Source organism: Apostichopus japonicus, chromosome 6 (assembly GCF_037975245.1).
Source record: "Apostichopus japonicus isolate 1M-3 chromosome 6, ASM3797524v1, whole genome shotgun sequence".
Classification (NCBI taxonomy): domain Eukaryota; kingdom Metazoa; phylum Echinodermata; class Holothuroidea; order Aspidochirotida; family Stichopodidae; genus Apostichopus; species Apostichopus japonicus.
In genome coordinates, this window is record NC_092566.1 from 17,646,595 (window position 1) to 17,760,249 (window position 113,655).

The 113,655-nt window shown below is 37.7% G+C and overlaps 5 protein-coding genes, 1 long non-coding RNA gene and 1 pseudogene across 8 annotated transcripts; 4 read left to right on the forward strand and 3 right to left on the reverse strand.

The window, feature by feature from the left end:
- Positions 1-3,315: 3,315 nt before the first annotated feature.
- LOC139969177 (calcium-activated chloride channel regulator 1-like) lies at positions 3,316-19,221 on the reverse strand. The gene is made up of 15 exons (XM_071974024.1): positions 18,895-19,221; positions 15,546-15,855; positions 14,179-14,311; positions 13,299-13,476; positions 12,306-12,435; positions 11,802-11,911; positions 10,789-11,013; positions 9,863-10,049; positions 8,689-8,795; positions 7,900-8,023; positions 7,198-7,310; positions 6,635-6,929; positions 6,074-6,280; positions 5,418-5,666; positions 3,316-4,468 (listed from the first exon to the last, which is right to left on the reverse strand). The coding sequence occupies exons 1-15, from the start codon at positions 19,057-19,059 to the stop codon at positions 4,023-4,025; spliced, it is 2,979 nt and encodes a 992-aa protein (XP_071830125.1). The 5' UTR covers positions 19,060-19,221; the 3' UTR covers positions 3,316-4,022.
- Positions 19,222-23,688: 4,467 nt separating this feature from the next.
- Positions 23,689-23,765, forward strand: LOC139969290 (U2 spliceosomal RNA; annotated as a pseudogene).
- Positions 23,766-25,527: 1,762 nt separating this feature from the next.
- Positions 25,528-48,657, forward strand: LOC139969184 (ATP-dependent RNA helicase DDX50-like). Its single transcript, XM_071974054.1, has 14 exons — positions 25,528-25,755; positions 28,131-28,631; positions 29,784-29,868; positions 30,287-30,370; positions 30,656-30,783; positions 31,811-32,075; positions 33,395-33,540; positions 34,748-34,954; positions 39,337-39,441; positions 40,444-40,563; positions 43,189-43,262; positions 43,826-43,985; positions 45,484-45,666; positions 46,781-48,657. The coding sequence occupies exons 1-14, from the start codon at positions 25,711-25,713 to the stop codon at positions 47,141-47,143; spliced, it is 2,466 nt and encodes an 821-aa protein (XP_071830155.1). The 5' UTR covers positions 25,528-25,710; the 3' UTR covers positions 47,144-48,657.
- Positions 37,519-38,985, reverse strand: LOC139969191 (uncharacterized). The gene is made up of 2 exons (XR_011793667.1): positions 38,698-38,985; positions 37,519-38,016 (listed from the first exon to the last, which is right to left on the reverse strand). It is a non-coding gene; the product is annotated as an uncharacterized lncRNA (long non-coding RNA).
- A 957-nt stretch (positions 48,658-49,614) lies between the features above and the next one.
- On the forward strand, positions 49,615-58,520 carry LOC139969178 (uncharacterized). 2 transcript variants are annotated; one of them, XM_071974027.1, is made up of 6 exons: positions 49,615-50,542; positions 51,228-51,374; positions 52,231-52,330; positions 53,119-53,404; positions 53,816-54,058; positions 55,761-58,520. In XM_071974027.1, exons 2-6 carry the CDS (start codon positions 51,245-51,247, stop codon positions 55,965-55,967), a joined length of 966 nt encoding a protein of 321 aa, XP_071830128.1. In that variant the 5' UTR covers positions 49,615-50,542; positions 51,228-51,244; the 3' UTR covers positions 55,968-58,520. The 2 variants fall into 2 exon arrangements, with proteins under 2 accessions (XP_071830128.1, XP_071830127.1); XM_071974026.1 differs by having other exon boundaries at positions 49,615-50,520.
- A 268-nt stretch (positions 58,521-58,788) lies between these two features.
- Positions 58,789-73,125, reverse strand: LOC139969179 (uncharacterized). The gene is made up of 14 exons (XM_071974028.1): positions 71,466-73,125; positions 71,149-71,287; positions 70,428-70,537; positions 67,663-67,965; positions 65,936-66,042; positions 65,236-65,325; positions 64,595-64,660; positions 63,501-63,566; positions 62,484-62,591; positions 62,002-62,226; positions 61,070-61,331; positions 60,559-60,713; positions 59,936-60,171; positions 58,789-59,293 (listed from the first exon to the last, which is right to left on the reverse strand). The coding sequence occupies exons 1-14, from the start codon at positions 71,535-71,537 to the stop codon at positions 58,995-58,997; spliced, it is 2,238 nt and encodes a 745-aa protein (XP_071830129.1). The 5' UTR covers positions 71,538-73,125; the 3' UTR covers positions 58,789-58,994.
- A 7,290-nt stretch (positions 73,126-80,415) lies between these two features.
- On the forward strand, positions 80,416-104,133 carry LOC139969180 (uncharacterized). Of its 2 annotated transcripts, none has more exons than XM_071974029.1 (17): positions 80,416-81,424; positions 82,337-82,451; positions 84,178-84,340; positions 84,991-85,189; positions 90,839-90,880; positions 91,677-91,733; positions 92,382-92,438; positions 95,591-95,660; positions 96,540-96,599; positions 97,180-97,239; positions 97,442-99,082; positions 99,642-99,698; positions 100,514-100,567; positions 101,053-101,106; positions 102,117-102,188; positions 102,764-102,865; positions 103,080-104,133. In XM_071974029.1, the coding sequence occupies exons 1-17, from the start codon at positions 81,365-81,367 to the stop codon at positions 103,226-103,228; spliced, it is 3,012 nt and encodes a 1,003-aa protein (XP_071830130.1). In that variant the 5' UTR covers positions 80,416-81,364; the 3' UTR covers positions 103,229-104,133. The 2 variants fall into 2 exon arrangements, with proteins under 2 accessions (XP_071830130.1, XP_071830131.1); XM_071974030.1 differs by having other exon boundaries at positions 80,417-81,021.
- The last annotated feature ends 9,522 nt before the right edge of the window (positions 104,134-113,655 follow it).

The window sequence follows — 113,655 nt, forward strand, 5'->3', positions numbered from 1 at the left end:
CTTCCGAGTTTGATGCCGATGATTCAAGTACTGAACCATCTTGGAGTGATGACTCCGACAATGAAACATAGATTTGAGCTTCCATTGTCTTTTTAGAATCAAGTTCATGGGAATACTTAATTTTCATAAACTTACTAATGATTCTTTTGAGATCTGTCTGAATGGCAAATGCATTGTCTTTTTACAATGCACACACTCCAGTGTTTAATCACTGTCAAGAGACATGAATTCTCAGTTCTTATACTTCGAACCTAACATGTGTCATGTTCAGAGTAATCACATAGTGATCTTTTGTTACTATCTTTGCCAATTATGATTTTAGTACATTTTAAACTAGCAAGATGACTTTCTTGAAAGGTAAAAGATTCCATCATAGATGAAAACAAAAACCCTCATCTAGCATTCATATTTCTGAAAAATGGATGCCACATCTATTTGTTGGACTTGTTACAAGCTATTCGAATTGAATTAGTGTAATGATGGAAGTTCTAAAAGACCAAGATGGAGTAATATAGGCCAATTACTCATTTTATATTTTGTATCAAGGAATGGAGTCATACGTGGTGATATCAGTATTTGTTTGTTCAATCTTAGCATTTTAAGTCCTTTAAAGAGTGTACCTAGCATAAAGGTACATATACATTTCTATGCTTCAATTATGTATCTTTTAAAAACCATATTGGACAGTTTCAACCCAAACCTTTATCGTTAAGTACACGTTATAAAGCATTTTCACCATTGTTTGATAATTGTTTCTTTGTCTGAGCTTAAGAAACAAAACAATCTCTTTTGTTCGACTACATGTATGTCTTAAGATGACACTTAAGCGTTCTTTCTCAAGATTTTAAACTTTGTAGATTTACAATGCTAACGTAAACACAGTGTTTTAAGATACAAAATGATTTTGGGTTTCTTATTTACAATACATAAACTGATTTTAATCTGCTCCAGTGTTTCCAGCGAAACAAAGTAACTGCCAAGTTAAACACTGCTCACGATACAAAGTACTGACTGGATAAAAGGAAAAAGAATGGATAAAAGGAAAAAGAATGGATTTGAGAATGCATTATAACTGTCAGGATCTCCCTCAAAGACTGAGTTCGCGTCATTTTTGTTTTGCTCAATGAAATGTTCAGTAATTGATACACCTACTAGTATACTAATCTCATTATTCCATTGGCCTATGTAGCGGGAAGGAATTTGAATAATTCAGGATGTTCTTGATTGTTATAGATTGGTTTCTTGTGGTATCTTAACTATTTAAACTGCATAATTTTTTTTACATGTGGTGGGCACTTTGCAGAAGAAAATTTGTATTGTATTGGCATTTCTTTACTCTGTGGAATGCTACAAATGTCATGTCACAAGGCACATATAATCTGCATCGATATACAATTCATTAGGCCCATATAGGGCCGCATTGGGCCACCTATACTTTCTATCTGGTGGGACCTATGCAGAAGAAAATTTGTCTTGCATTGGCAGTTCTTTACTCTGTGGAAAGTACCTTTGCATTTAATATTAGTTTTGTGTGGTACCAACTATGATTGATCATGGCCCATTTGGGGGCCCTTTTTTAGTGTGTCTGTTAGCCCGTTTGTAGCAGAAAATTTGTCTGGCATGATGATTTCCATAGTCTGTAAGATCAACCCGAACATTCCAAACCGATTTTGAGTGGTACCTTGCATATTTAATCTGGGTCAATGCTACGCTAATGGGCATTTGGGCCATATTTGGGTGCGTCTGGCGGGCCCTTAGCAGCAGAAAATTTGTCTGGCATAGGCCATTCAGTACTTTGTGGCATTCATGCATTAAGTTGACATTGGTTTCAAGTGGTACCTCGTTCGTTTGATCAGATGCATTTTTTTAGGGGCCCTTCTTGGGCGTCTGGCGGGCCCTTTGCAGCAGAAAATTTGTCTGGCATGGGCCATTCAGTATTATGTGGCATTCATGCATTAAGTTGACATTGGTTTCAAGTGGTACCTCGTTCGTTTGATCAGATGCATTTTTGGGCCCCCTTTAACCGGCCCCAGGGGCCACATGCAGCAGAGCGACCACGGCAGACATCCACTTTTGGATATACTGGGTTTTTCCACAAATGTTCCAATACTCAGATATTGGTACCTCGTTCGTTTGATCAAAGTGCACTGGGCTGCCGGTCTACATGGATTATCATTCTTTGGAATTAAGGGTAGGCTGTATTCGAAATGAGTCTATTGTCCGATCGGTAACCAAAGTAGATGTTGATAACCAGAATAAGATTCTGTAATGCCTTAAGTCTATTGAAATCTGTTTTATTGTTCGGAATTGAGACCTGACAGAAGACTGTCAGTAATGAGCATTCGACTGGACGCCTTCTGCAACAACAAATGCCAATGTTTGAGAAGAATCCTACGCAGTCATTGAGTCAAACGGCATATCTAATGCAAACCCACTTGAATGTAGCGACCAACACCAATCAGACATAGATTTCAAATGCGAAGATGGACATGGACTTGAGAACGTCTTGAAAACGGTTAGAGATAGCCACTGCATGATAGTAACTAACTCTACTGGGCAACCCAAGGGAGGATAAGGGTAGTACGCCCGAAACAAAATGGAGGATCGCAGTGGAGAAAGAGAGGAGACAATTTGGTGGGAGGTTCTCGAACGATGCAAGGAGGATAACTTGTTACAAATATGATTGCTAATACACCATTGCAGCCTTTTGGGACACGCCGACCCGGAGAAGATAGGTAAGGTGAGATATCTCTTTCGAAATGTTGAAAACTCAAGAATTTTGGTAGTAATGTTATCAATTCGTGAATGCCGCAAAACCGTATGATCGTGCAGATTGTGTTGATTTTATAAGAATAAATACAAAGATAAGTCTAAAGATGGCGTCGACACAGCTATATCCATGCATGCTTTAATTTGTGTACTTCACTGAAAATGCAGAAACATGAACTAGACTGAGTATAGGTCAACAGAAATATAGATAAGACTTAAATTCTGACACAAATAGCAACGTTGGATTTGAAATTGTTAGGGCAAGTCGGGTTATGATTTCAACATTAGAGGGCTCTCTTTTTTATGCGAAGTTAAAAAGACGATGTTTGGTATAGACTTACGTAATTGCAAATAAATCTTATCAATTGGGCACCAGACTGAGAAGGTGATCAACATACAGTTTGTGCGTAGTATATCATTGCGGACATTTAACATATCATGGAATTTCATGGAATCATGGAATGGGTGGAATTCATGGAATTCATGGAATTCATGGAATCATGAAATCATGGAATTAACATATCATGGAATCCGGAATAAATTTAATATATATATATATATATATATATATAGACCTGCATTTTAAATATTTGTTTTGACACTCCCCTAAGTAAAAGACAAAGTTCATCCCAAAAACTTGGTATCCACAGTTAAAAGTGAAAACATTGGTCAATTGCTACTTTTGCAACATGCTGGTTTAATTTGTCTGACGAAATCATTCTGTTTCAGTTTATTCAAGAAACAGTACAGTTGTATTATGTTGTATACTATACCAATGAACAAATGGAGGAGGTAAACGCAATACACTAACTACAAAATCGTATGAAGAATATTTATTTCTAGTTACGGCTAAACTCTTTTAACATTTGTCTCGTTATTTCGAAGGTTTGTGCTTGAAACTAAAAATTTATAATATGCAAATACTAATATCCTTCTAAATTCCCCGTCAAACTTAATTTAATCTACCAGTCGTTTCTTTCGTCCATTTTTGAAAATGTATCACGTACAGTTTTCATTGTTCATTTCATTCCTATTTTCTTCTTCGTTATGCAAACTTTTTTGCGCATTTTAGTTGCGTGATCTGACCTAATGAATTGTAGTATAACTTCAAGCAGCTGCTCACTGAATTAAAGAAAGGAGACTAAATCTGGTTGGTTATCTTAAACCCAGCCAGCAGGAAAAAAGAAATTGAATGCTTAGGTCATAGTCAAGTTTTCATGTTTAGTTCCATTTCGTTAACTGTGGGCTATTCGTTATCCCAATGACTTCCCATCACTTGACTTCTTACGAAGGTAAACCCCCGTCATCAGTAAGGTGACTACCCCCAACACGACTATTATCACACCGACAACGATCAGCGCCAGCACCACGATACCGACACCACCGGAAGTCGGTGCATCGAGGTCAGCTGGTGCAGCTGGTGCAGCAGGGATTTGCTGTCTAAGTGTAGCTTGGACGACGTTTGAAAGTTCGCCAGTTTGTCCGGAATCGTCAACCGCGTGGACAGCGAAAGCGAACGGTATAGCTTGAATGTCGTTGTTCACTGGAACCTTCAACAGGAAACCCTCACGAGTACCAAAAGACCTCGGTGACTCCAAGTTACCCGTTAAAACATCCTCGGCTGTGATTAAAGTACCAGCTGAAAAATCAGTTGTCAGTCGAGAAGCTGAATCCGAGTAACGCATCACGTAGTAGGATGCTGTCAGAAGAGAAAAAAAGTTATGTAGAAATATATAGTATCTGTGTGTCACGGGGAGGAAGTAGAGGGTGCTGGGGGGGGGGGGTTGGCTGGAAGGGGGTGAAGAATGTGCCTCCTCCTTTATTAAAGCATTTTCTATGTACTCTGTACTGTCAGAAGTGGGCCCTGCATAGGTAATTTCTTCAACTGTGTAATCCCTTCGAAGTTTGAAGGGTCACTTAAGTTTATTATTCTACGAAGGATTAAGGCTACAAAATTATAACCCTATGAATAAACATTCAACTCCTGAGACACAAGTAAATAAATGTTAATAACTCTTTGGCAGTTTGTCCATTTTGGAGAAAGGCGTCATTTGAAAGATCTCGTCGTGTAGAACTAAATCAGCTAGTTATAAAAAAAATAAAAAAATGCTTGTATCGTACTGCGGAAGCCAACCTTAAAGCCAAAATAGCAAATGACAGCTCAAATTTGAATACTTGCATAAATAATTGCCATATAATAATATACAAATTTGTATCCCCATTGTTACCATTATGTATTTATAAAGTTGTAATAGAAACAATTACTCTATTTATTTCAAAATGCAATTATTTTATGAATAACCCCAAAAATGTATTATTTCCTCTTCATCATATTTAACATACTGACGTCATTTACAATATTTAATCATTAAATACTCAATACAACATCACAATAACGTAAGCAGAAAATCGACATTCCTCACCATTTGTGATCGCTTGGCTGGTGCCTGTATCGTTTATGGCCCTGATCCCCCCCCCTCCCCAACCCCCTCTCGCGTCTGATGTCCCCTCCCTGAACGCATCCGTCATGAATTATTTGTACAATTCCATTTCCTCCCTGCTACGATGTTTTGGTTTTATGTTCACACTCGATAATCAACCGAACCGAATTAAGTCAAGATTTAAACACATTTAATTGCTGATCCTACCTGTTCCTTGGTCGAGATCGTCACCGGGTGCCGTGAAACTCAATGCGACTGTTCCATTTTGGTAAGACGTTGCTGTGACAGTTAAATCCGTTATTTTTATTGGAGGTAAAATGTCGTCACCAGGTTGCCAGTTTTCAGGGGTTTCGCTTACACGACTTGACCCACCTCCAACAGTTCTTGAGAAACTTGGTGCTGCCTCATAAGACGGCTCGGGTAACGGCATACCAGGTAAAAGAACCGTTTGGTCCCCTAAAACCAAAAGTATCGAAGAAGAAGGAGAAAAATGATATTCAGAAGTATGTTATTAACGGTGGAAGTCAGTTGGGATATTCAAGATCCTATGCAGAAACTTCTAAACAGAGAACCGGTTAATACGGATCGATTTACAATCTAGGGCAGCTCAAGAATCGTCAGTTACAAGAAAGGCTATTGATATCATATAGGGCCTTTCATCAGAGCACAAAACCAAAATGACTGATGACGTAAATGTTAATTAACAACGACCCTGCAAATCGAATAGCAAAGCACGCATGCGCATTAATTATTCATTTTAAATATTACCAAAATCCTTCTCCGCCATTAAGCTATTTCTGCATAAACGATCATAAAAAACCACACGAACCGAAACTCAAAATTTCAATAATCGCAAATCTCACCAATTTGTGGCAGATGACCCTTCAAAAGTTCCTCTGGATCAACCGAAGCATGGGCGTGAGAATACGGGGCGTTACCGTTACCGGGTTTCAAGATTAATGCTAAACCATCGTTATTGTCGATCTTGAGTTTGAGCCCGTAGTATCCAACACCAGTGAAATTGGTAAAGTAGCGGGAATAAATACCGTCGTCTCTGGTAATATCAGCACCTGAATATTTAGAAGGAGTGACAAATATAGACGAAAATACAAAACACTCACGAACTCGACCCAGGGGTGTCATGCATGATGTAGTCAATATTTAATGTCATAATGAGGACACTTTTCTTTTAATTTTATTTCTTATTCATATATTTATAGTAAAAGTAGCCAATGATGCGATGCGATGGAAAACAATGTTAATATCAGGTAATTTAAAAAAAAATCAAACATTTTGGCCGAGTGTATCCAACTTAGACCGTCTCTAAGCAAAGAATCAAAGTATTGCAGATGACATATAATTTTTTAAAGAATTGGGATTGTATGTATTTTGTATATTGTATATTTGTATATTGCATGTATTACCTGCACCATTGTCAAACAATTGCATCTCGACGGATGGGTAGTTATTGCCCTGATCGTCTGGTGGTCTTTCAATTATAGCCGTTACCCTTGCATTCACCACCGGGTTGAACCCCTGTCGAACCTCGACGAATGCCGTTAACGGTTGCCCATTAGAAAAGTCGGTAATGGAACCACTAAGCTCAGATGTCGCTATGATTGGAATGACATCTTCACTTCTAGCAAAGGAGGAAGCTGCCATGAAGATCTCTTGACTTCTGCTGTAGGTATTATGGATTTCTATATTCCAAAAACCGCGCTGTTTTTGTGAGAAGATAGGGGGAAAGAAAAAAAACAATAAATTTTGAAAACATCTCTTTTGCGACCACACACAAAAAAAAACATTGTAAACGGTTTACATTATATTCCTAAATGTTATGCAATTCATATGATGAATATTCATTTCAAATCATGACATGTTATGACGTCACGTATCCGTATACTACTCTCACTCATTGTTTATGATCGAGTGCATAATTGGACTATTCCCACCCCCGCCACCGCCCCCGCCCCCACCCTTTACTTACTTCGGCTTCTGCTACGAGGATATGAATCATTTTAAAGGTTAACTCTGTTCCGTATCCACTGTAGGAATTGTCAAATATTTCACCAGAGGGGCTGGTCAGCGTGACTTCGAGAGCTAAAATTCAATACAAAGAAGAGACATAATTAAAGACAAAGTACTGAAAATGTGTTATTATTAGGCAGGAAACATTCACGATTCGGTTGTTGCAAACTCACACGGACAGACAGACAGACACGATCACAGAGGTATAATAACTTGCCTTTAACTGTACAATAGTATAATTTCCCACGCGAAGGTGATTTTCTATAATTCTGATATATTTACCGTTTATTATCTGTGGGAGGATCGATTTAATCACATAGAAATGTGGGTTTGACATTTGAGACAATTATTTCCGTTTATTTATATCCGTTAGACAAAATATTACCATGTTCCGAACTTAAATAAAATGTTAACTCCATTGTAGTTGTTCCTATTGACCCAGGGGAGAAACCATCCAGCTTTTGTAGGGGAGAGGGGGAGGAGGCCACGGTGTGAAGTCGTCAACGGGAGGAGTCTTTCAGAAGTTTTAGGCCGGGTCAGAAAGACACACCTGCACCTCCCTCTCACTTTGAAAAGTGGGGGGCGCAACTTCTACTTCTGCCACTCTGTTCCTACACTTATGTCCTTTAATTATTATACAGAAAAGGGAACAGGCATTTACGTGCGTAATCGGTGTTGACGTAATAAGCGAAGTCAAAGGATGTCTTTCGGCCAATTGTTGAATCAATAAAGATCCCGTATGTTCGTATTTCTCCCTCTTGAAACTCTCTTGAGGTAGAAATGAGCTACAAAAAAATTGAAAATATACAAAATCACCCGCCCTCGATTTCGGTTTTATTAAACAACTGCAAAGATCATATAGTACAGATTAAGTGATTTCAAGCGCAGAAACTGATATCATTAATGCGGAATAAGCTGTCAAACCCTGAAACTAAAATCCTTCCTTTTTTTTCAATTCTGCGTTTTATTTTGTCACGTTGACGTCACGATGCCGTCATAAGCGTATATCAGAGATTTTAGAAATCCTTGACTTTCATATACTGCCGAGTGACATTTCAGGTAACGTCAAAACAAATGTAAATGGTTATATATTTTCATCATATCTGCAACTTGACATTTCGGGAATAAGAGTAATTGCAAAAAAAGTAATTCTTATATTACGCCTAAACTTTAAAATTTCAAACAAGAAGTACAAATGATGGATTACCAAATGGTTAAACGGCTAAATGGCAAAAACGGTTAAACTAAAAAATAATGTATTTATATAATTATTACTTGTAAAATGTCAGTTCCTTTTAATTGGGCGAAATGGAGATTTCTATTATTAAGTAACTACCCTTTACGTCCACGCCACTCTCCGCCTACCATTTTGCAAAGACCGCGTGAAAGATACGGTAATTCTGTTAAATTTACTCGAAATAGCAAAGACACCGAAATCTTGTGATCTCACCTCGATACGCTGCTCGTAGTCTTGTGCCCCAGACTGGATGGTAGCCATGAAGGCATCATACAGCCCGGTGGACTCGGGGTCGTCTGTCTGGAACCATAGTTTACCCCCTTCATTGAAAGACAGAAGGCGATTAAGGTGTTTTCTAATATGCTTCACATTATCTCAGTATTGGCAACGTGTTTTTGTTTACTTCACTTTGACGTATGACGATGTTTTCTTTCGATTGCGCTACTCGAAACCAAATTGCTTCTTTCTTTTTATTTCTGAGTCAACGTTTTTTTTTTCTAATTTGATTAATTATTTTCATTCAACGTCTTACTTGTTTAACGTGAGTGTCTACCATAGTGCAGATTTGGTGAGGAACATAGACCATTAATAATAGGGAGGTCCTACGTGCACCCTCTTTTAGGTCACCGCATATACCTTCGCTAACTATTACATACAACAGCTTTTCATAAAAGGCATGAGTCAGTCTCACTTTGAAATTTGCTTGTAAATTATAATTTCAATTATTTTCGTATTCGACCAATTTAGAGCGAGGTATTTTTTCATAAATTTAGTTTTACAGAACCAGGCAAAATATAGTTATAAATGTTGGCCTATATCTAATTCAATACATTTGAAGATATTTGGCAAACTATTTGGAAATTACGAGCACCCTATCGACGGGTTAGTTTCTGAAGCTGACATAAATTAGCTCATTTAAAACTTTATCCATGTAATAATCGTGGATGAACTTACCGGCTAATATCGAGCCTTCTTTATATTTGATGAGTTTTCAGAGAATTGCGAGGCAGATGTGTAACACTTGCAATCATTTCAGTCGCTCCCAGGACTACCATCCGTGGGACGACAGTTTATACCTCAATATACCTAATATACATAATCTGACCACTTTCTCAAGTACTGAGAGAGGTGAAATTACGCACTCCATGCTTCACCAATGCAGGGCAGCAATGATCGACGAAATCTCTTTTTTTGTCTTAACTAAACCCACGGAAGGCCAATAGCATAAACCGTAATCAAATCCGATCTAGTCAATATCAGACACCCCTCCCACCCCCCCACCCCCACCCCCTACTCCGCGTCCCGCCGTCCTACGAAATAGTTTGAAGTATTCACGGAGCTGATATTAAATTAATTCTCTCATTCAATAATTTATCACAACACTCACCTGTAGCCTTCTGAATATTGATAATATTCTTCTCTGCTGTGTTAGAGAATGCGACTGCATTGACCGTGACGGAGAATTCAACTAATTGATTTTTCATTTCTTCTGTTGTAGCCGGGTACGTATCTATCCCATCAGTAATTAAGAGTATTTCACCTCCCGATGGACTAGCACCTCCTTCCGAGAGAACCTTGTAAAGAAACGTATCAGACACTGCTTCAATTTGTCGTGACATTTTGTCGAAATTTTGTTGAAATTTGTCGAAAAAACACTTTGTCGAAATTTTGTCGTGACAATTTGTCGTGATACTACATAAGATGACAGGACACATTATGTCATGTAATAATAAACCATGAAGAGTGGCGTGAACATATTTGGGACCGTGGGGATGGCACCGCCCCCACCCCCCCGTACCCCAGTTCGGTCGGGGAATTGTTTAAAAATTAAATTCTGTATTTACCAGCACAATCTTGTGTTATGGACTTCATTAAAATTTATATTCTTGGACCCCTCTAAAAGGGAGCCGCGTTCAATGGTCCAATAGTCACACCGTCATTCGGGGAGGGGGGGTGCATGGCGTCCTTAAAGGTTGTGCTCTTACCAAAATCAATCGGGGGGGGGGGGAGGGGCAGTGTGGGGTTCGAGATTTGAAATTCTGTGTACGTTACTGAACATGATATGTCAATAGATGTGATGACAAAGCGTGACATGAATAATTTTCATATAAATTGACATTACTGGACATTAGATAACATAACATGACCTAAAATGACTTTAAGAAATCATGACATAACGTTACATAATATAACATAGCATAGCGTAACATAACAAATCATAACACTAGTATTGATAACTATTATAAATAACGTTTATTGTTCGTATTGGTTTTGTCGATATTATTGGTATACGTCACAAAGAAGATAAGACACCTCAATGGCTTTTTCCAGTCCGCAACCAATACACGTCCCACGGGAAGTTTCCTCGGGAATCAAAGTGGCCAAGTCTCTCTTGATATCATCGCTGTTGACTTCCACCATGGGGCTGATAATTCTACCCTCATTGTGGAATTCAACAATACCGATCGAGTTTCCATGGGTAAGTAATGACGTCAGATAGTTCCGGGCTGCCGATGCTAATTTAGTAATTCGTCTATTCTACAGCCAAATAGAAAGAAAAAAAACCTTTACGTAAAAAATACGAAATATACAGTACATCTGAAATGTCTTAGACTAGTTCGAGACCTTTGAACCTTGGCAGAAGGAAACGGCATTATATACATTTTCTTTCGCATTGCCGATTTTCCATTTTTCCCTGTAATTTGTAACTAGAGATTAAGTAAGAAATTAGTCAAAAATGGTTGAGTTGCTATGTAACGCTAAACTTGACAACCATTTGAAAATTTCATACATGTTTGGTCCAAGTGTTAATAAGTTGTACTAACTTGGATGTCTGACACGAAATGTCAAATTGTTACGTTTAGCTTGAGAACACGTCTAAAACATAAAAATAATAAAAATAATAATAATAATAATAATAATATCATGATGGAAGGATGAACTATTATACTAAGTTCGTGACAAAACGACAGATCACGTCACATTACTTCGTTGTTGTTTTACATACGTATCATGAACACGTTTATAAGACAAAATTTTTAACTGTGATATCGTGTTATTAACAAAGCAGCTCTGTATCTCGTATGTCCCTCCAGGACCACCATAGATTAGTAAAACAATATAGATGTTTATTATACAGAAAAATCTCATATATAGCAACAGCATTTACCTTATGAAATTATAAGATTTTTCATATCAGATGATTTTAAAGGTGTCAATCCAAATGTGGTTCCAAATGTTGAATCTTTGTAAAATGTTCAAAACTAGGTGAAAAACGAAACATTTTCCATTTTGATCAAATTAACAAATTTATCCCAAAAAATGACCTTCATACTGGAAGATGTGTCCAGCACTAGGACTGTGCGCCGAGGACGTGCTCTCGCCAGGATAATTGTTGGAGTCACGTCATCAATTTTACGTGCAGGATTATTGCCGCCTTTAATAGGAGAGAAGAATTAAACAAGTATAACAAAACTTGTAAACGTACCATAACAAACCATAGTTTAACGTAAGGTAGTGTAACGAGATAAAACATAACATAACATAACACATTTTGAAGTTATACAATTTTCTATCTCCTTTCACATGAGGTAAATTACAAATTATTAGTATCTGAGCGACAAAACGTTGCGTATATCAGATCATAATTACTGCTTAATGATTAGCTTAGCGGCTAATTGGTAGAAACATGCATCTACTTAATGATGTCTTGTGTTTTGTCATCATATTTCGATTACAGCTGGGAGGGGTGGGGTGGAGGGGGGCGGGTCGCAAAACGGCCTACGATATGCAAACATTCTGTTTTAGGAAAGATGCTAACATTTACAAACCTTTGAAATCATCGTGTTCCAGCATCACCTCCCAGCTACTTTTCGAATTACAGATGCGATTGTGTTTGTTAGGCACCTCTGCAATATGCTTCGCTGTTGTTAAATTCGCGCTAGCACAAAAATCGACGAGCTTCATGAGAGAAAAAAAAATCAAAATATGTTTTATTTTCAATTGTTTTTCAAGTGTACATAAAAACAAAGAATATTTGAAGCCGCGTTCTTTACTATACACCAGTTGACCTTCAGAAATAGAAGAGTCGAGCAGTTCACCTTTTAGTGAATACTCAATATCTTCAAGCATGGCAGCGTACTGGAATGTAATCCAGTGAAATATAATGTAATGTAGTTTAGTTTAAAAGTGCAATGCAATACAATACAATGCCCATGCAGTGTAATGTAATGCTATACGATATATCGTAATGCAGTATAGTATAATGTAATATCATGCAATGCGATGCAATGTTTTATTATATCATGTTACAAATCGAGAGTATGTGGACATTTACGATTGTCTATTGTTCTGCACTCCTTGTACTTAGTAGACTGTCAAAAAAATTCCATTTCTTCCTCGGGTAACATATTGTTCATTTATTAAACTTAAATGTCGCCCTCTAATATCTTATTTTAGTTGATTGTGTTATTACAATAATAATGATAACAAAAATAGGTCTGACAAAATAATACGAACTCAACAATATATGACGCTCAACTTTGCATTAAATGGAAAATAATCCAGGTATTTTAAAATAACATTTATTGAAATGGTGAAGAACTTGAGAAACAAAATAGTTAAAGACAAATAAACATCAAACTTCATTTGCTTCAATTTCAGAAATGGTAGAATATATATATATATATATATATATAGATATATATATAGATATATACATACATACATATGCATTTAACATTTGTACTATGTAATATGTACTATGTAGACCTAATGACTTCCAAAACAAATACATTAAATATCAAAATATAGAAATTCCATACGTTTTCTATGCTTGTGTATCCATACATGATAGAGCCAGTTACGTAATCTTGTTGGGCAGACGGAATGCTGACGCAGCCGGCTTCATAACCTTTACTCTCGTCTCCCGCGCAATATCGATAATTTCGACGTCTCTCGTCGAACACGAGGTTATACGAAGTCCATCTTCCATCGCTACATCTGAGATGAGAACGGAAAAAATTCTTTTCCCGTTTGCGTCAAATAAAGTTCTTAAAGGGATAGCCTGGCATGTGAAAATTTACTTTTAACTGCTGGAAGAGGATCGTTTTGTAAGTATCCTAGTGAAATTGGTATTCAGTTATCAATATTTCAAAAAATGCTTTGAACTGGCAATCGCGTTTGTTTTAACTATGATGTTTAAAACTTTTTCCTCATCATTATTCGAAAATAAATTTCCCTTGAACTACACATTTAAGGCAATTTCTCCATTTGCTATTTTATAAAACTTATAGATGCAATTATGGATTAAAGCCTCGTGGAAAAGGAGTTCATTGTCGTTTTTAATTAGATGATTAATGGTGTTTCAACAGTCTGTGAGGGGAAACATAAGTCTGATTTAAATTGATCAAGAAAAAAATTATTCTCTTGACATTCCTAATTTTAAGATAAGTAACCCAAGATATTAACCGGTTGTTCAAGAAAATCAAAACTTTAAATTTTAAATTGCAATGCAGGCAATACTCTCATCCCCAGTCCCCCAACATTGCGAATGTGACAATGTTAGGTTAAGTACATAATCATGACTCTCATGAAAAGAAATTGCGGATTATATATCTGCTTGTATGTCTGTAACCATCACATGACTCTACCAAGGATCTGTGTTATAAATAGGTTGAACAATAAGAATTAAAAGAACCCTACCTTGTCGGAACCCACTTATTTTTGGATGGTGAAAAATAGAACTCTTGAGAATGATCGGGATCCGCAATCTCATCTGCATATTCATTAAACAGACCCCAACGGAAATGACCCCATTCGTGGATCAATATTCGTCCTGTTGAATATTCAATGAGCAGATCAATCCAATGAACCATGGGTGGAAAGTCATCATAAAAAGTCTCTATTGAGACCTTAAAACAACTTTAATGTTCTCCCTTGTCAAGTTATACACATGGGATAATCAGAGGTATAAAAACATAACTGCTGCCCGCCATTTTACAAATTATAGAACATTCCAAGAGTCAAATTGAATCGAAAATTACAAAATGCTTATTGAGCAAGCAAAGAATTATTGTAGCCTGGCCCAGAATTTGATTCAAACCAGTGATTTCAGGAATATCGCCCTATCGATTTGTATATTAAAAGAAGTCTATATACAGCTTTGAAATTATGAATATAATGTCACCTAAACTTTATATCAATTGGAAATATGTATTTCTAGAAGATATTGAATTGAAAACTGTTGATCGTGTATATGACGTATTCGTGGATACATAGGATGTGCGTGTCAGAAAAAATCATACCGATAACAGCTAGATTGAAGCATTTATTTGATTTTTGAGAGACTAAATCGTTTCATAAATCATTTCAAATCCTCGTGATGCTTAAACTCAGGCTACCAGGATCTATAGTACGCTATAACTATCCTGGTGTAAGTTCCTGGAATAAGACAGTTAAACACACAGGGGCATTGGAGTCTTCGATGGGAAGGGGAGGATGCCAACTCCGGGCTTGTGAAATACCTCAAAAGTGACCCATTTCATAAGTAAAAGTACCCGATATCCATTTTGGTAATATAAAAAGTTCCCTTTTGTATTGAAAATATTGAGTTATGTTTTGGTTATATTTTGTTACTTTAAAAGTTTAAATAAAATTGTAAATAAACAAGGGCGTGTTGTTGTAAAATTTTAAAAATAATGTAATTAATATAATTCTTGTAAAAAAAAAAATTAAATAATGGAATTGGTAGGATGGAAAATTTAGAGGATCCATTTTCAAAAGCAACCACTCCCCCCCCCCCCACCCCCACATTCCAAAACAAACAAATTGTACCCTCTTTCGCCAACCATGCAATATAGGAATTTCGAGATAAATTGCAGAGTTTTTTGCTTTAAAATGAAATTTTTATCAAGGCCAAATTCCTTTTCAAGCCCTATAAGGTACGGTAACCTTTTCTTTGAATTTTTGTGGTTTCTTCTGAACATAGAATTATATAAATGTAAGCAGAGAAAGTTAACCAGATAATATACAAGAAAAACCGATCATCTTAATATAAAAGTAAACTTTACCTTTGTTTCCAAAGAGTAGTTCTGTGTATGCACTCATTAAGAAGTCGGTAGTAAAATGTATATAGGCCGATTGTTTACCGCATCCCTCGAAGTGTTTGCAGTAAGGGCTTGAAGGGAACTGGGACTCCAGATGGAAGCGAGGATTCTTGCCGGCTATTATCACATCGGCCTTTTGGAAGGTAGCATTCTTGGGGTCTTCGTAAATTGGTTTATCTACCCACGTTTGTGGTATGAGGATAGTCACTGTTTTGAAGAAGGCTCGATTCTTTGTAGCTCGATAGAGATACGAAGATGCGTCTATTATCATGCTCTGTAAAGTGAAAATGAAGTAAGTAGATTTACTTAATTTCATCATCAAATTTGAAGGATTGGTTCAGGTGTCTGACATGTCTATCTTGTACGAAAGAGCTCAAAAAGGCAAACAAGAGTGAAGAAACTACCATGATAGCATGCTCTGTTTAGGAGATATCACGCTTTGAAGATATAAAAATTTCTTTGAAAATGACTGGTGTAGAAAGACTAACTGTGAGGGTGTGATATCACATCCTCACTTTCTTAACATGTGTGAATATATTTCAATAAAAATTAATTACATTTTTTTCACAAATATGATCAAAAATTCTTCAGATGGGTTAGGGTTAGGGGTTAGGGTTAGGGTTAGCCTAACCCTAACCCTCTGATACTTCCCTTGACAAATATGAGATCCACATGACATATCTTTTGGTTGTAAGTCATAACATCTCACAAAACATTTTCATAAAATAACAAAGACTTTTCAGAAATGTGAAGATGTGACATCACAGCTAGTCTGATTTCAGCAGTTTCTACACAATCAGATAGAACTTTAAACTTGAATATCTCCATAACGGAATAAGATATTTGAACAGTTTCTTCATCATTGTGTTTCTTCTATTGTCTTCTTTCATATAAGATAAACATGTATGACACCTGAACTAATCCTTTAAAGAAACAAAGAGGTCAAGTGTAAAATGACAATAAGCAATATACGGTATGATAGAGAGCTAGAAAAGGAAAACACAATGGTGCAACTCCAATCATGATAGTTTTCGGTTCCGTTGTTGAAATAAAATTGATTCATATTCTTTTCCTGATATTTATTTACACATTGTGCAAACGTTTGTGATGCCATCCATCGGCAACACATCAATTGTTCTTTGTTTTAGTTGTTTTTTCATTGATGCAATTTAGGAAACCCCATTAGTGCAAATGACTGCTTTAATCGTGACGCAAATTACTTTATCACACCTTACTAATATACAACACCATCTCGTCACACCTTCAATTTTTTATCAAACATTGTACAGTTTATTTCAATTTTAAAGAGAATTAATGGAGGAAGAACAGCTATTGTTGTAGCTCATGTATGACGTCACAGATTATTCTTCTTCTTATTATTATTGCGTAATGAAGTTATCAGGACCAAAAAAAAGAGAACATTAAACTACAGTAGTGTATACCTCTACAAAACAACAGGCTGCAAATGGATTAATTATTTTCTACTTTTCAGCAGGAACATATCCCCCCCCCCCCCAATTTCTTTATTTCAAAATTTAAAGCTTAATAAATAAAAAAGGGTTAAGGTTGTAAACAGGGATAAAACTCCAATCCATTTATAACAATAAACTACCAAACCTACCGCTCTGTTTTTATTAGGTTTATGGGCCTAGGCCTTCTATAGACTAATTGTTTTATTTTAAAAGATAAATTTCCGTTCTGGCACTTAAAATTTCACAGTTTGTGATCAATCTGGTTATTAAGGAGTATGGACCGACCTAATCAATATTCCATGTTTTTTTTTTCTTTTATTCCATTCAAATTTTAGAAGTGACTAGTTTTTATTACAAGAAAACAAGAAAAAATGGAATACAAAAGTAAGGCAAAAAGATAGGAAAGATTGCATCACTTGCCATTAAAGCCCCCTGATATAAAGCAAGCATGTCTCCCATCACTTACACCCCTCCCCCATGCCGGCGATCCTCCTGCGTTAACGTGACCCCCCCCCCCCCCCCAACAAAGAAAAATTGTTTACTCTGACTATACGAGAGCTCTGTATTACAATATGTTGCATGTCAGCCTCAACACGTCACCCCTTGGAAAACAGCTTTTTTTTTTAACAACTTATACCACAGGGTTGAACTACCGCTTTTGTGCCGGTGGGTGGGGGGGGGGGGGGATTATATGTTGTATCGTCCTTGAGAGGGGTGTAATTGAACATTTTGGGTAAATTGGAGGCCTGGCTTAGCTGCAAAATGATGCATTATGTTGCAACTTTATTTGAAACTGTATTAATATTTTCTACTGTTTTGCTTGTACATCACATAAATGTTACATATTTATGTAATGTGCACTAGAATATTTTACGTGATATTCTATTTTATTCCAAAGCAGCCCCCCCCCTCCATTCCCCTCCACCCCAGAAGAATACGTGGATCCCCGTTAAACCACAATGTACCAACGGTGCGTTATGATAATAGATAACTTTTACCGGTCATCCATGCGTATACTTTCACGTGATAATTCCATATTGAGTAATTGTGTTTTTAATTTTTTTTTACTTTTGATGTTATCATTTTAACCAATTTTAAACATATTAACGGTATATTTTAATACATCAAACCCTATACCCTATAGCCTCCTATATACAGGATAACTTAATTTTTTTCACCGTGAGACCCTGTAGTACGGTATAGTGAATATGGCATGTCTGAATGCATATAGCGACAGCAACGATTATTAGTCTAATATATTCCTTCCGAAGTATAGGCCTATTACTTCCTGAAAGCCTACGTATATAGAATATGATCCTGTTAGCCTATCAGTCATACACAATACATAACCTACAACTTTGCCATATATATATGCTCCTTTGACTTACCGCACTGCGTTTCATTTTACCGACTCCGGAAATTCCATTGTGTTTGTTTATTATCGTCTATAGGCTTACGTGTATTATCATTCATATTCATTTTTTATCAGCTCTCAGTTCTGTACTTAGGTGACCAAAACGTTATCACATTAAAAAACAAATTTCGTACAGGCTATAGCAAAAGTGAAAACCTTAACGTAGACATCAAACATTATGCCAGGACACTCCCCATCCCCCCCCCCAATTTCCCCCTCCCTGCCGCCAAAGAAAGCAATTGAAAGTTTTGTCCTATATAAGAACCTGTTTTTACCTACGTTAAATGTAATAATTGTAACCTAGTTTCCCTCTCTTTCTGCTAATTTAGCATGGTCCTGTCTTCTGGTAAAATTAGTTACAATAACGGTCCTAACTCCCTAGCCCACCTCACCCCCAGTACCCGAGATAGTTGCGCATATTACTTACTTTTAGCTCTTCGATAAGCTGAGGATCTTCGGGTACGTCAGGGTGAATGGCAAACAGAACGCCCGTGTATTCATTGTCTATTAGCTTGATAGAACTCGGTTTGGTAAGGGCCAGGCATTGGCCAGCCACCATGGCTAGTAGTAAGGTTTGTACCACAAGCCTCATGATAGCTATAGCATTATCAACTGTCGCTGGCGAGAAACGAAATGACTTTCGATTTTGGTACAAGTTTAGGATATAGGGATCCCCCGTCAAATAATGTCATTTGTTAGGGTTGAAGTATAGGCACACACCTGCAGTTATGAAATAGTACTAGATTTGCATAATACCATTCTTCACATAAGTATAACCAAACTTGAGTGCGCACTTCTCTTTTTTGTAATCCTTCACATGTCAGACGTCAGAGCGACAGGTGTTTTCTTTGATGAAGTCCCTGTCATGTCGATCAATGATCGACAATTTCATATCAGTCAGTAAAATATATTTCCATGTATTTAGTAACGTATACTAACAACATCACATAATAACTTATATACGGTCATGCATTGGCAATAGCTTTAGCTTCGCAAACAGAACCAATTTCCATTACGGGTGTAACACAGAGTATACGTGTTAATTCAAATCTGGTGAGAGGATTTGCCGGGGGTGGGGGGGGGGGTATAAGTTATAGCCTGAACCGTATTAGAGACGAATATATCAGAGGCATATGCAAAGTTAATAACAGTGGTTGGGTGACAGCGGTCTTCCAAAGCAGGCTTCCCCCCCCCCCCCCACCTTCCCTCATCCCTTCTTGTTACGATGGGTTGGTGGCGATGTTTTAGAAATACTTTTTAGAGGGAGACATTTCATATCAGATTACATGCTGTAATGTAATATAAAAAGAAAGTGCATACTTTCTCACAAAAAAAAAATGCCAGACGTGTTTTTCGCATCAGTAGATATCAAGATATGAGCTTCAAAACGTCAAAACTTCAAAACGTCGAAATATAAAGACAAACTTTCAAGACACACTGCAGTTGAAACATCGAGAAAAGACTGTAGAAAGGTTAAGATAACACGTAGAAATATTTCGGCAGAGAGTTGTGAAAATCGACTCACACAGCATGCCAATGATCTAGTTCATGTTCAATGTCCCTTCTAGGCTTCCGTATCAATCTTCTGGGGGATTTGAAGGAATTACTCCTAACTACACGTCAGGCGTAAATCCAGGAATATGGAGACTTGGGTGTTTACACGTGAACGTCCCCCTTATTCAACCCCCATTGAGTAGCTAATTAGCACAAACCTTACAGACATATTTATAGACATTAATATATAGCCTAAATATGCCTCAGAATGCAGCAACGTCTAAAGATATCATTTTCTTTGAAGGGGCGAGAGGGAGGGGGGGGGGGGGAGTACCACAGATCCCCTTGTGACTGTACTAATTAACGTACAATTGTTTCCTTGGGCAGGACCCCCATATTTCCATGGCACTTTATACCTTTGTTTGGGCATCATTATGCTTCCAGCTAATTTCTAGTACCAACGTAACAGCCCCTCTCTGGAACCGCCCCTCTTTAAAGGAAACACAAACCACCATCATTGATCATTGTGAAGAACAACTCCTCCAACATAGCTGAAAAATACATCTTGTTTCGTTTGGGGGAGATGGTCCTAGCTTAAAAGTCGGATCTGGGGCTGTCATTTTGTAAATATGTGCTCTGAAGACTTTACTGACGCTTTTATATTTCATATTTTCATATATTTATATTTCATATTTTCTTATTTCATATTTTCTTATTTCATATTTTCATATATTTATATTTCATATTTTCATATATTTATATTTCATATTTTCTTATTTCATATTTTCTTATTTCATATTTTCTTATTTCATATTTTCATATATTTATATTTCATATTTTCATATATTTATATTTCATATTTTCTTATTTCATATTTTCTTATTTCATATTTTCATATTTTCAAGGTAGAATGCAAACAGTGTAGACACTGAAACAAATGCCAACGTTTGGTCATGAAGAAAAAAATAAACAATTAAAGTAAACTTGGCTGGATGATGTCATGATTAGACTTGATCAAGCCTTCAGCCTTATGTTAGTGTTAAAGAAGCCTAAGTCTTATCATGTGATAGGTATTTTTCTTAGCTGTCTTGGGAAATTGTTTAGAGACACTTATTTCTACCACATGCATAGATCAATAATGTTGGTTTGGCTTGTGTCTCATTTTAGCCCATGGTAGTGCAACAGTCCAAATGCAGCGTCAACTGCATGTCCACTGCCAACTGTTCACCGTCCACCTTCAACCGTCCACCGTCCACTATCCACTGGCGGGTTGGTAAGTCCACCATTTTATCACTCCGGTCGTTAATAACCATTTTAGACTACGAACAATATATGTTGTTGTGCAGAAAGTTAACATGTTTCGCCCAGCCGTCCTTGCCATATTTTTTAAAAATTTCAAGCAAGTGTGGCTATAAAATAAAAGTGGCTAAAATATCAAATATTTCATAGAGAATAAATGTTTTCAATAATGATGTATACTCGGTGACTTTCAATATATTTGTTCGCACTTCACTTTAACAGCTAAACCTCTCGTTTCTGATTGCACTCACTGGAAATGATGATTGAGTGTTTGACATGTGGATAAGGGTCTCTCATTCCGAGTTGGATCCTTTAGAGAGTTTGTCGTGAAAAACAAAAAGCTTTCAACATTTTAGCAAGTAAACATGATAAGCACGCAAACCTTTCGGGAACTTCAGAAGATAGGGCACGGTTAAATATCATTACATTTCACATACCTCAGTGTCGTTCATAGCAGCAATTATAAATTTCGCTACACATTTACGAGCCCTTTTAGGGACCATATCATGTTTGATGTTCAACTTTTCATTTTTAGCCACCATTGACTTGCCTTCATTAACAACACGCCTACTGTAATGACCCGCAGTGGGGCAACCCTCGAATCCTTTTCTAACTGAATACACAGTGGCGGAGCTAGGGGTATTGGTCAGGGGGCGAGAATGGTCTGTAGGGGCGCTTTCGACACTATCTAAGCGGAGCGCCACCACAGGTTGGCGCGGAGCGTACAGAAATATTTTGAGTAAAGATACACCCTAGATCGCCGGATATGACCCTTTCCGGGCCTTGCTAATTTGCAGATAAACGAAGAATAAATAGATGTCATCGCCAAATTACACCAACAAACTGTGACAAATGTGCATAGGTAGATGAGAGCGCAATAAAAAAGTCAATAATCAAGAATAAGTAAAAAGTGGTAAAAAGCTGAAAAGGGCGCCAGCAGTCCATTTGAGTCCGTCAGGGGGGGGGGGCATCCGCCCCTGACTGTATGGACGCTCCGCCACTGTGAATACATATCACCCCCTCCCGCCCCCTCCCCTCCCTCCGCATCCCCTCTCATCGAGATGTTAGACCAAGCTCAATGTCTCATCATTTTGAATGCATTTATAATAAAAGCTCTAATTTTGATATATGGCAAGAAGACATTTTTCTAACACAAAAGAGTGTTTTCTATATTAGGCACGGGCAAACTTACTTATGAAACCGTATGATATTCATATCCCTATAGACTTTGATTCATTAAATGCTCGTTGTAAAACGATTTTCTTTAAAAGTAAATGTTACTGACAGTTGCCCCAGTCAGTCGTAATATCAGTTTGCCGCTTTTTTTATATGAGTAACTCTTTCTTGCTCCTCCGGTAAAATTAAGTTGATGAATTATTCATATCAGTTCTTGTTTTAAGTCCGTTCTCAAACAGTATATAGATGGTGAAGGGATGGTGGGGGGGGGGGTGATACTTAATACTATCTATTAACGTCAACCTCTGAATGAGCGCTTTGTCAGTAAATTTATTAATCTCACTCTGTCAATCAAAGAAATGATATCGACCAATTATACAGCCCCAACCCATTCTCTGCCCTCCACTATTTTTTTTCTCTAAATTCTCAATGTCACTGTTTAATTTAATTTTCATCACAAGCATTTTTTGGTACAGAAAAATAGGGCAACAGATCTTCTGCAAACTTTGACGATATTGATTGTTGCCCTAATTAGTGCATTCACACCAAAGTAGGCAATCTTTCAAAATTCTTTCCTTTTTTTAAAATAATTTTAGTATGTATATTTAACAAATTGATACCTGCAATACAAGCCGTGAAAAACAAATATTCCTGTTCTGTATGACACCTAAAGTACTCGAAATGTAATACGGTACCGACCAAAAATTAATATTTTACATTAGAACAGGTGTATTGGATAATAAATTACCGGTAACGTAGCAAAATCTCAGCTTGTTTATACACCTTTTAAGATAATTGATGACCTCTTCAATCTTAACAGGACAGGTATAGTCAAACCTATAATTATATAAGCACAGAGTATAAGCACACCTATATTTACAATAAATATCCGTAACGTAACTATGTACTCTGGTTTTACATATTCTATTCCCAGTGGTATAGACATTTAACCTATATGAATATTTATGACTTAATTTAAATATACTAGAGTGTTTTCATTACTTCAATTAAGTTTGGAATTTTCATCGATCTCTAGATAAACCATCCTTCTTTCTGTTTTATTTTTTATTTTTTTTATCTCAGTTGCGCAAATTTCAATGTTTTCAATGTTAAACCTATACGGCTTCTTTTGACTAATAGATCAGTTATTTATTTCCATGTTATTATAACTTACGTATAACACTGTCTATAACACTGGTTAAATTTCCAACGTAATATATAGAACTGCATGGGGCAAAGAATGTATCAGTAGATCGCTTCTCGGCCTTTTGGCTAAGATCAAGTGTAGTATCTGTTCCCTTTCGAGGGGAATAGTGATACACACCCGACGATTATCACACAGTCACAGTATCGACGCAAGGGGACTGGGGTTGAGAGCGAATCAGTCGTTCGGCAGTTGGTTTTCGTGCCCATTTGTTTCGGCGGTGCCTGCATGGGCATGTGAATGTGATGGGTAACTTATTCCTCACGAAGTAGAAATATCTTCCTACCATCTTAGTGACAGTCAATGTTCCGTTAACAGATATAACACCAAAAATGCACAGTGTAAGTTCAATTTATATCCTTAAAGACATTGAAGACGCGCCCCAAACCGCGTGCCGCCATCTGAAATAGTTAACTTCCCGTTGCTTGCAAGTGAAGATATTTTCGTGTCGCTACAAAATGCAGAAAGTAAAGAAACGTGATACCTGTTATCTTTTATCTAGACCTAAGATGTCCATCGCTGCTATGTACACTGTGCTGTGGGTATTGACCGTAGCTGCATGTATTGACTGTGCACTACTGTCTTATTACCGACGGTAGCAAACTATGTGTGTATTTTCTGGGATCGATGGTGGTGTCTAACACTTCTCTTACACCTCATTCGAAACTAGGTCAGATTACCGGCATGAGATGATTCTTTGTGCGCAAGTCTTCAATGCCTCGAGAAACAGTTAACTGAATGTGATTTAGTTTGGCTGGCTAAACTTTCCATCACTCCAGGAAATAGACCAACTTGAGCATGTTGTCTGTTATATGTCATCATAACAGAGGTTGTATAAAGGCAAGTGGTACTTTCTTACTATACTATTCTTGTTGATTATCTTTGAAAATAAATGCAACTTTTGTACTACATTGAAATTATCTATATGAATAAAAGATAGAAAAAATAAATTTACAACTCAATTACATGATTTAATGGCTTCAATCACTCTCATTGTTGCCAGGTGCATTAATAAAATATCACCAACTTTTCGAAAATCTTCATGCACAACATATACGAAATGCTATAGCCAAATGTGGTTGTGATATTAGGTTGCAGAAATCTTTACGCGCTATTGTTAAGCTTAGCCACCGGAATATATAACTTTAAAGACACAAACGGTCCAATTATATCATTATTTAACTGCAGTCTTCAGTTCTATTTATGAGGAATTGGACTGTCTCTTTTGAGCAAATAGTTTGAGTAAAACTCATCCCACTTGCACTTTTTCCATCTAGAAATGCACTAACAGGAAACAGCTATTGTGCAAACCTATTATTAATATATTAGGTCTACTTGGATCATATTCTGCTAATGAGCAAGTTAGATAACACGATGTTTCTGTTAATCACCCGAGTCAATGTCGTCTTCTTCATCAGCTCTCCCTGAGCAAATATGCTTTGATGACGTCAACCCGCGATTATTAGAAATTTGAGTTACATGTCTCTGGGAATAACGCTTTTCATTGACATGTACTTGTAATTCTAAGATGAATCCTGTGTCTATGTTTTGTCTACATTTGTGTTTCTGTTTTGGCTTCCTATTGTTGTGTTCCTCTCTTCTTGTTAACAACCAGAGTTTCTTCTGCGTTTTGTGTACAGACTGTCTATTGCATTTACATTGCATTGAAAGATATACGCAAACACTGCAATGTATATGAAGAAACACAATGAAAAACTGCGTGGAAATGTACTAAAATATTTACCCTTTTAGCGTTCCATGTTCTTGCAAACGAGTCTGCGAATAGTGACGTAAACGGCTAGCATACTTGACATTACGCAATGTAAGATCCGAGGCGCACTCACGTGGCATTTAAATGCACAACCGCATGTAGTGAGTGTGTGTGTGTACTCACTGTACTAAAGGGAATCGTCTACGGGCCATGTGGTATTCTTCAACGTGATAACACTCTTCTCTGTCGTTGTCATACATCTAAGAAGTGCGGAAGCGATCATTGCTCGTGTGACTTAATTTTTCAGTTCTGTAAATTAGTGAATTTGTCGATTAGAAGCAGTCCAACCTTAGGCACAAATGGAGGAAGTAAAGCTGAGTAAAGAAGCAAGAAGAATGAAGAAGGTTTGTTCACGAGTTAAAATTATGTACTCCTAAGTAACGTTTAGGCCTAGGCTAAGTAAGGCCTAGCTCTAGTGATGGTATTGATACATCATTTGGCCGCATGTTAGCGTAGGTTGGGTTAGGCTATTGAGTGCATGTGCACGCATGGTTTGAATAGTTTTGGATATAATACGCTCAATATTGATACCTGAAGCCAACAAATTAGTACAATTAAGTTAGTAAACAATAAAGAATAATGTTGGATTTCCTTGTAGGTGATCTATGAAATATTTGTGCTTCTCTCTCGATTGAAGCCCATTGCACGCTTACCAGTCAAAACGTCCCTTTACCAAAACGTCCCCGTACCAAAACGTCCCCGCTTTTGGTCAAAACGTCCCCGTTGGTCAAAACGTCCCCGTAAGTCAAAACGTCCCCGTCTATCACATTCATTCACAGTTGTGAATATATATCAATTTTAAGTTATAATTTGGCTAAGTTATCGGCATGCAAGTTGGATTACAAGCGCTAAATAAATCATGAAGGACTATATCGTTTAGGGCAGAGACGGGAAAGGGGGCTGGGGGCTTTAGCTGTAGTCCTTCTTCTAGACCATCAAAAATATAAGAAGGCAGAATAAATTCTGGAAAAGGGTAGAAAAATAGGCAAACAATCACGAAAATCCAAAATATAAAGTGTCTACAGAAAAAAAAATAAACGTATGTGCTGAAGGAAAATATATATCACTTTTATCCAGCCTGTCTCGCATATTCAAAAAGTAACTTGTTGTACATAAACAAAACAAAAATCTTTTTTATTCCCTTCCCTCAATATCGTATATATTCATTTAGAAACCAACTCGTGTTTAAAAAAAATCCTATTACCCTACAACCCTCTTGCATTCCCTTTTCTATTCATATTATCTTACCTCAGAAAATTATACTCAAAAATGTTTCCGCCAGTGGCGGCTGAACGGTCCTGAACCGGGGGGGCTTGGGGGGCTCAGCCCCCCCAATGAAAAAGTTGAAGGGGCAAATGCATGATAAGCCCCCCCAATATTTACCAAGGCTCCGAAACGTGCATCTGCCCATTTTTCAATGCATACTTGTCGATCTGTCCGATGCACACGTAGCCTATACTATATAGGTGTAATAATTTTAGTAATTGCTGGGGACCCTCGGCCTGTCCCCTGGCTATAGACCACCTTGTCACCCCAACCACGTCTTCACGCCCCGTGAAAAGTGGAAGAAGTTAGTGTGAGTACCGGTAAGCGTAACACAACTTCGTCTTAGGCCAATGACTTGCCTCATTTCAGCCAGTTCTCCAACATCCCCTTACTTAGTGGCGTAGCGTCCATATATACAGTCAGGGGCGGATGCCCCCCCCCCCTCCCTGACGGACTCAAATGGACTGCTGGCGCTCTTTTCAGCTTTTCACTACTTTTTACTTATTCGCGATTATTGACTATTTTATTGCGCTCTCATATACCTATTGACATTTGTCATATTCTGTTGGTGTAATTTTCCGACAAAATGGCGACGACACCTATTTATTCTCCGTTTATCTGCAAATTAGTAAGGCCCGGAAAGGGTGATTTCCTGCAATCTAGGGAGTATCTTTACTCAAAAATTTTCTGACCGCTCCGCGTCAACCTGTGGTGGCGCTCCGCTTAGATAGTGTCGAAAGCGCCCCTACAGACTATTCTTGCCCCCCCCCTGACCAATACCCCTAGCTCCGCCACTGCCCTTACTACACTCAAAAACGTCTTTGCGAGTACACTACGAGTAATAGCTACTCTCTTAAAACAAATTACAATGTTTTTACAGACTTTTACGTGCAATCTGAGAAATTGCAGGCTTGAGACCCATATTCTAGGGCTAGGTATTCGCAGCATAAAACACTCGGGAAGTGCCGTTTCCGGCCATCTGGGGATTTGAAAAAACCCAAAATTTTCTTGTACGCTCCGCGCCAACCGATAGTGGCGCTCCGCTTAAATAGTCTCCACACATTAGCCCCCCCAATAATTTTTCCATTCCGCCGCGCCTGGTTTCCGCCCTCATAGCCAGCACTTCCCACTCTTAAAAACTGTGTTTTCAACCTAAACTACTGTATACTTATCCTTACTGTTTGATTTGAACTAAAAACATCCACACTTGCATTCCAACTAATTATAAAAGCTGGGACGTTTTGACTCACGGGGACGTTTTGACTGCGGGGACGTTTTGGTAAAAAACGGGGACGTTTTGGTCTTAAAAAAGCGGGGACGTTTTGGTCTTAAAAAAGCGGGGACGTTTTGGTAAAGGGACGTTTTGACTGGATACCCATTGCACAGTCTTTTGTGAATTGTTCTAAACCTTGTTAAGACTTTGATGTTTGTTTCTCATTGATCATCTTTGTAGAAGTTGGCTAAAAAGAACTCTTTGACTAACGGGGGAGTTGAACTGCCAGAAGTTAATGGATTCCACGAAGAAACAGATGCATTGGAAAGTGGCCAGGTTATCAAGAGGAAACTTGATGATGCTGAAACACCCATCAAGAGAAAGAAGAAGAGAAAAAGTAAAGAGGTTGCTGTGATTAAAGAAACCAATGGACAAGAATTGGAACCTCAAATAACCGAGTTGCTGAAGGAAGATAAACTTGCCGAAAATGGGTCGGTGGACTCTGGTACCGACAGTCCTAAGAAGAAAAAAGATAAGAAAAACAAGAAAGTTAAGTTTGGAGAGAACGAGACTGTGGATGGAGTCAACGGAACTAACGATGAGGAACCAGAAAAAGCTCTTCAACAGAATGGAAAGTTTGACAGCAGCGAGGAATCTGATGACGAAATTGACCTGATGAAGAAAACCTTCAGTAGTAGACTGGATGCAAAAACTAAGGAAGCAGAACAGGGGAAGAAAGTGGTGAGTGCATGTGGTGTGTAATTTCTGGAAATGCAAGCAAAAATCGTTGAAACTGGGGTTAAATCAAATCAAAAATTAACAAACAAATAGAAAATAGAAGCAGCATTTACAGTAATTGTCTGGCCTGAGCTGGGACATAAAATTGACTTTAGTGGTTTACACAGTTTGCCTTTCAATTAAACAATTAGTAGCAACCTGTTGGAATTGTATTCCAAAAAGTAGCTTCATTGAGATCATATCCATGAATTTATGTTTGCACATTTTCAGGACTTGGTTGATATTTCGATATTTTTGACGAGTATCATTCATAACAATTTGTTCACTTTCAACTGAGTCTTGGATTGTCGCTCTAAAAGTTTTCCACCAATGCCTCGTCCCAAATTTTATTTAGTGAATAAAATGTTTTACTGTAGTGTTGAAAGGCAAGTTTAAAAGTCCTGATAAGGGTATGGAGTGCTGTTCCTTTTGCAATCGTCACCGATAAATTCGGTTAAATTACACATTGTTATAACCCATGTCTTATCTCAGATTTGCTTGATATCGGCACTTGAAAGTGGGGAGCAAGACATCTCTTCATAAGCTAGATAAATTGTTGAGTTCATTAAAGAGAATGAGAGGTGTTCCCAGAAAGACACCATGTTATCTGTTCTCCTACTTTTTTAATTTCCTCCAAAAAGTCAGTCGAGATGATGTCAAAGGAATTGCCGTCTGAAACTTTCATGACGAGGATTAACAAATACTGATCTTCTGACTTATATGTTAGGCTACATTGTTTACTGTGCAAGAGTATGGTGGATATAAAAACTAGCTAAGAAAGCCTTTCATCAGATGAAGGTTAATATCTAAAAACGAAATTCACAATAAAAAATGGTATGTTACCAATCAAAATGTTTTGATCATAAAACAGTATTTTACAGAGGATCTCAATCCCAGCCGTGCTAGCTACAATTCTTCTCTGGCGCCAAAGTGCCGTAGCACTGTAGATGAGACTCTAATGACCCAAAAATACTCTCTGTGTATGGTATGGTGATGTAAGGTGTAGACATAAGCACTGCATGGAAGATAACAAGTAATATACAGCACTTGAAAAGACAATTTTTTGTAAAACATGTATGACAGTATGCAATTTCTCTCTTTACTCTTTTTTCTCAGACAACTATTGACCCGGAGAAGATCAAACAGGAGGGTGCCTTTGAAAACTTTGAATTGTCTGCAGAGACTATCGCACAACTTAAAGGTATGTAGCTACAGTACTTACTGGATATAAGCTGTAAATGTTGTTCAAATTTATTTAGAATTCTTGTTTCAAAAATTCTTGTTATGAGCTGATCCATTTGTTCTGTGTACACCAGGTGTTAAAATGGCAACGAAGAGGCAATTTATCAAGTTAAAGTAATAAATGGTCTCATTCTGTCAGACTTAGCACCAACCCCCCGGTCTCATTCTGTCAGTTTTAACACCCCCCCCCGCAGTGAATACAGCGTCAAGCGAGTTAACTCAAGAAACCTACCCCTAATTGCCCATATTTTGTTGTATTTCCTTGATTTATAAATAACTTTCCTGCCCAATCATTTAGGAATGCCACCAAGTCCACAGTGTGCAGTGCAAATCTGCAGTACTTTTTGTCTAAATCTATCTGTTGTTCTGTTTTACAGCTTCTGGAGTCAATTATCTGTTTCAAGTCCAATCCAAAACATTCACAGATGTCTTCAGTGGCATTGATGTTATTGTGAAAGCAAGTAAGTGTACATTTATCCATTCTGGGGGTATGGGGAAAGGGGGGGTGGGGGAAGAGGGGGTGGAGGAAGGGAGAATAGCAGAGGACGAAGGGAGGGGTGGAGGAAGGGGAGGGGGTGGAGGAAGGGGAATGGTGGAGGAGGGGGAGAGGCGGAGTAAGGGGATGTTGGATGAAGAATGTTATCTTTGATGATGTATTTTGGTATCAAATATTTCCAACCTAGGGCATGAGCAACTAGGAACAAACTTTCAGCACCAAACCTTTTGATCCTCTTCCTCCATTACAGGAACTGGTACCGGCAAGACGCTGGCGTTTGTGTTACCTCTTATTGAGAAACTGAAACATCACAACAAGAAAGTTGGGAGAGCCCCAGCTGTTTTGACACTTCTACCAACCAGGGAGTTGGCAATTCAGGTTGGTTGACTGTGAAAAGATTACATCATGTGATTGTCAGAGATAAATTAAATGTGGAAAAACTTAAATCTATCAAGTTGTAGTAAATGACTAAACCTAGGGTAATGCTATGTATACAGTATATCTGTGGGGAGCAAGACATCTGCATAAGCTAGATAATTTTTTTTAGTTCATTATGGGGAATGAGAGGTGTGTAGAGTACGACACTGTGTTATCTATTCTGCCTACTATATGTTCAATTTTCTCCAAAAAGTCAGTCGAGATGATGTCAAAGGAATTGCCGTCTGAAACTTTCATGACGAGGATTAACAAATACTGATCTTCTGACAGGAGTAGAAATAAACGGATCTGTTAACAGGCCACCAGTTTTCATGGAAATGAGCTTTTTCCTGTAGCGTGTCCATACCATGACCAAATGCTGCTACTGTCTATTTCCCATTATTCAACCATTTCATTAGATGTTTATTCTTAACTGTGTACTGAAACTTAAATTGCAACGGCTTTATAACGTAGAAACCAACAAATTCTACCTTTGACGCTCCACATCAATATTTTCCCATTCTCGAAATGATCACTGACATTCTTCACACTGTAGATTTGCACTGACAAAACCTGAATAGGTTTCTCCTTGACTGTACTATGTATATGTTAGGCTACATTGTTTACTGTGCAAGAATATGGTGGATATCAAAACTAGCTAAGAAAGCCTTTCATCAGATGAAGGTTAATGTCTAAAAACGAAATTCACAATAAAAAATGGTATGTTACCAATCAAAATGTTTTGATCAAAACACAGTATTTTACAGAGGATCTCAATCCCAGCCGTGCTAGCTTAGTTTTTTCTCTGGGGCCTAAGTACCAGAGCACTGTAGATGAGACTCTAATGACCCCCAAATACTTTCTGTGTATGGGATGGTGATGTAAGGTGCAGACATAAGCACTGCATAGAAGATTACAAGTAATATACAGTAGTTCAAACTGTATAATACACCACCTTTCATCTTGTATTGAACTCTTCCTCATCTAGGTGTTCAAATGTTACCAGTCAATGGATCCTCAACTCCATTGCCTCTGTGTATACGGTGGTGTCAGCTACAATCAACAGACAAACGCCCTGCGAAGAGGAGTCGACATAGTCGTGGGAACCCCGGGCCGTATCGGCGATCTCGTCCAACGGCAAGCTCTCGACCTGTCCCAGTTGCAGTTTGTGGTGTTGGACGAAGTAGACCGCATGTTGGACATGGGTTTTGCTGCTGATGTAGAGAATTTAATTACTCCTTCCTACTCCAGGGGTAAGTGGTGGACCTTTAAAGGGTAGTGCCACCTTCTTCCGCACAACCCATTGACATAGACATATTACATGACAAAGTTCATACCCCTCCCCTCCCTCCCTCCCTCCCTCCCTCCCTCCCCTCTTTGAAATTTATTGTAAAAGTTTCAATACATAGCAATGTCTGCTAAATATGTTGAATTCATGTCAAATTAAGTATGTGACTGACTCAAGTGTGATTTTTAAGTATGGCTGGGTAGATGGCTAATGACTAATAGGACAGGGAAATGAATGCCAACTTTGTATATTGTGATAATCATATGCTGACTGAACTGTGATGGTAAATATGCTGACGGGGGTATGATGTTGTAAGGGGTCTGACCTACTGTATTAGGGCAGTGGGGTCTGGCAAAAATTACTCTAACCTCTCAGCTTTGTGTCCAATGAAAACGTTCATTGAAGTCCATTTGGCTCATAGGATGATGGCCTTGTGTTACTGGTCTCGATTGGCTGTGTGCAATTTGCAGCCGTTGAAAACGTCAGTATGTTCTGTATTTGAGTAAACATTGACTGAACTGACTAAACATTGTTCTGTATTTGAGTAGTTAAGATGTATCCATCATTGTTCATGACTGATATTTAATGATCTTCTGAATAAACATTGTTCGGAATGACCAAATTTCCCTTGGAAGTCATGTGACAGATGCGTAGCTACTGTACCAAAAAATCACAACTAGAGAGCTTTGACAAACCATTAATATGCAGATACTTACCAATATGTTGAATTTTCTCCAAAAAGTCAGTCGAAATGATGTCAAAGGAATTGCCGTCTGAAACTTTCATGACGAGGATTATCAAATACTGATCTACTGACTAGAGGAAAAATAAACTGATTTGTTCATTTAATTGTCAGTGTGACATGCCTGAAGATACTTATTGATGAGCAACATGCCAAGAATATTCACAATTTAAGCCCAAACTACTGCAAGTGTATAAAACACAAAACTACTGGCTAACATCAAGTTTTCACTGGCATTTCCCTGAATTGCAACACACGTCAGTAACTGTTCAATGTTAAAGGAGCAGTCCAATGATATTTGCTGATAATAAACAACTACAGGGCATATGTGAGGTACGAAATATCATGCAAAGTGTTGACTGACGATTAGACCCAACTGATTTTTGATGTTAATTGGTAGAATGTAGGACAGCCTTTTCTTTTCTACTGGCATGAAAAGCATCCTGATGTAGGAATCCTTGAAAATCAGTCCTGGACTGTTGTCAGATAGTTGAAAAATGACCGTTAGTAACTCTTTGTAAACTGTCGTCTTTGTTTTACAGAAAGTCAGTCAAATCCGCAGACGTTACTGTTTTCGGCGACGATGCCTCCATGGGTGTTGAAGATAGCTAACAAATACCTGAACAATAGTTACAAAACAATAGATCTTGTTGGGAAAGAAGGACTGCAAACTGCAACAACTGTCACGGTATGTCTTGACTTTTTTCTCTCTTTATTTTTGGTGGGGGAAGGATGGATGGATGTGGGTGGGTGGGAGGGTAGGATGGGAAGAATGGAATGGATGTGTAGAGAGTCATTGAACATTGTCACTGATCATACAAAAGCTAGAGGCGGTTACAAACGTATCTATAACGCACTAACAGCTTAAAAATGTATTTTGAAAACTGTTGTTCTGAAGCATTAATGTACTGTGCTATTTATTGCACATATGACAAGAAGATAAACATTTATTACATAACTTTCCTTTCAGTTGCCCTTCTTGGTTGTGTTTCCTCTATGAACTTGTATTGTTCCCCTAGATTAGCATGTTTCTGTTTGAAGAAGAAAAAAAAAAAAAATCTTCTAGAGTAGGATAACTGCTGCATTTGTTTCTGTCCTCTGAGAGTTCATATGAAGACCATAATCAGAGATGCCAGAATTCCGGCAATAGCCAGAATTCCAGCTTTTTCCCGATTTTGAAATTTGATTCAGGCTCCACACGATCTTTCGGTCCCAGTTGAAACAGACATCAGCTTTTTCCGCGAATTTCTAACTATTATCCTAGCACACTGTAGCATACGCAAATTGGAGCCAATACCGCAATTTTTTCCCTGGATTTTCATAACGTCCCAACATTAGCTTAGATAGTCTTTGGGACATCCAAGTCTCCACAACTTTCAGGCCCTAGGGGTAAACCCTGCTGGCATCCCTGCATAATGCTGTCCGATAGTCAATTATGCTAGATTCTTTTTGGCATCACAGATTGACAAAATATAAGTTTTGTTAGCTTTTTGCTGAGTGTTAACTGCTTACATTTTAAGGTTTTAAAGATCAGTTGTGATAATAATACAAGATGCTATATTGACAAACTTCTGTTATCATGAAAGAACAACCACCGTTTAAACTCACTTGGCATTCTCATGTCACTCCCTCTGGTATCTTGCCAGACACCATCTATATCATCGTGAAAATCAATCATATTCATTAGTCATGCAAAAACAAAATTGTGCTTTCTTAAAAATATAGCTTGATGTAACTGTGTTGCCATGGAAAGTTTATCCAGATTTGACCATTTCAATTGATGTGGACAGGTTTGTTCAAGATTGATGTCCTGTTCTATGTCCAGTACTGTCATATTCTTCAGTAGTAAATACCACGTTGACCCTGTTTCTCTCCGCCCGTTATCCTTTATGCAGCATTTAGCTATACGTTGCAAACCTGGTCTGGAACCAGGCCTCATCACTGACATTTTCCAAAGGTATGCTGGGAAATCCGGCCAAGGTATTGTATTCTGTCAGACCAAAAACCAAGTGAATTCCATGCTGGGAGACGATAATTTTGGGCTCCATGCCATGCTTCTACACGGTGACATCGAACAGGCAAGGAGGGAATTGACGCTTAATGTAAGTTTAATGCTTGTTTGCGTTCAAATTAACTGATTGAAAGTCTTTTTTCTTCCTAGTTTTTTGTTTTCAATTCCTTTGGATGACAGTCTTATTCCACTGTAAGATAGTCAGGAGGGGGGGGGGGGGGTTGGGACGCGTGCAGGGAATAATTTCTAGTTTGCAACTCTACTTGTGTAGAAATACTGCTATACAAACTTCTAACTTGTATACACTTAGCAATTTTACATTATGTAACATTTTGCTCAGGTATACTGGATGTATTTGTCCCTGGTGTGGATGTCAACTTAACTGGCTCTGAAGATTTTGGTGTACATTCAGACAAATTTAGGCAAAGCAGTTCAAATGTCTACTATCAAAAATACAAGGAAAGAATAGGGACTGGTATAGTTGTGATGCATAGATGGGTTACAGTGTTAAGAAGTATAAACAATTCCACTCCCAGTGTTTCAATCAACTTCATAAGGATTGGGCTTCTTCAACAGGGCTTACCTTAACCTTTGCAATGGTGTTAACAAGACAGTGGTCGTACATTCTTCGAGTAAAAGCCAATAGCCTCTTAATCTGTACTTTGTTATGAGCATCGGTTAGCAGTACGACTGAAACACAGCAATCTATCGTCACTATCAATGTTGCTTTTGTGTGTGTGGTTTCTGTGCATTGTTGTGACATTTGTTTTTTAATCATTAAACTGAGGTGTACAGGTACCACCAATGATTTAATATTCAAATGAGTGGTCGTATTTGGCGAATATCAATTAGTTGAGCAGGTGCTATATTACCATGTATAGTATGTGTGTCTTTTGTCTGTGTGCTTGTGTGTTGTGGTAGATGGATTCCGAAACAATTCACCATGGACAATTCTGAGCCAGATAAGTGATACATGAGTGACAAATAAGTGTACACATGCACAAACAGAGGCAATTGGTAAACAAGACCGATTCACCGAAGTCTTGTTGCATTTCCATTTTCCTCACAAAGTCGGTGGAAATGATGTCAAAGGAATTGCCGTCTGAAACTTTCATGACGAGGATTATCAAATACTGATCTACTGACTGGAGGAAAAATAAACTGATTTTTTTTTAAGTTTGATTGATAATCTGCAAACACTCCAAATATGCTGTGGATTTTACTGGATGCAGAATCTGAATTATTATTGGCAAAACAAACGCGATCTATGATCAATGTGGTAGTGATAACGTTAGCGCACAATGTCGCCAAACAGCTACTGAATATCTTACAGACTTAAAAAGTCCATTCGGGAAAGTGTTTTGTTGGTCTTTCACACCCAAGAGTGGAGACAAGTACATCTATTGGCTAACTGAGATGAGTTTTGAGAATGCTGTGTCTGAAAATCTTTTAAGATGATAACCTTCTATGAAAGCTGAGCATTGTCAATATGACTGCTTACATTCACCTTGGCAACATGAAAGGAAACAACAAAGTGAGGGAAATTAAGGTCTCTTTTTATCCTCCAATGGGCATCACAGATTGACCAAATATAAGTTTTGTTAGCGTGTTGCTGAGTGTTACTGGTTGGACTTTGTTGAGGTTTCAAAACATCAGTTGTGGCAATACAGGATGAGACTTTGAACATTGTATTGTTGGCTTATTCATTTTACTATGGAAAAACGACCAGCTCTTTAAATACCACCACTAAGAGAAATCTATTAGGTTGCATGATGCATGCATAGTAAAAGGTATCCCATTTCGAGTACTGTTTTAGACTTTTAGAGGATGGCTTAGGGCGCAAAGTTTATTTTCATATTTTGTAGATTATTAAAAAAAAAGTACACTGACCCTTTTAAACAGAGCCTAGGCTCATCAGTAAAAAGACTACAGCAGACTATATAGTCTAATGCACAGATCAAATATAGGTCGGTTCTCAGGTACAACAGGAAACCCAACAGGATCTAGAACATGAGAATTTAACACCTCTCAAATGACTTGTTTATGATATTTTGCAATTTATGTCAAGGACGAATTGCATTGAGTGGCATTCAAGTGGTTAATAAGGTAAATGACTAGGTGTTAGTTGAGTGTTTGGATTAATGAAGCAATGAATTAACAAAACCATTAAAGGCATACAACTCAGTTTGCCATTCTTCTTTATTAATTTAGGTTTAAAGGAGCACTTCTGAGATATAGTATATTGTAAGGTACCAGAACAACTGTAGACATTTTACTATTGCTCACAATTTATCCATTTTTATCTCAATACATTACATGTATAGAGATATTGTAACAGTAAGTGGGACTTTCTCTTCTCTTAAAAATTTTTCAGCGTCTTCAAACAAAGTTCTTTTTCTCTGGAATTTCCAGAGCAAGAATATATCATATAGACCAACAAAAGTTACTATTTTTTATTCCAGAATTGTATCTCATTCTGTGACTTTTTCACCGATTTATGTCCAAATCGGGCCAATTTGGACTGAAAACACACTTTGACAGACCTGTTTTGCACACGCTCCAAAACTTATGTTTTATGAAAGAGAATAGAATAGAACTGTCTTTCAACAGTGGTATCGTCTAAGATAGGGTCCTATGTATTATATATTTTATTAAAATTTTAAACTTTCATTTGTTGTTTACAGGTAGGTATTAATAAGAATTTTACTACTTGTATATGACATTTAATGGCTTTTATTTGCTTGATTTGATGTTTAAATGATTTTTCTTTCTTAAAACAACACTGAGCTGCCGCCCCTACTTTTAGTAAAAAGGTCCGTTTTTGATGATTAAGCCCCGCCCCCAAGTCTGTTTTGTAGCAGATTGGCTATGACTCATAACAGCTACATGTTAGATATACGAAAATGGCTACCCTCGCGAACAATTTTCTGTTCTGTAGTTAGGTACGCGGAAAAACGTGGGTTGTTTCGATATCTAGAAGTGGACACAGTTTTGATGGTAGTCACCACTACAGTCTACAGTAACATACAGTAGGTCAATAGGCCTAGCTCTCAAGGCAGGCATCAAGAATATGGTCGAGTTGTTCGCCTCTTCTAATTTGGCTGTTGTCAATGACGTCAAACTATATGACCAAAAAGTCCAACTGAGACTGACCTACAGGGATGTAAGTCTTCCGTATTTTTACGGAAATCCGTTTTTTTTTTATTCCAATAAAGTTCCACAAAATTGTTCGAATATCAAAGACACAACGCGGCAAAAATGCCTGGCCCGTTGCAGCAAGCTAACTTCAACTTTCACTCATCGATCAATCAAAATACCATTCCTGTTTCGCATCATCGCATTGCACTGTACAACATTGTGCCATGTGAATATCGTTGCGTACGTGCGAACTTCAAATCGCCATAACTCATTTCTGTTCTTTGAAAAACCTTGCCTAATTCACGTTGATTGGACTGCTAATTAATATCTTCGTAACTGCTGGTGCTCGACATAACTTTCGGAATTAACGCTTGTGATATTTGTGAGCGGCGGAAATCTACGGGATACGCATATGAAAGTCGATATTTGTGATCGCATTCGAATGTGAGACTGTTTTTTATTCCGTAGTTCGCTGCGACGTATTCGTAACTTTGAGGTAGCCTAACATAACGATAGTGTGTAAGTAGTAAGAACTAGGGGTAAGATGTGTTAGCGCTAATACTTCTGAGCTAGCCTAACATAACGATAGTGTGTAAGTAGTCAGAGCTAGGAGTAGGATGTGTTAGGACGGCATTCACCCGGGGTCTCCGAATAGTTTTCCGGTTTTTTTTTTTGGCTGCACTTACATCCCTGGACCTAAGATGAAGGATACCACATAAAAAACAAGTTCTTAAATATTCTATGACATTACTAAACCTTGCAACGTCGTTCTTTCGACTAACAGGCAATGAGCGCTAAAGGCAAGACTAGCAGGATAAAGTGTAACCTGCAGAGACTATTCGTGGCAAAAATGCAAGTTATATATTTGTTGTACCATGATTGATATTGATAATTGTAGAGACAGAGCAAAGATTTGAAATTAGGAATAAAAATTAAAACTTCCAGTATTGAGATACTGCATCATTGATGCTCTTGTTGGACTACCACATATCGAGACTAGAATTTTGGCTTAATGCCATCCTTTAATCTTCATCCTCTCCTTAGCAAATTTTGATGAAGTCTAGTGATTAAGCCTCAATAAAACAATTGGATTAAATGACTCTGGTGGACTGGATTAAACCGATGGCTTTAGTTCACACTGATGGCTTCAATTTGTACACTTGATGGTCTCAGTTCAACACTGATGGCTCCAGTGCACACTAATCCTCTAACTAAAGAGCTTCAGAAATGCTTCAAGATCTGAAGCTGTGTGGAAGACTGATTAATCAATGAAAAAACAAATTATTGTATTTAACTTTGTAATTATTTATCGTTTGTCAAACATCTCTTCTACAGAAATTTCGTCAGGGTCTATTCAAGGTCTTAGTGACCACAGATGTGGCTTCAAGGGGATTAGATATACCAGAAGTGGACTTAGTTCTGCAGTGTCAGCCACCCAATGTAAGTTATGGATGGAATTCATGGACTAGGGAATGTCGTGCCGAATGGCAGGCAATTAATTTGGAAGGAATATAATTTGCAACCAGGGCTTTGCTCTGTTTTCATCAGGTTTTGCATGATCAGCGATGTTCAGGATTTGCCATCTTGAATATATTCTATAGATGTGAATCCTGCTGACTAATTATTACTCGTCTGCATGTTGCTGGATATTAAAACAGAAAGTCCTTTGCCAAAAAAAATTTAGGATGAGTGGGGACTGATTTGAATGATCTCACAAAACACTTTGTAATGTTTAAATGAGGAAAACGGACTAAACAAAGCTTCATTCATACCTAGTAAAGATTCCTAAATCCTATTGGTCCATTCAGGTCAGCTGACCGTGGTTAATCCTGTGAGTAACGCACGGTAAAATTACAGGGCATCACTTTAATAAATCTTTGGTTATATGTAACCAAAAATGTTTTGTTTTTTGATTTTTCCCCCACACAAATGGTAGCGTATGAATGAACGGGGTTAATCAACGGTCTAGCGTGCGTTACTCACATGATTAATGCACTCCGGGTGTTAATGCTATCGCTGGATGCACTCGGCTCCGCCCTCGTGCATCGCTTGCACTATCCCCGGATCGTGCATTAATCCTGTGAGTAACGCACGCTAGACCGTTGATTAACCCCTTATTCAATCAAGTGAAGAGTTTTGAAGTAAAAGTGTTGTGGGGCCTCAAAATATATTCTAGGAATCCCTCCCCCCCCCAAACACACCTCACAAACACCCTTTTTTCTTCCCAGTTGTTTCAGAGTTTGACTGCAGTTGACTACATTGGTGATCGAATTGAAATGCTTGTTTAAGTTGTAGAATTGGTGACCTTCAAAGTAAATTGATTCCAATCACGTCAGTCAGATGTAAACACAAAATTAACTTTGTTATTCTCGATAGCAATACTTTTTAGATTTAAAGATAAATTTTAATTGTTACACCATTCTTGATTTCTGTCTCTTCTAGGATGTAGACAGTTATATTCACAGATCAGGGAGGACGGGGCGTGCGGGCAGACCTGGTGTAAGTATATGTCTCTACATGCCAGGATGCGAGCAGGAACTACAGAACGTTGAAAGAAGAGCAGTGAGTAACATTATGATTATTGATACAGCACTAACAACATGTGCACAGTAACTACATCTGAACAGGAACAACATATGAATAGGAACAACATGTGAATAGGAATAACATGTGAACAGTAACAACGTGCACAGGAACAACATGTGAATACTAATAACATGTGCACAGTAACTACATGTGAACAGGAACAACATATGAACAGGAACAACATGTGAATAGGAACAACATGTGAATAGGAATAACATGTGAACAGTAACTACATGTGCACAGGAACAACATGTGAATAGGAATAACATGTGAACAGTAACAACGTGCACAGGAACAACATGTGAATACTAATAACATGTGCACAGTAACTACATGTGAACAGGAACAACATATGAACAGGAACAACATGTGAATAGGAACAACATGTGAATAGGAATAACATGTGAACAGTAACTACATGTGCACAGGAACAACATGTGAACAGGAACAACATGTGAACAGTAACTACATGTGAACAGGAACAACATGTGAACAGGAACAACATGTGAATAGGAACAGCATGTGAATAGGAATAACATGTGAACAGTAACTACATGTGCACAGGAACAACATGTGAACAGGAACAACATGTGAACAGTAACTACATGTGAACAGGAACAACATGTGAACAGGAACAACATGTGAATAGGAACAACATGTGAATAGGAATAACATGTGCACAGTAACTACATCTGAACAGGAACAACATGTGAATAGGAACAACATGTGGACAGTAACAACATGTGAACAGTAACTACATGTGAACAGGAACAACATGTGAACAGGAACAACATGTGAACAGTAACTACATGTGAACAGGAACAACATGTGAACAGGAACAACATGTGAATAGGAACAACATGTGAATAGGAATAACATGTGCACAGTAACTACATCTGAACAGGAACAACATGTGAATAGGAACAACATGTGGACAGTAACAACATGTGAACAGTAACTACATGTGAACAGGAACAACATGTGGACAGTAACAACATGTGAACAGTAACTACATGTGAACAGGAACAACATATGAACAGTAACTACATGTAAACAGGAACTACTTGGGTCCAGTAACAAAATGTGCACAGGAACAAAATGTGCACAGGAACATGTGCACAGTAACTACATGTGAACAGGAACAACATATGAACAGTAACTACATGTGAATAGGAACAACATGTGCACAGTTACTACATGTGAACAGGAACAACATATGAACAGTAACTACATGTGAACAGGAACAACATGTGCACAGTAACTATGTGTGAACAGGAACAACATATGAACAGTAACTACATGTGCACAGAAACAATATATGGACAGGAACAACATGTGAGCAGTAACTACATGTGAACAGGAACATGTGAACAGGAACAACATATGAACAGGAACAACATGTGCACAGGAACAATATGTGCACAAGAACAACATGTGAACATTAACTACATGTCAACAGGAACAACATGTCAACAGTAACTACATGTCAACAGTAACTACATGTCAACAGGAACAACATGTGTCCAGTCACTACATGTGAACAGGAACAACATGTGCACAGGAACAATATGTGCACAGTAACTACATATGCACAGGAAAAACATGTGAACAGTAAAGTTGCACAGGAACAACATGTGAATAGTAACTACATGTGAACAGGAACAACATGTGTCCAGTAACTACATGTGAACAGGAACAACATGTGAACAGTAACTATATGTGAACAGGAACAACATGTATCCAGTAACTACATGTGAACAGGAACAACATATGCATCGTGTTTACGGTAACAGCACATGTATAGTCACATGTGCACAGTAACAAAATGTACACAGAACAACATTAGCACTTCGAACATAACTGTACAGAGATGGCATGCTTGGTTTAACATCATGCGTACAAAACAACACCTGTACAGTAACATGTGTACAGTAATGACATGAACACAGAAAACTCTGTTTCGTTTCAACATGGGTACAGTACGTAATTTGTCTAGCAGAGCTGTTTGTTTATCTCTCCTCGTGGTAACGGCTGAGATGACATGGGCATCTTGAACTTCACACTGTGAGTGCCCGTGGATGAGTATGTTCGCAGAACTAACAAGATTTTTGCCCGTTCCCATGGTTTTGCTGTAGTTGTCCGTAGGGATGAATAATTTAGCACGAGTTGTTTCTCTTTGGAGGAGTTTGTTTCTCTTTGATGGGTTCTCCTCTTCTCTTTGAAGGGTCTCCTTTTTGTAACTATTTTTATTGTACTTTGGGCTATATCCTTTATAGGTGTCTGCTGGGAATGAAGAGTTGTAATATTGTATTTGACAAATTCCTATGGTTAACTCAAATTGGAGTAGTTGTTACCATACATTGTGTTTGACCCATGTAGGAGTGATATAAATGATCTTTTTATTGAATATTCATATCACTTCAGATACATTCTATTGCATCAGATGGATTTGACTTACTTTATTGAGATTATTTCTCTCGATACTGAGCTAATTGTGAAATTGAAATGTATGATAAGTCTCTACATATTCATCTCTATATTCCTCACAAGTTGCAAATATGATGAAATGACTTTAATGTCTCATGTGCTTTCATCCCACAGCAACTTAAGTTTAAGCAAGTACCCCCACCCCAGCCAGAAGAACTCTACACAAGCAAACTTGAAAACCTGGAAAAGTAAGTTGTTGTGTTTGGAATGTTACTCTGCAACGTTCCAACTGCTGTCATTTAAGTGTTAATCCCAAATCACAGGGGGAAAACAATCCATGTGTGATGCATAGAAAATTCTCTCTTCAAATGCTTTGAGATGACATCCAAATGGATGGATCAGAAAGAGATTGATTATACTGTCTGCTGGCATCTTCATTCTAGCACTCTATATGCAATGTGTTAATTGGTTAAAACATACCTGGTCAGCCATGAATGAAGTTAAAGTAGAGCCGTCCTCTCTCATCTGGGAGAGATTGTTGGATTAACCGATGGGGGACTACAAAAACTGGGCACTCGTGGTGTTCTCTGTGCAAATGAAGTACTTCTGTCGTACAGTACAATAGTACATGCACTCCACAACCAACCCTAAAAGCAGCAGACCAGATGAACAGCCAGTGAATCAGTGGAATACTCTGCATATTTCCAGATACACACAAATCATTATCTGAAATTAATATCATAATATGATCTACCACCAGTGGATGTATTTTTGGTTGAATTTCTTCTTTCTTCCGTTATTTCGATTCTAGTTCCTTTGAGAAAGTCCCGCAGCAGTCCAAGGAGATGCTCGAGAGTAGGGCACAGTCTCTTCTGGATAAATATGGCCCATTGGAAACGGTCACATCTCTTCTTGCCCACGTAGCAGGCCTGCAGGATATGTGCAGAAGGTCAAGCTTGACTTGTCTACCGGTGAGTGTTACAATGGGGTACAAAATAACCATTCTGTCTGACAGTGCATTGTGAGGGGGAGGGGGATCTACCGGTGAGTGTTACAAGGGGTACAAAATAACCTTTCTGTCTGACATTGCATTGTGGAGGGGAGGGGGAGGGGGGTCTACCGGCGAGTGTTACAAGGGGGTACAAAATAACCATTCTGTCTGACAGTGCATTGTGGGGGGGAGGGGGAGGGGGAGGGGGGTCTACCGGCGAGTGTTACAAGGGGGTACAAAATAACCTTTCTGTCTGACATTGCATTGTGGAGGGGGGAAGGGGGTTAATATTGATGCAGCCTTGCTGCAGGTGAGCTTGCAGCTGCTGCAGCTTGCCTTTCTTTCTCTGTTAAGATAATCAGATAAAAACAATCCTAACATGTTCATGGAGATAAAGAAGTCCATTTGCATTCATTTCATGTGCAATTTGGTTTGAATTTACCACACATAGTAGTGGCTATCTTGTCCAGATGTATTTAAAAACCAGCTATACATGTAAATATTAAAAGCGGGTAGAGTTAATCCAGTTGAAACTGTATCAGGAAAGTTGAAAGTGTGTCATGGAATGTCGGTTGTTTGTAACTATGGTATGGCTGGGTCATAGTATCACTGACAGTTCAAAGCTTGAATCAATAATGTCAAGGTGAGTGTTCTCATCAATCCTATCAGATGTGGGGAAGACTTTTGTTAACCGTGTGCAGTTAAACAGGTGCTGGTTATACTCTGTGTGTGTGTGTTTGTATGTGCAACTCACCACAGACACAATCTAAAAATCACTTTCAAAGTGACACGAGTGTCAGTTTTGTATGCAAATGTCAAATAGATGTGAAGTAGATGAGTCTAAAGTTCAAGGTACATTCACTCCCTCGGTAACTACAGTAGTTCAGGCAGATGTTGCAATTTGTATGCAACTTTCTCTCCAAAAAGTCGGTCGAGATGATGTCAAAGGAATTGCCGTCTGAAACTTTCATGACGAGGATTAACAAATACTGATCTTCTGACTGGAGTAGAAATAAATGGATCTGTTAGTTAATAACATTTGATGGTCTGTGCTGCCATTTGTTATTAAAGACAAGTGAACAGTTTTTTTTTTTTTGGTTGGCAACAGATATATGCTGGAACTGATTCAGTTTGTAATTGTACATCCCCCCCCCCAACCTGTAAAGGCAGAAGCAGAAAATATTTCTTAGTTTAATGCAAAAAATGTAGATTTCCCCAGAATATTGACTAAGTTTACCCCAGTATTGCTATTTTTACAGTACACTTCCTGAAATATGATTCAACTCAATCGATGTGTGACCAAATATTGTACAAATTGGTAGTGTGATGTAAAAGGAAAGATAATAAAAAACCAAATAAAGTAAAGTCAAAGTCAAAAAGCAATTTATTAAAGCTGCCGCTCAAAATGTTTCCTTCTTAGAATCATGTCTCATAAATTGAGGAAGCTTTCCCTACGAAATTCTCTTCCCCTTATTCAGAGAAAAACTACCTTCAAAATAACGAGTGAACTCTCCATTGGTAACCGTGACGAGCTATCTGACATCCTCCAACGAAAGCTCGGAGATGACGCTTTTAAGATGCAGAAGAATTCGGTCCTGCTCAGTAAAGACCGGAAGACCGCCCTCTTTGATACTGAATTTGAGATAGAAAAGCAAGTTCTGGTAAGTACCATCTTCAAGTGGTTTAAAAGTGTCCTTGAATATTCCCCATGACCCCACTTCCCACCCCTTAGTGTGAACGCAAAGTGATTTCTAGTCGAAAAATTTGGAAAGTTGCTCAAAGATCTATAACAAATTATGCACGATTATTTCCACAAAAAAAGTTTGGCCTTACACTCTTTGAAGGGGACTTGAAGCTACGAGCTGAACGGATAAATTTGTCAAAAGTCGGTTTAATGCATCAATTACTGTGTAACCTTCTATCATTGGTTTAATAAAGCATGGCTGGTACGTATTTCTGTCGTCAGTTGTGTAAACAAGCTTATGGTAGAAACGTTTTGCACAAAGTAATTCGTTCTGTTGATACATTCATGACGATACATTGGTTGGTTAAGGGAGTAGTTTTTGAGGCCTAATGCCAGTTCTATTTCTTGTCCTGAAGAACCAAAAGGCGAGAAGTGATAAGGTGGAAATGATGTAACAGGAATTGCCGTCTGATAGCCAAGTGCTAATTGATGGTAGAAATCTAACTACTGATCCACCAGAGAGACAGTGAAATGTCTGACGTACAAAAGAAATTGTCAACCACAGAGGAGTTGCTAAGTTACGAGATAATGTGAAATACTGGGAAAACACTCGCAGATTATTGTATCAGATACAACAAATGAAAAGACTGTGCAAAATTTTGCTTTTAAGTTTCTACACAATTTCAAGAATGCAAAAGAGACGTTAAGATATCACAAGAAAAACAGTGGGGAACCATCTCTGATATAGCAAGCAACAATGGACAGCTATTCTAAGCACCTTTGTCCAAGCACCATATCAGAATGACGTCACAGAGCCTCTAGTGCAATTGAAGGCCAACTCGCTTTAATTTAATCAGCTTTGTGGGTTGTTGTTCTTATGTAATAGCATTAATGCCACAGAGATGTCGGTGCCCCCTAGCAAGCTGGCCGCCATGACCCTCAGAGAGCAACAGATTCTGCAGCATAGAAACCGCAGGATATATTTGCTGCTCCAAAGTGCCGTAGTATATTTGAGGCCCTCTATCGCTCTTCCTCGGAAGGTGTCCCCCTCCTTCGTCGTTTTGAAAGTTTTTTTATCTCTTCTTTTTCAGGATGCTTTTGCCGATGACGAACAGACTCAGGTGGAGACTTTGGACGAATTTCCGGATAATTTCTTCACAGACTTCTATCATGGTAACTCGTTTGGAAGGAGTCGAGGATTCGGAGGCGGCAGAGGATATGGCGGGAGAGGCAGAGGGAGAGGTGGTTTCCGTGGTGGTAGAGGAGGGTTTGGTAGGGGAGGTGGATTTGGTAGGGGAGGTGGCAGAGGAAGAGGAGGAGGGGGTCGTGGTGGTGGCAGAGGCAGAGGGGGTTTCAGAGGAGGCAGGGGTGATGGAGCGGGATTTAAATCTGGAAGAGGAAACTTCCGAGGTGGGTTCAACAGGGGAGGCCCCAAGACTGGTGGTGGTGAGTAATTTTCCTCACAAAATCCCAGAGGTCTTTTATGGTCTGACAGAGAGCCAAGACTACTTGCCTCTCAGCCGGGAAGTGATGGAATTTTTCATCGTTCCTGGAAACGGTGTGCCCGGAAACCCGAGAATTCTTCTTGGTATATGGCGAAGATTGACCCGTTTGAAAATACTAGCGGTGCCTGCAGCTGCACATGTGACCGTGGGGTGGGTGTAGTGTCATTGGAAATATGACCACATTGCCAAGCACCATTGGGCAATGCTATCCCTATGTGGATGATGGGTAGTCGAGCATACAAGGATTACCCTGCTAAATGTGAAAAGGAAGTTGCATGACGACCTTCCCCCACAGGATCTGGTAAAAATCCATTCCCAATTTAGGTAACCTCATTGGCAGTGTCAACCCTCAAAGCAAATTGTCTACTCAGTCACTTTTCTTCTTTTTAAATCATTTCCTTTGTTTTTTTTTTGTTTTTATTATTTTTTGATTTTCATGTTATTGCAAGATTTGTAGGGCAATAAGGTACCAACCACACTGTTTCATACTTTTGAGGTCTCACCGTCTTGGTGAATCGATTTGTTGAAGTTTAGGGTGCATTCTGTATTTTAGGGTGCATTCTGCAATTTAGGGTCCATTATACATTTTACAGACATGAGCTTTTTCTGCGAATTCGCGGAATATCTGTGTTATCTTTTCTACCTCGGGACAAAAACTATTATCCTAACACACTGTAACATACGCAAACTGGAGCCTATACCGCAATTTTTGCAAAGTTCTGTACTTTGTTTTGTATCCCAAGCTCATCCCTGATTTTAGGGTACATTATGCATGTTAGGGTGCATTCTGTAAGTGGACAATTAGTGAATGAAGTGAAGGATCAGATTTTCATTTGAACATATATTTGAGTGTTGGAATGATCTTGAATATTACTAACTCTTAGAAATGAGTGCAGCATTAGAATGGACACCATCAGATGAAAGAATTCATTTATGTAAGTTAGTTTTGGCATCTTCATACTTTTTTTTTTTTTTTTAAACAAATGTCCAATTGGAAGGATGTTCTGTATCCGTATTTATTAATTAACGCTGTATGGACTCGAGTAATATTACGAGTCCTTGCATTTAATAAATTGTACTTGGGAAGTATATATATTATATAGATATTAACCAAATTCTTACTTCCTATTCTGCAAAAAGTACAATAACAGACCATGATTTTTTGGATGTTAGCACTGCAACTTCCCCCTCCCCCAAACACACTCTTCAGTAATCATTCGGAGTGACAAACGGATGAGTTCAGGGGTGAGCTGTGTTGGACTATGGTAGCATTATTTTTTTAGAAGATCAGTAACTGTACTTCACAATGGTAGATGTCTTCGCTCGATCATTAATTAATAGCTCTTAATGTTTTACCCTAAATGTTACCATTAAAGCTATATATTAGATAAGAGTAATGTTTGTAGAGAAGGAGACTGTTACCTAAAGAAATGGTGAAAAATAGATTGAAAGATCTTAAATAATTGTACTTTTATTATCTTTGTATTAGATTTACAACATGCACCTGTCATTCGAGTCGCAAAATATTACTTACTGATTTCACAAGACCTCTATATACCACCCCCCCTTCCCCCACCCCTATATGTGTTGCAGCTCTATATACAACCCCCTTGTCAAATAAATCTTTGTTGACTAACCAATACTGGGAGCAAGGCACATTCCTTCCGGCTAAATGTTGATAATCTGTCACTTTTTCCCTTTTCCTGTTTGGACTCCCATTCCCCCAACCCTGTCAGCCTCCCGCCCCCCCCTCCACCTTACCCTTTTGTCTTTGACTATTAGCCTTTAACAAAGAAAATTGTTTCACATTAATAACAAGATGTCTTTGAATAACCACATGAACTTTTTAAAAGCCAGGACATTCTACTTCATTTAGTAACCTAAAGCACAGCTGTTGATGCGAACGATAAGTTAACGTTAAAGGCATTGAAGACTTGCCCCAAACCGCGTGCGGCCATCTGAAAAAGTTAACTTTCTGTTGCTTGCAAGTGACGTTTTGTTCGTGTCGCTACAAAATGCAGACAGTAATGAAACGTGATACCCTGTTATCTTTAAGGCTGGACCTGAGATGTCCATGGCTGTATCGTTTATACACTGTGCTGTGGGTATTGACCGCAGCTGTATGTACGGTAGCAAATTGTGTGTGTATTTTCGGGGATCGACGGTGGTGTCTAACACTTCTGTAACACCTCATTCGAATCTAGGTCAAATTACCGGCATTAGACGTTTCTTTTTGCGCGAGTCTTCACACCCTTTAATCTAAATGCCAACAAGAGGGCCACCCATGGAGCTGCAGATCTCATGTTCAGGACAATACTCTTGGCATCCTAAGTTCGCTAGAAAGTATGCCATTTGTTCACACAGTTTGAACTTGAACGAACTTCCGGTGTAGCAGGAGTTTGCGACACTTTTTCGTATGGAACGCCAAAAGGACCACGGTGACATGTACTACTACTAATTTGACACGTACTACTACTAATTTGAAGTGTACTACATCTAAAATGTCACGTACTACTACTAATTTGACATGTACTACTACTAATTCGAAGTGCACTACATCTAAAATGTCGCGTACTACCACTAATTCGACGTGTACTACATCTAAAATGTCGCGTACTACTACTAATTCGAAGTGTACTACATCTAAAATGTCACGTACTACTACTAATTTAACATGTACTACTACTAATTCGAAGTGTACTACATCTAAAATGTCGCGTACTACTACTAATTCGGAGTGTATTACATCTAAAATGTCGCGTACTACTACTAACTCGAAGTGTACTACATCTAAACTGTCACGTACTACTACTAATTCGAAGTGTACTACTACTAATTCGGAGTGTACTACATCTAAAATGTCGCGTACTACTACTAATTCGAAGTGTACTACATCTAAAATGTCGCGTACTACTACTAACTCGAAGTGTATTACATCTAAAATGTCACGTACTACTACTAATTTGACATGTACTACTACTAAATCCACGTACTACTACTGATGTCAATACCACTACCTCTAAAACGGGAGCTACTACTACTAAATTGGAGAGATGGCGCTATGCTCAATCTGTGTGCCGAAGTACGCAAACTTTTCGACGACTTTGACCCAATGACTACACGCGAGAAATACACCTGCATAAGATCATAACGCAATTAAATGTTCAAAATGTCATATGAAATAGATGAAAAAGTGGAGGAATATGTGAAGATGGGTTTCACAAATCGACAAATGGCAGAAATGTTGAGTGTCAGTGAAAATACTGTGAAGAGGAGAAGACGTGATTTACAGCTGAGAAAGAAAGACTTAAATTCAGAAAAGACCGGTGAGGTGCTACTGTTAATGTGGTAAAGTTAGGCTTTCTAGGCTATTTCTACATGCTAGGCCAGGCTTCGGCTAGGCCTATTCTCTAATTTAAATGATATTCCAAAACTGTTACTTGTTTAAATTATATACAGGTTTAGTAACGTATGCATTTTAGGTGTTCTGCAAATGGCCTGGATATAGGCGTAATAAAGTACTAGGTCATGGATTAATTCCGAGCATAACTTAAGAACCCAAACATAAGTTACCGTTTTAATTTAGATTTGGCACAGTTATGTGTGTATGCAGAGCTTAGTATGCGTAGGACTAGGAGTATCAGGCTTCCTGTAGAAATGTTCCCGTTCTCCTTGCCTATACATTACTAATACTTTAGACACCATTGTCTGTGACCATTGGGCATCACAAAAATAAAATCCAGTGGTGGCAAAGCAACAAAATTTCGAAGCCCCAGCAGGTGGAACCATCGATCCCCAAGAATGTGCTTAATATAGCTTCAGTTTTTAACTCTTGATATTGTTATACACACTATTATTCACAAGCAGCAATTCCCCGTCATTGAAATGTCAAGAATGCTTTTGATTCCCCAGCTGTGCCTTACTATATGCTACTTTCTTTTTGCCACAGACCTTAAAGGTATAAACTGTAAAATAGTAATTTGAATCAACAGAGTATTGAAGAATATGTTTCTTCATCATTATTTTAATGCAGATGCACAACTAGATGACATGGTATCGGAAATACTACTACAGAGTCCAACGCATGGGGAAAAAATGGTGTCAGGTGCATTGGAAAGCAAAGGAATTTGTATTCCCAGAGAAAGGATTCGTCAGGCAATCAGAAGAGTAGACCCTGAAGGTTTGTTTAATTGATTTTATTAGAATTTGGAAAGAGGTTATACACCGATAAAGGCTTAAATAAGACGTAAGATGATTAAATTGAAGGTTTGATGAAGGAACCTCATGCACACCAATCCTACAGGCCCCTCAAACAATGCAAAAAAATCCTGCAAACAAATTATGAAAAGGCTAGGAGAAACAAATTAGTTTATTTCATATCATATCATGCTTTAATATCACCAAATACAGTGAACATAGACCTATATGTCATAGAATGAATGTAAATATGTTAAAAAGCAGAACTGAGTGAAAGGGATTGCTCTTTTAAGCAATGTGACTTAACAGAGTAAACAAAAGGGAAAAAAATGGTCACAGGGCTGGACATATGATGTCCTAAAGCTCACCTCCCTCTAGATGGGGTCTGCTGCTAGATGAATATATAACAATGACAGAATGAATGTGTCATATATCCTATATTTTTTTTCTGATAATGTACTGCCAGGGCTTGACATAACTGGTGGCACCGATGGCAAAAAGCCACTGTGCTCTCCATGTTTGCCACGATGCCCCTGAAAAAGACACCCAACCGCTGGCTAAAATTTGCCACCATGCCCTTTGCAATTGGTGCCCCATAACACTTTTTCTTTAGACGAAAAATGCCATCTTGCCCTTTCTCCGATTCTTTTTTGCCACCATACCCCCATACCCTTCCCATTTGCCATGATGCCCTTCTCCACTAGAAACTACCGATTTTTGCCATGCCCTTTTTGAGGCTTATTTCAAGGCCTGTCAAATGTCAATATCAATAATATAGTACTGTGGAATATCTGTTCATATTGTGGCATTATTATCTACCATTTTAAACTTCTCTCCAGGTGTTGAAATGCGGAAGAAAACTGCACTGAAAAGGAGGGAATATAGTGTAGCAGGGCCAAATGCACTATGGCATATTGATGGCAATCATAAGCTTATAAGGTTGGTTTACATTGAAAGTAAGGTGGTATAAAGAGGATTCTCGCAGCACACCCTTTCCCCACACTGTCCCAAAGTACTTGTGTCTATCACATTTTGAACTAAATGCAAATTAGGCACCTTTGTTAAGTCACAAAAGTTTGAGTGATCCCTTGTCATTATCAATAAGGTGAAGTAGAACCACCCTTTCAATAAGTAACCCCATTTGACCTCAATTGTTAAATGAAATAAATTGATTTGAATTTTCAGTGCTTGGCACTCAAAACAACAAATGTCATCTTCTCACTGTTTTACCTAAGTATTTAGTGTGACATTAATCCCAAGACTACTGACAGGACATTCATGTAGCCCTGTTTCACCTGTACTTTCCTTTAATTAACATAATCCTTACCATAAAGGTATCAATAATCATATATGCAGTATATAGAAAATGTATGTACCTGGTATGGGACTATTGCACCTAATAAGCACTGATGATGTAACATGGTAATGGTTTTCATTCCAGTGATTTAGCTCTGCCAACCTTTACAAAATAAATATTGGTAATACATATTCATCACAGCCAATCCAAAGTATTATACCAAGCAGGACATCAAGTATATTCATGTACAATATGCACTGCTAAAATAACATGTTGCAATCATCTGGGTTACACATTCATGTATATGCACACAATATACTGCAAAAAATGTTACTGCATTATTCAATTTTCCAAATTACATGCCTGTAGAAATTGCAGTATTAACCAAGTCTAAACATTTAATTTATGCTTCAATTTGATTAAATTACAGGTGGCGATTTGTCATTCATGGTGGTATAGATGGGTACAGCCGAATACCTGTTTTTTTAGTGTGTTCAACCGACAACAAAGCTTCTACTGTCTTGAAAGCTTTTCACGACGCTGTAGATGAGTATGGTTTGCCTGAGAGAGTCCGGTCTGACAAGGGTGGTGAAAACATTAAAGTCTGCGATTTCATGTTAGCACATCCTCTCAGAGGCCCAGGGAGGGGAAGCTTTATTGTTGGAAAGTCAGTTCACAACCAGAGGATTGAACGACTTTGGCGAGATGTTTTCAAGGTGAATGCGATGTCAATTAATAGAACTAAGATTGTTTTATTTGTCTGAACAATACTTAGAGATACCTGCTGGCAGTTACCTACTCCAGCCGTGGTCTTTTCAAATTTGCATGGGTAGATAAATTCTGCAGAAGAATTAAAATGTCTCGCACGTTGCAGGAAATGGCATTTCCAACGCGTCAAAGGTATGCTGTATTGGCCCCAAATATGCCAGATTTTAAAATATGGTCACCTTTGGTTAAAATTCTTAAACTGTTTTTCTTACCACCTTGGAGGAAATTGTACTAGATTGCAACAATACAATAAGCTCTACTGTTGAAATAATTCATGTAATATGAGATGTATTGTAAATTTGACAACATTAATATGTGTGCAGTTTATAACCAATTCCGAATACCTTTTCTTTGTACAGTCATGCTTGAGTGTCTACTATGACTTGTTTCATAACATGGAGGATGAAGGGATGTTGGATTGCTGCAGCGATGTCGACCTATTCTCCCTGCACTATGTGTTCCAGCCAATTATAAATAAACACCTTAAGGCTTTTAGAGAAAGTTACATCCATCACAAAATCAGAACTGCTGGAAACCAAACACCACTGCAGTTGTGGACGAGTGCTTCCAATAATGGCTATCCAATCGATTATCTTAACGATGTGAGTCAGAGTTGATTGCTTCATTAATTTGTACAATTAGGTAACATCAAGTTCAATATAAATTGAGTTGGCATATCAATATGTGTGAAAACATCAAGATTGATATATACGCAGTTTTGCACATGTAACAAATACAAAACCAGTACGTATTTCCAATGCACTGGATCTCCCATGCAACCTTTTTCTTGTGGTGTATCAATTTCAGAAACCAGCATAAGAGTGCAACCAGTTAAATATTATCATTCACACTTATTTACCTTTCATTAAAACTAGCATTATTTAAAACATATATGTTTAGTTTAGGCTAGCTGTGACCAAGAAAAAATTGCATCCAATTGCGGTCACAAGAACAAGGTTGAAAACCATACATGCAGCTAATGTTTATGACCCACAACATATACTGCCAGTGTTACAACATATTTGGTCCAACTGTGCAGACCGTCACCCCACACAACCTTGCTTGAGCTGTGCAAGGTTTCTGGCTGGACTAAATCTGCTACGTTTCGTATTTAACGTCTGACTGGACAAAGTTTGCCAGGGGCTTTCGTCTGCATAGATTTCATACCATATTAGTTTTCCAGACAAGATGCTAATGTGACAATTCTGACTGAGTGAATTTATGTGCAGGACTGATGGGAGTGCAAACTGGTTAGAAAGGTCTGTGGACACCTAAAAACAACATTTCAGTAAACGACGCAGTGTAAAATGACCGAACCATGTAGCCCTTCCCGGTTCAGAGAGTGCTACTAGCACATCACACAAAAGGCATATAACTTCAGCCTATACGACAAGGACTGACACCTGCTCAGTACGTATTCATACTACCACACAGTAAAAGGTATTGAAAATGAAAGTGAAGTGATCGTACTGGCATTTTGCGTTCAAGAATGAAATAGATGTACCATGCACTTGCGATTCAAAACGAAGTGATGATCAAAACAAAAATAAATGTTGTTTTCCACTTTTTGTCCTAGCTATATAAGCGAATACAATTATCACACAGTGCTACAAACTAGCAACAGCTGCAATGTGTTGGTATTAGCAAGGAGCTGCAACTGTCACATTTTATCGATTGAGTGTACTCTGAACTTTTATAATGCATCTTCTTAAGAGTTTCACAAACGCCTGCATGGACAACATCTCTTCAATCAATCTTGTAGCAGCCTGCAAAGTTGTGTTTAAATATATGCTAATAACATTAAATTGGATTAAGTTACATTGCATACATACTTCTGAGTGAAAGACAGGATTATTGTCCATTTCATGTTAACTTCAAAGAGCATAGTTTAGCCTGCAGCTCCTTCTCAATCCATGGTATTAACAGGGAGGTGTTATTTAAATAACACCTCCCTGGTATTAGTAACCCACGTTTCGATATACAACTTTCCACGTCACATATCTCCTTTAAGTCTAAGCTCCTTTGTTTCATATATTGTTCATTCCAATGCATTTATTGTCAATACAATGTTTTTTCACTTGATAGGGCAGGAGTTTGTTCTTTTACACTTGATTTTCATTTTCAAGAGTTTGAGATGAATCTGTTACATGTCCACAAACCTTTAATCCAGTGCAATTTTTGAATAGCAATATATGATATGAAAACATGTTAATATGGTTACTGCATGGTTACTGAACAAACCCATAATTGGACTTTCAGCATATCGGGTGATCAGATAAGATTTAATTCTTTTCTTTTATACAGGATGAGACTGTTCAATATGGAGTTGAAGATATTGAGGGTGGTGAACATGAAGACCACCAGGTGAATGTTCCACAGACAATTCACCTTTCAGCTGAACAGAGCAGAGAACTTGAAGGACAGTTCAACAGATTTGAAAATCTCGAAAACAAGAGTGAAAGAATGGCATATTTTAGGGCTGTTAGAGACTTTGTGGTATCTCTGTTTTAGAAATCTATTGTCAGTGAACATCATCAGATTTGTTCCACATGTATCAAATAGGTAACAATTTATAGTGTAAACATTTTGCTATCAGCCATGCTGAATCTGGCCACAAAAAAACTAGTGATATTGAAGTTATTATTAGTGTTTGGTACTGATCATGTATGCATGGTGTTATGCAAAAGTGTGTCTAGTTTTATAACACAGTGCGGATCTCTTGCTCTTTAATTTCCAGGTCCCTCAGAATGCCCTTTATAAATTCTTTGATTTACTTCGCAAGGCAGGAAGTTTCTCATGCCAATTTTTTATTGTATTTATAGTATTTTACTATCTTGTCTTGTTTCTTGCACTGTAAATTTCGCAGAATAACACATGCTAACAACTGGTTCTGGTCTTAGTTGTGAATGTCACTAGACACATATTTGTTTATAGCTCTCATTTGTCACTTTTAGCAGTGAGGTCATCGCCATGCATGCAAGTGTTGATTTGTCATTAGATTCCTTCCCCTTTGACCAATCAATTCCCTCTTCATGACGTAGCAGTGTTTTGTTTATAAATTGGACCTATGGTGTGGAAGCACAAAAAGATTGTGTGAGTTTGTGCGGCTCTAACAGGACTTATGTTTTAACCTTTTAAGTGATCAATCACTTTGTAGGCATATATTAATGTTCTTGTGCCTTCGAACCTAATCTCTGAAATCTTAATCGGAATTTGTCACTGTTTGATTTTCATATACACAAGTCCATCAACAAATAATTCATCTGGAACCATGTGGAAAATAAGAAAGAACTGTTTTTTATGTCTATGAATGTTCTCTTTTTAATCAATATTCCCCTTCCGATGAACACCCCCCCCCCCCCCAAAAAAAAAAAAATTGGTACAGCAGCACTGTATTGAAATAAACATGTTTATTTATACAAGGAAGATGGTGATATGCATCTGTAGGTAAGGAATAGTGGTATTTCATGGACATTTCCAAGATAAAAAGGAATTACTTTACCGTTAATACTTTCATCATATTCTTTGTTTGCACACCAAAAAAAATTGTAAACTTGCACCCTTAGATGCACAGGAAGAAATTTTCCTATACACCTATCACATTTTCAGGATATTCTATGTGGGAGGGCACAACATTTCTGAAAGTGGACCTCAGCAGGTTAGCACCACATGTGTACAATACAGGACACAGGAGTGTGTCTAAAGTCATATGTGCCCCAGCACAATCTTGAGAAGTTACCAAAATGATGACCCCTCATCATAGGCGTACGGGACCATTTCAGTTTGGGGGGGCAGAACTTTTTGTGCCCGAAAGTTCCTGTGACACTATCTAAGCGGAGCACCACCATCGGTTGGTGCGTAGCATACAAGAAATTTTTTGGCAAACAATGCCTCTCAGATTGCCGGAAACAGCACTTCTCAGGCCTTGCAAGTTGCATCTAAACATTCTTTATTTTATTATCTCACGTTTTAGAAATTTACACTTCCCCAAAAATTAGAGGAAGAAAAAATGGTAACATCACTTTGAAGGGGAAAAATGGGACAGTATATTTTTTAAGCTCCTATTTAGTTACCTTATTTATTATTTTAACACAGAACTCAGCTACCTCCAGAAAAACATACATTGTTCAACGATTTGTAGGTGGGATAATGTCGCTGTGTCTAGGCTTGTAGACACTCCCCCCCCCCCCCCCACCGCCATCCATGAAAAAGAAAATGTTTCTAATATACACTCATGTTGGGGGATGTCCAGGGCGGCTGAAGCACTTTTAATCTGGGGGGGCACCGACATCAAAGGACACTTTGCAGAAATTCGATTGGACTGATGCAGCCTTATATTTAGTACCCTTTATAACTCTTATTGTATTATCTTATTTGCGTATACACATCACTCCATCAACGCCCCCCCCCCACCCCTAAATATGCATACCAGCACTGCAATATCCAATGTGCAAATTGGGAAACAAGGAACAAGTTTTCTTTTGAGACAAAATGAGGTGAAATCATGCTAGTTGCTAATGTAGGAATCTTCCGAATAAGAGTTTTTTTCTTGTTAATATCTTAACAAATTTTTTCCATACGAAATAGCTTTGAGTTTGACCAACAGAATTTCATTAAAAGTCACAGGCTTAGCCAGGATTTGCAAAGTTGTATGCACGACTATCTGAGCGGAGCATCACCATCGGTTGGCGCGGAGCGTACTAGAAAATTTTTGGTTTTTCAAACCTCTCAGATGGCCCGAAACGGCCCTTCCCAAGTGTTCATTCTGGTTCCCTGGCCTCTTGCTAACCTGAGGCACCTCAATTTTTATGTAGAAAAAAGGCACATTTTTAACCTGAGGAAAATTGGGGGGCACGTGCCCCCCCGGTTCCGCCGGCCTTGGTCCAGGTATACAATTGACTAGTTAGAAAAAAAATTGATCGTGCAAAAAGCGTGGTAGCTGCCCAGATGAGCTGAGCTTACGGTGGTGTTACACGGAAATATTCGGGCATCATGATGATAAATAAAGAAAATCATGGAATTGTTGGGCAAAAATTTGAAAAAGATTCAGGCAAGCTACTGCATATTTACATATATATATATATATAAATATATATATATATATATATATTTATATATATATATATATATATATATATATATAAATATATATATATATATATATATATGTATATATATATATATATTTATATATATTTCCAGAGGACAAGAAATTTTGGCAAAAGTCCTGAAAAATTCGGGCAGCCTAAGAGGAGAGAAAAACAAAAAAAATCTCTCCTCTTAGGCTGCCCGGATTTTTCAGGACTTTTGCCCGAATTTTCTTGTCCTCTGAAAATTTGGGGGGCAGTCTGCCCCCCCCCCCCGCCTCGTACGCCTATGCCCCTCATGGAACAAAAGGTGCACCTTGGTGCAACTTTTTTTAACAGTTTTGTTCTTATCTGCAATTTAAAAGTACTAAGAGTATAAATAGAAAACAACATGGTATATCACTAACAAATACAAGAGGATTTGAACTTATGTATAAAATGCTGAGAGCATTCAAATTTTCCCAAAACCAGGGGAACAAAGAATAGCTTCAACCATTAGATCTGCAATGTGGTCGATGTCATTTATCCCACGTGGGAGGTGTAGTTCAAGGCCACACGTTTGTGCTGTTGGATATGCCTTGAGTTTTTTCTCCTCTGAGGCAGTAAAAAAATGCACATCAATGCGCTTGGTGAATCCATTGGGGGGAATTGCATCGGCACCAGTGCAGAATCGCAGGATGTGATGCAGTCCGATAATGGCATGTGACGTGCTTCCATCGTCGTGAATGACATCTGTACCACATTGTCCAGCTGTGTATATAAAGGAATAAACATTTGTAATACATTTCAAATCAAAATGCATTTTTTTCAAGCACAAGTTAATCCACCTTTCCCCATGCATTACGCATAAAGTTTATGAGATTCAGCCCAGCAACTCCTGTCTTCAATTAAAAATGAAGGTAATTTTAGCCAATGTTAAACTTATTTAAAAGTTGTTAATATATTGCTACATTTTTAAAATTTAATGTAGCATTCCATGTTTAACAGTTTCAGAAGCCCCCCCCCCCCCACCCTATGCTTGTTACTACCTGTGTGGGATTTAATTTACATGCATTTTATCATTTAGCGTTTTGTATTTTTTTTTCAGTCCAGCAAAATTAGTGAAGAGTGCATGTACTCAGGCTATATTAGAATGGTCAATTACTAGTGTATCAGGGAACCTACGGTAGCAGCTCCCTGGTGTAAAAAAATGACATGCTCCATGAAAAATTATACTTAGATTATTTTAATTGATGCAGTAACCTTTCCCAAACATTGGTAACTTTTTTATGTTTGGAAAGAATGGTAGAGATATCCGTTATGATAGTTGTGCATGTTTATGCGTGACTAATGTACATTTGTATGTGTTTATAGCATATATATGTCGAACATTATGGTCTAATGAGTTTGTACCTTCGCATCTCATCAGGAATTGTTCAAAACAGTATATCGAATCTTCCTCCTGTTCCAAGTCCAGAGTTCCCTCAGACCAATTTGGCTTAAACAACTTCTTGAGATCCAAGAATTTTAATACTTTAGAAGAAGATGTAAATAAAGAACGGAGAGGTCCAGGGTCTTCCATTACCATCCCCCAAAATCCACCAACAGCTTCCAACCCTTGCTGGAACTGATCTATTTCTGCTTTGCATCTGTGGAAATACAGATTATAATTATAAGAACAAAAAACTTTGTTGATACAGGATACAATTTATTACAAAATTTATGTTTGAGACATTCTCAAAACACTTTACTGCGGAAAAACTTTTGGTTTTCCATCGCTACTTAATTGTTCTTTGGCCAAAAGGTGTTCCTCATCCCTAATTTTAAAACAGAGACTGGTGAATTGTTTCAAGCAAACAAATGTAATCAGACTTCAATGGTGAAATTTATGAAACATGGGGTCTCCTATATGCTGAAATGAAATCACTGGGTTTTTAAAAAATCCCCAAAAGACTATCCTGTACATGGTTTACATGTATACAAGTATGTTATTTCTCTGGCTATAAGTTGAATGTACACAGCTTAGACCGTCATACCTGTAAAACAAATGCTGTTTGAGGAGGGTACGTATTTTGTCTTCCTTTGTCTCCAGTGTCATCGTATAGATACCACTGCATCCATTGTTGGCAGCCCAGTCACCCATTGTTGCAATTGCATCTGCAACCATGCGATCAGAGGTGGCATTTTTAATCTGAAATTGAAAAAGTTTTTAATAAGAAATGTTCACAATTAAGTTGTATATGTTGTATAGTACAAGGGGCATATTTAGTGTCTGAAACTGTCAAGGAGGGGGGGGGGGGGGGGTTAGTGGATCCCTCTCCAGGATTATTTGAAAGCAATGTTTAGTAGGGGAAAGAGAAAACTCCAAAAAGGAATCATGTTATCTAGGCGAAGCGCCATCATTGTTTATGTAGATATCCTTTGTTTCCCTAATACAGCATGTCAATTAATTTATTTTTGATATAGAAGCAAATTAATTGGCATTAGAGTACATTGTATCATGTTCAGTGGTTAATGACTCAATTAAAACCATACACCATGTATTACCATGTTCAACCGAGACGACACATCTCCGTCAATCACATCATCAATCTGTATGTCTTCCTCTGTCTTTCTGCCGACCATCATGTCATACAGAGCTGGGTGAAGCCTCGAGAAACCTGGTCCGCCATGGAGTATACTCCAAGCAACAAAACTCCCCGCCAGTTTATACTTTCCCTTCTCTAGGAGGCTTATGTCATGAGAAAAGTATAAACGGCCCTCCTTCCCCTCAAAGACACCCAGGTTTGATAACTGCTGTGTAAGTAGTCTAATATGGAAAAATAGACAGGTGTACATTCTTCTAGACGGGTAGTTGAATATATAAATAAGGTTTGTAGAATATAAACTATTAATGCATACATACAGCTACAATGAAAAACATATATGATTTTGTGTTGCATGGAAGATCATTGAATATGTTGTGAAAAAGGTAATTATGGCATATGCCCATTCAATCCTCCACACTGAAGATGAAAGTATACTTATTCATAATCTAACACATTAGTAATAATAAATTCATATCAAACCTGATCGAGCTCATCCACTGCCATTTTTTTTTTCTGTCAATGTTGTTGGCATGCTTTTGCTATTTTTTCAGTTGGCTATTTTGTTGTCGCTATTGTCCTCTTTCCTTTCAAGCCTTTTTTCCTTATTCATTTATTTTTTACCTATTATTTTTGTGATATTTATGATTTCCCGAAGACAAGATTTTTATATTGAATTTTATGCTTGCTTGTATCCTTCGTAATATGATATACTTTCTTGTACATTTTCTTTATGTTCTATAGTCTCTTTCACCTCCACAGGGGAGATAGAGAATAGTAAAAACTAAGAGAATCTAAACCTTTTATATAACAATGTCAAGAAAAATAATTGAATTAAGCCGATTTCCTGCAGCATATTGGCAGAAAAATTAAGAGTGTAAGACAAAAACATACGTAAAAAACTCCCTTTTCGGTCCGCCGAGGTCCACTGCATCCTCTCCAGAGAAATGAATTACAGGTTCATTTAGGAAGGAAAATCCACTCTGCTTGACCACCTCTGTGGCACTCCTTAGAATCTTCTTCCTACGTATCACAACAGTCAATTTCTCAGACGTTTCCTTCTTTACTTGAAACCTTTCAATTACTTGTTGCATTTTAGCCTCCATGGCTACATTGTCACTGTGGACATGTAAAAACAATGTTAACAAAGCTTCAAAGTAGTTGCATACAAGGAACACTTTAAACCATACTGCAAAAGAAGCTATTCAAATAGCCTAAAATGTGTGCATAAACCATTGTACCACATTACATGACTTTTTCTTTCACCAGCTATAATATGATTTTATGTACCAAGTATTACTTCCATCTACATGGTCTAAAATCTTGCAAAATAATTAGATGGCATTGTTATTCAACTACTGAACAATAAACTTTACCTTGTACTGTCTAGGTCCCTCAGACTTTCTTCCATTACAGCTTTTATGTCCTCATCACTTTCATCATCTTCGATGGGCTCCATTATGCTGATGTAATCTGACAAATATCTAGGATAAATGAACCATGACAAATTTCCTAACTATTCACTTTTAGACAAAGGATATTGCTTTTACAACAGTTAACTGCATGGGCTTCCAAAATACCATCTGAACAAATCTTTAAAATAAGTTTGTAACATTGGGGTCTTGCTATGTCAGATTTGTTTTCCCTAATCAATGAGTAAAACATCCAATGTACAATGATGCCAATTAAGCTCAATTGATTTGTGAAATGACCTACATTTCCCTTTCCTTAGTCATATATCACCATTTGTTAGTTCATTCATTTCCTTTTACTGATCATGGACCAATCAACCATTTTCAGAGCAGACTAACCCCCCACCCCCACCCCCCCTTACGTTTCCCTACCCAAAAACTCCTATCATATCTTATATGGGTGTCCTTACTTTATGGACATCATTAGCAATTCAACAGTTTATTAAGCCACACTCACCATGATTAATAATCACATAAGTGTCAGCGTGATCCCCTCATGACTTATCTTATAAGATGCATGTTACTTGGTTCATAGCTGTCATGATATTAATTCCACAGCACAAATGAAACAAGCTTAATTGACATATGATCACTACATGTACACACATTGAAAGACAAAAAATCACTATATTCTGTCTTCATCGATAATCCATCAACAGCATCGATGCTCTGGTGGTGCAATGCATGATGTTATGTTTGTTATTTTGTGATTATAATATGAACTTGATCAAAGGAAAGTGATATGTCTGATTACCTTAGACTCTGTACATCTAGACCAGTGCACTGAAGATTCATCAGGGGTCTCCATTAACTAGTATTCAAACATATTATACTTTCAATCCCAGGTATTAATTGGCAGTTTAATTTACTCCTATTTGGACAAGGAATGTTCAATAGTAATTGCATCTATATAATACTTACTTGTCAGCAGAATTCAAAGAAACCTCTGATGTGGATGTGGATGGCCCTGGCATCTGGTTTCCTCCACTGTTAAGTCAAATTTAACTATTTAAATTAGACATATGATAGATCTCAATCATCCCAGCCCCTCAATAAGCCCACAGATTTTGACAACCATTGTTTAAAAATTTTTAAAAAAGATGGTTTCATTTTCGTTTAATATGCTGTTTGTACCATTTCTGTTTTGCAATTACTAACTTTTGTACAATTTTTAATCCTTTTAATAGTGTATTGTAACATGCACTTCTTATCGCTTGTACAGATGTGTAGAGGTTTAATAAATTCTAAAGATGTATACTTGTTGTTGCACACATTTGGTGCATTCAGGCTAATTAATACTTGCAAACACCCTTTGAACCATGCATACAAGGTTATACTGCTACTATATTAAAGGTTATTGCCACAATATTATTGAAGGCCAAGACAATTTCATGTTTTTGAGTTTTGCTACTTTCCAGGGCCCAAGCATGCTTTTGGGGTGTAGGAACTTTTCATCCATTATGACATGCCTGAATCAAACATGTCTGCATTGAGTTATTGCACACTAGCCTACATACCAATGACAATACAAAGGATCCTTATATTCAGACATATGGGAACCAAACAACAGTCTCAAACTCAAAATCCAATTCACATGAATTAGAGCATGAGGAAATTTCACAGATAAGTCAAAATGACTGACATGGTTGAGTAGTTGGATTATTTCACAATTTTATTTTAAGTTCTGAAGACAAAAGCTTTGACCCTTCTGCCCTTGTTCCAGAATGTCAGTCACTTATGTATGATACATACATTGCCTGCCTTCTTAATTTCACCAAACATGCATCTTCACTCTCCATCATATTTTTAGCATATAATTCAACAAAAATCACATAAACTTCAAACCAAGGGCGTAGGAACCGGGGGGGCTGGGGGGGCGCCAGCCCCCCAGTGAAAAATGTGGGGGGCCGTCAGTCTTCAGCCCCCCCACTCAAAAGTACCTTCCTACGCCACTGCTTCAAACTAATCAACATCCAAGGAACATTCAATAGTAATTGCATCTATGTAATACTTACTCATCAGCAGAATTCAAAGAAGTCACTGATGAAGATGTGGATGGCCCTGGCATCTGGTTTCCTCCACTGTTAAGTCAAATTTAAATATTAAAGTTAGCCAATTTCTCAAACATCCTAGCACCTCCATAAGCTCATAGATACATTAACAAAACTTGCAACTACCCTTCTTGAGACATTATGTCTATTAGAAGTTTAGGCAACAGCTTTGCTGACCTTAAATGTCCTTTGAACTGTACAAAAAAACAATATTGCACATTTTCTAATCATTGTGCATCCACATGTCAAACATAAAAGAAGTAAAAGCTTCCCTCCTTGGGATTTTACTGCAAATTCTTGCAAGTTTGCAACCATATTAATGTATTGTTTTGAAGCTTTACATTCAATGAAGGTATGTTAATAAAGAAAAGATATTGATTTTTTGTATTGATTTCCCCAGAAGATTTGGGGTAAGTATTCCAAGGTATAGTATCTCACTCTGAGAAAATGGTGTTTCCAATTAAACTGTTGCACCAGTTGCGGACATTCGAGAAAACGTGTGTCACCCAGGGAGTTAATGGAAATTTCATGAACAACAAGCAGAAAAAGAAAAGATGAAGCTATGTATAAAATTATGTATCTCAATTAAATAGTACAAAACTCACTGAGATTTGGCTGTAGAGGTAGTTAGTGCAAAGGATGGCATTGACAATGAAGCTGTTGCTGACACAGTCACAGATGCTGGTGAAGAGGAACTACAAGAGTGAAGAATAGAACTTATTATATTTCTTTGTTCAAATTTCAAGCTAGTCTGTATAGGCCCCAATAATTACTAGAAGTTTTCATAAAGTACATTCATGGAGGTCGTTACTCTCCATATTGTTCTCAGACGTTCAAAATGAACACACAAGATAACTGAATGTTATGGTGAGTTTAAATTTCCTCCAAGGTGGTAATAAAAACATTTGAAGAATTTTGACCAAGGGTGACCATATTTGAAAATCTGGCATATTTGTAAGGATGATAATCAAAAAAATATCACAAACTACTTTTAAGCCTCCAACATTCAGTCTGTCTGTTAGTAAATACTATTGGTAAAATCATGACGATATGTCAGAGACTATCTGTAAAAGTCAGGACAAAACTCGAACGGTTCATGAGATGAAGAAAAAAAAATATTCAGAGAAATATGCCAATAGACTGCAATTAAAGACCCTAAATGGAAATCTTAAAAAGATGTATTAATGGTCATCATTTTAAAAATACAAAGACATCCTTTTCTTCCTTCTTTTTTTGTTGAAAACATACCTTTTATCCTTCAAACTCATTAATTTGCTATGCAAATTTTGAAAAAAAAAAAAATACCTATCACTTTTGCATGATATCACATGCTTCCGCAAGTCTGTTTGCGGAAAAAGTTGGTGGCAGAGCAAACACTTCTCTTGAAGATGATTCACATCTGCTGCTGGTGTCTGTTAAGTGAAATAAATAACACATTTTTTAGGACCATTTGGTTGAAAATGTTAAGTATTAAACTATTTGGTAAGGCCCATGCCTCTTCCCCTAATTCCCATGCCATCTGCTGACTTAACATATTGCTTCTAAATTTAAGTCACAATGACTCTTTAATGAAGTCATCCTGTTTGGGGTGTCACTCAGTTATAACATAATTGTGTATGTACAGTTTAGTGTGTATTGTTTACTTGAACATAGCAGAGTGAGTTTAAAAGCACTGGTGCAACTCAACAATATATAACTCTAAAGCTTGTGAAAGAGCAGCTGGAAATATTGATGGCTATCAGTTCAGTCATTAATCATGTTGTTCTGATGTCAATTAGTGATCAATTTTGTAACTGACAAGTAGCATACATCAATTTTTTAGTCTTGATATGGACTAGCTTACAACATTTTGAATCAATATGCATCTTCAGAGCATTTGGGGACACTACTGTCAGTCATAGTGTCCCTGCATATATTGTCATTTTAATATGCTCTTCTTCTGTACATTTGGGACAATACTGTTAGTCTACATATCCTTACTTGTAGTGTCATCATATTTTAACATGAACTCCTTCACTACATTTGGGACAACACTCTCAGTCACAGTGTCCTTACTTACACTTCACTCATATTTTAACAATTCTCTTCTCCAATCTTCATCAATACCTCACACCCTGAGCATTGAACTACTCTAAAAAATTATGTGTCTCCTGACCTTCCTAATAGCCCTTTACATTTACAATTCACTTTTTCTGTGCATCCGGTTTTTTGGGGCCTTGTCATTTCCTGCTGTTTTTACTCTTTTAAATTTTGACCATATAGTCTTAAATCGTTATCAAGCCATATTGCATATTTCCTTAGACATTTTGTTCTCAATTAAACTTATAAGACTGCAGTATGCAGTCTGTTTCCTATATCAGCTCATGAATGTTATATGTATGATACTGTGTACATACAGAAATTACTCCCTATTAATTTTAATTTTCTCTTGCTCAATCTTGGAAGAGGAAGAAGAAAGGGGCTAATATGAATTGGTATGGGGATGGCGAACAATGTAATGATACACCTATAGTTACTGCTTAACCACTTTAGCTACAGAAAACATGCATAACTCACATTTGATAATTGGAACAAGTCGAGCACTGATAATAATGTTAATGAAACCATTTGATCCATCCTTATTCAAACATGGGTCAGTTCGTTAACTGTAATATTTTCATTATATTAATTTGTGAACTGTAATATTTTCATTTCCTTTTCTTTTTATTTCCCTTTCTCAGGGAGTCTTCTACTTTGTTAAGCCAATATACAGTAGGCTTTTTAGAAGACTTCCTTTCACAATGTATATATTCATGTGATAAAACAAATAAATTAAATCAGATTCGAGAGCCCAGGGACCCGGATAGTTAGACAATTCCGGGTCAAAGAGTCTTGACTCATCTGGGCTCAAGTATTGCAAATTGCAAAATGGTGTTACACAATAAACAGAACATGTGTTTCAATTTCAAATATTCCACTATGATGATTACATTATACACAAACATTTTATAGAATCTGTCTCACTTCAGCTAACATCAATACTGTTTACTCACATCCACTTTTTCAAGATTGAGGTCCCGTTGAATTGGTCTTAAGTAGACTCGTGCCTTTCCGCAAATTGATTTAATTTGCTGTGCTCCAAATCCTCCAGCTGGATAAGGAATTGCCTCAAGCACTTTGTTGAGAGCATTAGCTTTGAGGTATTCGAAGCCACCACCATCTTTTAGTTTTGGATAGGCCAGTAACACCTTCTCCAATACCTCATGAGGACCATCATCGGAGCTGAGACTAACTTTCTTTTCACCCAATCCAGCCTCACCTAAGAAGGTCTTAGCCATATTGGACGGTGTTTTTTTCTGAAATCAAAACAATTATAATTGTTTGTTCTTTATTCTATTTTTGTTAAAAACTCCAATCAACTAAAGCCAAAAGAAAGACAGCTATTAAAAATGAAACCAGATGCATCCCATTATGTAATCAATTCAAAATCAAATCATGCAACAGTAATTTTGTATTCATGACACACTGCATAAAATCTTGGATTTGTATATACCACACATGAATCAACTCATAAATTTGCTTCATAATATAACACCTGAGATATATACATATAACATATATATGTGTGTATATATATGTATATATATATATATATATATATATATATATATATATATATATATATAAATGAAAATCGTAATGAGTTGGAAAAGAACAGTGAAAAAACTTTCAGCCTCCACCAGGATTCGAACCACGAGCCTTCCGCTCTGTAGGCGGACACCCTAACCACTAGGCTATGGACGCTGATTGTATGTCCAGAGGTTTGAAACCGGTAAGGAAGGTCGTAATTTCACTGTAGGCTTTTGTCACCTGTATTGAACAATAATAGTTCTGTTTTTGGTGACATATTTTGCCTTACTCTAGAGATCAAACATGATGCTAACCAACTCAAAATCATTTGTGATTCCTAAAGCCGGATCTCGAAAGAGATACTTTGAACATAGATATATATATATATATATAAATATATATATATATATATATATATATATATATATATATATAAATATATATATATATATATATATATATATATATATATATATACATATATATATATATATATGTGTATATATATATATATATATATATATATATATATATATATATATATATATATATACACGCGTTTTGTTTCAAATATTGGGGGTACATTTGCTGGGTACAGACGCCAAGAAAATTTCTGGTTTTGATAGCCCCCCAGATCACTGGATATGGCACTTCTCGTGCTTGAAAATGACCAACCAGATGTACACTATTGCCTGAGAACCAAGTTTTTTCCATCCATAACCATTTTCAAGAGTGTCACACATCCTTTTCGACTTCATCCCATCTCCTGTGATCATTGCTTTCGTAGGTTATTACTATGTTACGGCCCACAATACCCGTCAGCGGCACTGCTCAAGGTTTTAAGCCCATTATTTGTGCAGAATTTGAATAATAAATTCACTTCAAAACATACCAATAATGTTGCACAAAATTTCATCAGTCTATGAACAAACAATATTCTCAGATAAAGTTAATGGGAATGTGACAAACATTCCCCCTGGCATATAGGCATATTGTGGTAATGACTATACAGTATATAAAGTCTGAGGATTTTGGAATGAAGAGGTCATAACAATACCATCTTACTAAATGCATATACCATGAGGCATATAATTGTTTCATGGTCATACCAGGGAGTTGTTGTAACTCCTTGGTCATTTTAACGTGGTAGATTTAACCAGGCAATGACAGACGACACATTCCAGAATGGTTTCATGTCCTTGTGATTAATGATTATAATGGGATCCTATAGACCTGCAGAAAGACAGTGAGCTATACCATGGAGCTCCCAGTTTTATAGCTCCATGGTCATACCAGGGAGTTGTTTTAACTCCTTGGTCATTATAAGGTGGTAGATTTAACCAGGCAATGACAGACGACACATTCCAGAATGGTTTCATGATTAATGGGATCCTATAGACCTGCAGAAAGACAGTGAGCTATACCATATGGTTAACCAAATTACCCTGCTCGGCAATACTAGCTCATGTAACCACTACAATGAGGCTATATAGTAGCAGTGGCATATACAGGGGGTGTAACAAGCACATATTCCTACATTGGCACCTCTAAGAAAGAAGGACAAAAAAAAAAAAAACAAGGACTGATAAGTGTTTCAAAATATTGCCTTATTTCAATCTTAACTTGACAGATGGAACAGTAGCATTTAAGCTGGGTGTGGATGCACTGCTTTTTTTGCCAGTCAATAGCCTAGGCTATACTGCAGAAATAGTAAATAAGCTAATGAGTCCGTATGTGCTCTACTGACCAGATCTGACCGAAAATGTTTTATTTTTGTTCTCTGAAACCTCACAAGCAGGTCATTGTTGAGCGATCGAGGGTTGACCCCTTTCCCCGCTAATTCCCTTTACTTTTTTCTTGTTTTTTTGTCCATCGATGAAACTCAAGCCGAATGGATGAAAACTAGGCCCTGAGGCCTCTAAGGGGCTACAAAACGATAAAACTACCAGCTTTGGACCCCACGCCTAAAGGCAAATTGAATTGGCAAGACAGATTTGTGGCAAAATAGGGTCCTAGTTTTGCAGGTCCTACAGTAGGTCTTAGATCTTAATTTTGTAGACACCCTGAAACCTGCAGCCTATAGTGTGCCATGAATCATGAGACAGCTAGTTCTTTGCAAACATATATATTTGCAAAGTATTTTTACAAACATAATACAAATACTATTAGGGCCTACAACTATACTTACAAAGATCACTTCAGAAAGACAAAAGAACGTAATGGTCAATTGCCTCCCACCCCTTTTTCGCTTTTTCCCTGAGGTCCAACCACGGAACAAAGAGGAACGTTCTTCAGCAGCTATGAAAAAAATGTAGAATATAGAATATGAATTATTTTGACATTCACCATTCACACATACACACAAAAAAGGTTTCTTTCTTTTTCATGATGGTTATCTTGAACTCTGTGATATATTTCAAATTTTGATTAATGATATGTCAGATTGCAAACGTACCTTAGATTTTTTTAAAGTATGATTCAGAGTTTGAAGTTTCAAACATTTGTTTTATTCTAGCAGGGCAGTTTCTCCCATTTTCAGTGGAATCAGTCAGATTTTTGACTTGCTAAAACTAAACAGTATTGTATAATTGACTGACTGCGATTTTGTATTGCCTGGCAGGTCCACAATGAAACTATGATTAAAAATTAAACTAATAGGCCCATATACTGATAAAACAGTTACAATGACAACGATGTTTGGGTGATGTGGCAAAGATTACAAATATGTCATTAACTACACAAAAGCAATTATAAAAACTGGTGAATACCAATTACTGTTTTCAATAACTTGTATTTTTCAAAAAAGAAAAAAGTTGCCTTGAATTAATGACCACATAACTTTAAATGAACTGAAAATGTAGTGTTAGGAGTGAGAGTGTCTCAATGTCAGGCAATTTTCATTACTGTACCTGAAGCAGAACTTGATGATGCTTGAAACTGTCCCAAATTTCTGCACCTAGCTCTCAGTAACGCCTGCTTTCCGATGGAGTTTATTCCTAACTGATGCAATTGTTCAGGGGTAAGTTCCTGAACCAAATCGGGTGTGATCTATTTCAATGAAGAAAAAGAAAAGGTGCATGATTAGGGTTAGTGCTAATTTCAGTGAGCTTGTATAGAGGAAAATAGTGGCATAAATTACAACAAAAACAAGATTTAAAGTGCACATATTTTCGGAAATAGCAACTCGATCCGTGTTTAGAGTCAAACACATGTATAACAAACTTACATTTTCACATCTGAATTTTCTGATTACATCTTCAACACTTTGTAATCCGAGGCGACGTAATATGCTTTCCATGTTAAACTGTAATGGAAAAGAAATAATACCCTTTGAGGCTCATATAAATGACAACTAATAAATTGAAAATATGGATTGAACTAACAGGTCTACCTTCAGCTATACCTAGCCAAGTAAATGGAACACCCAAGATGACTGAATATTCCAGTGAGGTAAATTTGCTCCAAGGTAATAAAAACAGTTTAAGAATGTTGACCAAAGGTGACCATATTTGGATATCTGGCATATTTGAGGCCAATACAGCATACGTATTATATTAACTTAAGTATAGCTTATAGGCCTAATGGCTAGCCCTATTTGCTTTTGACAAATGACAGTGAAGGGCTAAATTAGGTAGGATCTAGCAAATGCCTACATTTTCTCGGTTTGTTAGACAAGAAATGTCTTAAAATATCCCCTACATGATTTTAGAGCCTACATGGGTACAGTGTGCAGTGATGTCGATTGGGTGCCTTGGCCTCCGTATTTGAGAGAGTGGTCAGATGCTGGGGGTACACTCTCGTCCGTCGGATAGGGTTAAATTGCGGTCCCGTGAGCAAGAATGGGAGGGAATTCACACCCCTGCCTCGTTATCCTCTGAACACAATTATCGAAAAGAGAAGGCTTGAATAAGCCGGTGCTCATCCACGATCTAACACGGATATGGTCTCAAATAAGCTACTGCAGTGTAAGGCTTCCTGATCCTTGGGTCTCTAAACTAACAATCTAAACTAATCTAAAGTAGTCTAGACTAAACTAATGTGACGCTTATATTTAAATTGACATTTGTGCCTACAATTTATTTATGCAAGTGTCGTCAAAAAGAGAACTCACTGTCTTGATTTACGGCTCAGCAAATATGCGTAGTACTACAGGCTACCGCAGCAAATACATGCGTATTTTCTCCAATTTGCGACCTTTACATAGATTACGCAGATATATTTCTCGCGTGTAGTCATTGGGTCGAAGTCGTCGAAAAGTTTGCGTACTTCGGCACACAGATTGAGCATAGCGCCATCTCTCCAATTTAGTAGTAGTAGCTCCCGTTTTAGAGGTAGTGGTATTGACATTAGTAGTAGTACGTGGATTTAGTAGTAGTACATGTCAAATTAGTAGTAGTACGTGACATTTTAGATGTAATACACTTCGAGTTAGTAGTAGTACGCGACATTTTAGATGTAGTACACTTCGAATTAGTAGTAGTACGCGACATTTTAGATGTAGTACACTCCGAATTAGTAGAAGTACACTTCGAATTAGTAGTAGTACGTGACATTTTAGATGTAGTACACTTCGAATTAGTAGTAGTACGCGACATTTTAGATGTAGTACACTCCGAATTAGTAGTAGTACGCGACATTTTAGATGTAGTACACTTCGAATTAGTAGTAGTACATGTTAAATTAGTAGTAGTACGTGACATTTTAGATGTAGTACACTTCGAATTAGTAGTAGTACGCGACATTTTAGATGTAGTGCACTTCGAATTAGTAGTAGTACATGTCAAATTAGTAGTAGTACGTGACATTTTAGATGTAGTACACTTCAAATTAGTAGTAGTACGTGTCAAATTAGTAGTAGTACATGTCACCGTGGTCCTTTTGGCGTTCCATATTTTCGCACAATTTAGGCCAAATTGATGTTTGACCTCGAACCTTAACAACCACATTAGCACCTTTCTTTAAAGTGTCGCATCAGTCTCTACATATCTTGTGGTTTCGTGACTTTTTCCTACATTTTGGCAAGCAGAAAATGGCTAAAAGCCAATTTTTATGTTTATTGAACTAAGACCTAAGACGTCATCAATCACGGAAGCACACGTTTAAATGGTCGGGCACCTACCCACAATTTTTGAAGTTGATCGGAATTGCGGTCTAGGAGGCGTTTGCGACACACATTTTGCTTTTTTTTCAAATTCGTCTCATCATTCTCTACATATCTTGTGGTTTAATGATTTTCCTACATGTTGACCATAGGCGTACGGGACCATTTCAGTTTGGGGGGGGGGCAGAACTTTTTGTGCCCGAAAGTTCCCGTGACACTATCTAAGCGGAGCGCCACCATCGTTTGGCGCGTAGCGTACAAGAAAATTTTTGGCAAACAATGCCTCTCAGATTGCCGGAAACGGCACTTCTGAGGCCTTGCAAGTTGCATCTAAACATTCTTTATTTTATAATCTCACGTTTTAGAAATTTACACTTCCCCAAAAATTTGGTAAATTAGAAGAAGAAGAACAGGTAACATCACTTTGAAGGGAAAAATGGGACAGTATATTTTTTAAGCTCCTATTTAGTTACCTTATTTATTATTTTAACATAGTACTCAGCTACCTCCAGGAAAACATACATTGTTCAACGACACGTAGGGGGGATAATGTCGCTGTGTCGGGTGAGACTGCAATTTGTCTCAGAAAAAAAGTATAAAATATAACAAAGAATATGATAAACCTGCACCCCGCCCCCCCCCCCCCCATCCATGAAAAAGAAAATGTTTCTTATTAACACTCATGTTGGGGATGTCCAGGTCAAGGGCGGCGGAAGCACTTTTAATCTGGGGGGGGGGGGGCACCGACATCAATTCAAAGGGCACTTTGCAGAAATTCGATTGGACTGATGCAGCCTTATATTTAGTACCCTTTATAACTCTTATTGCATTATCATATTTGTGTATACACATCACTCCATCAACACCCCCCCCCCCCCCAAAGGAAAATATGCATAATAGCACCGCAATATCCAATTCGCAAATTGGGAAACCAAGAACAATTTTTCTTTTGAGACAAAATGAGGTGAAATCATGCTAGTTGCTAATGTAGGAATCTTCCGAATTAAAGTTTTTTTTCTTGTTAATATCTTAACAAATTTTTTCCATTCAAAATAGCTTTGAGTTTGCCCCACAGAAATTCATTAAAAGTCACGGGCTTAGCCAGGATTAGCAACGTTGTATGCACGACTATCTGAGCGGAGCGCCACCATCGGTTGGCGCGGAACGTACTAGAAAATTTTTGGTTTAACAAACCCCTCAGATGGCCGGAAACGGCCCTTCCCGAGTGTTCATTCTGGTTCCCTGGCCTCTTGCTAACTTGAGGCACCTCAGGCACGTGCCCCCTGTGCCCCCCGGTTCCGCCACCCAGGGGCGTAGCGAAGGGTTTTTTGTTGGGGGGTGTGGAGAATTTGATTGCCGAGATCTGGAAGTGGTGACTGAAATGGGGGAGGGGTCTAAGGGGAGTGGGTGTCTCCCTCCCCTTTGGAAAATTTTTAGTTTTGAAACGTCCTTAGAAGCAATCTGGTGTATATTTTAAGTCAAATTTGATTTGCCGACGGATCTGGAAGTGGTGACTGAAATGAGGGAGGGGTCTAAGGGTAGGGGGTCTACCCCTCCCCTTTGGAAAATTTTTAGTTTTGAAACGTCGTTAGATGCAATCTGGTGCATATTTTTGGTGTGGAGAATTTGATTGCCGAGATCTGGAAGTGGTGACTGAAATGGGGGAGGGGTCTAAGGGTAGGGGGTCTACCCCTCCCCTTTGGAAAATTTTTAGTTTTGAAACGTCGTTAGATGCAATCTGGTGCATATTTTAAGTCAAATTTGGCACGGAAGAAGCTCCCGTTCTCCTTTTCTCTATTCAGCTTTCCTTCTTTCTTCCCCTTCCGCTCTCTTCACCTTTTCTCCTTTTGCCGACAGACCCAAAATTTGCCGACAGCGACCAAATTATTGGGGGGGTGTGACACCCCCCCACACCCCCGCTCGCTACGCCCCTGCCGCCACCCTTTGTCCAGGTAAACAATTGACTAGTTAGAAAAAAATTGATCGAGCAAAAGCGTGGGAGCCCAGATGAACTGCGCTTACGGTGGTGTTACACGGAAATATTCGGGCATCATGATGCTAAATAAAGAAAATCATAGAATTGTCGGGCAAAAATTTGAAAAAGATTCGGGCAAGCTACTGCATATATATATTCATATTTCATATATATTCAATGTATGTGTGGCTAAATGTGTAAGACTGCATTGACTCCTTACATAAGTGCTCATTCTGGACACTCAAAGAGTAGACTTCAGAAATAAGAGATCTGCCAAGCAAGATGATATACCAAATTGGAATTGGTCTAAAGTCCGAGTGCAGAAAACTGGACTCGAATACTATAAACGTGTATGGGTATTACACATTTCTTTGTGGGTATACTGTACGGGTGGGATCAACATTAAATACGTGTTTGTTGCCATATTGTTCAGTTCAGTGGTGTTGTTATTGTTTGTTGTGTAGGGCAATCAATCTTGTAAAGCTTTATACAACAGACACATCCCTACCTGTGATTCATTGATTAACGGTAAACTGTAACCGTAGGTGCTTTTTTGTTTTTTAAATTATGTGTTGCAACTTACCAGGTAGAAACAATTAAACACAAGAACACTGTGATACAACAAATTTAAACACATTGTTAGTAACAGATGATGAGGCCGCAAATGAAAGTATGAGTTCATGTATAAGAATTCAAAATAATAACAATTTTGGAAGCTAGGAAAGTTTTAAAGAAAATGGTTACACATCTCTAAAAGAGTAATGGCGTTCCGTTATAACAATTCCTCATTCATATAAACACTTAACAGACATGCCGTTTTACCTGCAACTTTAAACCAGGGAGTTGAAAAAAAATATTCATCTGTTTGCACAAATCGTAGATACAACCCTCAGTGTCAACGTGTAAATTGTGTAAACAAGAGTACAACGACACAGGATTCGGTATTTGAGCAGGTTTCCAATAACATGTTTTTGTACTTTTTGGAATTATATCTTTCTTTCTTTCTTTAAAAAAAAAATGCAACTTCTCAAAAGAACCAACATTTCTTCCAATCCTTTGTATATTGAATTTGTTTCAAAACAAATAAATGATAACAATCAACCGCAAAGTAGAAGGTTAAAAACACTCCCCGGCGTTACAAAGAAGTTTCATGCTGAAAGCAGTCAATGATGCGTTTCCAAATTTCATGTGATTTGTTTTGCTAATAGTCCTTACCATTGTCTGCAAACCAGTGGCGTAGGAAGGTACTTTTGAGTGGGGGGCTGAAGACTGATGGCCGGCCTGGGGGAGGGGACACCCCCTCCCCTTTGGAATTTTTGGCATTTCCAGGTGGCCTCAGATGCAATTTGGTGCAATATAGCACACTTCAACACCCGCTCTAATTTGTAGACTTAATTTTGTATTTTCACCTGGCCTTAGATGCAATTTGGTGCTCCAAATGAGATTTTTTTCTCATTTGAAAATGAAAAAGGGGTTTTCTGACTTGCGAACCGGGGGGGGGGGCGGAATGATACTTCCGCCCCTCCACATTTTTCACTGGGGGGCTGGCGCCCCCCCAGCCCCCCCGGTTCCTACGCCCTTGCTGCAAACATTTTTGCATTTATCGTGCTCAATTTACACAACGTATTTTGTTTAAATAACTTATTTATATAGCGCATTATACCGACGGTCTCAATGCAACTAATTATAACGTTGCTGTCCATAGGCGTACGAGGCGGGGGGGGGGGGCAGACTGCCCCCCCCAAATTTCCAGAGGACAAGAAATTCGGGCAAAAGTCCTGAAAAATTCGGGCAGCCTAAGAGGAGAAAAATATATTTTTTCTCCTCTTAGGCTGCCCGAATTTTTCAGGACTTTTGCCCGAATTTCTTGTCCTCTGGAAATATATATATATTATATATATATATATATATATATATATAGATATATATATATATATATTATATTTATATATATATATATATTTATATATATATATATATATAATATATATATATATATATATATATATATTTCCAGAGGACAAGAAATTCGGGCAAAAGTCCTGAAAAATTCGGGCAGCCTAAGAGGAGAAAAAATATATTTTTCTCCTCTTAGGCTGCCCGAATTTTTCAGGACTTTTGCCCGAATTTCTTGTCCTCTGGAAATTTGGGGGGGCAGTCTGCCCCCCCCCCGTGCCCCCCCCCCCCCCCACGCCTCGTACGCCTATGATGTTGACAAGCAGAAATTGGCTAAAAACCAATTTTTATGTTTTTTGTTGAAGCTTATTTTTTTACAAATGACGTCATTAATAACGCAGGCATGAACTTACATGGTCACTCAGGCAGCTACCCACTACGTTTGAACTTGAACGGACTTACTCGCGAAACTGTTTTGCTCACTCACTCACTCACTCACTCACTCACTCACTCACTCACTCACTCACTCACTCACTCACTCACTCACTCACTCACTCACTCACTCACTCACTCACTCACTCACTCACTCACTCACTCACTCACTCACTCACTCACTCACTCACTCACTCACTCACTCACTCACTCACTCACTCACTCACTCACTCACTCACTCACTCACTCACTCACTCACTCACTCACTCACTCACTCACTCACTCACTCACTCACTCACTCACTCACTCACTCACTCACTCACTCACTCACTCACTCACTCACTCACTCACTCACTCACTCACTCACTCACTCACTCACTCACTCACTCACTCACTCACTCACTCACTCACTCACTCACTCACTCACTCACTCACTCACTCACTCACTCACTCACTCACTCACTCACTCACTCACTCACTCACTCACTCACTCACTCACTCACTCACTCACTCGCACGCACGCACACTTCCTCACAATTCTGATGTAGGGTGAAGTACAATATAACATCTCCCTATCTATACATTACATGCAGGGAGATGAGATAAAGTACATAACGTTTCTGTGTGCTTTTTTGCCTTACGGTGTATGTGTGTGCGTGTGTTAGACTTGCCTTCTGAAGACTGTGCCTCGAAGGCAAAATAAAACACACTAACTCCATATACGTCTCTGACGAAATGTAAAGGCTAACTTGACAAGAAGATTGTAAAAAGGTATTCCAACCTTTTGCCTTGAATGCAATAATGGTTTAATATGGTAAGTTACGCTGGGAGGGTTTGTCACTGATAATGATACTTGAATGGTTTTTCAAATATGTGAAATAATTGGGATTGTTTTGTTCTTTTTTCTCGCGATATCCATGAATTGCGCTTAATGCCTCGCTTCGCAAGATTTGAATGAGCAATGGCCTTGGTCACAAGGGCAGTTAGACAATCAGGTCATACCACGGTAGATGTCATAAAAATCAGATCGAGTCCCGGCCTTCATTATTTCTCGGAACATTAACTGAGATAAAAAAGCAAGTTAAATCGCTAAAAAAGGTTACAGTTAATAACAAGTATAATGATGTCAGCAGTTATTTTTACGACGTTTAAGCGACAACAAATGTGGGAGAAACCCGCAAGGGTTTATGGGTTACAACTTACACATCGTTTTATTGGTTACGATCCGAAGTAATATTTCCAACTCAAATGCTTTTTGGGACACATTCTTTAGGCCCGAATTTGTAGCTCCCAATATCTTTAGACCATTCGGACCCACATTTCGTGCGTTCAACTTAAGGGGGGGGGGGGGGGAGAAAATATTTTTTAAGCCAGTTTGATTGCGCCAAATATTTTGGGACCATATTTGGGACAAAATTTCATTGGGCCCAAGTTTTGGGAAGGGGCCAAAATTTTAAAATTGCAATAACTCCACAACTGAACATCGGATTGTATCCAAACTTGGAATACAGTTGTTGATTAATAGCTGGTACATGAAGGCCTACATTTTTGTGGGACCATCCAAAAAATATTCCGGATTCATATTTTGGCTAGGTGAGCCGAAATTTACTTTCATCTCAAACGCATTTCGGGGACACATTCTTTGGGCCCAAAACTTTTGAAGCCTAATATATTTGGGCCCACATTTGTTTGGGACGGGGGCAAATATATTTTTCAGTCAGTTTGTTGGGCCAAATACTTTTAGGACCATTTAAGCGCAAACGTTTAGTGGGCCCAACTTTTTGGGAGGGCCCAAAATTGTACAATTGCAATAACTCCACGATCATAAATTGTGTTGTATCCAAACTTGGAATACAGTTGTTAGTTAATAGCTGGACATGTGGGCATTAACATTTTAGGCCCACTTGGGTTCAGCATTATGTTGAGCCCATATTGGGAACCAAAGTTTTTGTTTGGACTTTTTGGGCCCAAATCTCTTTTGGCCAACGTTTTTGCACCCAAATTTGGATAGCGCCATTTGGGCTCTTGTGTTTAGTATTTACTTTATACTAATGATATGATTGAAAAACAACACAGCTTGTAGACACGATATCTCAACAAGCGCAGGTTAAATCAATGTCACACCTGCTAGGTAGGTCTAGCTTGGTGAGTTCAAGACCCCTATTGAATTGGAGGTCAAAGGTCACATGAGGTCCACCGGTGTTAAAGTCTGGAAATATATATATATATATATATATATTAAATAAATAAAGAACAAAACACCGGAAAAATTCCACTTCACGACCGGTTTCGTCCTTTTGGGACTCATCAGGCGAAGGTAGAAATCGAACCCCGGATCTTGTGTCACAGACCGAAGTCCGTACCACTCAGTGACTCTACTGGTGTGTGAAATGCATATAAATTGGCTCTGCATAACTGTTATTAAGGGCGTACTACCCAAGTGTATTGATTGTACAGAGTAAACCCCTGATTTCACACAGGATAACCACTCTTTATAGGCAAGCCAAGCAAAGCCAATTAATACGCATTCACTCATATATATATATATATATATATATATATATATATATATATATATATAAATGTATATATGTGTATATATATGTATATATATGTATATATTTATATATATATATATATATATACTTATATATATACATATATATATATATATATATATATATATATATATATATATATATATATATATATATATATATATATAAATATATATATATAAATATATATATATATATATATATATATAAATATATATATAGTTATGAATGCGGGCATATGTTTACATTCGTGGGTGGTAGCTGGGGCCTATGTGTACCTTGGGCATCTGTTTACCAACTTCTTGGTAAACATAAGTCTGAGACATTACCAGTTCAAATATCGTGCGTTGTGTAAACAAATTTCACTTCGAATGTAGACAACATGATGGTATTTGTCAGAAATTAACTTAGAATTAATTGTATGTTCTTACTATAAAGAGCATTTTCAGTGCAAATATGAGCCTCACTCAAAAGTGTATATAACGTTATTTTCGCATACGGTGTATGTAGGATTTATGTTAACCCAAACTTTCCGCGCAATATACGGGAAAACTAGGATATATATATCAGCGACATCCAGAATTTGTATTAAAGACATATTAGTGCTAAACTTGGTGACATTTGGAATATTCTGGTTGTAAAATAACGAAAAATGGCAATTTTAGACCCTCGCAGTACGACATTGTAACGACATGGCGCCATCAACTGTTTACGTGGGACACATACGTACGTTCACGAAGTACGACTGTAACATGTTGTACACATACCTGTACTGTTACGATTAAGAAGCAGTAGTAATTGGCATCATCTTCTTAGCAACGTAAGTATCTCATTTTACCTGTAATTGTTTCGGCGAAAGACTACCGATTATGTGCTCACCTATAACCAAGGCCATACGCATTACCTGTCTATCCTAGATACTTCATTTGAAACTTGTCGCTACTAACAGCAGTATTAGTTGACGGAAAGTATACGGCATAACTTAGGCCAGCCTAAGCTAGGTGCTAAGGTAGGAGGTAACGAGTGTGCCGAGCCGAGCAAGTACCTATCTCATTCATTAGGCTATTTGGTTATAATTGAAGGTCATGAGTAGTCATGACCCATGGAAGGTGTACAAATAAAGCTTAAATAGCTAAGTGGTTGAAAAGTGATGAGCTCTGTGCATGAGCATACCAACATTTTCGGTTGGAGATTTGGGGCTTTCCTTGCTGTTCCAAAGAATGGTAACCTAAATTTACTGTTACTAGTTACTACTGCAACTGATATGTAATGCATTGAAATGGTGATACTGAGTGAACTGTCACTGATGATAGGCTCTTAAGTACCTAGTACTACTACTAACTACTGATAGGACTCCAACAATTAACAAACTGCATGTAGGCTACTCACTCGCAAATTCATATAATTCAATGCAGAGCTCACTAGGAAGAAAGAAAGTTTCACATATATCATGCTGCCATTGAAATCAAGCAGCTGTTACCGTGCTGCCATTACCACTCAACAATAATAAAAAATAGCACTACTAGTAATGCGTTGGTTTCCTTGAATAAAGGACTCAAGAAGTTTCTCAATCTTCATATTTTTTATGATGAAATGCAATTGGTTTTCGATTTGTTAGTGCATTAATTTGTGAATTTTATACTTTCAATTGAAAACTGCGGTGATACTGATATAGGGAATTTTTTAAAAGTTTGGCTGTCAATTAATGTAAGCCTAGGCTAGGCTATTGTTTAATCAACATCTTCATGAATCAAAGTAGTGGATTGACTACATTTTAGTCTAAATATGTATAAGACGGTATATATAAGCAACAGGAAACATAATGAGTATGCTCATGTTCAACTCAACTTTTTGGAGATAAACCCCATCAGCCTGCTATGTTATACTACTCTAGAATTGTTATTCATTTCAGGCCAGACACTGTTGTTTCATTTAGCACATATAAGAAAAAGATGTTTTTGAACTCAGTCACATCTATTTATAATACTATGAGAGTAACATGACATATCCTAGACCTACATATATAGTTACTGTCCTTAGAAGAGTTGTGTCCATGCATTTTAGATGTATTTGAAGCTACATTCTTGGCATCCTTCCCCTTCAGCTTTCACCTATTTTGTATTTCAAATCTGTAGATGAATTTACGGCCAAGGTTAAGGAAAAGAAGCCATTTGCAGACAGCAATTAAGTACTGCAAAGATAAATCAGATCGTCCTTCATTGACATCTCGCTGGATAAATGACGAAATAGGTAAAGTACTCTGTTAAATTTTGTATCTTTTCCAGTTTAACCTAGTACAAAGCTTTTGTCAGAGTTTATTTAACTTAAAATAGGTTCTAGCTGTATTCGAACATTCAGCATGCTAACTCTACCAGAAATATTGCTCAAGCCAAGTTGGACAATGATCTGAACCTCTCAGAATCGATCAATGAAACAACATTTATTATTTTCATAGTCTTAACAAACTGAACTGTACCAGAAGACCACATACTAGTGAAACACATAGGAAGAATGGTGTATTTCCAGGCTTAGTCAGACCTTCTTTTCCAACTACTATTGTTTACAGCTACAATGTAATCTCATAAGCTTTGAAAGTGGTAGCATCCTTAATGTGGGGCCAGTCAGTACAGATCTTTAAGATAATATTTGTTGATTGATTGCAGTTTCTGTGATCATAGGCGTATATGCATCTCACATCTCAATTGCTACGATCCCAATTTCCTTGCAAACTGTTAAGGTTTAGTGTCATGTTATAATGCAAAATAAGTCTTGCATGTCAGGCTGCAATAGTCTCTTTAAAGCCTTGATAAGAGTTTGATTTAAACCAGTGTTTGTTCGAGTAATCCTGGTATCCAGGTACCCGCCTGACTGATTACTACCTGGTTCTGAAAGTACTTCCCAGTTCCGCCTTAAAATGTAAAATATATATGTTTGGTAAAAATTGTACGAATTGTTTGGGAAACCAGTATTGCCGCATTGCTTTGAATGTTTGCCACAATGCCCTCGAAAAATAAATTACAGTTACTGCAGAAATGTCGATATGCCTTGAATCCATAATTGTCGTAAACATTCAAAGGCTGCTATATCATTGGAAAACAGATTGATTCTTCTAAAGTTCATGTAGGTACCGTTAGGCCTAACTTTAGGTTGAAAAATTGAGAAATGGCCTCGGAATACCGTCTATAGTTTTGCATCAGTAAATGCAAATTTCCCAAATTAAGAAAAAAAATTGCAGTAGTTTTTAGTTGTTATAATTTCTTTAAATCTATCTGGTAATGTTCTACATTAATTCTAGAGGAGTTATAAGAGTTCCATTGCTGTTCAGTTTGATTGGCCTAAGCTTTTATTTTCCAATTGAACTTCAATGGACTTTGGAAGGTAATGAACAAGGATGTTTAACATTAAATACGTAACATTTTTATTTGTTCATAAACAGAATAATAATGAACATAAGTACAAAATAATTTCGGAATGTAAGAAATAGTTAATCAAATTTTATATTTTGGTAAAGATTGAAGATGATTGATTTTTCTGAGATACTTTTTTGGGATGGATAATTTTAGTAGCTATGCTTAGCATATTTAGGCCATTAACAGGTAACATGAACTTCACACACATCAAGGTGGTTAGGCCATGTGCTATGGACATAAATACATGGCTATTTGTAATATGTCATATTTTCTGTATTTTGGAAATTTGTAGAAAGTCTTTTCCGCAAAATAAATTTTTAGCCTCAAGTGGTGCCTTTCATTTTAGCTTGCATGGTACCCCGAATAAAGATAGAGTTTAAGGCTATATAGCCTTGCACTCAAAATGACAAATCTCCAGGCATGCCACTCTCCTGTGTGAATAACACATTGCAGTAGATTATTGGCGGAGGGGACCGGCGGGTATGGTTGTCTATTACCCTGTTCCAATTTTATATACCCAGTGTAAACACTAATATTAACTTTCAAGTCTTCTTGTTTTTGGACAGGGTATGGCACTTTTGCATGTTATCCTTTCTTTGAAAATGAGTTCCTGCTGGAGTACAGGGGTGAGCTATTGCACTACAGAGAAGCAATTCAGAGGGAAAACATGTACCCACCCTCTCGTAGGAGTTACATGTATTTCTTTAAGTTCAATGAGAGATCATACTGGTAAGTTATTCTATTAAGTATTGATAAATTTGAAATATCAAGTCTTAAAGAATGGCTAGAAATTATAAACCTGAACTTTGGGTGTATCTAATTATCACATATGACACTAATTGTTATCTATATATGCTGTTTTTGTCAAGGGTATATTACAAAAAAGAATATCCAGTTTTTTTTTTTTAGTGGGCAGTGTGGGAGAGGGGGAGGGTTGCAATGCAGGGGATCATGTTTATAAGTGTGAAAGGGGGTTGGCAAGTATACATCAGGACCCAATGGATATCTGATTAAAAGTTCCAAAGGGATGAGCATATTATTGCTCAAGAAAATTCTGGGGAAAGCACTGGAACAGAGGCTAAGGCATAGGGTTTTGTATAAAATATTCAAAATTACCAGTTGGGTTCCAATTAAGGGAGAATTTTCAGAATTTTAGACCTACAGTATAAATGGTTCAATTTAGCAAGCATGCATTTTACTATATATAATTAAAGGAGAAGGGATTTTAAGCAACCTTTAAAATACTGATTTTATTCCTGAAAATTCATGCCCTCCTAAGGCTATATACCACTAATAGAAGATATAAATGTACAGAATGCTTTGTTCAAGGCTATATAATCTATAGCATTGAAGGTAGGCAAATATTTTTGTTATATTAGTGTTGATGCCACAACCTCTACTGGGAATGGACGCCTTGTAAATGATGCCCCGAAGAACACCAGCAAGTGCAACTGCAGAGCAAATGTTGTAGAGATCAATGGACAGCCATACTTGTGTCTGTTCAGCACAAGGTCAATTTCAGCAGGGGAAGAGCTCCGTTACGACTACGGGGTTAGCAACTTACCATGGCGCAACAAGGTAGAATATATTTTCTAATGGAATCTGAAGTGCAAATATTTACTAAATATAGTTATAACAAAACAACTTCTATGAAAGACAGCAAGTTGCTGAAATAATGTATCCTGCAGTACATTATGTGCAGACATAAGACTGTTGACATGGGATAATGTACATTCTAGTGGTTATCTAGGTCAAAGGAGTAGACCTTGGTCAGTACTGTAGTATATACAGTAGGCATTACATTTAGGGTGATATCTGAACTGTGCCTTAATATAGGCTCCATTTCGCTGTGGGTATTGAGCCTGTGATACCCGTAGGGTTTGTGAGTTTATTGAGTTCAAAATAGAAGTTACTTTAGGATGAACATAAATATAACAAATGTAGTCTGTTTAGCAAATCTGAAGTCAAGTTCATTAAATCAAAATTCAAGTCCAGCTGGTCGGCGACAAGTCCGTGTCCGCCCAGTATCTATGGAAAGGGTATTAATTATACCCACCCCCCATGATCGACCTATTGGACTTGATTTTCCCTTACTTTATGATACTAAGTATTACTAGCCATTGAAGTCTCCAAAAGTACCGCCCTGTTCATCAGAGTGGTCATGTTTATAGACATACTGAAATTCAGAAAGAAAAGTTGAGTATAAACGACCAATCCTGGTTTTGCTATGCATTGCTGCAATGAATACTTAGCTGTAAGCATTAGACATAAATATACATTGAATATGGGAACTTTTAAACCATTTGGGCCTATAATTTAGTATTTTATACAGATTTGGAAAAGCTATCAGACAAATGTTACAGTATAACAATAATCCACAAAGTACATCATTCACTGGCATTTCACCAACTTGTGAATAAAAGTGACGATAATCCTGACATGTGCATTTTTAAAGGGGGCATTTTAATACTTGTGAACATTTGTGGATAATCAGCATGCTTCTTCAGCTCAAACATTTTGGAACACTACTGTCAATCATAGTACACTAACTTATATTGTCCTAATGTTTAAACATACTCATTTGTACATTTAGGAACACTACTATCAGTCAGAGTGTCCTTATTTATACTGTGTGTTCACTTTTAACAGTCTCTTCTTTGGTTCAATTGAGGACACTACTGTCAGTCACGGTGATAATCTCCTTACTTATCCTGTCCTGGCTTTTAAATTCTCATGTGGCGTGATATGTGGCGCTGCTCGCGTGGCGACACAGCTTGCAGTTTCCTCTCGAATTCCATGTTTCATCGTTCTATTGTCGCTGTTTTATCCACCGAATGCTGTCAATATGTGCTCTAAGTGGATGTTTATCGTTTTGTTGGTTGTGTTTGTGACTGTTTGTATCGTTTCCCACGGAAATGGCGAGGTTTTTCATAATCGCCACCGGACAGTCTTCTATTACACTCCATCGGAACTTCGCGCAATCGGTACTAGATGTGCAGTCGGTACAGGACTACCAGATATGCGATTACCAAAAGAGATGAGGCGACGAAAGCGTGGGAAAGCAGGGGGTGTCAAACGAAGGAATAGTCAGTGTAAGAACCGGCCTTATTTACCCTCAATCATAATGGGAAATGTTCAGTCTCTCAGCAACAAGATGGATGAACTTTGTGCGAGTGTGAGATATTTGTCGGACTTCAGGAATACTTGTATTGTGTCGTTCACAGAGACATGGTTGACAGGTAACCATAGTGACGATCATGTTAACATCGACGGATTCCAACTGGTACGTGGTGACAGGGATTTGGAAGCGGCTGGTAAATGCAGTGGGGGAGGTGTGTGTGTTTACGTCAACCAGAAGTGGTGTCACCCAAATAATGTGTACAGAAAGGACTATGTTTGCACCCCCCACCTGGAAATGTTAACTGTTTCTGTACGGCCATTTTATCTACCGCGGGAGTTCTCACACGTTTTAGTCTGTTCTGTTTACATACCGGACAAGTCCGTTGCCAAGGCGGGTAGTGCTGAGTTGATTAAGGCCATTCAAGATTTGGAAGCTAAAGCCCCTGATGCCCTTATTGTGGTTAATGGAGATTTCAACCATGGATCAATGAAACACCCGGGATTACGGTTTTATCAACACGTCAATTGTCCAACACGGGGGGAATCGACTCTGGACCTTTGTTACACCAACGTCAAAGACGCTTATGTATCATCCCAGTTGACTAAGCTTGGTGAAGCCGACCATGACCTCGTTCTCCTGTTACCAAAGTACAGGCCTGTCGTCCAGCGTGAAAAGCCGCGGGTAATTACAATCAAACAATGGTCGGATGATGCCCTGGATCAACTCCAAGACTGTTTTGATCGCACGGACTGGGAAATGTTTGTTGACACTGCCGATGATATTCACGAATTAACGGACACCGTCAGCTCCTATATCAAATTTTGTGAGGACGCCATCATTCCCACGAAGAAAGTCAAATGTTACCCCAATAACAAGCCATGGATTACTAAAAGGGTGAAACAGTTGATCAATAAGAATGGAATGAAGCACTGGAGCTCCACAGGGCACTGTGTTAGCACCATTCCTATTCACTCTGTATACCTCCGGAATACGCTCCACTGACCTCAGCTGTCCGCTCATCAAGTTCGCGGATGACACTGCTCTCGTTGGCCGGATTAAAAATGACGATGACCGGATCTACCGTGAACAAATTGCCAATTTTGTTGCTGAATGCGACAGGAATTATCTCCATCTTAACGTCAGCAAGACGAAGGAACTCATTATAGACTTCCGGAGAGCGAACAAGATAGTGCCCGAACCTGTGGTCATTGACAGTAAGACAGTGGATAGGGTAACTGAGTACAAATATTTGGGTGTAGTTATGGATGATCAGCTAAAGTGGGATGCACATGTTGAGTATGTTGCCAAACGTTTGAAACCACGAATGTATTGCTTGAGGAAATTAGTCTCTTTTGACGTGAACCAGAACATTTTATCCATTTTTTACAACTCTATTATTAGTAGTGTTTGGTCATACTGCATAACTTCCTGGGTTGGTAACATAAATAAGACATCCAAGAAAGTGTTAGATGATACTGTTATACGGGCAGGTAGGGCTGTTGGGAAACGCTTGCCAATGGTTGACGAGATCTTTGATAGTCGGGTTAATGTTAAGCTTCATTCAGTTCTCAAGGATATCGATCACCCTCTCCACGCTCCATTAAATAATTGTATTATCCCTCGTAGTGGGAGGATGAGACCTCCGAAGGCTCATACTAATCGTTACCCCTCATCTTTCATGGGACAAGCTGTTAGAATTTTTAATGCATCTTTTAATCGCTAATCTCTTGCCTTTGTCTTTCCTTCTTTCATTGGGTTCTTATCATATTTACCGTTTGTGATTTGTTTATACTTTTTATTCCTTGCCATTCTGTGAGCTTCGGCCCATCTGTTCCCGTTCCTTGTTATTAGCATTTCTTATGCTTTTATTGTCCTACTGTTTGTTCTCTTATTGTTGTATAGTATCGTTTTTATATCTTACTGTTTTATCTGCAAGCATGTATTTTCCCTATCGGATGCAATAAAGTTTATCTTATCTTATCTTATCTTATCTTATGTTTGGCACACTTGGGGATATTGCTGTTAGTCACAGTGTCCTAAGTTATATATTCACACTCTTAGCAATCCACACCTCTAATCACTCTTCTTTTGTTTTTTAATGCTCTGCCTACTAGTACTTTAACAATGTTCATGTTATTGTTTTATTACATTTCATCTTTTCTGTTCAGGCATCAATTTATGCCGTGCTACTTCCCAAATTTTCTTAACTCTTTGTCTAAAATTTTACCATATGATCTCTTTCAAGTCACTGCTGTATACGAGGCTGGGTTAACTTTCTTTAACCATTTATTCTTAATGTAATAAATAGACATATGGATGCTGTACCGTACATCAACACATGTGATTTTATAAGTAAGAAAAGTGTGTACAGGACATGTTCCCTATAATAGAAGTTTCTTTTGTTTATATAGGACATATTGCAATCTTAGGAGAGAAATGGGAAAGGGGCTAATATGAACCATGGGGGTGATGAGCCAAGAGGTCAATTGAAGTCTATTAGGCTATACCTACATGCCGTACAATCACTAGCTACAGAAGCTATGTGTAAGGCACATTGGATAATTTAAATAAAAATAGGCTAAAAAAGCAGGAACCATTTATGATTCAACCATGGGTGGCCTTGCCTGAGTCTCAAGTACAAGTCCAGAGCATCCAAAATTTGAGTCCAAATTCCAGTCCGCAGAAATAAGGAATTTCCATATTCCTAGTCCAAACTTAAGTCCTACAGAACTGCTGTTTAAACATTTCATTGTCTTCATGCAACGTCCAAATTTGGCGCTGTAATCTGAAGCTTATTCCTCTCGTGTATTTGCTACAGGCTGAGGTATGTCCATTTGAATAGTAGTGTATGCTCAAATAGACACACTCATCCTTCATATCCTCACTCTGAGGTTTTCTTTTTAAAGACTTGCTTCAGTCTATCAACTTTTCTCATTTGAAATTTGTCTATGCTTGTTGGGTTCTCCACAAAGCTACTTATATTTTAATTTAAGGTGAAAATCACACCTGAGTAGTTTGAGGGTGATTTGTTTTTGTGTTTGTTTTGTGTATTAAGTCAAAGTGTGCATTGCTCATGTAACAATTACAGGATTTCAGCCATTGACCTGTAATTTGCTACAATAACCCTGATAAAACTGGCATATTTTTTCCCTCAGATGTGGTTACAAATCCATGAGTAGTACTATACAGTAGCTATGCTCAATTTTGCTAGCTACCACCCTCATGTAATATTCTCTCAGAGCTTCACTGCAGTATGTACATGACCAAATTAATGAACCTGTAACATTAACTTCCCTCCTCACTTATCTGTCTCCCACAACCAATGAACCTCAATCTACCATGCCTATAGCATAGAAACATGTAGTATCTTTGGAAACTGTTATGCCTTGTAAAGTTTACTGTATTGTAAATTATGTTTAAAATTCATTAAAGGTATGCTGTATTGGCTCCAAATATGCCCGATATCCAAATATGGTCATGTTTGGTCCCAATTCTTTGACTACTTAGACTATAGACTATGTAAGTTTTGAATTGAAATTTGTCAGATATTGATTGAGTAGACAAGATAGTTTTTGAGGTACAGTACATGTACAAGGCAATTTTAAGGAAAGTTCCCATGATGATGCAGACTTCTTGTTAGCCTTCGTCTGAAACACGCCTGTAATCTTGATCACTCCAGACTCATGACAATGATGCATCACAAATGCACATCTTGATGACAACTGTGTTCATAGCAGAATTTGGTAAGAGTCTGCTACTGAGCTCATGATCTGATTAAGATCCCATGTGAAAGCAGGGTTGTGCAAGTTTTTGTCAGTGACAGGAGGCTGGGGTTATGCTGTCTATCCCAAGCAATGATAGCACTAAAGGAGCTTCATCATACTTGAGAACTTGTACATTTCCCTCATTTAGTAAAATGATCTCTATCAAAAAGCAATTCCAATAATACAGTATATTTCAGTACTGGGCTGAATGCCTTTGCTGATATTGTTTCTATTACTATAAACAGATAACTTTCTAACTGAATGTATGTAATGTTTATGTGCATGGCAATATTGTGTTTTGACTTGTGTAATGAGAGTATAACTAATTTTCTTTATATATAGGAAGACTATTTGGAAGATGATCCCTTCATCGACTCTCCTGCGGTATGTTGTCTCATTTACATCTATTGGATTTCCTTTTCATGTATCAAACTATCATCATATGTCATGACAAGCTTCAATGTTCAATGTTTCAAAAACCCCTCCATGCCACCCTGTGGGATGAACATTGCTTAAAAATGCCTACCAGTTCTTGTGCCAGATGTATAATGCTGAATTAAATTTCAATGAAAGTTATGCAGAAGTTTCTTTTCTTCAGTATTCAGAGGGTGCATGAGAGAGCCAAATTGCAGTAATTAGGTACATAAGTGAGGAAACAATCACAGGAAGTGTTCACTCTTCATTGCCACTGCTGTACAATGTCCCCTTTCTGCTACCACTTCTGCCCATCCCTATGCTCTATTCTAATATTAGTTCTTAAACCTGCATTGCCATTTACTCACACCAAGAGGGTTACTTCACTGTCCCTTTTTGGAGAAGTCGTGGCAAAGGAAGGCCTCAAGACATTGCTGAACTTCTCTGAGTTCACTTTTCTTGCAATGTCATGATGACTTTGAGGAAGAGCCTGGATACTAGCTACTTCGTAGCATGAATGCTTCTCTCCTGCAACTGAGTTGATAAAAGAAAGCTTTTAACTTCAATATAATACAAAACCTATTACAGTATACTATAAGCCTATAGCTTCAGCAGGGTTTTTATTGTCCAGGCATATAATTTCAAAACAATTGGCGGAATTCGCTAATTTGTCTTCTGTACTCATTCATATCTCTACTTGCATTCTTTAAAGTGATTGAATTTCATTTATATTCAAAACAATTGAGGTGTATTTGTTTCTCTTCAGCCATTAGGAAATGAAGACGAAATTACAGGAAGTAGTAGCAATGGTGAACCTGTTCCAGTAAGTATATTCTCTTAAACTGTCAATCTTGAGCAAGATAATGTACCTGAACCCCCCCCCCCCCCCCCACTCCACTCCTTAATATCTAAACTAAAGTGAATTATTAAAAGTGCATTGAATTTCATTTATATTCAAATCAATTGAGGTGTATTTGTTTCTCTTATCAGCCAGAGAATGAGGAAGAACCTACAGACAGTGATGTTAGAGATAACTCTGTAGTACCCATAAGTTTTTGTTGCACTTGTTTTCCATTCTGTTGTTTGGGACAAATTTGTTAGGTATAAGTAGCAGGCATTTATAGATAGGGTCTCATCTGTACACTAGCTGTCTTTACCACAAAGAAAATATATGCTCTCAAAAGCCCTTTCCCTGGAGAGTTAACGACTTTATTTCTTTGGAGGTGTGAGTTGGGGGGGGGGGGGTGAGGGGGAGGTAGCATGGGATTGGCTAGTATTCATTTGTTCATGGCTGAGTGCCTGAATTTCTTGCTGGCTCACCAGTCAAAAGTTGACTGACTGTTGGTTTAAGTGCACTGGTTTGAAACGAAATCTATTTCACATAAAATACACTTTTATTTAGTATTGGCCTTTATTTAAAATACTCTTTTATTATACTTAATTCCAATCTGCAAATTTCTAATTTTTCTAGGTAGTAACCAATGACAGTTCCATCTTGGACAATATTTCCTTTTGTGGCCTTTTGAAGGTAATCCTTCTGCTTTGTTCTTCATATAAGAAAAAATAATCAATATAAATTAAAGCTGTGTACAACAGAGCAATATAAATCATGCTCATCTAATTAATACTGTAGTTCATTTAACAGTCTTTACTGTACATACATTAACTCTGAAAATGTCTTGCTTTTATTTTAGATTATTGATTGATTCTTTTCTTGATTGATTACTTGATTATGTTTGATTATGTTTAAATATTTATTTTTAATGCAATCCCATTTAAAGAAAACATTTAATAGATGGATAAATCTTGGACTACTGAAATGTGTAAAAGACTATAAGATATCTCTTTGCAATTGCAAAACAAATAAAGCAAATTGAAAATGCATTCTCTTTTGCATGCAATGGAGCATATAGGATAGTGCATGACCTAAACCTGTTAGGATCACCTAAAAACTTAATGTTGACATTGTAATTATGTGTCAGAACTCATACATGCTTGCTTCATATTTTATTTCATACAGATAGCAATTATCCCCTACTCATAACTTAAACTTAATCCAGTCCCATGATGAAATGTTGAAAGGAATAATATATCCTAAAGTATTCAGCAGAAAGCTGACAAGTCAATGCTAAATAAATTGGAAAAGGCAAATAGAGTACTGCCTCAAATACAATTATTAAAGTACTAGTGACCTTGAGCTGTATGCATCCTATTGCCATTTATAAATGCAGGTAAACTTCATGTGGGTAAACTTCATGTTCATAGTGTATATCTGACATCTGTAAATGTTTGTTCATTTGATTCAATAACCTTTTAGAAATTGTTTTATGTGTAGAGGTTAACATTGACCCCTAATTACCCTGTTTGTAATGGGGATAAACATTGGGGGCTGTGAAAAATTACCCCTTAGCTTCTGTTTTGCACTAAATGGCAAGGGGATGGGGAATGCCTTGTCCTCCATTGCTCTGGATAACCTGTGCATTTAAGGTCAAAAGTAGCAGTGCTGGACATTTCACTATTAATATAGCATACTTAATAATATTTTCCTACTCCAAAACATCTCCCCTTTCTCTTCAAGCTCTACCCTTACCACTCCTCCAAACCTGTTATGTGTAAGATTTCATTGAAAGCATCCTCCCTTATAGATTGCCTTAGTATGTACTGATAACATTCAATTTATGTAGAGGTGAACATAGACCCCATTGATCCATATTTGCAATGGGCTACAGGGATTCATTGTGGGCTATGAACTTGTTTCCCAGCTGGCTTCCATCTAGAAGCTAAGTGTAGACTTATTGGTGGTCTTGACTTTTTCCCAACTCCCTTAATAATGTTAACCAACTGCAAGATATCTTTGTCACATGGTTTTTTTAATCTCTACCTTTAACCCTTCTCCATCCACTTGTATGCATGAACCAATGTAAAATCAAATTGAGAGGTGCTTCCTTTACTGATTGTCTAATTTTGATACTGCATACTCAATGTGTAGAGGTTAACAAACACCCCGTGTTACCCTGTTTCCATTGGAGGGATCATTGGGGGCTGTGAAATGTATCCCCAGCTGGCTTCCATCTGGAAGCTAAAGGTATACTTCTTAGTGGTCCTGCATATGTTTCAAATTCTTGTCTGTGGATGATCTGCTTCCCCCCCCCCCTCCCCCCTTGTTTGTCTAAGCAACTGGGCATATCCCTGCCCTGCATTTTTTTCTGCCTAATGCATTAATAAATGTCAGAGGTAGTAATCCAAAAACTTCTTTTATACCTCTACCTATAAGTAATATTACACACTACAAAATATCTTTGTCACCTATTTTCTTCAACCTCTACCTTACCACTCCTCCACCCCTGGTAAACTGTTAACCAATGCAGAATCAAATTTAGAGGTGCATCCTGTATTGATTGTCTAATTTTGATACTGCAATAATCAATGGTTAACATAGACCCCATTTTACCCTGTTTCCAATGGTGGGAGGGGGTTCATTGGGGGCTGTGAAATGTACCCCCGGCTGGCTTCCATCTGTAAGCTAATTAAGGGTCGACTTCTTGGCGTTCCTGACTTTATTTTCACGTTCTTGTTTTTTTTGGTGGGGGGGGGGGACATTCTGCCTTACCCTTCCCTCATTGGCTTAGCTAATGGGTTTGCCCCACCCTATCATTTTCTTTGCCAGACTTGTATAATCAAATGACTTTTCAAATTAGGTATAAGTCCTGGGTACGTATTTCATGTTGTATATGTAGCCCCATTCCAAACTTCACCTTTCTGTTCATAAAAACTCTAATCTGACCCCTCTTCCACGCCCCTGACAAGAATCATTGCAGACTTCCATTGATATCTGCCTCCCATATTGATTGCCTCATTTTGTTAGATTTGATGAAAGTCGATGTGTAGAGGTTGCATAGACCCCATTTTATCCTATTTGCAATGTTCCCTTGGTAATCTTTGGGGTGGGGGGGGGACCATTAAACAAACCTGCTGGCCTGATGTTGTTTCCAACTTTTTCAGCTGGGGATGCTCTGTCCCCCCCCCCCCACCCCCTTCTTTTCGATAAGTTACGGGGTATATCTCTGTCCTACTCTTTTATGCCTGACTGATAAATTAATGCCAAAGGTGGTATTCCTATATACTTCACTAATGCCTTTGCCTACATGTACTAATGTTACCCAACCCAAAATATTTCCGTCCAATTTCTCTTCAATCTCTACTCTAACCCCTCCTCCAACCCTGATATGCATAACCAAAGCAAACTCACATCGAGGGCTGCCTCTTTTATTGATTGCCTAGTTATTTCATTTATGTACTATTTAACCCACATCAAAGAACCCTCCCAGTTTCTGTTCAATTCCTACATTTACCCTTGCTCTACCCCTCATATGTAGTGAACCAATGCCAAATCATAACTCCTTTATTGATTTTGTAATTTTGTTACTTTCACACCAAAGTTATACCTTGAAACTTATGTGCCATAACCTGTGTAGGTTTAATATACACCCCATTGAAGGGCAGGGGGATGGGGGGATGGTGGTGGCAGAGGGGCTGTAAAGTTGTATCCTCTACCGTTTAATGTAGGATTTTTGACCTCACATACTAATTTAATTGTACATCATTTTCATCACATTCAGCAAGTCATGTTCAATCTTCCTGATCTTCCAAATTATGAGGTGTTGGATATTTGTTTCACAGATACACACAAAAGATAACTGCAACAACAAGGCAGATGGGAGGTATGCAGTCTCCGAAGTAGATGAGGATGGTGAGTTTGACTGTTTCTCCACAGGATTGTCCTTAGCCGGCTATCTAAATGTTGTATCTTGTAAATTTCCAGCTAACTGCACTCTGCTTGCTTTTATATCATCTTTATGTTACTTTACAGGAAACCATATATAAAAAAGTATGGTATAACACGACTATAACAGAACAACTGTTGAAGTTACAACCATATAGGTCAGACTGCTTTATTGGCCCCAAGTATAGCATGATACTGCCAAAGATTTTCCTACAATGATGGCATTCACCTGCCATGGTCCTAAAATGACCTCATTTTACCAGTTATCCTGCACCATCTAGGCTGGCACATATTTTTCCTTGTGTGAGAGTCTTTGTGTAGACAATGTCTGGTAAACTACACTGTCGACTATACGGACATATTACCACACAGTGTTTACACGAAGAACCTCACAGTGTCAACAAGCTGTGCTGATTACTTCATAGTAGCCATGTCATTTTAGGAAAGTGTCAGGTTGATTACGTAATTACAAAACTTTATTAACTGTTGCGTGCTATAATTAGTCACAATACAGCATAATTTGCAATGTAAAAAGGGACTAAAATAATAAAATGGAAACAATAATTAAGGTTATTTAGGGACCAATTTCAGCTCAGAGACAGAGGAAAGGGTTCATTTTAAATTCAAGGCCAAAGTCTGAAAACCTCAAGTAGCAGTGGGTACATTGTTTAAATATTAACTCTTTTTCTTTAGACATTGATCAATTTCTAAGAAGAATTCTACTCAAAAACTTGTCTGACCTGATCCTTTCATATACAGATCTAGTCAGACTATAATGCAGCATTTACTTATAAGCAAGTCAGATATGATAGAGTAACCCTTTAACCTTCGCATTCTGTTCATTAGATGTGGTCCCAACATCTGACCAGGAGGAGGAAGAGCATGGGAAAGTTCATCCTCATCACAGTAAGCTGGTCTACCATTAATACTCATTTACATAATGACATGCACACAATTTGTAGGCATATATGACACTAAGCTTGCAAGCTATGTCTCATATAAGAGTTGAAGTTCAATTAAACTCATATGTGTTTCTGCACCATATTGACTAAAAAAAGCCTACTTTGCTTTTGGAGATGTCAAGAAGTAAAAGCATAGTCAACCAGGTAGTTCATATCGCCCATAGTTTTCATGTCGATGTTAATTCAGATTGATTGCGTCATAGATTGTTTTGTGTCAGAAAGATTTAAAGTTTGACACAGAGCTTAGTGTAGTAAAACAGAAATTAAGTATTTTGTTTTTTCTTTAAAATGTAAAAGCCTGTATTATTCATTAAATTCATTGTTACTTACCAACACTAGTACACAACATTGCAATGTGAAATCATGATGAAACACACACATTGGACATGCCTGGACTCAAACTTTTAAACTGTAAAACTTCATTGTAACACTTCTTGTCATTCTGAACCACAATATGGCTAATGTAGATGAATAATCCAGCCAGAGTTCATAAGTACTTTAAGTAGTTATCATATACTCCACAGGAACATTTACACCAGAACCTGATGAAAGGAGCATGGAACTGGGTGCACTTCCTGAAAGTTGTGAGTGTGTCTTCATCTAAATTTATTGAAATCTACATTTATTTTTAATTAAAGAAGACATTTATGTCTATACTAGTAATGATTGGCATTGTACGTGTACAGTAATAGTAATTGGGCAGTGTGTGGTGACCATGAGTGTTACCAATGCTTTTGCAACCTTGGTATAAGTGCAATTTGTCAATTCTTTACATCTAATTTACAGCTTATAAACCTCCTCAGCAAGGACGTCCACAGAGATTCTGTCCATTTTGTTCGAAGACCTTTTCAGGATCTCAGCTTACTCGACACATAAAACGAATCCATAAACATGAAGATGAAGTACAGATGGCATTGAAAATGCCAAGAAAGAAGCAGCATCAGCTTTTTGCTAACATGAAAAAAAGGGGCATTCACATTGTTAATAGGGAGGAAGTTTTGAAAGGAATTAAACATGTTACTAGACTCAGAGCTCAAGGGAATTCAGATGTGATCATCTGCAGTTTGTGCAAAGGCACTTACAGTAAAAAAAACTTTAGAAAGCATAAGAAAAGGTGCATGAGTGTAACATCTGATGAGTTACAACCTATCTCATTGCCCCTGTCTGCTCTTTCTTTACATGAAGAAGATTCAAATTTTGGTGAAAGCATTTTGAAGAAAATGAGAGATGATGAGGTTGGACAACTTGCCAAATCTGATCCAAGCATTGTTACCGTTGGCAAATGCTTGTGGCAAGAAAAAAGGAACAAGAAAGACAAGCTAATTGAAGGAAGAAAGTCTGTAATCAGAGCAATGAGACGTTTAGCAAATCTGTTCAAGCATTTCAGAGGAGAACTTAAACTCACAAACAAAGAAGTTCCTCATGCTACTGCCAGTGCTTCAGACATGTTCAAAAGAATGTATTTCCAAGAGCTTGAGTTTAGTGTCATACACATCACTGATTCTGAGGGTGACAATATGAAGTATGGCCTAAAAAATGAACTAAAATACTTAATTAAGAAGTCTGCATGGATTCTGAGGTCAAACTTCCTCATCCTCGAAGAGGATGATAGTGCTAAAGAAATTGAACAATTCTTGGTAGTGTTTGACATGAGAAAGCACTCATTGTTCAGTGATGCAGAATACCAGCTTCAAAGAAACAGGCAAATCAAGCACAGGAAGCCAGTGGAACAGCCTCTAGATTCTGACATTGATAGGATCAAGGAGTACATCCACCAGGAAATGAGCCACCTAATAAACGAAGAAGATTGGACTACCAACAAATACTCACAACTTCGGGACTTGGAGATCAGTAGACTGACATTATATAATGCAAGGAGAGGAGGGGAACCATGTCGGATGACGCTTGATGAGTGGGAGGATGCAGCTAAGGATTCCTGGATCCAGTCATCAGCTGCAGCTACAGTACAGGATCCCCTAGAGATAGAGCTGCTCAAGACCACCAAGATTGCATTTCAGTCCGGAAAAGGGAACAATCGTTTGGTATCGGTTCTTATACCAGAAGATTGTATCAGAGGGTTGGAGTTGCTGGCAGATTCTAAGATAAGGCAGATTTGTGGAGTGAATCCTTCAAACAAGTTCTTGTTTCCTTTCACACAAAGTTCCTTAGAGCACCCCAGTGGGTGGCATGCAGTCAACAGAATTGCGAAAGCAGCGAAAGTGGAATGTATTGACAAAATGACTGCTACGTCTATGCGTCACCGAACTAGTACCCTCTATGCAATGCTCGACATCCCAGAGTATGAAAGAGACAGATTCTATGACCACATGGGGCATTCATCTGCCATTAATAAACATGTTTACCAGGCTCCTCTGGCAGTCACTACAATTACAAAAGTTGGCAAGCAGTTGCACCATTTTGATAAAGGTAAGGGTATGTTTTTTGTCAGTATTAAAGGCATTGAAGACTCGCCCCAAACCGTGTGCGGCCATCTGAAAAAGTTTACTTTCCGTTGCTTGCAAGTGACGTTTTGTTTGTGTCTTTACAAAATGCAGACATCAATCAAACGTGATACCTATATGATTGTTATATTTTATCTAGACTTGAAATTTCCATTGCTGCTATTGTATGTACACATGTACTGACTGTACACTAGTGTCTAATTATCAACGGTAGCAAGTTGTGTATGTATTTTATGCGATCGATGGTGGTGTCTAACACTTCTGTTACACCTCATTTAAAACTAGGTCAGATTACCGACATGAGACGTTCCTTTGTGCGCGATTCTTCACACCCTTTGAAGCAAGCTGTCCTTTAAGTAAAGAAAAACATCCTTCAGTGCAGATCTGATCTTGGTATCTTGAGATTTTGGGATCAAGTAAAATACGGATCCTAACATATGTTTGTTATACATTGTAAGCTATAAGACATTGATTATCAAGAGTGAGTGTCCCATGATTTGTGTGGTATTTCTTTCTTCAAACAGGGAAGGCAGAAGGTACTGGGATACCACTGCAACTAGAGAATGCTGATAACCACTCAAGTAAGTCTAGCTATTACAAAGTTACATGTGGGTGCAAAATCTTTCAGAACACTTCTCGGAAATACTTGTTTCTGTAAAACTTTAAATCTGAAATCCTGTTAACGCCATGCAGGTTGAAAGAGTGTAGAAATCTTCTGGCTTGTTAGTTTAGGTATTTTTATTCCTTGATGAACGTAAAAGAAATCTATCCAGGCGTGAGTGATGTGTGTGCCTTGGGATGCTGCTTGTAAATACGATATCTCAAGAAGTAGAAGATGCTTTAACTTCAAAGTCTTTGTGTTGGTAATCCTCGGGAGTAGATCAATGATTGCTATGGATTTTGAAGGAGATCAAAAGTCATTTGAGGTCAGAAAAGGTCAAAGTCTGAAAAACTTGTATCCTTTTTTCCCAAGACAAAAAATTGGTTTATTACTAAAGTTGGTTTACCATTAAACTGAATATGTAAACAGATATCTGTTAGTGAGTACTTGCAAAGGTATGTCACAATATGTCAAGCTGACAAATTGGCACACCACTTCAGTTGTGGTACAAGTTGGAAAATGTTGTATCCAGAGTTTGTTTATCTTTCTTTTTAAACTGTTTGATGCTTAGTTGTGTTATCAATTTCATAAACTCATTGATTTCCTTGTATTCTTTAGTCGTGCTGTTATTAAGTCACAAAATCACACCTTGATACAACTGCACCCCAAAAAGAAATGCTGTGTATGCGTATTTTCTAATACAGCTAAGCCATTTTTTAAGTTTTGACTTTTGAGCTTACATGCATTTATACAAAGAGATACAGACATTGTTCTGCTTGGTCTTTAATATATTAGATGGAAACTGTGATGAAGAGATTGACCCAGCTTTGCAGAGGAACCAACAAGAGAGTGAGTTTATTTCTTTGTGTGTTTACAGCTCTAAAATGATCCGATATGCTGTGGTGCACACATTTGTTGCTGTTTTGAAATTCACAATTCATTAGCTCATTCATTAGTTATAGAAACATTCTTGTTTTGGTCCTGGTTGAATAATGAAATGGAATTTTTGAAAGATTACAAGGAAACTATGGGTATTGAGAGGAAGACAGATGGTTGGGGAACTTCTGCTGGTGTCCACTGACTTATTCGAATTTGCTTTAGGATGAGCAGTCATTGGTAGCTAGGTTATTTTCAAAGGAGGGTTACTTCTTCATTGCTTGCCATTGTAGAATTTGTCTTATATCAGTTCTTCATATCATAAAATGTTGACATCACATGAATTATTGCAAAAATCAGTAACATTTGTCACACATATCATGTTATCTTTGAGAATAGCCTACCCCTTAACCACTGCTGTTCAATGTTAGTAACAATTGTCATATTATCATTTGTAGGAAGATGTAAAGACAAGGGACTTCACGCTAACAGCGAATCTGGGGTTTCAATGAGTAAGTTCAAATAGTAATTTTAAGGAAATGAAAGTAAAAATAGATTGCAGCATTGAACATTATTACATTATTGGTACATTATTTATCACTTTGATAATTTAAAGGATTGTTTCAGGTGTTTGACATGCCTATTTTGTATGAAAGAGCACAAAAAGACTAAAAGAACAGTGAAGAAACTACCATGATAGCATGCTCTGTTAAGGAGATATGACACTTTGAAGATATCAAAATTTCTTTGAAAACGACTGGTGTAGAAAGACTTACTGAGAGGGTGTGACGTCACATCCTCACTTCCTTAACATTTGTGAATATATTTCTTTAAAAATTATTTACATTTTTAACACATTTGAAAATAATATAATCAAAAATTCTTCAGATGTTTAATCTCAAATACTCCTCTGACAAATATGAGATCTCCTGACATATCTTTTGGTTGAAAGTAATGAAATCTCACAAAATATTTAGAGAAAAAAACAAAGACTTTTCAGGAATGTGAGGATGTGACATCACAGCTAGTCAGATTTCAGCAGTTTCTACACAATCTGATAAAACTTTACACTTGAATATCTCTTTAACCGAAAAAAATATTTGAACAGTTTTTTCACCATAGTGTTTCTTTTATTGTCCTCTTTCATATTACATAAACATGTATGACAACTGAACCAATCCTTTAAGCACAAGTATGTGTTTCTACTAACATATACTGTATGCTCCTCGTGAATTATAGCCTCGGAACTTAAACATAGTGATTAAAAAATAGTTAACAATTTTGGGCACATTTTGTTAAAGTGAAAATAAATGTTACCCTTTAAATTATCAACATTCCTGGGAAGCATAGCAAGGCATTCAAGATGAAATTTCTTACAAAACTGAAGGGAAAGGATCTGCAATCAAGTTTTTTATGGCAAATAATGATTATTTTGCTTGAATTAACATGTTAACATGCAGTGTTGTAAAAGTGAATATCTACTTTAAAGGTTACATACTGTAAAAATATTTACCATGTTTAGGTGACAGTGATGATGAAGACACTGATTCAGATGATTACCATGGGTCACCATTGAAGAAGCATTGTAAGAAAGGTGAGTGTTTCGTCATAGTGTTTCCTTGTCTCAGTGTTTTATGGCTTTGCTATTAAAGATTCAAAAAGCTGCTGTAGATTGCTACTATTTGGACAGTTTCTAGCAGATGATTACTTTGTAAACATGAGACTGGTAGTCTTGACTCTCAAGTTAGGGTAGAATCACCCATTAATTAGTCTCATATCATCTGGTTGATACAAAAATCTTAATTCATTTAAGATATACTTGCTGAGATGGAATTCAATAATATACACCATCATGTGGAGTTGTTACCTATAAGAGCTGCAGCTCTTAATAGTACATGATTACACTTAGAGCATATATTGTAGTTGATATCACCAATTTACAGTTCTACATGGAATGTTCTTTCAGTAACCGGAACTTGTTGATTGGTCACATCATCTGTTAGAGCTCCCATGTATGATGGCTGGCAAAGGCAATATGTACTAAGAGTTATTTATATCATTGTCTTAGCTGAGGATTTCATAACACCTATATGTTATTTGCTTAAATGTGTAATAACTGCATATAAGTGTATGTTGACCATTGATACTAATATCTTCTTCATGTTCCAGGAACAAGACAAAAGTGGACAAAGACAACCACGGATCTGATTCAGTCAAGGTTCATGAAGTACATCGTTGAAGAGGGATCTGGAAGCTGTGGCTGCTTGCCAGGTAATCTTTTCACAAATAAACCATGCACTAACTGCTGCACTGACTCACTATGTCTAAACATACTTTATCCACTATTTAACACATTGTTTATAATATAATGGTAGATAAGTTAAACACTACTACCTAATGTACATATGTTGCATTAGGTATACATATAAATATATATACATATTACTATGCCAAATTCAATAGATAGTCTTTTTTATCTCTGCAGGAAGGAAAGAGCTGTCAGACTTTTTGGTAGAAAACAGAGAGATATTGCCTTCGGTTACTACTTTGAAGAGGAAAGTTCTTCTTCTAAAAACAAAAGTTTTTAACGAAAGAAAATCTTATAGGTCAAAGCTGTCAAAAAAATGTTCATAGTTAAATTGTTTAAAATGAATTATTCATTTAACTTTACTTATTGTTCAACAAACAATATGTACACAATACCTTTGTATTAGAGGGTTTTTGTCTAGTTTCCCTCTTTTAATAGTGGCATGAATATGTCACATTGGAAAAAAGGAAAGAGACTGTAAAAAAAAGGGTTTAGCTAGTTATCACCAGTACAGTTGCCTTCATTCTAAAATTTGAATTATTATATTGAATTGTATTGAATTATTGTAATGAAATTACCCTATGTTAATCTTCATTTTTCATTGGGACATTTTGATCTCTGGAGTTGCTTTTGCATTGTTCACTCCAATTGTTTAAAATGAATTTTTCATGTAACTTTACTTATTGTTCAACAAACAATATGTACACAATACCTTTGTATTAGAGGGTTTTTGTCTAGTTTCCCTCTTTTAATAGTGGCATGAATATGTCACATTGGAAAAAGGAAAGAGACTAAAAAAAAGGGTTTAGCTAGTTATCACCAGTACAGTTGCCTTCATTCTAAAATTTGAATTATTATATTGAATTGTATTGAATTATTGTAATGAAATTACCCTATGTTAATCTTCATTTTTCATTGGAACATTTTGATCTCTGGAGTTGCTTTTTCATTGTTCACTCCAATTGTTTAAAATGAATTTTCCTAAAAATATATAACATTTGCATTCAGTGTTGTAGCCATAGTTAACATCATTTTGCATAATTTTTTTTTTTTAATGTAAATACTGTCACATATTGAAATTAATTATCCCATGCATTCTATTCTGTGTTGTAGCCATCTTTGACCTCCTTTGCATGAAAATAACCAAACATATTGTCAAACATTGGAATTCTTCATTTCATGCATGTTGTGCTGTAGCCACCATGTACTTCACTTAATGTTAAAGTAATAGCATATACTGGTACATATTGGAATTCTTCATTCCATGCATACTGTGTTCAGTGTAGCCATCTTTGATCACCTTCGCATGAAAAGAAATCAAACCTTCTCTGAAAGTCAATATTGAGAGTAACTTAACAATATGATATAGATAGTCCTACCATTCAGATGCAATTTGTTTTATTAAAATGCACACTGAAAGTGCCTTCATGATTGGTATGTTAAGGATCATGTATGCACTTTTAGCAGTACAGTTAACAATTGATATGGAAATAACTGTCTGAAAAATTACCCTTTAAGGAGTGTTGTCTAATTATTCCAAGTAGCTGGAGTACTACTCAGTCTAGCCCACATACACTAAGACTTTTATGGCCTGCACTGACAATCCCATGTTCAAAGACATTCACAAATTTATGAAGGATAAAAGGCATTGTAGTCAAAGCCTAAGTGGTCTTGTGGAGCCAGATTCACTGATAAAACATTTTACCCAAAGGTTTGCATGTTAAGGAAGGCAACCTGAGAGCGTGAAAATCAAAGATAAAATACAACATATATATAAAAGACAGACGGAAACAACTTAGGCTCACATTCCACTATTTTGTGGTACCAGTACTAAAAGATTTCAAGGCCAGAGTTCTGCCATAAACAATTCATAGTGATGCAATCCTCTGTTTCAGGTATTGTTTAAAGTGAACTGTCACAAATTGGTAGTGTCCTATATGCATAATAGACCCATTCATTAATGGTTCATCCACCTGTCCTACTTTTGAATATTTGTTAATTCACAATTGAAATATTATGTAACATCTTGCCATTCCAAACGCTTTGCATTCAATCCTCTTGGATTATATCACACCATTTGTGTACGCTAATACAATGTGAAAATTAAAATAGCATGTAGTATGTCTTCATTTGTGCTTTGGTAATCTTTTGTAGATTATGTAGGCAACCAGACCGAACAAGATATTTCAAAAATGTAGTTAATTCTCTTTGCAGTACATTTCCCCATCCTTGTCTTAGTTTTACATTTAACCTGGAGAGAAATGTGTTTTTTCAAAGTTTTAACACTTCTTCTCATTTGGAACAAGTACTTACAGCTTCATTTGTTTTTTTCCATGATTGCACCCTATACTATTGGAGATGGGATGGAAATTGTCCAATTTACCATGGCTTTTTGTACCTAAGGAGAGGTGTTATATCACACCCTTCCTTTTCTGTGGCTGACCTGTCCATTGAGGTCAAGGTTGTAGCAGTCCTGGATATTTCACTTGTACCATTTATAAACTAAATGAACCTACTCCAAAACATCTTAATTCCTCCCTCTCTTAATCGCTGCCCTTACACATCCTTCACCCCTGGTATGCAGTGAACCAATATATCTGTCTTGCAAAAAGGGGGAGGTACAAAGCCTGCCCACCCATTAATAGTGTTCGATATTTATTTACTTATGTTACCCAACTCCAAAACACCTTCCCTGTTTTCTTCTTTCACACCAGATATAGACCTTCAAAGCATAAGTGCTAAATCTGATAACACTAAATATATGTGGAGATTAATATACACCCCTTGTTTGGTGGGGGGGGGGGGGCTGTGAATCATTTCCATTTGTTTTTTATGCAACTGTAAGGGGAAGAGGGTGTGCTGCCTTTCCTTTGGTCTATGGGTTACCTGCACAAAGTTAGTATTCCAGGATAATGTCACACATAACTTTGCCAATATATTATGTTACACCACTCCAAAACATTTTACCCTTTGTGCCTCCAGGGCCCACCCTTACCCATCCTCTCCCCCTAGCATGCAGTGAACCAATGCAAAAACACATTGGGAGCTTCTTCCCTAAGTAATTGCACAATTTTGTTTCTTTCACACCAGATAAAGACCAGCCTACAACATTAATGCTATATCTGCAAATGCTAAATGTATGTAGATGTTAACATACACCCCAGTTTCGGGTGCTGTGAATTATTGCTCTTTAATTATTCATGCTGTTAATGGGAGGGGTGTGCTGGCCTTCCTTTTGTTTATTTGTAACCTGTACATTACATCAAAGTTAGTATTGTAGGATATTTCACTACAATAACTTTGCCTATATATAATGTTACACAACTTTGATACATTTTCTCCCTTGTGTCCAGCCCCACCCTAACCTCCCCCTCCTCCAACCCTTGCATGCATGCAGTGAAGCAATGCAAAATACTATTGGAAGCTGTCTCCCTTATCTATTGCATTTCTTTCCTTTACACCAGATATACCTTTAAAACATTAATGCCATATCTGATTACACTATATATACATATATATAAGTAGAGGTTAACATACACCCCATTTGTAAGGACTGTGAATATTTTCCCTTTGTTTTGCATGCAGTTAATGGGACATGGTGTCCTACCCTACCTATTGTCAATGGGTTACCTGTACATTGCAACAAAGTTAGTATTCCAGGAAATTTCACTACAATAGCTTTGCCTATACTGTACTGTTTCAACATTTCACTACACTTTCCCCTTTGTGTCCAGTCACCACCCTTACTCCCAACCCCCCCCCCCCCGCTCCAACCACCACTGCTATATAGAAGCACATTGGGAGCTGCCACCAGTATATCGGCTGCATAATTGTGTTTCTTTACACCAGATTTAAAACTTACAAACATAAGTGAGATAGCTGATAACACTAAATATATATAGAGGTTAACATACACCCCATTTTTGTTGGGGAGGGGGGGTGTGGGGGCTGTGAATCATTTCCCTTTGTTTTTCATGGAAGTAAGGGGAGGGGGTGTATTACCCTTCCTTTCGTATTTGGTAACGGGTACATTAATGTCATAGTTAGTATTCCTGGATATTTCACCGATAACTGTGCCTATTTATAGTGTTACACCACTCCCCTTCCACCGCCTCACACACACCTTCTACCTCCTCCCACTCACCTTGCACTCACCTCCCCCAATCACATTCTACCACCTCGCACGCACCATCCACTGCATCGCACCCCCCTTCCATCCCCTCCTACTCACCCTCCCCCCTGCCTCACCTTCCCCCCTCGCACTCACCTTCACCCCATCTCACTCACCCTCCCCCCTGCCTCACCTTCCACCGCCTCGCATGCACCTTCCCTCCCCTCGCACTCACCTCCCCCTCGCACTCACCTTCCAACGCCTCGCACACACCCCTCACCACCTCGCACACACCTTCCACCCCCCACTCACCTTCCCCCCCTGCCTCACCTTCCCCCCACAGCACTCACCTTCACCCCTCCCACTCTCCTTCCCCCCTTGCCTCACCTTCCACCGCCTCACACTCACCTTCCATCCCCTCGCACACACCTCCCCCCTTCACACTCACCTTCCACTGCCTCGCACGCACCTCTCACTGCATCGCACCCACCTTCCACCCCCTGCCTCACCTTGCACCCATCCTCCATCCCCTCCCACGCACCTTCCCCCTACCCACTCACCTTCCATCCCCTCGCACACACCTTCCACCACCTCCTACTAACCTTTCCCCCTGCCTCACCTTCCACCGCCTCGCACACACCTTCCACCACCTCCTACTAACCTTTCCCCCTGCCTCACCTTCCACCGCCTCGCACGCACCTCCCCCCCCCCCCCCCCTTGGCATGCTGTGAACCAATGCAAAACATATTTGAAGCATCCTCCCTTATCAATTGCATAATTTGTTACTTCACACCAGATATATACCTTGATAGCATTGGTGCCATACTAACACTAAATGTATGGTGGTAAACAAACACCACAAAAATGGGATATGAAAAGCGCTCTGGGCATATGTTAACCGAAATGGATATACCGTTCCCCTATGGGCTATAGAATAACCCCTAAATAGTTTTGCCATCATATACCCCCTGGTATTTGACAAGTGGTATACAAGGTACAACATGACACCCTTACCATAGTGTTTGGTCACATGTCCAAAAGGCAACCGATACCCCACTTAGAAGGGTGTAAACATATGCCCCAATCCAGTGCTATATATACATATATATATATATATATATATATATATATATATATATATATAAATATATATATATAAATATATATATATATATATATATATAAATATATATATATTTATATATATATATAAATATATATATATATTTATATATATATATTTATATATTTATATATATGTATATCTATATATATATATATTTATATATATATATATATATATATATGTATATATATAAGTATATATATATATATATATAAATATATACATATATATACATATATATACACATATATACATTTATATATATATATATATATATATATATATATAAACGCACAACTTCGACGACCTTCCAGAGCCAGTCCCAGAGCCAGTCCCATAAATTATGAGCATTCTACATTGTCAGTAAGGTATCTCCACAGGTCATATCGTCAGGGATCATAACACAACAATGATATCATTTATACAAAATCTCTTTCAAACTTAAAGATTCATAGGAGTTTAAAAGGCTAATGTTTGCACACACACAAAAAAATTGTTAACTATTCATAACTACATATATAGTATACAATAACGCTTAAAGTTCTTTTTTTTTTCCTCGTAAGCTTGAATACTGCCATAGCCTTGAGCAACTCTATATATAGTCAAAAGCCATTGTATAGCCATGCTTTTATATGAAGTATAAGCCTATTCGTATCAACTATTCGTAAATGCAGTCTTGTGAATATTGTTTTGGGGTTTTTGTTTTATGTACTTTCAGTTGTCGGTTGACCTTAAATTTGAGACGGAGGTGTTTTTGAGATCGTGTTTGGAAGTAGAAAAAGTCAATCAATGAAAAATAATTCAGTAGAAATTGAACACGACTTGTTTATGTCGCTAAGTTCATTGGCAACACCACATGCAAAGGCCCTTTCCACAAAATATGGTGGTAGTTTTAACAGTATAAATAAATGCTGATCTGAATGTTTGAATTCAAAATTTCAGTTAGTGAGGATATTTAATACATCTAAATATAAGCACTTAAAATAAGTTTACTTTATAAATTTCCAATGAAAAAAAGTGTGAGGGAGGGGGAAGGAGGAGGAACAGTCTATTTTTATAAATGTCCGGTTTCCAACCAGTGCCGTGTGCATGTTACGAAATCATAACACAAAGATATTAAGATAATGCATACCTGCTAGTGCGGCATTAAAACTAGCTGTTCCTTTTTAGTCCTAGTATGCTATTCTCAATTGTCACAGTTGGTTTTATCTGTGTGTATAGGCAATGTCTGCTTTATTACAAATCCTTGCTTCACCGTGACCTTTTTCGGTTTCGTTTTTTGCGACCCCGTGTTGTGATTTCCTTATAGGCTAGTAGTAGCAATCCATCTCTATAAGGCTTAAAGGCATGATCACCAAATATTTATTGTAGTGCGCGTGCGCGCTACAATAAATATTGTAGTGCGCGTGCGCGCTACAATAAATATTGTAGTGCGCGTGCGCGCTACGTTTGCGACCCCGTGTTGTGATTTCCTTATAGGCTAGTAGCGATCTATCTCTATAAGGCATGATCACCAAATATTTATTGTAGTGTGCGTGCGCGCTACAATATTGGCATTACTTGCCAAGTGAACAATACCTTCATAACTGGACGCTGAAACTTCAAGTTTCATATAGTCTCTGTACATTTGCAGTTTCAGAGGCTAACTGCGTAGGCAACTTATTCTGAGGCGCTCACAAGCGCCCTCACTTTATAGGTATGACTATACTCTCTGGTATACACACTGTCAAGCATTTTTAAAAGCAAAAACATAAGCCGGAAAATTAAGCTTAGGATCTTTGAGACTTTATTAAAGAGTATTTTTTTGTACAATTGCGAACTGTGGGGCACAATGAAGGATCTTGATCGCAAAATTGACACTTTTCAAAGGAGACTACTTCGAAATATTCTCAACATTAGATGGACCAATAATAATTGGTTATCAAATGATGAGCTCTACAACGAAACCAACCAAACACCTTGGTCATCGATAGTCGCACATAGAAGATTGAGATTTTTCGGTCATGTAGAAAGACTCCAAGAGGACGCTCCGGCAAAGGTTGCTTTAAGAGAAGCACTGAGACATATTGCTAAACCAGTTGGAAGGCCCGTGACTACATTGCTTGGAAAAATAAAATCGCAATTCAAGGACATTAATATTAACAATTTCGAAGAAGCAATAAACCTTGCGCAAGATCGTGATACGTGGCGGAGGTTAATCACTGAGCATGTCGGATAGACGAGACTCAACTTACTACTACTACTATACTCTCTGGTGTGTTGTCCGCTCCAAAAAAATAACACCATGAGCAACCGCAAGTTCTTCCTAAACACTGCAAGCACTCCACGCGCACTACAATACTGCGTATTTGCAGGCAAATGCAGTTCTAGTTAGTCTTTGGTGATTGATTGATTTTAACTGCACATTTTGATTGGTTTGATCGCACACTATCTGCAACTTTGTAAACAACAACAAAACGTATCGAAACTAGGGGAAACCAATCACGTCGCAATATGGAAACATCTGATCTGTCCTTTGGCTGTGTTTTGTTTCTCGCTACACGGCTCCCGACCAACCGCCGTGTAGCCTTGTCGACCCATAAACTTTGTTTGGAAAAGCAAAGCTTAGGGTTACACCCATGGTTATAGTTTCATTTGCGTTCCATGTATTAATACAATTTGTTCATATATAGTTCGACATTATATGAAGAATACACTTGCACAATATCGCAGACGAACCGAATCACCAGGTCAATCGTGGCATTCACTTTGTGCACTTCATGCTTTTCACCTCGAAAAATAAAATAAAAAGGGGGGGGGGAACGAAAAATAGAATTGTTCTTATTCCTTAGATCTCGTGTCGATTTCCAAATACCCTTATTTTTCTAAAAAATGAGTACAATAAAAGCAATGGCCAAATAAATGGGTTAAATACACTAAAATCAGGACTAAAGGGAAGCAAACTAATTAAATTATACTACGAGAAACGGCTAACGTAATATTTAGCGTTAAAGGCATTGAAGAATCGCCCCCAAACCGCTTGCCGCCCTCTGAAAAAAAAAAAGAGTAAACTTTCCGTTGCTTGCAAGTGAAGTTTACTTCTTGTCGCTACAAAATACAGACAGTAATGAAACGTGATACCTTGTTATCTTTTATCTGGACCTGAGATCAGGGAGTTCTATAACAACTACCTACTGAGATGTCCATCACTGCTATATGTACAATGTGTTGTGAGTATATTGACCGTTGCTGCATGTATCGACTGTACACTTTAGTGTCTAATTACCGACGGTAGCAAGCTGTGTTTTCCTATTTTCTGGGATCGATGGGGGTGTCTAACACTTCTGTTACACCTCATTCGAAACTAGGTCAGATTACTGGCATCAGACGTTTTTTTTTGTGCGCGAGTCTTCACTCCCTTTAAGAGTCTGTTACGTGTGTACTGCCATCAAAAGTTCCCGAGGTATACGAATCGAGGAAGACGTCGGGGTGTCACGCCATGGCGGGAACCAGGATTATCGACATTGTATTTTTCTTCACCCAAGCTTTACTTTATCATTATGTCAAATGTGATGTAATAAAATATATTGAGATACAGTCTGTGAATCAATCCATTTCAAGAAATTGAGTGGGTAACTCAATTGTTGGAACCCAAAACAATTACTTTTGCCCCTTCCGGTTTTGGAAATATAGTTTTCAACAGCCATTGCAAATAGTAAATTTAATAGTAACATCCTGGATATTAGTCTTTGCTTTTTTATGTTTACAATGAAAGAAATAAAATAAAAACTTTGGGTGGTAAATGAAAAAGGATGTTTAATTAGTTTTTTGAAACCAAAGAAAATTTCTTCTTTGGAAGATACAGAACAATTGCCAAGATATCTGCTCTCTAAATCCATCAAAAGAAAAAAAAAACAACGTGACAGTCCTTCACATGTCCTTTCGTCGTGAATTTTGCAAAAGTAACTGGAATTAAATATGATTATTTTCGTAAAATATGTATATAAAGAATATTATGTTCTTATTTTCATTTGGTTTAATTTTTCCTGATGGATTTTGAAGACTCCAAGATGGGGACACGTTGGCCTCCTTGCATGAGAAAAAAGGAAGAGTTTTACGCAATCTGTAACTACAAGTTTCGTTTTCTTGCGCAGGAAGTCACTTGTATAGGCTATACCGTATTTACCACACTAACGTAGTAGATTGGCGAAGTCCCTTTCCTCCGGTCAAAACAAGATTTATTTACAAAATATCGATAACAAATAGAGAAAGAGATTACAAAGCTATAGTGACCATTTCTTAATAACTAGGAGTTTTACAAACGAGGTAATGGACCATGTAATTTTTTTATATACCATTGGTTATAGTTGTGAACAAATTGTTCTTATTGGTTTAACCTTTCATATCAGCCGTTGTTGTTTGTGAAAAGGTTGCTGCAGTCGCCATACGCAGTGAACTAAATCCAAAGTAGATCCTCCTAAATACTTTACTTGACGTTTGGGGGGGGGGGGGGGGATGAAATTACATGCTGATGAATGGTATAGGCCGCACGCTTTTGTTACTTACGATTGACCGTACATCAGTTAAACAATGGATATTTAACAAAAGGGTATTTCAGTAGAGGGGGAAAACACGTTTTAGGCATTTTTTAATTAAAAGGAAGTTTTTGTTTGAGTTTGATGTACTGAAATACATAACGATAAATTAGTATCAGCAAGTTAGTGAAAAGTCTTTTCATGAAGTAAAATTCGAAATTTGTGAAGGCTCCCTATTTGCTTGTGATTATAATGCTAATTACCAAAGAAGTCTGGTTGGCCAAATGTTGACAAATTGAATCGATTTCGTGGATTCATTACGTAACTTATATACTGGGTGGATGTAAACTTATAGCAGACATATCGAATTTCGATTAATCCTTTCATTGGTAGTCCAAGCACGGGATTTATAACGACTCTTTGATCAGATTCTAATTGTATGCAGGGGCGAGTCCAGGAATTAAACAAAGCAACCAAAAATAAGGGGGTGAGGAATGCAATTATACATGGCCCGCTGGGTTTGTTGAAGCTGACTCTCCATGTTGGGGGCGCTGGGATTTTCATTCTCAGAAGAAAAGAAAATCAAATTGTGCCAAATATACTATATACTGTTGTATTTCTTGTTTGTGAGATTGAAAAGGGGACGAAGGTATGTATCGCCACCCCTCCCCCCCCCCTTCCCCGACTTCACTCACATCATTTGGCTTCGCGTCTGGTTTATATAAGAGTAACGGTAGCATATAAGTTAAATGTGCGATCCAAATAGATTAAGAGGCATGACAAGTATACCAGTTCCAACACTGGCGCCATATTGCCTACAGCATTGCAGCTGGCTGGTTTTTACGAATTAAGGAAATAAAACAACAATGAGAACTATTTCACTAAAAAGTCAATAACAATGATGAGGCTTACAATTCGGGGTTGTGACCTTGGCAAAGAATTATGAAAAGGAACAATCGTTCTTCCTCAACGTCTACAGCACAAAACCGCGAACCAAAAAAA

Coding starts and splice junctions, on each gene's coding strand:
- LOC139969177 (XM_071974024.1), bottom strand. CDS start 19,059: ATGAGGCTTGTGGTACAAACCTTACTACTAGCCATGGTGGCTGGCCAA. Junction 6,930..7,197: donor TCCTCGTAGCAGAAGCCGAA/GTAAGTAAAGGG, acceptor TCACAAAAACAG/CGCGGTTTTTGGAATATAGA. Junction 5,667..6,073: donor GGGTCATCTGCCACAAATTG/GTGAGATTTGCG, acceptor TTTTGGTTTTAG/GGGACCAAACGGTTCTTTTA.
- LOC139969184 (XM_071974054.1), top strand. CDS start 25,711: ATGGAGGAAGTAAAGCTGAGTAAAGAAGCAAGAAGAATGAAGAAG. Junction 28,632..29,783: donor CAGAACAGGGGAAGAAAGTG/GTGAGTGCATGT, acceptor CTTTTTTCTCAG/ACAACTATTGACCCGGAGAA. Junction 30,784..31,810: donor CCAGGGAGTTGGCAATTCAG/GTTGGTTGACTG, acceptor TTCCTCATCTAG/GTGTTCAAATGTTACCAGTC.
- LOC139969178 (XM_071974026.1), top strand. CDS start 50,355: ATGTTCAAAATGTCATATGAAATAGATGAAAAAGTGGAGGAATATGTG. Junction 50,521..51,227: donor CTTAAATTCAGAAAAGACCG/GTGAGGTGCTAC, acceptor ATTTTAATGCAG/ATGCACAACTAGATGACATG. Junction 52,331..53,118: donor GGCAATCATAAGCTTATAAG/GTTGGTTTACAT, acceptor ATTAAATTACAG/GTGGCGATTTGTCATTCATG.
- LOC139969179 (XM_071974028.1), bottom strand. CDS start 71,537: ATGGAAAGCATATTACGTCGCCTCGGATTACAAAGTGTTGAAGATGTA. Junction 61,332..62,001: donor CCGAAAAGGGAGTTTTTTAC/GTATGTTTTTGT, acceptor TTTCCATATTAG/ACTACTTACACAGCAGTTAT. Junction 60,172..60,558: donor AAACAGCATTTGTTTTACAG/GTATGACGGTCT, acceptor GTATTTCCACAG/ATGCAAAGCAGAAATAGATC.
- LOC139969180 (XM_071974029.1), top strand. CDS start 81,365: ATGAGCATACCAACATTTTCGGTTGGAGATTTGGGGCTTTCCTTGCTG. Junction 81,425..82,336: donor CCTTGCTGTTCCAAAGAATG/GTAACCTAAATT, acceptor TCAAATCTGTAG/ATGAATTTACGGCCAAGGTT. Junction 97,240..97,441: donor GGGTGCACTTCCTGAAAGTT/GTGAGTGTGTCT, acceptor TCTAATTTACAG/CTTATAAACCTCCTCAGCAA.